Here is a 126,761-nt window from a genome sequence, read left to right on the forward strand (position 1 = left end):
GTGCGTAGCGGGGAGGAGCGGCCTGGGGGATGTGCGGCGCAGGGGGGGCGGCCAATGGTAAGGTGCCGCGCGGCGGCCAGCTCTGCTCCGCCATGGCTCGCAGGGGCAAGCACGAGCACCGAGGCGTGCAAGGGGGCACGGCGCGCGCAGAGGAGGGGCCGAGTTACGCAGCGCCAGTGAAGGTCGCCAGTGGGGGGGGGTGGTGGTGGCCAGGCGCTCGGCGTCGAGCTCTGCTCGGCGTCGTGCTGCGCGTGCAAGGGAAATGAGAGAAGGAGAAGGAAAAGGAAAAAGAGAAAAGGGGAAAAGAGAAACAGGGGGAAAAGGAAGGGAGGGGGGGTGCGTCGGCGGAATTCGCGGCGACTGTCGCGAGCGCGGGGTTGAGCACGCTGCACGGCACGTGGGTCGAGGAATAGAGAAAGGATGGCGGTTAATTTTGGATGTCAGACGGCGAAACGTCAGGAAACGTTTTGGGCGATTAGGAGCTCGGACGGTAAAAGATTTAGGAACGAGTTGAGCTCGACGATGAAAAAGTTTTGAAAATTATTTTAAGCGAGTGATTTGTACTGTAATTTGAATACGATAAAAACACCAGCGTTACATCTCCCCACCCTTATCCTCTGGCTGCTCTTCTCATCTCTTCCGCCCTTCCTTCTTGCTCTACCACCGCCTCCCCTCCCTTCGTCCATGCGCACGGGAGCGATGGGGGGGCAAGCGGGAGCAGCGGTGCAGGGCCGCGGCGACCAGCGCGAGGCAGGCGTGCGGGACCCGGCGGCCGGCACGTGGGGCCTTCCCCCGCCGCCCCCTCTCCTTCCTTCCTCTGCTGCCTCCTCCCCTCCCTTCTTCCTCGCGAACGGGAGAGGCGGCGGGCAGGAGCGGTTGCGGCCAGCGCGCGGGCGAACTGCCCATCTCCTCCCTTCTTCCTCCTCACGGGAGCAATAGCGGGGCGGCACAACCAGACCCTCCTCGGCCTAGCCTCAACGGGCGGCGGCGCGGGTGGCCTGGCCAAGCCCCGGCGGGCGGTGCAACCAGATCCCGCTCAGTTTGGCCCCAGCGAGCGGTGGTGTGGATGGATTATTTTTTTCAAATATGTATATGTGGCCGGATTGATTTGTGAATAATTTTGTGGTAGTAACTGATCTTGTGAAGAATTGATTTGTGATTATAATTGATTTTGTGATTGCAATTTGGAGAAATATTTGGAAGCTAGCCCGTGTACGGGAGCCGGCGGGATGATTTTTTTCTGAAAAACTACATTAGCCCTGGTTGTAGGCGCCGAGACAAAAACATCAAGCACATTAGTCCTAAATAGCTGGTCTTGGTTGAGAAACCAGGACTAAAGCCGGTTCACAAAGCCGGTTCCCAATTGGGACTGATGAAGGGCCCGTTCCCACATGGGACTGACGAAGGGTTCTGTACTAGTGTCTTGGGATCTTGTCCCAGTGGTCATCCCGACGTGTTGTAGGCTTGTAGCTGCATGCGCAGGATAAACACTTAGCAACGTATAGGATAGTTTATTATTATCTACTCCCTCCATCACATGAAGAGTGCAATTTTAATTTTTCAGATAGATTAGTGGTGGTGTAAAATAACCTTTATGACCTTATTTTTTGACATGCATAGACTTCCTAAAATCATGGACAGGAGATAATTTTGGCATGCGAGATCTGACCACTAAATTAGGCGGTTGTTGGCATTAAATTCCTAGAATTCTCTTTTGTAGGATTTTTTTAAAAAAATGCTAGGATTGCACTCTTCATGAAGATAGAGAGAGTATAGAGTAATTAACTGTTTAACGCGAACCAATAATATATTTATATTAGTATATAATTGCCCCAAAATTATTTCCAAGTTTTCTAGATCATTTTCATTTTTGAAAAGACCTGACGGATTTTATGATTTCTTAAAAAATCCTCTCAAGTGGACAATGGACCTTGCAGTCTCCACTACTATAAAAATGATATTTAGGGACAGTTGAAACTGCGTTTGCAGGGGCTGGTAAAGAGGAGCGCGTAACATATCCACCCTGTAAATGCAAAAAAAATATCCCATCTAATCAGCCACCACCACAAGCCTCCCTACTACAGAAGCATTAACCGGGGTTCGAACCGCTTAACTTAAGCCTTACGCGTACTCTTCTCTCTACCACACTACATAGTCACTTGTGACTCTATGAGGTATGTCATTCTTTTGTATTAACTCTGAAATTGATTTATAGATGCGGGTGACGCAATCACCCGACTCTGGAAATCATTTCTAGGAGCGGGTGATGCCATCACCCACACCTACAATTATTTATTTATTCATTTTATTTTTATTTTTATACTTTTCTTTGAAAATATAAACATATATTTGTATATACTCACACAAGATATATTTCACATATCTCAAGTGTTTTTTCAAATGGTTAAAATATCACAATCGCACTACATATGTTCAAATTGCTATCATATTCACATATACTACATTCATAATATATTGTACAACACATGTATTATAGAGAGATTAAAATTATTTTTTGGATTATTAAATGACCTTGAATGAAAAGGTTATCAACTATAAAATTTTAGGTCTCATCCTCTCTACAATTTTGATATAAAGTTTAACATCATCCGAGATCATATAAAAAAGTTATGAATTTATTTATGTAAGACCATTTGTAGAGGCGGGTCATACCATCATCTGCCCCTAAAAATTATTTTTGGGACGGGTGATGCCATCACCCACCCCTACAAATGGTGGCCGTTTCAAAGGGGCAGATGAGGCCATCACCCGCCCCTGAAGATGTATTTTCAGAGGCGGGTCGGAAGCTACGGTAATCCTGCTCCTTTTGTAGTAGCGGGTTACCTTTTAGCTATCCCTAGAAAAAAGGAGCGCTTTTACAAATTATTTTTGTAGTAGTGCTTATGGATATGGTATGATTGGTGTCAACATGTGAGTATATATAATCCACCGAACATAAGATGAGCGAGCACCGGAAATGTAGTCATGCGTGAGATTACTCTGTGGTCTCTTGCTGTCCCTTTGAGATCGGAAAACTGACACAAGTGGGTCAATTCCAACAGATAAGGTGCCGAATGCCCATACACGTGTCCGAAAGTTGAAACAAGAGAGTTACAAAACCTAGATAGATTACACTAAAGACAACGCACACGGCTGACACTTTATTTGCTTTCACTGAAAAAACGAGACTCACGCTCACGACCCGACTAAAGACGATGCCAAATCCTTCTCTGGATCCGCCATGATGGAGTGACATATGCGTCAATCTCCGATCCAACGAGACCCACATTTGATTTTAGCTTCTTCCGCCCTGCAAAATACATGCAAATCCCTACAATAATAATCTCTTGTTCGTGTAACATGCATGCGATGGTACACGCACGACGATCCGTAGTAAGGTTGCCTACCAATTTACTAGAGAAGTATGTCGGGCACCATCAAGGAGAAGCAGCAGTCCTTGAAGGCGTCCATGGCGCGGCTGTAGAGGGACACGAGCGCCTCCACGCTCCCGTCGCTCTGGGGGCACAGCGGCAGGATGTAGACGGCGCCGTCCACCGGCTGGTTGCTCGGCATGTACAGGAACTGCCGGCCGCCGCCGAAGTCGAGGTCGTAGAAGGGGATCCTGTACAGGCAGTACACCTCGACGTCCGGGCTCTCCGCCGCGTCGGACATGGGCTCCAGCCCTTCCTCCTCGACGGCCCCGGAGCCGATGAAGTCGATGAACGACCTGAAGTAGGCGTCGTCCACGCGGGCGACCTCCCGGCGGATGAGCTCCGCGGCGCGCCCTAGGGGGCCGGCCAGCAGCTCCCGCGCGGTGGCGGCCGGGTGCGCCCATAGCACGACGTTGCCGGTGTACCCCTGGGGCACCCGCGGGCTGCTCATCCGCGCCCGCCCGTTCACGGCCATGTGCAGCGTCGTCGTGGCCTCGCCGCCGTCGAGCCCCCGCGCCCTGGTCACGCACCGCCAGAGGTGCGCCACCAGGCACTGCATGGTGGTGTACGGACGGAGCGTGGTCGCCGCCGCGGATGCCCGCGACTTGAGGTCGGAGATGAACTCCCTGCTGAAGCGCACCTTGTGCGTCACCACTACGTCGTTGTCGGCGGCGCGCGGCGGGCTCTTCTTCTCGTCGTCGTCGTCGTCGTCGTTGGGGACCTTGAACTCGGTGCCGCGGTGGTCGAACTCGACCCGGGGCGGGTGGCGGGGCAGGAAGAAGGACTCCCGGTCGTGCACCGGGACGGGGTCGACGGTGGCGCCGCGGGTGCACTGGCCCCAGGCGAGCAGGCACTGGCACATGGCGAAGCCGTCGCCGACGGCGTGGTGCATGGTGTGGCCGACGACGAGGGAGCCGCACGCGAACCTCGTGACCTGGACCAGCATGAGCTCCTCCGCGCCCTCGCCGCTGGGGTGCAGGCGCCGCGCCGCCGCCGGCTGCAGCAGCAGCGGCATGGCGGCCTCCAGCGCGATGCCGGCCGTCGCCTCGACGAACCGCACACCGGCGTCGTTCAGCAGGAGCGCTCGCCGGCCGGCCGCGGACGACCCGTCCGCGGCGATCAGCCTGCCGGCCCACTCGCGGTACTCGGCCAGGGCCCTCGCGAGCCCCGCCTCGAGGGCGGCGGGGGTCGGGGACGGCGAGTGGAAGCCGTGGATGCTGGACATGTACTCGTCGTGGACCTCGTCGAAGACGGTGAGGGGATCACGACGTCCACGGCCGGAGTGCTGCCCTCGCCATAGGCGGGTTTGACGACCTTGGATGACTGCACGACGATCTCCATAGCACGGGGGTGGTTGGTGTCGCTGAAAAAGCTAGAACTATACTTGTGCGTGTCCTAGCTATGAGCCTCCCGATCATGAGCCGCTGTGTTATATAACCGTCAGAGATGCTAAAAGCATATATTCTATTGCAGATCACCTAACTCCAACCATGGTTGACTAACACATGACATCCATATATCGAAGAAACCCTCGTCCAAACAATACTGCCCTAATTCTGCATACCATGTTTCCTTCTAGCAGGATCAGTCGTGTCGTTATCTTTTTGGCTGGCAGTCCCATTGCACTGCCTGGTTGCAACTAACAGGGATTCGACGTGAGGGATGTACGAGAGAGATGCGCTTAACTTGCAGCACCTGGATCACGCTACCTAGCTAGTATGCAGTGCGAATGCATGTGACCCGCGTCAGGGCGCTACAAATCATGCAATGCACACCGTGAGGAATGGTGCAGACTATGTGCCCCTTTCGAGAGCTCCACGAGCGGCTCCAAACCAGGCTCCCGCCGGAGCCCTTCCAAAGGCTGCAAACAGAGCAGCTCCATCCCAGAAGCCGCACCTGAAACCCCTTTTGCTTACACGGAGGAGAAGCCACGAAACGTGGCTCCGAACGCAGGCCTGCGTCCCCTTGTAAACGTTTGCCATGAACTTTACATTAGTTACAAAGATTTTGCCATCCCCTATTTTTCTCGGACTCGGCACGCAGGCATCGCTAAAAATAAAGAACGCTCCTTCCTCTATCCTTCCTCTCCTGCTGTCTCCCCATCGCGAAACTAGGTGCGGCAACGCATGAATCGTCTCTGGCGGCCGGCGGTAGCGCGCAGGGAGGGCACTCCGATCAGCGAAATCAACGTATCCGCGCTGGCGGAGGTCGATCCCGGCATTGGGGGCAGCGGTGGGTCCCCATACGGGCGAGATGGCACCTGCGGCCAGGCGGAGCGGCAGCAACCGGCCAAGGCTCAGTGTACGCACTGCACGCTCCGAGGGGGAGCGGCATGGCCCAGCTCTCCTACGGCCGGCCCGACCGCGTTCGCAGCGGCATGGCCTAGCATCCCGGCCTTCTGTGTGGGCGCAGTTGTACAGATTCTAGTTCTTTTCAAAGCTAATGTAAGTGAACATTACCTAGCTTATTTTTGGGTCAAATTATTCCAAAATCTCTATTTATGCAAGTGATTTGTATCTTGAATTTCTAGATTCATAGGAGAGATTGTTTTAGTGGCGCGACAGCTATTCATTTTGCCGCCCTGAAAGGTCATACTCGGTGCATTCGGCTTCTTGTGGCTGATTACGTGCCTAGCTTGTCAGACTTTTGGAACGTTATGCGTGGAAAGTCCAGAGATGAAACAAAAAATGATGCCTTCGCACTACCGGAAATGCGGCCTTTGCCGAGTGTCCAGAGCTTTGCCGAGTACAAAATATCGGGCACTCGGCAAAGAGACTCTTTGCCAAGTGCTGCACTCGGCAAAAGAAAACATACGGTGAACTCCACCTTTGCCGAGTGCCATACACTAGGCAAAGAAAAACACTCGGCAAAGAATTTTTTGCCTAGTGTCGAGCACTCGGCAAAGGTAGACACTCAGCAAACGAGCGCCAGGACGTACAGGCAATTAACAGCGTGAGTCTTTACCGAGTGCCTAGTCGAAGATACTCAGCAAAGAGGAGTTTTGCCGAGTGCCTAGGCAAGACACTCGGCAAAATATATATATTTTTTCTTTATTTTGTCTAAAATTTTTTTCTATTATCATCCTACATTCTCCTCAACAACATATGTAATTTAGGTTCATTTATGGAAGCATCTGCTATATTTCGTCAATTTATTTTATTTTATTGAATTTCTTGAATAATTCAAATTTGAACTGGGTGGTCATTCGAATAATGGAAAAAATGAATGAAAAATTATTATTTATGTTAATGAGCATGCTTTGAGGCCTTATCGAAGAAAGGACCAGAAATTTCAAACCTACTATTCACGAAACATGGCAACTAAATTGTGTTCAAGTCGTGTTTAAATTGTATAAAAGGCAAATTTGGTCGGAAAATTATAATACTTGTCGAGATGTCATGTTATCATGTGAGGATACCGTGATAAAATTTTTATAAAATTTCGTGAAAGTTTCACATCTACGATGCTTAACACCTAATCGGGCTTCACATAAAATCATACACCTCTTTGGAGAACTTTCAATTTGTAAGCATTGGTATGTTGTAATTTTCGCGAAACCTCATCAGATTTTTATCACAGCTTCCCCATATGATATCATTACATCTCGACAAGTTTCATAATTTTCGGACCATATTTATTTTTTATACATTTTAAAAACAACTGGACAAGAAGTTCGTCGTCATGTTTCGTGGACAATAAGTTTGAAATTTCTGGTTTTTTTCTCGATAAGGTCTCAACGCATGCTTCAATAACGTGAATATCATTTTTTTCATTCATTGTTTTTCATTATTCGTGTGACTTGTAGTTCAAATTTCAATAATTAGAAGAAATTCAATAAAATGAAATAAATTGACGAAATATAGCAAACACTTCGAGTAATGGGCACAAATTGCACATACTGTTGCATATAATGTAAGTATCACAACAAAAAAGTTCGGTGCCAAAAAGTGAAAAAAATAAAAATTGTTTGCCGAGTGTAGGGCTCAAGGCACTCGGCAAAGAATGTGAATATTTAAAAAAATTGGATTTCGATTTCTTTGCCGAGTGCCATATCCGGGCACTCGGCAAAGAGGGGCCTTTGCCGAGTGCCCCAGATCTGGCACTCGGCAAAGAGGGGCCATATCTAACCGGCTCACTCGCCGTTACCCACACACTCGCTCACTCGCTCACACGCCGCGCCCGCGCCCCCGCCCGCGCCCGCCCCCGACCCCTCCGGCGGCACCCCCGGCCGCGCCCGCGCCCGCGCCTCCGCCCCCGCCCCCGGCCGCCCCCGCGCCTCCGCCCCCGCCCCCGGCCGCCCACGGCCGCGCCCCCGCCCCCGCCCCCGGCCGCGCCCCTGCCGCACCCGCCCCCGACCCCTCCGGCTGCGCCCCCGGCCCGCGCCCCCTTCTCCCCACACAGCCCGGGACACGCCGCGGAGCCCCTCCTCGCCTCTGCTCCCGTGGACGCGCAGGCTGCGCCCGCCCCCTCCTCCCCGCACGGCCCGGAACGCGCCGTAGGTGTTTGTGCTATGCCTCTGCAATTAAATTGTACTTGGTTTGGCCAGTTCTATGTTCTTATCACTGCATTGGTGCTTCATATTTTTATTTTGATACTCTTTCGTTCTGCATGATAAACAATTGGTGAACTGCACATCTAGTATAGGCATAAGAATACAATTAAATTCTCCTAAGATATGATCACTTTATTTTCTTATTGAGAAAGTAGACGTGGTATGTATATGTGCTCATGCATATGTGGGGATGATGGGTTAATGTAAATGCTATGTCTGGTGGTAAACAATCACAATCATAACAGAAATAAACCACTACCATAGCTATAATTAATCTTTTGCTAGTTTTATTTGAAGTGTTCCCGTTCACTTTATATGTCGATCACCTTTGCCATGTCTGTTGAGTCAGAATAGGTAGGACAATAGGACATGTATTAAACCATTAAGATGCGAATTAACAACTTCAACCAGTACAAGCTTTAGCTATAGAGAGAAAAGCTCTATGTTCCTCACACCACTGAATTAGTGTGAAATTCCTTAATAATTGTGGCTTGTACGACTGAAATTGTGGGTTAAAACCCATGTCAGCTAGATATCTTGTAAACACGCTATGCTAAATTATCCAGCTGCTTACAAGCAGAAACTTCTAGTTTTTTTAAAAAAAATACATTTGGGTAATACACACTATGAGTTTATTACTGTGTATTGACTCCCGCGATTAGTGATCTAAAGACATCCATTAGGCGATGAGTAACCAATCAGCTAGGGCTTTGGACGGCTTCAGTTTTGCAAGTTGGGTGTGTTCATGGATGCACTGCATGGTGTGTACTGCTTCCCACACGCAAGCTTGCCTTGTGACCACGTAGATGTAAACAATCATATGATCTTGAAAGCTTATCTTGTTGATAGCGGAGATGGACATATATATGCTTGCGTATGCTCCACCCACCTTCTCTTTTCATGGTTTCTGTTAAATAGAAGCATCTCAATGTTCCCTTTTACTTTCCTATAGATGAAGGGCCGTTACATCCTATAGATGGAGGGCAATTGATATTACTCTGTATCGGGTGTGTATGTTAGAGGATGGAAGACCGTGCGTGGATGTACATTGGCCGCCCAAGTCAGGCTGGGATGACTAGTGAGTGGATCAACAAGACCGATGCTTTCTTGGAAATGGCGTTTGGCGAAGCTGCTAAAGGAGCGAGTATGATTCTCTGCCCATGCAGCAAGTGTGCAAACAGGAAAAGACAAAATAAGAAGAACATGGGGGAACATCTTTGCAAGAATGGATTTACGGCAGACTATACCTGGTGGATCTACCACGGTGAAGCCAATCGTATGAGAGAGGATGTGGTGAGACCACGTGTCGAGGATTATGATGCTGATGCCGGTGTAGCGGATATGTTTGATGACTATGGGGAGGCACGGTTCGCTGAGGGACAAACGGAGGAGGAGATAGAGGCGACCGCAAAGGCGTTCTACGACATGCTTGCCGCGTCACATAAACTCCTTCATGGACATACGATGGTTTTTCAGCTTGATGCCATTGGACGCATAATGGCGTTAAAGTCGCAGTACAGCCTGAGTCGAGACACGTTTGATGGTTTGTTGACAGTTATTGGCAGCCTGCTTCCGAAGGGTCACATTTTGCCAAAGAGCATGTATGAGGCACGGAAACTCCTTCGTGCACTCAAGATGCCGTATGAGCAGATACATGCTTGTATGAATGGGTGCGTCCTGTTTAGGAAAGGATATGCGGAAGCAAAGTACTGTCCAAAGTGTAAATTCTCAAGGTTCATGGAGGTAGACAGTGATAGTGATAGCCCAAAGAGGCAGCTTAACATTCCCGTGACAGTCCTACGATACCTTCCGTTCATACCGAGGATCCAGCGGCTATACATGACTGAGGAATACGCGAAACAAATGACTTGGCACAAAAATGGCAAATGATACAATCCTGACAAGATGGTACATGCATCCGATGGTGAAGCATGGAAACACTTTGATAGCATTCATCATGAGAAAGCCAGAGATGCTCGTAATGTACGTGTTGCGCTGGCAACAGATGGGTTCAATCCATATGGAATGTCGGCTGCCACATACACATGCTGGCCTGCATTCGTTATCCCCCTCAATGTACCCCCGGGCGTATGCTTTCAACGACAGAACATAATCTTGTCGTTGATTATTCCTGAACACCCGGGGAATAATATGGGTGTGTTCATGGAGCCTCTCATTGATGATTTGATCCATGCTTGGGAGGACGGGGTATGGACATACGATCGGGCTACAAAGCAAAACTTCATAATGCATGTTTGGTACCAATACTCCATGCATGACTTGCTGGCGTATGGGGTATTCAGCGTATGGTGTGTTCACGGGAAGTTCCCATGTTCTGTATGCAAGGAAGGTCTTAGGTTCATTTGGTTGTAGAAGGGTGGCAAGTATGTTGCTTTCGACAAACATCGGCAATTCCTCCCTCTTGACCATCCATTCCGACAAGACATCAAGAACTTTACGAAAGGTGTCGCAGCAACAGGCCTTGCACCTCCAATGAAGACTAGTGGCGCAATTCGTCAGGAGATAGATGGTCTCGTGGTCAATCCAGCAGGTGGCTTTGTGGGATGTAGGGAACAACATATGTGGACTCATAAGTCAGGCTTGTCTCGGCTCCCCTACTATGATGACCTTCTCCTTCCACACAACATTGATATCATGCACACCGAAAAGAATATCGCTGAGGCACTTTGGTCAACAATCATGGACATTCCTGGCAAGACAAAGGACAACGTTAAGGCTAGAGTTGATCTGGCAATATTATGTGATAGACCAAACCTAGAGATGAAGCCTCCTGGTCGCGGAAAGACATGGAGAAGGACTAAGGCCGATTTCGTATTGACCAAGCCCCAGAGGAGGGAAGTACTAGACTGGATTAAGAAGTTGATGTTCCCTGATGGGTATGCAGCTAATCTGAGTAGGGGGGTCAACTTTTCATCTATGCGAGTCTTAGGGATGAAGAGTCATGACTACCACATATGGATTGAGCGGCTTCTTCCGGCGATGGTTCGAGGCTATTTCCCTGAGCATGTCTAGCTCGTGCTTGCAGAGTTGAGCTATTTCTTCTGCCAGCTTTGTGCCAAGGAGTTATCTCGGACTGTGGTTGCAGACTTAGAAAGAATGGCACCGGTGTTTCTCTATAAGTTGGAGAAGATCCTTCCACCCGGTTTCTTGAACCCGATGAAGCATATGATTTTGCACCTCCTGTATGAGGTACGAATGGGGGGGCGTGCAGGGTTATTGGTGCTATCCAATTGAGAGATGTCTAAAGGTGCTTCGAAAGAAATGTGGAAATAAAAGCAAAATTGAGGCTTCCATTGCAGAGGCATACATTCATGAAGAGGTGTCCAACTTCACAACAACATACTATGGTAAGAACAGAACATCGTGGCTTGATTCATTTTCTACATTTGGACGGCTTAATTTCATCTTCTAATATGTCATGCATGTACTTGCTGTCCTGTAGGTAACAACCTCCCTAGCGTGCATAATCCTCCCCCTCGTTACAATGCTAGCGAAAATGAATCGAACCTCAGCCTTTTGCAAGGGCAACTCGGAAGTGCAAGTGGTTCGACCACTAAGATATTGAGCCCTCAAGAGTGGCATCAGATCATGCTATATGTGTTGACCAACCTTGAAGAGGTGGTGCCGTACATGAAGCGATTTCTTGTTGAGTTCTGGTGTCAATCAAGGGATCCTACCTAGCAGGAATGTGATACCCTTCTTAGACAGGGCGCAGGGAATGGATCGCCCACTTTCATTGCTTGGTTCAAACAGTAGGTACCGTCCAATCTAGCTCGTACTTAGTTTGTCATTCGTAGTTGTTCTTACGTGCAAATAATATAATGATCTATCGTGCTTGAACTTGTAGGGTCATAGGATGAGTGCCGAGTTGAGACAGGTTGCCGATGGCTTTGACTATAGGGTCAGGTCATATTCTGGTTATGACGTTAATGGATATCGTTTTTGGACGAGAAGCCATGAGGCAAGTCAACCCAATCGAAAGACCACAAATTCTAGAGTTTTTACTCCCGGCCTTGATAATGTTGAGTATTATGGAAGAATTAAAGAAATATACGAACTCAGTTTTCATGGTTCCAAACCTCTCAATCCCGTCATATTCAAATGCCATTGGTTTGATCCAGATGTAATGAGACGGACATATTCTAATCTTGGGCTAGTGGAGGTCCGACAGGATTCTGTCTTACCAGGAGACGATGTCTATATTGTGGCCCAACAAGCCATACAAGTTTATTATCTCCCATATGCGTGCCAAACCAAGGAGCATCTTAAGGGTTGGTATGTTGTGCACAAGGTATCACTGCATGGCAAAGTACCTGTCCCAATCGATGAGGATTACAATTTAGACCCAAACACACATGATGGAGAGTTCTTTCAAGAAGAGGGGCTAGAAGGACGATTTGAGATAGACTTAACCGAAGCAATCGGAACGGAAGTTGAAATGGTTGTTGATGAGGAGGAGGAGGAGGAGGAGGAGGAGGAGGATCAGGTGCAAAATGCGAAAGACTTATAAATGCTAGAAGCATTACATTTAGGCAATGTTAATGATGATAGTTATGCTTCGGATAATGCGGACTATGACATGGTTGATAGTGATGATGAGACTTATGATCCAGCTAATCCTGATGATGAAGATTACTTTTCATCAATGTAATACTATATTATTATGTAATTATGTTTTATTTATTTTGCATCTCTTTCTAAGTATGTCATGTTTATCTGTACTTATTGGTTTACTCTTCTTAATTTCAGGTGATTGAACAAAGATGGTGGGCGGTGGTTACTTGAGGAATGTACGGTCCCTTTACTCTAGGGCGAGGAGTGCCCCTGCACCGTCTGATGTAGCAGAGGGGTCGTCACGGAGGGGGAGGGGGAGGGGGAGGAGGGGGAGGGGGAGCTCACAGGGGCCCTCGTAGGACGACATGGAGGAGGAGGCACAGTTGCCTACACAGGACGAGGAGGTGCAGGAGAGGGACGAGGAGTCGCAGGAGGAGGACGAGGAGGCGCAGCACACCGCCTCTGGTTCCGCGGGCTCTGGTTCCGCAGCCTCTGGTGCGTCGAGAGTCTACTTGCGAGGTCCCCCGAGTCTCCCTCACCGACCGATTCCTCATGACAGGCGCCCGCTGATTACTCTTGATAAGGATAGGTAACTTTAAATGTTTTCACCGCTTCTACATGTTATATGTTCAAATCTGGAATAGAAACTAATGATTTTTCTTAATCACTTTGTGCTGGGGCTGGAAGATTGTGCACCCTGGAGCTTCTCACAAGCGCACTGTCAATGGCATCATCGGTATTCTATGCAGGCAACACTTCCCTGGCATGGTTGAGTATGGCGGAGTGTGGGAGCCGGCCTATACGTTTGAGAACTACGCCGCGGCCCCCGATGCTGAAGATCGGGAGGGCAGGGTATTCAGCAACAAGGCGGAGCGGGTGAAGAAAGAGCTGTGGGTAAGTGCTCAATAAATCGCATATTAATTGCACAATTTTACACCATAAATGAATGAGATCCATTGTGTTTGTATATGTATGATTTCTTCAGATGCGAGGCTGGTAAAGAGGGCGAGGCGGATGTGGTGATCACCAACTGCTGCAAGAAACTAGTCTGGGAGATGCACTACAAGGCGTGTATCCAAGCCGTCAGAAATTACCACGCCACCGTCCTTGGACAGAGGGTCACCAAAGAAGAAGCAAGAACAATTTATTTGACTCTGGAGCAGTACATACAGGTAAAGAACAGAACACCGTGGCTTGATTCTTTTTCTACATTAGGACGGCTTAATTTTATCTTCTAATATGTCATGCATGTACTTGGTGTCTTGTAGGTGGCTCCTAATTGGTGCATCTCGTATCCCGATTGCTGGCGACGCATAGTGCAAAAGTGGTGCTCCGAGGAGTGGGAGGAGAATCACGTTGCTTGCCGGGAGCGACGTTTGATGATGACAGGTGTAGCACACCATCAAGGCTGCCGCAACCTCAGCGGATACGCTAAAGCATGGGTACGCGAATACATTTATTTCATCTAACACACAATTATGCATGCTTTCTAATCATCTTGTTGCTTTTCTCGCAGTCATCATCACATGGTGGCCAGCCTTGCAACCTCTTCATGGCATTTGCTCTATCCCACAAGGGAAAGGCGACCTCCGGCGTCAGCTACAACCCGGAGGATGGGTCCGAGGCATACAACAATGCGAGCATCCACACCCACCTCAGTGAGTACACATCAATGGCAAGGGAGGTCCATGGCCCAGAATATGATCCCACCATAGAGGACCTTGACACAGAGATCGTCATGAGGGTCGGAGGAGGTAAGAAGAAAGGACGGTATTGTGGCAGAACCAACCTGAATTATGCCGGGTCAAGTATGCAAGTCCTCTCTCAAGGGCTCCAACGTACTTCAAACGGTGTAACCCCTTGGCCTGTCGGGTAACATCCCGATAAACCACCAAATGCAGGATCAAACAAGGTACCTCGCACGAAGGCGAGTCCAGAGATACAAATGCCAACCGTTTTTACATCACAGATCTAATATTACATGGTATACAACCATAGTACAAAAACCTAACTAATTCGAATTTATACAAGACTTTTTCAAAGTTATAGTATCTGCAGCGGAAAATAAACGCGACTCTACAGACGTCGCACAACGGATGTTTGAGCTAAGCCCATGCTCAACATCACTCGGAGGGACCTGTGTTGGCCGGGGACGGATCCCACTCCACGGACCAACCATTGGGAAGGGCATAGGGTCATGGCACAAGCAGAGCAGAGTCCTCTGGGAGATTACCTAGACAAAATTTACATTGCAAGACTGAGTATTCTAATACTCAGCAAGGCTTACCTATTTCATGGTATATTTATCCATGTAACTAGACTATGAAGGCTTGTAATGGTTCTGGGTTTAATTTCAGCTGAAAAGCAACAAACAGTAGATCCTTAATTTTCTAATTTTTAGCTTTCAGATTCTAGTTGGTTATCCATTCTAAGTAAGCAATTATAGCTATTCAAACATGGTAGAACTTTTTCAGCAAACATCATCTTTGATCATTATCAGGTTGCTCTTATTACTCTATGTGGCAAAGGAATTTAGCAGTCTCAATCTCCATGAGAAACGGACAATTCCTGAATCGAATTTTATCCTTGCAAGGGTAAACCTAGCTCACACGCTTGGAACATCCAGAGATCGTTCCGAAGCAACCGTTTGCCTTTCATTCTGACTCGTGGATCAGATCCACCACAAGCGACTGTAGGACCATACGCACATTCAATGTGCAGGACATATGTCTGTAGCGCGACTACATGACCATACTCCTGTCCGCCTGTGCGAAACGTATGCCTACAGTGTGCGTGACTGTAGGATGTACTCACATCTGCTGCGGAATGTTCTTCCGCACGTCGGTGCGTGTGCGAAAAACCGAATTACGATTGGTGGGAGGTATGTGCACTCCTCGGGCCGATTGGTTACTAGGCTTACCGTTACCATATTTCGCGGCATGTGGCTAGTACTTTCAAACGCTTAACCACCGCTACCACACACTACAACCTTAGCCAAATTCATCAACACAGACGGGGTATCATCTCAACCATGATACTTCACATAAATCCCGTCCGTCATCCTTATAGTGATTGCAGGAATGTAAACATTGCAACTCCTATATCGCGCGAGTGACAGAAAATCACCCGACTTCTACCGGTCCTATTAGCCGAGCATCTATGCGACAAGAACTCAGGCACAATACATAGGTTCCTAGGATGCAATGCATCTAGGGTTCCATTTCATCTCCTAGACTTAATGCAAGATATAATATATAAGTATAAGATTGCATAATGTAGTAATTTAAAATACTGGGTTATGCACCGGGGCTTGCCTTCGTTGGTGGGGCTAGAGTCAGGGATGTTAGTATTGTTATCTTTCGAACTTTGGTTCGGGGCTTCAGATAATCCCTTAGTGACGTTCACTTGGTCTTCAGAAATATCCTCTACAGACTCCTGGGAGATCTCGTAGGTACCATCTATGGAAGTAATTATATCTACATGTAATGCAATATTACATTCAAAGTGTGCACATAAAACTATTTTACTTCACGATAAAGTTGCAATCCAACACTCATTTAACATATTACTCATATAACAACTAAAAAGATTTGAAACTAAACTTAGGTAGAGCTTTAGGTGGACAACTAATTAAAATTGACTATTTGTTGAGGATTACAACAGAGCTGATTGGAAACAACAGGGTTTTAGCCGATAGAATCGGAAAAGGAGGGAGTTATCTACATAGTTTTTAGGAAATCTGCTGATTTCTGTTTGGAAGAGAAATCGGCAGGAGCGGTCCCTGTGTATGATCAGAGGGGATTAGCCGATTTTGGTTCACCTGAGGTCAAATCGGCTGATATAGAGAGGAACGTTGAAGGTACAGTACTCCAAGGATAGAAAAAGAAAAGATCTTGCTGATTGGATTATCAGTATGTTTCTGGTCTATCCGATTGGTTGGTGCATTAGCCTTGGCCTTAACCGATTCATGTGCATCAGGTCTAGCCGATTGGATGTCTACTGGTGCTAGCTGATTGGCTAAAGCTGTATCGGCCGTGCCTAACAGAGACTCTTATTGTGCTAACTTGCTGATCTGTGGTGGTGTGTTTCGGCAGGTGCAGCCGATATGTCATCTAAATCGGATGTCTAGCTGATCACTGCGCGCATCGGCTTAGCCGATTTGTGGTTTTAGCAAGCTAGTCGATCTGTGAATATCAGCACGCTAGTCGATCAGTGCATGTAACTATTCAATATTGGAAGTAGCCGATTGTGCAACAACTACTCGACTCGTGTAGCATGTAACTATCCGATTGCGCATTGGTAAACTAGTCAAGAGTGTGAACATCAGCCGAGCTGATATGTGCGCATGTACTAGATTTGTGAATCGGTACAAGTAGTCGATCAGTGCATTTGCAAACTAGTTGAATAGTGAACATCGGCTGAGCCGATTTGTGTACGTGTACTAGTCGATCGGTGAATCGGCATACTAGTCGATTTAGTGCATCGGCAGATTAGCCGATTTACACATCGGGTAGAACTAGTCGAGTGATGTATTGGCATAGCTAGTTGATTAGTGCGAGTAACTAGCCGATGGTGCATTGGTAGATTAGTCGAACTACGTATCCTTATGGTCTGTGTCTCGGCGTATTCAGCCGATTGGTGGGTCAGCTGTGTAGCCGGTTTTCATCCTTAATGTTTTCCTATATCTACTGGGGTATATCAGCCGTGTAGCTGATTGTCCTATTCTGCATTGATTGCGCCTAACTGAGATGTATTTAAGTGTTATCCTAGGTAACTAGGTGTAGTTGCATCGGCTTGATTACGTCAGTACAACATACAGCTGATGGGGTCATCTAAACAAGATCTGCAATAAGAACCAGGTGGAACAGAACACTAATATCGGACTAGGCTGATGAGAACACAAGCGCGGAACTAGACTAAAAAGGATGTGGCTGATGGGCTTGTGCCGATAGATGTGTAGCTAAAGAGGGCGTGTGGTGGGTAGGCATATAGCCGATGGGTGTCTTACCGACGCGCAGCCAAAAGGCACGTGGCCGATAAGGATGTGTTCTATGGGTGTATAGCTGAGGGGGTGTAGCCAAATATCTTAGCCGATAAATCGGCCGATAGAAATGTGCTGACAGAGAGGGGTAACTAAGGATTTTGATAAAAAAGGGGCTCTAAAAGATTGTAAACCAGACAAGAATAAGGTCACGATAGCAGGGCACGAGCACTCGTGTGGAAGGGTTAATTAAACATCATACATGTCTATCACAAAAATATGAGCTAAGACTATCAAACTTATCAACAATGCAAAATAAAAAACATTCTATTTACCAAACATATCATTCACTCTTCTGCTGGGCAGTCATTTATCGAGTATTGACTAACTTAATTAGCTACACTAAACAACAGGTTTAACTACGTAAAATAACTAGGGCTGATTTCATTTTAACCTAATAGATATGGTTTATAAACTATAAACAACTGATCTTAAGATTAAGATCTGATGTTACAAAGATTATCACAAACAGAACAAACAGAATCAAATTTACCCTAAAATTTTCAAAACATTTTATGCAGTAAATAAATTAGAATAATTATTGCAAACAGTTAACACCTAGAACATGTTTCATTTTTACAGAATAAACTACTATAGAACTGAGGTTGAAACTTTTATCAGCTACAGATAAAGCGATTTCTAAGGTACTGTAAATTTATCAAGATTTTTATCTTCACAGAAACTATGCCACAAAAATAAACAAAAACAACCCTAACAGATTAAGAGTTATTTATAACTATAGATATATACAAGATCTTGTTCTAAAATTTTGTGAACAGGTTACACTACCCAAGAGAAACGCCTCAAAATATTTTCATAATTTTTCATAAGCAAGAACTAGCATAAATGAATTATCTTTGAAAACAAGCATAAGTCCATAACTTGATGTATAGCCTATTATTAATCCTAATATTTTTACTATGGATTACACATGCAAAAAAAGGAAGTTAGGGTATCAATTTCAGATACAAATATTAACAGAAATATCCTTAAATAAAATCTAAGCATTTCATCAACATATAATAAGGGTACTCGAATTTCTAAGAAATTGAGCAGTAAAGAATCGAAACTTTTACGCAGAGCTACGCATAGGACATACAACCTAAGTTCAAAAATTCAGCCACAACACATGCATATAACATGAGATACAAATAAAACACTTATTTCCTAATATTTAATCTACATCAGAAAATACACACATACAGCTCAAACTCCCTATATAAAAGTAGTCAAATTTAACTCAAGGATTCAAACAAAATTGGTTTGGCATTTTTCTGAATTTTCTACACATTTTTAAAGTTCACAGCTTTTGAATTGGGGGGAGTTCTGGAATCTTGCAGGGACATCCTTGATACTTTTGAAATCCTTTCAATCAGGTCCTTAGCTCGTCGGGGAAGAAGAGCAGGAGCAGCACCGGCCAAATTCCGGCGAGGGAAGCGATGGGGGGTGGAGGAGGAGTGGTCAGAGAGCATTAGGAGCTCAAGGCGCACCTTCAGGGGGTCTTGGGAAGGGAAGGGGATGACCGGAGGTGGGGTTCCCACGGCGGCCGAGGCGGCGGCACGGAGGAGCTCGTCGACGAGGAGCTTCCCGGCGAGAAAGGCAGCCAAGCTTGGGTCTGATAGCTGCAGCAGGAGGAGAGGGAGCTACTGAAGTGGTTGGATCGATGGGAGGAAGGGCGGAAGGACGGGCTCGACAAGAACAGAAGCTCACCGGCGAGGAGGTAGCGACGGCGAGGTGGTTCCGGTGGCTGGGGTGCTGGAGGGCGGTGAAGAAGCTGCTGGGAAGCTTCTGCGGAATGATGTAGTGCTGCTGGTGCTCTTGGCGGACGCGGAGGGGCTCTGTGGCGGTAATTCGACGGTGCGGCCGAGCGGCGGCAGAGCTTGAGCTTGCCGGCGCTGTGGGAGACGATGTTCGGGCGCGGGAGAATGAAATTGGATGGGCTGGGGAGCACTAGTGGGTTGTCGTGATGCTGCAGGAGTATTGGATCGGGGTTGAGAGGCGGCAACAGCGGCTGTCGACGGCGAGAAGTGGTTGCGGCGGAGGTCCGGCGAGGAGCTACGCTCGGGGAAAGGAATTGCCGTGGAAGAGAAGCGCGTGAGTGAGTAAAGGAGATCGTGGAGCAGCTGTGGAGCAGGTTTTAAGGTCGAGAGGGGTGCTGCGCGCGCGAGCAGGAGCTGGCGACGGCGGTGGCGAGGTGGCGGTTAGCAGTGAGCTCGGGTGGTCGTGGCGCTCGCGGAAGAGGGCAGCAGGGGAGGGGAGCAGGGCTGGGGAAGGGGAAGAGCGACGCGTGGAGTCCGCCCGAGCAGGAGGTGGCCCAGGGGAGGAGCTAGAGCGGCGGTGGGCGGCGCTGACAGCCGGCGGCAGAGCAGGGGAATAGAGAAACAGAGGGGCGCCAGAGAAAGAAGAAAGAGAGGAGGGGGTCCGGGGGAATGGTTTGCAAAATTACAAAAATCCTAGGGGCTTATTAGTAAACCATAATTTCCCATAAATCTAGGGCTCAAACAAGAATATGACCCAAAATGAGAGTTGTACAACTTTTCAAGCTCTACAACTTTATTTTAGAATTCAACTTCAAAAACTCAAAGGGTACAGCTTTATTTAAAAACTTTGGACTCAAATCAAACTTTCCATAGTATTTGTCCTTAGTTAGATAAATTTCATATAACTTTGGACTTAATTGCAAGTTAAGGTAACGTAATGATGACAAATATTTTTACACTTTGACCCCTAGTAACTTTGAAAGTTACTTTTGTAATTCCAAAACTTTTTATATAAAAGGACTTGTACTTTTGTAAAATTACATAAACACACTTATTTTCATAACTTTACACAAAGTTTCACACAATTCAACACATACATTTCAAATTAAACTCTTGGGTAAATGCATTTTTTTACAGGGTTTAAAGTAAGTAAAATGTGTTTGCAAAACAACCCTTCACCTATTCTAAAGTTACCTCCCATCCAATTACATTTTACAAAAACAACCCTAGTTTTTCCGTAATTATAAAAAATACCCCTTTTACTTGCATTTAAGTTTTTAAAAGTTTCACATAAACACACACAAGCTTTACACTAACAAGCACATACTTCACACTAACAAATAATGTGCCTAGTTTACAAGTACTTGAACTGTCACAGGTACTGGATTGCTAATGGCGCAATCGACTCGTCCTCTACTCCTACTCTTTCTCAGATTCGAGCAAGGAGCATGAGTGCGAGCCCAGCCATACGACCTCAGCAGGACACTTCACGCCATTAGATACAGGCACTCTAGGTTATTCCTTCTTTATCCGTCGTTCGTTGATTATTACATACCTTTTCTTTGCATTACTGTAACATTGGGGTGAAAACTGTGCAGGGCCGGCTGGAAGAAGAGACGAGGAAACGACAGGAGTTGGAGCAAAGGATGACTGATGTACCTACTTACATGTAGAGTCTTAGCGCTGCAACGGGTGTACCTCCGCCAGCTTCTCTGTTCGCGCAACCTCCACCACCTGATCTGTACTCTACTCCTGTGAGTGGGGATAAGTTGTATTTATGTATGATCATCATTTATCTTGTCTCACATGCAATCTCTTCTCCTCTGTGTAGAGACAATCGGCGGCATCAAATGATCCGCATGCTACGCTATCTCCAAATCAGGCAACTCCAAATCAGCCATCTCGAAATCTTCGTATGTGACATTGGAAAGACTTGTTGGTGATGGCAAAGAGACTAGTTGTTGTAAAACTTGTATTGCACTTTGTAGACTTGGCATTTGAGAACCTTTATCGTTGTTAACTCTTGTGTGGTAAACTTGTGTATGTGATTTTAGTTGTGTGATGATGAGACTTTGGTAAATTTAGTTGTGTGACGATAAGACTTGGGTGAATTTGGTTGTGTATGTGAAATTTCAAATAATATGCCTGTGTGAATATGTGCCTGTGTAAAATGGAGGCTCCCCATCCAGGGACGGAGAAAAAACAAAATAAAATCTTTTAAAAAAATACATTGCTGAGTGTAGAGGAAAGGCACTCGGCAAAGTGACCTAAACTTTGCCGTGTGCCAAGGGCAGACACTCGGCAAAGTGACCTAGTCTTTGCCGAGCGCCACGTCCCAGTCACTCGGCAAAGAGCCTAGTCTTTGCCGAGTACCAACTCAAGGGCACTCGGCAAAGACGCCGTCACGGCCCCAAACGGCGTCACGGCTACTTTCTTTTGCCGAGTGCCATCCCGGACACTCGGCAAAGTCTTTGCCGTGTGCCCGACAAAAGGCACTCGGCAAAGACGTCTTTGCCGACAAAATCGCTGCCGAGTGTCCTTTGCCGAGTGTTACACTCGGCAAAGCCTTTGCCAAGTATAATTGGGGCTTTGCCGAGTGTCCTAGACACTCGGCAAAGGGCCTGAATCCGGTAGCGTTGCGGTGTATCTAAAACCCTGTCGTTCATCTATATTGGCATCTTTCTAATCACTTATAAATCTGCATCATTTTTATTTGTACTCTCAGCGTGTTCATTTATGTGGTCATCCCCTCTCACGGATAAATGTGTGCCATTTCTTCTTGTGCTCTCCAGATCTCTCCGGAGGCTAATTAATGGAAAGTCAGATGGCGGCGTCACCTCGCTTCACTTGGCAGCCCTTCATGGCCATGCTGAGAGTGTGCAGTTGCTATTAGATCTTGGAGCTTCGGTCTCTGAGGTCACAGTCAATGATGGTTCAACTATTGACCTCATTGGTAAGTATTAAAGAGAAATGGCCAATGTGAACCTGATTCAGTTTGTCATGGAACTTTGACCATCAGTTTGGCATGTAATTGTGGATGACAAGTTGATTTTTCCTGACTTTTTTAATATGATCCTAGATTAACTAATTCCTTCACGCAGGTTCAGGTAGCACTCCTCTCCATTACGCGGCATGTGGTGGAAGTGCTGTCTGCTGCCAAGTATGACGGCTAACTTTTATATTTCATGAGAATTTAAGCAATATGCCAACTCCCATTTACTGATTTCTGCTAAACAGCTTCTCATGCCTTCAACACTATCATAAATATTTGTTTCTACACCAAATTAATTAAAGTTATCTTATAAAAAATTACTATATAACTGCCACAGCATGGTTATGTTCTTTGTTATACAAAATGTATTATGAAATAAGATCTCTTTATTTAGTCACTTGCAAATATAGTTGAGCCAGCTTTACTTTGAAGTACTCAAATCCTGAAGCTATTTTTACTTTTTTGTACTTATGAATTCTGATGTTGTATGCTCTTGTATCCCACATGAAACTTGAAAAATGTTGTTTTCCAATGACGAGAGAGTGATTGGGCTGGAGTATGTTAATCCCTTACTGGAAAGACTTCCATGCTAGTTGTTTGGATTGCTTACTCTTCTCCAATACTATTTGCTTGAAGGTTGACTCCTCGAGATGTGGCTCGTTCGTGGCACAAAAATAGTGTTGAAGGCATCCTAAGCAAACAGCCAGAGGGCCGAATACGCATTCTTCCTTCACCACATCTGTGTTTACCACTAATGAGCATTGTCAAAATCGCTCGGCGAGTTCAAATACCAGACAAAATATGTAGTTATTCGTATATCATCATGAAGTGTCTACAATTAAAATTTAAACGATATCTCCTGTAAGAACATCTAAAATTTACCAAACATGCATGCTCCAGTGGTTGTATCAACATAACTTGCTCCAGTGAAAGAGATGAAGGTTGCCAATGCTTTACAGCAGTATTTTCCTATTATGTATTATCTTTGTCCTTGGGGAACTAAAACAACAGACTTGCTCCAAACCAACAGGCATGCTTTTCACTGCCCAGAATGACGATAATAAGAAACGAACATTTATTTGTTATCCCCAACATCAAATTTTGAAGTCCACAAAAACAGATAGAGCTGCCATGTTTTCCTTTTTTTCGTTTTCTTATATGCCGTTGAAAATTCAACCGTTTTTTTATATTTTGCAGTGAGTGCTGATGGAGAAAGACTTCTGCCTCCTCCACATGTCAGGATCCATGCGTCATATGCTTGGAGGTGGAATGCACGGTAGCTGCAGAAGGTACCGGCAAACTGACTCATGATGCATCGTTTAACCCTGCTAATATAACCAATATAACTGCATATTTTAATAGGCTGCGGCCATGAGTTCTGCACCAAATGCGCACTGTATTTGTGCTCGACCACAAGCAGCTCAACATCCATCCGTGGCGTTCCCGGCTCCATATCATGCCCTTTGTGCCGTCACGCCATTGTCTCTTTCATGAAGCTCACGAGTACCACCCCAATAAAGGAGCTTCCATGGACAAGCACATCGCTAGCTCTATGTGCAGCAGGCGCAAGCACTGGTTCCAATCATGCCAGCTCCTTGCATCGTCGGCCAGACAGGCATCGATTGCGCTCCTCCTCGGTTCAGTTGGGATGCTCCTCTTTTAGATCCATTGGCTCTGGGAAACTGTCGTCATTGAAGTTGAACTGCACAGGAGCTGAAGAGGCGGTGCCTTGCCTCATCAGTTGTCTCAGGCCAGATGTGCAGCGGTCGTCATCGTACAGGGAAAGAATTAGTAGATATTCAGAGTTTTGATAGCAGCGCTCTGTTGGTTCTCTGCCTCCCTTCCTGCGAGTTTTCGGGGTTTGGCAGTTCAAACTTGTTTAGTGTCTGTCCATGTTTCCCTTTGCTTCTGTGTTTCTTGTCATGTAATATGCATGCAGTCCTCGTGGAGAAGAACTGTTTGTGTACATAACTCGTTCATCTACTTATATGTGAAGTATATACCATCTGCGAAGGGGTACTTGGGCCAGAATGCGCCGTCGAGAGCAAATACTGGTGCGAAGATGCCAAGGTTGCACGAGGCCATGCAATTATATTATAAGTCACGACATAAATCATATTATAAGTCACGACATAAATTATATTATAAGTGAACTGTGAGTATAATGTGTTTCAGTATTAATAAAGGGTTTATTAGATTCTTTTTTTAGAAAAAGAAAGAAACTACGACTTACAATATGGTTGAAACTAAGGGGGCGTTTGGTAAAACGGGAGAGGCCACTCCCTGCTGATAGAAAAAAAAAGTCTTACAAGGGAAATAAAGAAATTATACTAGATAATCTAGCCAAATTTACTGTTTGACCTAACCATGGCAAACTCATATTTTTAGCAAAAATTAATATTTTAATAATGATACGTGCCAAACTAATTTTTCAAGAAGTATCCCTTTTGGACAGACCAAGGCTGATCGGTCCAAATGCATCGACATGACTGAGCCGCCACATTGGCGTGGCACGCCAAACTAATTCAGATTATACTTCTTGTCATGGATATTGACCCTGCCTTGCGTCAGCTGTACCCATTGCCCTAGTGGCAACCGGCCATGATCATGGAAGTCTCCCTCAGATAATACAGACCTTATGAGGCTGAAAAGAAAAGGTGGGAGCTCTCCATCTCATGGTTATTATTAAGTGCTACATCAGAGCTCAGATTAGGGGAGTAATCCTAAAAATATATGGCTCTAATGGAGGACCATTCCAAGTTGTTTACACAACGCCGTGGCAGCACCTTAATCATGGAGACATTCCCAGGGTCTGCTAAGAATGGATCCCATTGACCGATTACTAGCTGTATTTCTTCGAAACAATCCTAGGATCGACCGCTTTACATTCAAAGAGCTAAGTACCACCACCGGCACAGACTGTCAAATGTTTTTTTTAAAAAGATCAAATATTGCCTACAATTAATTTTTCAACGCATCTTCGCGTGGTTGCTAGATTAGAGATTTTATTTTATGAAACACATTTTACATACAAACAACTCATAAACACCCACGCATACTCACCCCTATAAATATGTGCACGTGCATGTATTCTATCCTTATGAACAACTTAGATATAGCTTGAGTCGTCATATCAAATTATTATAGCTTAGTACTGGGCGAGATCAAGTTCCACCACACACAAGGAACCTTACCTAGGTAAAGATATGCTCAATTCACCTGCTAGATTGATGGAAACAAGCATTAGGTCACGTGACAGCCATTATACATGTTATCCCTGTCTACATGAACCACGTCCCTGTACTCATTCGCTTGCTGGATTAGAGATTGATAGAAACGAGCATCAAGTCACGTGCGTGACAGCCATTATACATCACTATAGAAAATAATTTGTAAGCATGCCTTTTTTTTTAAGGAGCGGCGGCCGGAAATGTGATCCACTCGTACAAACAGAGATTATTAATGTAGCTTTCGATCCATCCTAGGAATAGTATTTTTAGGGCTGGGTGGTAGGATGATCCGTCTTTGGAAATAGCCATCATTTTTAGGGCTATTCAAGAGTGGATGATGGCCTGACCCGTCCGTGGAAATAACGGCTATTTCTAGGGACCGTTCGCCCTGTAGCCCGGGCCGAGCTACAGGGCGAGGCGCCCCTAGAAATTAGTTTTCAGGGGCAGGTCACACCCCCTACCTGCTCCTAGAAAAGTTTTCCATAAACCTCATATTTTCTACTATCTTAGCCCTAATTTTTTCTATATTTATAGTTCATTATAACTTAAGTAGAAGTTTCATTTTTGTATTTTTGCTATATTCTACGATTAAATGAACTTTCTGCATCAAAAAAGAAAAATCAGTAGTAATACGTAAAGGAGGTCCAAACTTTCCGTAAATTGGCGTCGCATCATAGTTTAGCTGTGTAACATTATCATAAAAGATTCAAAACGTTCTACATAGAGTAGACTGTACATTCTTCATAAACTCATCAACTTCCCACACTAATATCTTATATAACTCAAACCACACATTTAGGTTTCCACAGTCTTAACCCTATATATATATATATATATATACATATATATACATATATATATTGAAATATGCCTGGCTTAATTTTCTCTAAATTTATATTTTTCTATAACCTTAGTGCAAAAGTTTTATTTTTTTATATGTTTTGCTATATCCTACTATTTGAATGAATTTTTAGTACAAAAATGATTAACAGGGGCGGGTAACGTCACCACCCATTCCTGGAAATGCCTCCCATATAAATTGAATCCGAACGGGGACTTAGAGAAATTTTTCGCATTGCACACGTGATGCCATTGGGCTGCCGAAAATTTCAACTCTCCTTGCGCTCCAGTGACTCCGCCACCCGGTCTCTCGTGGCCGCGCCCTCCGCCAACCGCCCTCTCCACGGCTGTCCTCCCCGCGCGACACCTCCCCGTGCAGCTGCCCACCCCGCGGCGACGCCCTCCCCGTAGTTGTCCTCCCCCCGCGCGGCACCCTCCCCGTGGCCATCCTCCCCGCGCCGCGCACTCCTCGCGACCGCCCTCCCCACAGCGGCGCCCTCCCTGCGGCTGTCCTCCCAGCGTGGCGCCCTCCCTGTGCGGCCACGCACCCCGCTATGGTGCCCTCCTTGCAGCCGCCCTCCCCGCAAAAGTTCTGTCCCCACGCGGCCACTGTCTAAAAATTCCGAAACAAATTGCCAATTTTTTGGCGGACTAGATTTTGTTTCCAGGGGCGGGCCATGCCATCAACCGTCCCTGAAAAGTGATTTGCAGGGTCGGGTCATGCCATCACCCGCTATTTTTAGGGACGGATCATGCCGTCCCTACTACAGGAGCAGACATATTACCCGCTTCTGCAAATAATTATTTGTAGCTGCAAAATGCAGGAGCGGTAGAGCATGCGCCCCTGCAAATACCATTTCAACCAGCCCTAAAAACCATTTTTGTGACTGCATGCGTCTCTATCTACATTAACCACGACCGTGTACTCATGTGAGCTGTGTTCAAAAGATACGTATGTGCGCTGTATATGCAAGTGCATGGAGGGCTTGGTCTCACTACTATAGATCTCTTCATTCATCTTTGATATTTGTCCCGGCTGCTGTTGGATCCGGGACTAATAAAGATTTTAGTAACGGGTCCAACAGCTAAGGCCGGGGGAAGAAGAGAGGGGTCTTTTATTCCGGTTGAAACCTACCTTTAGTCATGGTTGGAGGGTCCAACCAGGACAAAAGGCTGCGATACCCTTTTAGTTCCGGACGAAGTCTACAGCCGGGACAAAAGACGAGCCGCCGATGCATGATCTCTTTTATTTTAATTTCATTCTCTGACTCCCTCTCCCTCCCTCCTTATCTTCACCACTCAGTCACTCTCCCCACACTTATCCTCTCCCCTCTCCTGAAGCATCCCCTCATCCGAGGTGACTTAAATGTGATATAAAAATCAGTCCCAGGAGGCTGATACACATTTATTACATCAGATGGTACATTACCGTACAAACCTCCGAGGAGGCGGACACTCGAAACAAACGATAATCAGTAATAAAACAGCTATGGTGATACACCAAAGCACGACCCACATGGGATCCAGCTCGGGCTCAGAGTAACACGCTAGCAGAAGCATCTTGCGGAGGGCTAACACCACAGGCAAGGTTGGGTGCGGATGCAACCTTTACTCGACGTCTTCAACAACGAAGTCCGGGTCTTCCTCTGAAGAAAACCACAAAAATATATATATCGGGTGAGTACAATGGTACTCAACAAGTCCAACCACACCCACGGAGGGGAAATAATAAAGATTATGCACGGGTTTGCCAAGGATGAGGCTAGGGTTCATTTGCGATAAAGCGAGGTTTTACACATGCAAGGGTTCATTTAATAAAAGAGTTTTCTCAAGACAGTTTTTTTATAGTAATCGAATAATAAGTGGGGTTGATCCTACATAAAGGATTCCAAGTTTTAATGCTATCGGACTCCACGTCCACAGTAGCTTACTGCATAACGACCGGGCACTTTCAAAACAACTCACGCCACAAAGCCAATCATCCCAAAATATCTATTGAAGTGACCATGCCGTAACGCGTCCAATACCGTGGACACGGCTATTCGAATAGATTTTTCACTCTGCAGAGGTGGTACACTTTACCCACAAGTAGGGTACCGCACTACGAACACCTTAATGTCACGGCGGATTCTAACAAAGCCATTACCCACCTTAGCCGAATCTAACTAGCCAACACGGAAGCTACCATGGGGTTAATGACCTATCAACAAGGTCATAACCGGGACATAACTCACACAAATCGTATTCCTTCTCCATGGTCTCCCGTTGCTCACCCGCTCTCCTTTTGGCTAGCAGAACAACTAGTGGGTTATGCGAAGCCGTTGCCACACAACGGTCGAGTGGTTGTACGATAAATGGGTTAGGCAAGATGACACCTCAGTTCATCCTTATATTGACCAGACGGACATCTCCTGACCATGCTCAACCACAAAGGTACAAGCACACTAGTGGCATTTCACACAGAAAACGCCATCCATCTCGTCAGATCATATCTTTCCTTTATTTTCCCAAAATCCCGTTTTATCTTTTAAAACACTCGTACCCTTATTTTTGGTAAAGCGCTTGTGGTCATGGTTCAAAATATAATAAAGGGAATAACAGGTAACAAGCATCTCTAGCAGTAGTTAACATCTAACAGAGCAAATCCTAGGTCATCAAGGGATAGTCATAACAATCAAGGGGTGGCTATCCAACCATGTCTTGCAATAAAACGATGCATTTTATAAAACAGGCCAATAGGTTGTGTTTATAATACTGGGATAAATATGCATCAAAGGATGGGATTGGACTTGCCATTCACAAAGCCTTCCGGGAAGTCCTGATCGAGGTACTGTCCGTCGGGTTCGGGCTCGCGGTACTGGTCCTCGGACTCTTGCTCGCAGTACTGCTCGTCGACGGGTTCTCCCTTGGTCACTTCGTGATCTACGGCGCACACAAACAAACATACAATAAAGAAGAGAAATAAAGGTTTTATCATCGGGCCCGAATCAGGGATAACCTAAGAATCAATGGTAGAAAGAATATTTTTGGGAGATTTCTTGATGGCATGGCCGAAATTATGTTAGAAATGGCGTGGTGAAGTTTCGGGGCAAACGGATGATTTTTGGCGCATGAAATAATGGGCCGAACAGGGGTTTAGGGAATGAATAAGGATCCAAGGGCCTATTTGTAATTACTGTTGGGAGGGGAGGGCTTGATTAGAATTTTTGGGAATACCTAGGGTACTCTGAAAAGGGTCAGGGGCTTATCCGTAATTATTTTGTGTAGTGGAAGGGTTCATTTCCTAAATAGAGCGAACAAGGGGTTTATTTGAAAAAAGGGATTAAAGAGAGGTGGGGCTCTTAATGAAATAGGCAGAAGGGCAGGGGGGCTCAGGGAAAAGTTGCCCTTCTTCCTCCTCCCGTTGCCTGGAACAGAGGAGGGGGAGGGGCGCCGGCGGCGCCGCCGATTCCGGTGGCTCCAGGGCACGGCGGCGGCCGGGGGTAGGGGCAAAACGGAGAGGGGGGCAAGGGGAACCGATTCCTCAACTCACCACGAGCTGGGGTGGCGCACCGCGGCCTGCCCACGGTGGCCAGTAGCAGCGGGCGGAGGCGCTTGCGGCAGCGGCGATGCAGGGCCGGGGAGGGGGCTAGGGGCGGCGGTGGAGGTTGTGGTGGTGGTGGGGCGCGACGTGGGGGTATTTATAGGTCGGCGAGGGTGGGAAGGAGGGGGGCACGGTGGAGGCCGGTGAGCTCCGGAGGCAGCCAGTAATGGCGGTGGGGGCGGCGGTGGCGCTGAGTCGTCGCCGCGCAGGATGGTCAGTGGCGCGTAGCGGGGAGGGGCGGCCTGGGGATGTGCGGCGCAGGGGGGCGGCCAATGGCGAGGCACCGCGCGGCGGCCAGCTCTGCTCCGCCGTGGCTCGCAGGGGCAAGCGCGAGCGCCGAGGCGGGCAAGGGGGCACGGCGGCGCAGAGGAGGGGCCGAGTTAGGCAGCGCCAGTGGAGGTCGCCAGTGGTGGGGGGTGGTGGTGGCCGGGCGCTCGGCGTCGAGCTCTGCTCGGCGTCGTGCTGCGCGTGCAAGGGAAATGAGAGAAGGAGAAGGAAAAAGAAAAAGAGAAAAGGGGAAAAGAGAAACAGGGGGAAAAGGAAGGGAGAGGGGTGCGTCGGTGGAATTCGCGGCGACTGTCGCGAGCGCGGGGTTGAGCACGCGGCACGGCACGTGGGTCGAGGAACAGAGAAAGGATCGCGGTTAATTTTGGATGTCAGACGGCGAAACGTCAGGAAACGTTTTGGGCGATTAGGAGCTCGGACAGTAAAAGATTTAGGAACGAGTTGAGCTCGACGACGAAAAGTTTTGAAAATTATTTTTAGCGAGTGATTTGTACTGTAATTTGAATATGATAAAAACGCGGGCGTTACAAACTTACCCCACTTAAAATGAATCTCGTCCTCGAGATTCGGCTGATTCCTAAATAGATGGGGAAACTCTTTCTTAAGGGCATCTTCGCGTTCCCATGTAGCTTCTTCCACTCCATGTCTGCTCCACTGAACTCTGCAAATCCGTACTTCAGAGTTTCTTGTCCTTTTTATGATAGTGTCCAAAATCTTGACAGGTACTTCCTGGTACCGAAGATCTTTCTGTAAAGCTATTTCTTCTTCCGGCACCCGTTCTCTCTCGGGTACCCTTAGACATTTTCTCAGTTGGGATACATGGAATACTGGGTGTATGTCAGCCATTCCTTCTGGTAGCTCTAGACAGTATGCCACAGCTCCCATTTTCTTCAGTACTTGGTACGGTCCAATATACCGAGGGGCTAGTTTCCCATGTACCTGAAATCTTCGAGTCCCTCGAATAGGCGAAACCTTGAGATAGACGAAGTCTCCTGGATTGAAGCTTACTTCTCATCTCTTCTTGTCTGAGTAACTCTTCTGTCGAGAATGGGCGGCCTTCAGTTTCCCTCTAATTTCGGCCACTCTTTCTTCCGCTTCCTTTATGAATGCGGGTCCAACTAGGGCATGCTCTCCAACTTCTGACCACATCAGGGGGTTCTGCACTTTCTCCCATAGAGAGCTTCAAATGGTGACATGCCCAAGCTTGCTTGATAACCATTGTTGTACGAAAATTCAGCATACGATAAGCTTTGTTCCCAATCCTTGCCATAAGTAAGGACACATGCTCTTAGCATATCCTCCATAATCTGGTTCACCCTTTCTGTTTGACCATTGGTCTGCGGTGATAAGCCGAACTGAAATCCAACTTGGTGCCCATGGCCTTATGCAAACTTTTCCAAAACCTAGAGGTGAATTGGGTTCCTCTATCTGAAACAATTCTGCTAGGCACACCATGCAGCTTCACTATGTTGTCCACATAGAGCCGGGCTAGCTTTTCACCACCATAATTGGTCCGTACAGGTAGGAAGTGAGTGACTTTTGTGAGCTGGTCCACTATTACCCATATGGAGTCATGTCCTTTCTGTGTCTTGGGTAAACCCACTACAAAATCCATTCCTATCTCATCCCATTTCCAAACTGGGATGGATAAGGGTTGCAGCAATCCTGCTGGCTTCTGATGTTCGGCCTTGATTCTTTGACAAGTATCACAATGGGCGAGAACCTTGCAATGTCCGCCTTCATTCCACTCCACCAATACTTTTGTCTTATATCCACATACATCTTGGTGGATCCTGGGTGGATGGAATATGCTAGTTGTGGGCCTCATCCATAATAGTCTGTCGAAAGTCTCCTTCCTTAGGTACGCAAATTCTATCTTTGTACCATAAGGTTCCTTTGTCATCCACTCTAAAATCCGGTGCCTTGTTTTCTCCAGTATGCATGCGGATCCTCATCAGTCCTTATCTGAACCTTGGGCCCTTCTGATCTTGTCCTCCAAAGTGGGTTGAACACTCAACTTGCGACTGGAACCCTGGGGATGATGTGCACATTTAATCGTGCCATTTCTTCTTGTAGGTGGGCATCCTTAGGTCCATAAGATTTCCGGCTTAAGGCATCTGCTACCACGTTTGCTTTACCAGGATGGTAATGAATTACCACATTATAATCCTTAACTAGTTCTAACCACCTTCTTTGCCTTAAGTTCAAATCTGGCTGGGTGAAGATGTACTTTAAGCTCTTATGGTCTGTGTAGATCTCACACCTATTCCCAATCAATAGTGTCTCCAAATCTTGAGGGCATGTACTACGGCTGCAAACTCCAAATCATGGGTTGGGTAATTCTGCTCATGAGGCTTGAGTTGTCGGGAAGCATATGCCACTACTTTCCCATCTTGCATAAGGACACATCCTAATCCTTGACGGGATGCATCACAATAAATGACAAAGTCCCGTTGAATGTCTGGCAAGGTTAGTACCGGGGCGGTTGTCAGTCTCCTCTTTAACTCCTGGAAGCTTCTCTCACATGACTCGGTCCAGGTGAACTTCTTCTCTTTCTTGAGTAGCTCTGTCATGGGTCGGGCTATCTTGGAGAATCCTTCAATAAATCTCCGGTAATATCCGGCTAAACCGAGAAAACTCCTATTTCACTAAATTGGTTGGTTGCTGCCAATTGGAGACCGCTTCGACTTTTTCGGGGTCCACTGCTACTCCTTCCGCGGTCAAGATATGACCGAGAAATGCTACTTTCTCAAGCCAAAATTCACACTTGCTGAACTTGGCGTAGAGCTTGTGCGCTCTCAACTTTCCCAAAACACTCGTAGGTGCTGCTCATGTTCTTCGACACTCTTAGAGTAAATAAGTATGTCGTCAATGAAAACACGACAAACTTATCTAACTCTTCCATAAACACCTTATTCATGAGGTTCATAAATAAACAGGTGCATTGGTGAGTCCAAAGGACATCACCGTAAACTCATATTGCCCATAGCGGGTGACGAAGGCCGTCTTCGGAATATCACTTTCCTTAATCTTGAGCTGGTGATATCCTGACCTTAAGTCTATCTTGGAGAAATGCTTGGCTCCCTTCAGTTGATCAAAGAGGTCATCAATTCTGGGGAGGGGGTATTTGTTCTTGATGGTGACTTCATTTAGTGCACGGTAATCCACGCACATCCTCATGCTCCCGTCCTTCTTCTTGACGAACAAGACCGGAGCTCCCCATGGTGATGAACTTGGTCTAATGAAACCATTTGTTGTAACTCTTCCAGTTGCCTCTTTAGTTCTGCCAATTCAGAGGCTGCCATCCTATACGGTCTCTTAGCTATAGGAGAGGTCCCAGGGACAAGGTCAATGACAAACTCTATATCCCTATCTGGCGGCATTCCCGGGAGTTCTTCCGGGAAAACACCTAAGTATTCATTTATTACTGGAACTTCTTCCAAGCATTTAGCTTCCATACTAAAAACCATTGGGTCCGGTCCACTTCCCGAGTATGGCAGGTTACTTGTACTCCTTCTGGGTTGGTTAGGTGTACCACCTTGTCAGCACAACTTATAAGGCCATTGTGTAGGCTTAGCCAATCCATTCCAAGGATCACATCTATACCTTTAGACTTAAGTACTACTAGGTCTGCTAGGAACTCTACCCCACTTAAAATGATCCTTACCCGAGAACAACCCAGTCGGCACTTAATGTCACCTCCAGGCGTTCGGGTTAATAGGGGTGTTTTTAGTAGTACTGTAGGTATATTGTGCTTTTCCACAAAACTTGAGGATACGAACGAATGTGATGCTCCAGAATCAAATAATATTGTTGCCAAAACTGAGCTAACTAGAAACTCACCGAGCACTACGCCCTGAGCGTCCTGAGCCTCTTGTGTGTTGATGTGGTTGATGCGGGCTCGTCCGAAGGACTGCTGGGGCGCCCCATCTGTTGGTTGTTGTTGCCGGTATTGTTATTGCGGATGGGTACACGATTGGCTCCTGATAAAGCTGGCCTTGGTCCATTCACCGAGTTGGAGAGGGCTGATGCTGCCGGCTTGTTATTGGCATATGGGCAATTGGCAATGAAGTGCCCTGTCTCACGGCAGTTGAAGCATGCTCGGGCATTGCTGCTGTCAGTAACTTGGCTTGCATTGCTTTGTGGGGCCTTCATGGTGTTCTGGCTCTTGAACTGTCTAAGCTGGGTGCTGGGGGCTGAGAGCCAGTAGCTTGTGACTGGGTCCTATACTGCATAGGGGCTTGGGACTTTGTCACTGGAGGGCCAAAGTTCCTCGGTTTCTGGAAACGGTCCTGCTGGCGAGCCTTGGTTTCTAGGAACTTACGCTTATTGTCTCTCTTTTCCTCTGCCATGGCTCTCTCGGTGATGATAGCCATGTTCATCAGTGTGTTGAAGTCTGGGTAGATGCATGGGGAAAGCAGCTTCTTAAGTTCTGCATTTAACCCCTTTCTGAACATATCCTGCTTCTTTTCATCCTTGTCTACCTCCTCTGGTGCATAGCGAGCCAGTTCTATGAACTGGTATGTGTACTCCTCAACGGACTTGTTGCCTTGTTGCAGCTCACGGAACTCATCTGCCTTGCGCTTCACGGTGGCTGCTGGGATGTGATAGCGACGGAACTCATCCACAAACTCCTTCCAAGTGATAGCGGAAGCATCCTGAGCAGCTGCACAGTAGTTCTCCCACCAAGCCAAGGCAGTTCCAGTGAGCTAGTGAGCAGCCAAACGGACCTTGTCACGGTCTCCATGCTCAAATGGTTCGAGTTTTCTCTTGATAGTACGCAGCCAGTCATCTGCATCCAAGGGGTTGTAGGATCCTGCAAAGGTGGGTGGCTTAGTCCTCAGAAAAGCCGTCAGTTTGTCGTTTGTACTCTGCTCACGGGGTCTTGGGTTGGTGATGACATTGGTCAAAGCTGCCAGTAGGAGGTTCTGGTTGTTCAATACTTGCACCAGGTCAATGGCCGGTGGGGGTGGGGCATGACGTGCTCCTACTTGCTTTCTCCTCCCTGCTGGCTCACTTCTTCCTGATCTTCATGGCCGGGGGCTTGTCCTTGCATACCCTGTTGTCTCTCCGCACTCGGAGTGGTATGTGCCAGTCTTTGGGGGGTCCTGTTGTTACGCCTGGGGCCATCTGTGGATTGGGCAAAACCCTTATGAGACTTAGATTTGGAATCAAGTGATACTTTATTTGCGTATTTTCGAAAAGGCAGACTCCACCTACTGCCGACAATCGCACAGCCTAACAAGCATCAAGCGCAAATAGTTTTATTTATTACACTAGGGTACAACACTTGGGAGGGTACAGCTAAAACACGCACTACACGGTCGGGTACAAAGGGCACAATAGATGGGTGGGCACAACTCTAAGCTTGGGGCCGGGAAGGCTTCATCCCCGGGGCACCTCTAAGGCATACTACTCACGGGCGAGTCGTCTTCCGGGGCGGAGTGCACTTCCAGTGGAATGAGTAGCTCTTCCTCGTCGTCCTCGAGGATCCCATTTTCTCGGGGCTGTTCAACAGCTCCTCCTTCTACGGCTGCAGCTGTCCTTTCAGCACCTTCAGGTGGAGCTTGGGGGGTCCCAAAAAGTCCTCCCCATCCTGTGATCGGTGTTCCAATTAGGACTTGGGTCTCCCCGATTGTCGGGACGGGCATTCCACTGTTGGTCCATTCTTCCATGCGCCGATCCTGGATCTGCCTAAGGCTTTCATGAGCGATGACTTCGCTACTTATAGCGGCCGCGGTCCTTGCTTCGGCTTGAGCCACCCGGATTTGGTGCATCCTCACTGCAAGCTCAGCTTGCTCGGCCCGGTGGGTTTGCTCCCTTAAAATTCGGGCTTGCTCGTCGAAGAGCTTATCCAAGGAGACGAGGTAGGCGACCACATGGTACAAAAGGTCTTCTTGATGGCGGCGCCGTTCCAAGTTCCTCATGCGGGCCTGCCAGACCTGCGTCCTGATGACCGGAGGAAAAAGCCTCATTGGTGTGGGAATGAGGTGCTCCTCGAAGATCCGGCATAGGTAACGGAGAGCCTTTCTGATGGCCAAGGGATAGGCATCCCGATATTGAAATCCTGTGGCAGTCACTCGCCACGGCTCGATGTCGGGGTGGCGGGTGCTTCTGGCGATGGAGAGAACCACCCTACAGCGAAGAGTGCCGAGGTGTTCGTACTCTCTGCTGTAGTACCTTGGGCGCTCGGTAACACCGAGGCGTTCCAGGGAGTTGATCAAAAGGCGGGGAAAACCAGGTTCTTCTTGGCAAACGCCCTGGGTCCACCCATTCTCGGCCATCTGAAAATAAAGGTAGAGTGAACAAGCCTTGCGCACATGGTAGGGTACAAGAAGGATAGATGGTCTTTATTAGGATCGGGTATATTTCCCAAGGATACATTATTACTAGGGTGATAGCTCTAGCTTAGGTACTCTACTCTCCCCAAGGGAATCCTTCCCCGATCCGGTTAGGTCGCTTCTTTGGCGGCAGACATTGCTCCAATACCTCCTCTTCGGTCTGAGTGCTCTTATCCCAATGGGTTTCCTCGGGTTCTCCTTCTAGTAATCCAGCTTCTCTTCTGTGCGCCTTGATACGTTCCCTTTCTTGAGCGTTGCCTCGCCATATGTCTCAGAGAGAGGCTAGGGAACTCTCAGCTTGAGCCTCAGCTTCTATTGCTCTCCTGCATTGAATTTCCAACTCTTGCTCTGCCTTTTCTGCCCTACGGATTTGGTGCTTCAGTTGTTTTGTCTGTTCGCTGTAAAGTTGGTCTAGGCCGGTGAGGTAAATGGATAGGTGGGAACTGTATCTTCTAGTTCTTCTTCTTCCCTCCCTAATCCCCTCATCCGGGCAATCCACGAACGTCCTCTCCCTCCAGCAGGTGGGAAAAATCCCATAGGAGTTCGCTGAAGATGATGCCTATAGACCACGCGTAAGCGTCGCAGGGCTTTTCGGGCAGCCTTTCGGTAGGTGTCTGGGAACCCAAAGCCAGTGGTGGAGATGAACCAGGGATCCACGTCGGGGTAAAGTGTGCTTTTTCCCACGAAGATCATCAGGTCACACTGAAGGGTCCCTCTGAAGTTGTGCTCCCAGTAGGTGTACTCCGGTGGGTCCACAACTCCGACGCATCCCAGGCTGAGTAGCAATAACTTCGGAAGGCCAGGCTCTGCGGGACAGATCCTGTCACTCCATCCATTGTCAGCCATCTGGAATCAAACAAGGGCCAAAGGTAAGTGCCATGTGGAAAGGTGAGCTAAGTGGGGAAAGATCTAGCGGGAAATGGCTTAGAAAATGTCCTCGGTCTTAAGGGTCGCGTCCTACGGCCAACCTACGGTTCTGATACCACCTGAAGCATCTCCTCATCCGAGGTGACTTAAATGTGATATAAAAATCAGTCCCAGGAGGCTGATACACATTTATTACATCAGATGGTACATTACCGTACAAACCTCCGAGGAGGCGGACACTCGATACAAATGATAATCATTAATAAAACAGCTATGGTGATACACCAAAGCACGACCCACATGGGATCCAGCTCGGGCTCAGAGTAACACGCTAGCGGAAGCATCTTGCGGAGGGCTAACACCACAGGCAAGGTTGGGTGCGGACGCAACCTTTACTCGACGTCTTCAACAACGAAGTCCGGGTCTTTCTCTGAAGAAAACCACAAATATATATATCGGGTGAGTACAAAGGTACTCAACAAGTCCAACCACACCCACGGAGGGAAAATAATAAAGATTATGCCCGGGTTTGTCAAGGATGAGGCTAGGGTTCATTTGCGATAAAGCGAGGTTTTACACATGCAAGGGTTCATTTAATAAAAGAGTTTTCTCAAGACAGTTTTTTTATAGCAATCGAATAATAAGCGGAGTTGATCCTACACAAAGGATTCCAAGTTTTAATGCTACCGGACTCCACGTCCACAGTAGCTTACTGCACAACTGTCGGACACTTTCAAAACAACTCACGCCACAAAACCAATCATCCCAAAATATCTATTGAAGTGACCATGCCGTAACGCGTCCAATACCGTGGACACAGCTATTCGAATAGATTTTTCACTCTGCAGAGGTGGTACACTTTACCCACAAGTAGGGTACCGCACTATGAACACCTTAATGTCGCGGCGGATCCTAACAAAGCCATTACCCACCTTAGCCGAATCTAACTAGCCAACATGGAAGCTACCATGAGGTTAATGACCTATCAACAAGGTCATAACCGGGACATAACTCACACAGATCGTATTACTTCTTCATGGTCTCCCGTTGTTCACCCGCTCTCCTTTTGGCTAGCAGAACAACTAGTGAGATTTATGCTAAGCCGTTGCCCACACAACGGTCGAGTGGTTGTACGATAAATGGGTTAGGCAAGATGACACCTCAGTTCATCCTTATATTGACCAGACGGACATCTCCTAACCATGCTCAACCACAAAGGTACAAGCATACTAGTGGCATTTCACACAGAAAACGCCGTCCATCTCGTCAGATTATATCTTTCCTTTATTTTCCCAAAATCCCATTTTATCTTTTAAAACACTCGTACCCTTATTTTTGGTAAAGCGCTTGTGGTCATGGTTCAAAATATAATAAAGGGAATAACAGGTAACAAGCATCTCTAGCAGTAGTTAACGTCTAACAGAGCAAATCCTAGGTCATCAAGGGATAGTCATAACAATCAAGGGGTGGCTATCCAACCATGTCTTGCAATGAAACGATGCATTTTATAAAACAGGCCAATAGGTTGCATTTATAACACTGGGATAAATATGCATCAAAGGATGGGATTGGACTTGCCATTCACAAAGCCTTCCGGGAAGTTCTGATCGAGCTACTGTCCGTCGGGTTCGGGCTCGCGGTACTGGTCCTCGAACTCTTGCTCGCAGTACTACTCGTCGACGGGTTCTCCCTTGGTCACTTCGTGATCTACGGCGCACACAAACAAACATACAATAAAGAAGAGAAATAAAGGTTTTATCATCGGGCCTGAATCAGGAATAACTTAAGAAACAATGGTAGAAAGAATATTTTTGGGAGATTTCTTGATGGCATGGCCGAAATTATGTTAGAAATGGCGTGGTGAAGTTTCGGGGCAAACGGAGGATTTTTGGCGCATGAAATAATGGGCCGAACAGGGGTTTAGGGAATGAATAAGGATCCAAGGGCCTATTTGTAATTACTATTGGGAGGGGAGAGCTTGATTAGAATTTCTGGGAATATCTAGGGTACTCTGAAAAGGGTCAGGGGCTTATCCATAATTATTTTGTGTAGTAGAAGGGTTCATTTCATAAATAGAGCGAACATGGGGTTTATTTGGAAAAAGGGATTAAAGAGAGGTGGGGCTCTTAATGAAATAGGCAGAAGGGCAGGGGGCTCAGGGCAAAGTTGCCCTTCTTCCTCCTCCCATTGCCTGGAACAGAGGAGGGGGTGGGGCGCCGGTGGCGGCGCCGATTCCGGCGGCTCCAGGGCACGGCGGCGGCCGGGGGTAGGGGCAAAACGGAGAGGGGGGCAAGGGGAACCGATTCCTCTACTCACCACGAGCTAGGGTGGCGCACCGTGGCCTGCCCACGGTGGCTAGCAGTGGCGGGCGGAGGCGCTTGCGGCGACGGCGATGCAGGGCCGGGGAGGGGGATAGGGGCAGCGGTGGAGGTTGTGGTGGTGGTGGGGTGCGACGTGGGGGTATTTATAGGCCGGCGAGGGCGGGAAGGAGGGGGGCGCGGTGGAGGCCGGTGAGCTCCGGAGGCGGCCAGTAATGGCGGTGGGGCGGCGGTGGCGCCGAGTCTTCGCCGCGCAGGATGGTCGGTGGCGCGTAGCGGGGAGGGGCGGCCTGGGAGACGTGCGGCGCAGGGGGGGCGGCCAATGGTGAGGCGCCGCGCCGCGGCCAGCTCTGCTCCGCCGTGGCTCGTAGGGGCAAGCGCGAGCGCCGAGGCGGGCAAGGGGGCACGGCACGCGTAGAGGAGGGGCCGAGTTAGGCAGCGCTAGTGGAGGTCGCCAGTGGGCGGGTGGTGGTGGCCGGGCGCTCGGCGTCGAGCTCTGCTTGGCGTCGTGCTGCGCGTGCAAGGGAAATGAGAGAAGGAGAAGGAAAAAGAAAAAGAGAAAAGGGGAAAAGGGGAAAAGAGAAACAGGGGGAAATGGAAGGGAGGGGGTGCGTCGGCGGAATTCGCGGTGACTGTCACGAGCGCAGGGTTGAGCACGCGGCATGGCACGCGGGTCGAGGAATAGAGAAAGGATGGCGGTTAATTTTGGATGTCAGACGGCGAAACATCAGGAAACATTTTGGGCGATTAGGAGCTCGGACGGTAAAAGATTTAGGAACGAGTTGAGCTCGACGATGAAAAAGTTTTGAAAATTATTTTTAGCGAGTGATTGGTACTGTAATTTGAATACGATAAAAACGCGGGCGTTACAGTATCTAACGCCAGGATATGGCCGTGTGCAGCCTTGCCTCCACAGTGACTGCTGTTAGTGTTACCCAACAGTGTAGCCGTGCTGCCACTGTTGGGTCAAAACCTTCTGTCAGGTGAAGAAGCAGTGCTGACCCGCCGCGCCGTTGCCTCTGCGCGCACTGTTGCAGTGCATGCCTTGGCTCGTCTATTGCAGGCCATCATCACGCACGCGTGCGGCGCCGTGACGGGACTGTACGCCGCTTGCGCACAGTATACGGTGATACGACGCGCCGCCTTGGAAACAGGCGAGCTTACCGTGGTGTCAACTCACCTGCCCCGTGTGTCAGTGGCAGGCCATACTTTTGACTTGGGCGCACCCAGCCCACCTACCCACATTTAATGCGGTAGTTGGGCTGGAGTCCCGTGGAGGGCCTTCTGCCACGGGCACGTAGCAGGGCCAGCCCCGCACCTACCACGGAGGCGGCACCGGACCCCTTCCCGGGGGGAGGGGGGTCCGGGCCCCTGAGGCCGGTCAGAGCGGTCAGGCCCGTGGAGGTCTGGCCCCCACACGTGGCGGCCCCGGACCTCCCTAGGGAGTCCGGGTCCGTGGGGGGCACCCGAGAGCACCCCTGCCCTCATGGGCACGTGGAGGCCCCGGACCTATAAGAGCACGGGGGCGGTCCGGAGACCATGATCCTAGCTGTCAGGCCAGGGCCGTATGCCACGTCACCCAGAGGATGAGGAGGAGGCAACGGATAGCGAGACGCTAAGGGTCTGGACACCCTAGCAGGAGGTACCCCTGTCCGTATGTACCGACAGGATAGGTTCACGTCACCATCCGAATGCAAGCTTTTTGGTGGACTATACTATGGGCATAACAAAGTTCAAGGGGTAAACCTGGGGTTTCCTATGCATGCAACATCATATAAATATATATATACGTATACATATCTTCTTCCAATCCCGACTCGAGCCCTTCAGGCATTCCGGCGTTGCAGTCATTATAGAAAAGTATAGGACTTTGGTAAAATCAAGTCCACCGCGTAGACACTCATAACACGACTCCCGGTCAACGCACACCTTTCAGACCACCAAATCGATGTGAGAACTCCCTCTCCTCGCATCTCAACTGCCCCCTGGCAGGAAGTTATTCTAGAGGGAGGTAGAAATCATGAGTAACACTAAGTAATAAGAGCAATAGAGGAGTAGGGATATCCATGACCGAGGACGCGGCTATACATATAGTTTCACCCTGCAGGGGTTGTACACCTGGACCCACTCGAATCGACGCTAGTCGGAGATCAGCCGACTAAGAGACGTAACACCAGTCTACTGAAACAGAACTAGGAGCCACGGCACCATCCGGCTTTCCCAGGTCTTGGGCGCATCCTCCCACAGGAGGTCGCCCCGGGACTGTGATGCTTCCCATGTGTCTCGGGGAACGTGAGGTCAGCACCTCCTTCCCCTGCACCGATACTCGATCCTCCTACCGGCTTGGTACCGCACTTGCTAGCCCTGGACCGGGCCCACCCTCATAATGGGTAAGTGGTGTGCACGCTTAACAAATTCTCACAAGTCATAGTTACTGTCACTCGGTCCTTAACTGCCGAAGCGGGCATCTTCGCCAAACGCATCTCCACCACGGTGGTCCGCAATTGCACCCTTGACGGGTGCCCCCCAACACCTCAACCATATAACCACAAGATTGTACCCGCCACAGGTACCCCATAGGGTGTGCCAAGATACACACCCGAAGCCCTCGATCCACGATCGAGTTAAGTTCGCCTGCTTCTGGCTAACAGCCCTAAACACCAACTCCTGAGTAGTGTATCTCCACTCACGCCAAGACTATCCATCCATTCCCACACATGCACATTCAAGGTACGGCAAGGCATTTCATATATCAATCAAGTGTGATAGGATTGCAAGGAGTATGGGAACATAAAATAGGCTATGCAGGTTCATCTCGATAGAATTACACAAATAGCGATAGCATATCTGGCAAGCAATGCCTAATAGGTATTCAGATCGTAGATGGGCGTGAACCTGGCATCTCTTTGAAGTTCTCCTGGACTTCCGGGTAGTCCTGGCCGTCGGTCAAATCCTCGTGGTCGGGTCCTATTCGCAAATAAGAGTAAGGCAAGGACCAAAGTGCAAAAATGCACAAAACTCTCCAAATAAGATCCAAATCACCACAAAACCTACTCTAACGGGTGGTTTATGATTTTAGAGGAATTATGGAACTGGTTTCATAATTTTCGGAGGTCTAATCGATTTATTATGAATTTTCTAAGGAAAACCTATTTCTGAAATTAATAAAAGAATTTTGGAAAAGAAAATCATTCAGCAGTGACATGTGGCAGTACCAGAGCATGCCACGTGGCATGCTGACATCAGCATGACATCACTGGTGGGGTCAGTGCCTGCTGATGTCAGCAGCGAGCCCTGCTGACGTCAGCAGCGGGCCCTGCTGACGTCAGCATTGACAGATCAACGGTCAAGGGGTCAAGGGGTCAGGGGGTCCCACTGGTCAGTCTCACCCCGAGGCTGACAAGTGGGGCCCTCTGTCAGGCCGGGTAAAAGAAAAATAAAAAGGGCTCGGTCCTGTTCTGGGCTCAAAGGGGTTGGGCCGGCTCGATCGGCCCAACAAGGCTCGGCTTGGCTTCGCGGGCCAGCTCGGCCTGCGGCTCAGTAGGCCGGCTCGGACTTGTGGGCTGACTACACGCAGTGGGCCAGCTCAGCCTAACAGGCCGGCCATCTCCCCTCCCTCTCTCTCTCTCACCGACGACACGGGCCCACGGGGCAGTGCCCTGCGCTTCCCCCGACAGGCGGGACCCGCTTGTCAGTCTCCCACCGGATCTGGTGTGGCTGCCAGATCCGGTGCAGCTCGGGCTCAGGGTGGCCGTGTGTGTGAGTGAGGGCCAGTGTGTGTGGCGTGCGTCCGGTGGGTGCTCGGGGAAATGCCCAAGGGGCTTGGCCGCGACGCGAACGCGACGTCGCGGCCGCGTCGCGGGGTCGCCACGCACGGTGAGGCCGTGGTGGGGGTCGTGGCGTGGCATGGCGAGGCAGGGACACAGCTCGGCCTCACGGCGTGGTTGTGCACGCACGCACGCGGGTCCTGACTTCCCAGGGCTGCGGGGTGGCCGTGCCGTGCGTGGGGCACCGGCATCCCGGGCCCGCGGCACGACGCGGCGGCGGAGAGAGCCAAGGCAGTGGCGGGCTCGACGAGCGGCGCGATGGCTCCTGCACAAGAACGGCATGGCGGCCGGATGGGGAAAGGGGGTCCTAAGGCCGGGCTAAACAGGGTTCATCGGCGGCGCTAGGCATCACGCCGGCAGCAAGGGGTAAGGGGAGACGGCGGCGATGCTCACCGGTGGCTCGCTGGCGAAGGACCTGACGCGGTGGCGAGTGGGTGCAGGTAGGTCGGGGCCATGCAGGGCGCGCGGCTTCGTCGTGGTTGTCGTACGGGCGCTGGCGTGGTGAACGCGCTCCGGTGGCAATGTCCTCCTCCTCCTCGCGCTCCTCTTCTCCTCCACTTCCTCCCTCTTCTCCTCTTCTGGTGCGGCGGCGGCGGAAGTGGAAGATCTCCAGGGCTCTAGGGTTTCTCGCGGCGGCCGAGGGGGATTTATAGCTAGGGCTTGGGTGCGGTTACGGCCGGGGATTTTTGGCGTCCGTGCCGGGACGCGTGGCGGCATCATGGCGGCGCAGCGTGGCTAGGGTTTCGCGGGGGCGCGCAGCGGTCAAGGCGAGGTGGAAAAGGGGAGCGCAGGCGGTTGCGCTCTCCTGGCGCGGAGCGGAGCGGTGCGCGCGCGGGCTGGCGGTGACGCGGGGGAGCGGGGCAGCGCGACGCAGGCTAAAGAGGAAAAGGCGTGGGCGAAAGGGAGCGGCGGTTGGAGCGCTTTGTCGCGGGGCAGAGCGAGCGGAGCGAGGCCGGGAGAGCTGCGGGGGCGAGCAGCGAGAGGAGGAAGGGAAAGCTGACAAGCGGGCCCCGCTTGTCAGCTGCCCGGGTGGAAGGTGAAGGGGCGCGACGGCTGGTTGGGCTGGGCCGTGGTGGCCTATGGGCCGTGTGGGCTGTGCACGTTTCGCGGGAAAGGAGAAGAAGAGCTAGGCTAGCTTGGGCTGTCGGCCCACGAGGTGTTTGTGTGGTTGGTTTTTGAATTTGAATTTGAATGGCCCAATACAAATTTAAGTTCCACTCAATTGATTCAAACAAATCGGATACCATTCAACCAACAATTTCCAACACGATAAATTGCAATTAAATCCAAAATTATATCCAAATGACTCCAGTTAGTCACACTAACATCTTATTGGTCCTTAATTAAAAATGTTGAGTTAAGTCACTAAGATTTCGAGATAGAGAGAACTTATGTTTATAATTTTGAACTAGCTAAAGCACATTCACAAAAAAATTTTGAAAACTCGCAATTTTGTACATTTATAACATTCCAGAAAAATCCAGAATATTACAGTTACAATCCTGAGCAACTAACTATAGTCTTTGTCCTTAATTATTATATTAAGATGAAATAGATCTATCAAAATAGAATGGAGGGAGCATGATGCAGGCCTACCAAATATGTCACCAGCATCTGTCCTTTACTAATTTTAAGGTTGTTTTCGTGCTATTTTTTTGCTTTCCGTGTATAGCGTGTAAACGCATCTTTTACTACTCTCCTGTATTCAAATCACTAAAATACAAAAAAAAAACCTCATTCGGTTAGCTCGGATTGGCCCGTTCCAGGTGGATTGCTCCGGGCCGTTTTGAAGCCAGCTGTAAATTGAAAGGCCCCCTCCCTCCACGGCCCGGAATGAAGTTGCATCAACTACCCTCCGGATCGAAGCCTGGTGACGACGCAGCACCCGCGAGGCCGAGCCCGAGCTGGCGGCGCAGGAGACGACGAGGCGGCAACGCGAGGTGAAGGCGCGGTGCCGTGGGCCCGTGGCACAGCCCCAATGGCGACCGTCTCCAATCCAATGCGCACCCTCTCCGCTGCCTGTTCACCGGTAAAGCGACCATCCCCTGCGGGAGCAGGGAGCTGAGCGGAGGACGAGGACCAGGAGAGGGCGGTGGTGGTCGTTGCTGCTGGTGGTGGCAGTGCGGCGGCGGCCACGAGTTGGAGGACGGGAGGCGGCGCGGATGGCGTGGCCAGGAGGTGGGTGCTGCTGTTCTGCGTCGAGAGCTTCTCCTCGGCCTGCTCTTCACCAACAGGTAACCCGTTGCTCCATGAGATATTGAGATTCGACCGGCTCTCGAGTGTTCTTTAGGATGCATCATGTGGGGGAAGATCTGTGGATTTGTGGTCACCTTGACTCTGCAATTCGGGGTAGGGAAAGTAGGTAGGTTGGTTGTACCACACTGTTTACCTCAACTCCTGAGTAGCAGCACTTCATTTGCCTGAATTCCATGAGAGCGTTGCTAATTCGTGGATTGGACGGGCTCATGGCTTCAGCGCCTGCGGGTGCCAATCGAGGATTTCGAGGGGTACAGGGATGCAAGTGGATATTTAATGGGTATCTAATGCTGTTTTATGGATCAACTAAATATGCTATTTTAATTTATTTTATCAAATTTTTAGATCAATCCAATAATTTAAAATAAATATGACTTACCTCCCAATACGAGCTGGCTGATTCTTTTGACATACTCCTATTTTGGATGGCCATTTTCGTGGACCTGATAAAAAGAAGTATTATATATATTGCAGAACAGTGGTCCCATGCTCTTCAGTTGCATCTGATTTTGGTGTTCCGGCTGGTTATCACATAATAAAAAAATCCGCTTGGCTTTCATGAAAGAAGGTAGACAACGAGTGATATCAGAACTGTGACGTTTACAGTCTTTATTCCTGTCCAGCCGAACACAATTTTTCAAACAGACCTGGAATGGATTAGAACAGGATTTGAATCGGACCTGTAATGAGTGGAGGAAGGGGATCCACTTGATCCGGGAACGGTTCAGGGACAAGAACAAAGCCTCGGCAAGCGAACGAGGCCTAAAGAACTGCGTTGACAGAGCAGGCCGCAGCAAGACCATAATGGCCGCTAGGACTGGGCATCGTTTTTTGGGTTCAGTTCGGGTATTTCGGTCTTGCAAAAATTGGTTGTTCAGAAATTGAAAACCGATCGGTGCTCAAAAATACTGAAAACCGACACAGAAGATGTCGGTGTCCTCGGTTCGGTTTTTCCGTGCACCGAACAACACCAAACACCAGTCACCTGCACACAGAGGCACTTGCTTGCACCGCCTACCCATGCCTGCTGCCGTTCGCCCGCACCTGCACCGCCTACCCATGCCTGCTGCCGCTCGCCCGCACCTGCACAGGCGCTCTTACCGCCCGCCCGCACCTGCAGGTGCTCCTGCAGCTGGCCCACACGCCCCCGCTCTCCTGCACCCTTGCTGCTCGCTCGCGCACCACGCGCTCACCAACGCGTCGCGTGGCCGCGTGGCTGAGCGGTTGCGCCGAGCGCTCGCCTCACCTCCGCCACGCGGCTGGACACCTGCGACACACGCGAGAAATTTGCAATTTCACCATTCTCAAAACTAGATTTTGCCAGATTACTATTCCGTAATTGGATTTCGCTGTTTTGCCATTATAAAACATGGTCATCCCGCTACAATATCCTTTCAACCTCTTCCAAGTCATTTTATATTTTTTTTACATTTTCTCTAACTGAAACTTCCTCCCAAAGTGCCCCTGCCTTACAACCCAAGAACCGAAGAGAACCGAAAGCCTCATTCTTTTTTCTCGCGCGCTCCTCCTCTTGATTCCGACGGCGGCGCCCTTGCACAGTTGCCATTCATCGTTTCACCCATGGCTCCTCCGTTCGCCGCCCGCGTCCCTATCCTAGCGCTGCTTGTCGCCGTAGCGGCGGCGCTGGTGGCGACGACGCTCCTCGCCGCCGCGCAGCCGTGGGTGGTGTGTGACGGCCAGGGTGGCAACTACTCCGCGGGGAGCCCCTTTGCGAGCAACCTCTTGCAGCTCGTGCTCAATCCTCCGCGCCAATGCCTCCAACTCGCATGCGCTCTTCGCATCGGGCTCCGCTGGCGTTGGGGCGGACGCCATCTACGGCCTCGTGCTCTGCCGTGGTAACCTCAGCGTGTCGAACTGCTTTGACTGCAGCACTTGCGCCGGCTAGGGGCGGATCTAGAGGGGCTAGGGGGAATCAAGCCCCCCACCTCCTCAAGATCGATGGATACCCCGGAGCCTCCCTCATTTTTTGAAATAAAGAATGAAGAAGAAGGGGGACGGAGAGGAAGAGAAGGGGAGGAAGAAGAAGAGAAGGGAGATGAGCCCCCCTTCACTTGGCTGCTGGTTCGCCGCTGGCGCCGGTCAGGACGTGCAACGGGTTTGCAACTGCACCCATGACACCGCGTTCGTCTACAACCAGTGCTTCGTCCGCCTCTTCGGCATCGACTTCCTCGCCCCGCCCAACAACACTGGCATGGTGCCCCTCATCAGCGGCACCAACATCCCCAGCGGCGTCGACGTCGCCGCCTACAACGCGGTGATCACGCGATTGCTCAACGCCACCGCACGCTACGCGGTGGACAGGGATAGCTCGCCCCCGTCGTCGTCGCCGAGATTGTACTCTGTTGGAAATAAATTTCAGTTAAGATATTTGTGATCTTCACTGTTAAGGAAGCCTTTAAACCATCTAAACGCAATTAAAGAAACCTAATGATAAAACCCTAATGGGCTGTGATCAGCAGGCCCATTAGGCCTATTTCCAGAGCTGGCCCTCAGCCCCACAGTGCCTATAAATATAAGGTCATGGTTAGCACCTTAATTACCCAATCATCAAAATCTAAAATCCTAGCCACCGCTAGTCTGATCGCTAAGGGCACTGGAGGGGTTTGGAAGACCAAGCACTCCCGTTGGCGCTCGGAGGACGCCGATTCGCTGCTGCATCTCCTACACCGACAAGAACGCCTACTTCCTCTACAGATCAGGCGTAAATGGCTGCTGCTACTGCTAACACTGGTATAATTATTACCATTTATTCCGCATTAGATTGATTTGTCATGAACTAGGTTATGTTAAGATTCTGGGTAACGTGCCACTAATATTAAGTTTTGGCAATTCTAACAATCGGTATTATGAGCCATCTTAACCTAGTCATGCACGGTCATTTTTTGAGCCATGTTTATGCCTCGGTTTAAGATGCAAAAGTGCTGTGCAGATTAGATCCTATTGCACAGTTAAGTTTGATTCATGTTTTAGTCGCAATTAGTTCCTGCAGAAAGGCTTTTATGTGTTAATCATGCTTGATTAGATCTAAATCATGGTTTATTAGATTTCTGATCACGAGATTAGATCTAATCTAATTCGGTTTATGTCAAGTTTAAGTTTAATCTTGATCTGTTAATGCTAAGTGTCTCAGATTAGATGCAAATGTTTAATATTTATACTAATTCATGGCTAAACCGAGATAAATAGATGATCAAGCTATGCAATTAAGGTTAGGGCTTACTTCTACTTAATCTGTTTCCCAAATTAGATCTCTGTTCATGTCTAATTTCCGCAAAATTAGATCCAAAATCATGAACCAGATGCATTAGTAAGAATTTGAGAGAAAAGGGGAATGCAAAATTTAGATCGATTTAAGAAATCCCTAAATCCCGTGATGAACCCTAACCTTAAAATTGAAGAAGAAATTACATGTGTGGCCATGAGAACCCAGAGCTCTGCGCGCATGAGCAGCGTGCAGCGCTCGCGGCCGCAGGGCCCGCTTGCGCAGCAGCCGCCTGCGCCAGCACCGCTCCGCCTGCGCACTGTGGCCCGGCCACCCGCGCGCAGCCTGCGCCAGCCCGCGTGCCATCTGCTGCGCAGCTCGGCTGCCTGTGCGCACCGTCCGGCCGGCCACCTGCGCTGCGCGCCAGCCCCGCGCGCCACCTGCGCTGCCCGCACACGCGGCGGCCTGCGCAGCACCCCTCGGGCGGCACCTGCGCGCCAGCCCGCGCCGCCCCGCCACCTGCGCAGCTCAGCCCGCGCTCCACAGCCCCGCCTCTCCGCCTTCGCGGCGCCGCCCGCGTGCATAAGCGGCGGCCGTGCCAGAGAAAGAAATGAAGTGAAGTGAGGCTGTGTTAGGGTTTCGTTCCGACCGAAATGTATTTATGTGAGTTGCCATGAGTTCCTGAGCGTCCGATTGGAATGGACCCCAGATTCACCCGCATTAGGGTTTTCGCGGGATGGGCCAAATGGGCCAAATGCGCAGATTGGGCTGCGTGTGCAGAGGGGATGTTTTGTGCTGTTTACGAGTTTTAGCCCAGTTAATATTTAAAGCCTTTTATTTACTGTTTCTTATGTTTAAGCTGTTATGTTTAAAGGTTTTAATTATTTCTTTTGCACTTATTATCACCAGCATTATGATTATTAATTTTCATGAGTTATGTAAATGTTTTAATCCTGTTTTAGTTGCATTTATTCGCTGAAAATTATGTTCATCCACCACAAGCAATTAAGATGCACTCTATTTAAATGGAACCATCGGGAAGTTTATTTAGAGCACTTGTAATTAATTCTGACCATCGTTGATTTAATTATGAGTTTTAATGATAAATTTCGTTTGTTTTCCCCATCGGTGATGCAAATTGAAATTTATGTATGATTTTAATCAGACCATCGTAGGGTTAATTTCATACTTTTTATGCGCATCTTAATTGTGAGTTTAATAAAGTTATTGTTCTTATGATTTTCAGTGAACACTGTGACGGGCTACCTAAAATCCATTGAGCCCCTGAATGGCACCAACTATCCAAGCTGGTATAAAGATGTTAATGTTGCTATTGTTGTGTGCGAGTATGATCTCGCCTTACGTCGAGACAAGCCAGCAGAGCCCACTGATCCCAATGGTGATCGTACTGCCATTGAGAAGTGGGAGAGATCAGATAGGATGGCCAACATGATCATTAAGAACATGATCACTCCGGCCATCTGTGGTGCTATTCCTGATAAGGACCAGAATGGTAATGATTTGAGCGCCAAGGCATACCTTGCCAAGGTGGAGGAGAACTTTAAGAGTTCTTCCAAGACTTATGCTAGCACCCTAATCATGAAGATGCTGACTTCACAGTATGATGGGCAAAGTGGAATCAGGGAGCACATTATGAGCATGTGTGACATGGCAAATAAGCTGAAGACACTGGATATGGCTATCTCTGATGGTTTTCTGGTGCACTTCATCATGACTTCTCTGCTAGTATAGTACAGTCCCTTCAAAATAAGCTACAACACTCACAAGGCGACTTGGAGCTCATTAGCTACTGTGTTGAGGAAGAAGAAAGGCAGAAAGCTGAAAGGATGAAGGATGCTGTCAACATGGTCAGCGAGCGCTTTGGGCGTGTTATCATGAGCAATACTCCTAAGCATCAGGCTGAGTCTGGCAGCAGCAGGCAGCATAAGAAAAAGTTTAAGGGCCATAAGAGCAAGGCCGTGTTACATAAGAAGACCTCTAATGAGAGGCTGTGCAAGTTCTGCAAGTCACCTAAACATGAGCAGAAGAAATGCCATGGATTTAAGGAGTGGCTTAAGAACAAAGGTACAATTACTGATTATGTATCTTTTATTGATGAATCGTTCTTAGTGAATTTTTCTCCTAATACTTGGTGGATTGACTCAGGTGCCACTGTGCACATTTCCAATTCACTGCACGTATTCAGTTCGATCCGAACTATAAGAGAGGGGGAGCGAAGCCTAAGAGTGGCTGATGGCAATGAAGTGAAGGTTGAAGGCATTGGGAGCTTCGATTTGGAGTTACCAGGCGGCCTCAACCTTAGTTTGCATGATGTTCTTTATGTTCCCAGTTTGAAGAGAAACCTTATTTCTGTTTCGCATTTAGATAAGTCGGGGCATATTTGTGAGTTTGGCAACTCTGTGTGCAACATTAAATTTCATAATTTAAGTGTGGGCCTTGGTCATTTGCAAGGCGATCTTTATTTGCACTCTCTTGACAATGTTTATTCTGCAATGAATGTGGATGATGTATCGCATAAGCGTAAGCGTGATGATGAGACTTCTTCGAAATTGTGGCATTGTCGTTTGGGCCACATTTCGAGGGGGAGAATTGAGCGTCTCATAAGAGAAGAGATACTCTATTCATTAGATCTCTCAAACTTAGATCAACAATGCGTCGATTGTATTAAGGGGAAATTCGCTAAGACAATTAAGAAAGGAGGTACTCGAAGTTCGGGCCTATTAGAAATAATTCATACTGATATTTGTGTCCTGTTCCCAGTAAAGTCTGTGGCAGAACCAACCTGAATTATACCGGCTCAAGTACGCGAGTCCATTCCTGAGTGCTCCAACATGCTTCAAACGGTATAATCCCTTGGCCTGTCGGGTAACATCCTGATAAACCACCGATACACAGGATCAAATAAGGTTACCTCACACGAAGGTGAGTCCAGAGATACAGTCACCATCATATTTTACATCACAGAGAATTACGATACAAGAGTTTCTAACAGTAGTACAAAGTTTCAAACTTAGAGAAAACATTACAAACTATTAAAGTTATGGTTTTTAGCAGCGGAAAACATACACGACGATTTACAACACGTCGTCAAGACAGATGTCATGCTAAGCCCGGGCACGACATCACTCGGTATCATCAGTGTTGGCCGGGGACGGATCCCATTCCACGGACCAACCATCTGGAAGAGCACAGGGCCAAGACAGGGGAAGAGTAGGGTCTTCAAAAACATTACCTGAAACACAAGTATCTAGTAAGACTGAGTATATTAATACTCAGCAAGGCTTACTCGTCTCATGGTATACTTAGCCATGTAACTAGACTTATGAAGGCTCATAATGGTTCGGGGTTTAGTTTCAGCTGAAAAGCAACAAAGAGTAGATCCTTAATTTCAACTTTTAGCTTTCAGGTTCTAGTTGATTATCCATTCTAGGTAAGCACCTATAACTATTCATGCATGGTAGAATTTTTAGTCAATCATCATCTTTGATAAGCACAAAGTTGCTCTTATTACTCTATGTGGTAAAGGGATCAAGCAGTCTCAAACTTCGTGAGAAGCGGACGATTCTGAATCGAATTCAACCTTGCAAGGATAACCTAACACACACGCTTGGAACACCAAAGGGTCGTTCCGAAGCAACCGTTTGCCTTTCATTCCGACTCGTGGATCAGAGCCACCACAAGCGACTGCAGGACCATACGCACTTCCAAAGTGCAGGACATACGTCTGTAGCGCGACTACAAAACCCGTATTCCTGGTTGCCCTTGCAACACGTATTCCCACACGTCGAACTAAGTAACCAGAAGAAGCAAGACGAGTGGTGGGAGGTATGTCCACTCCTTGGGCCGATTGGTTACTAGGCTTACCACTTACCATATTTCGCGGTATGTGGTTAGTACTTTCAAGCGCTTAACCACCGCTACCACACACTGCGACCTTATCAAATTCATCAATACAGACGGGGTATCATCTCAACTATGATACCTCACAAAACTTCCGTCCGTCATCCTTATAGTGATAACAGGAATGTAAACATTACAACTCCTATATCGCGTGAGTGACAGGAAATCACCCGACTTCTACCGGTCCTATTAGCATAGCAGCTAGTCGGACTCAAGTGCTAATATTCAATACATGGGTTCCTGGGGAAATGCAACTAGGGTTTCAAGCAATTTCTAAGAACTTAATGCATAGAATTACATAAATAGATATAGATTGCAGTGTAATTAAAATAGTAGGTTATGTCCAGGGCTTGCCTTTACTGGTGGGGCTGAAGTCAGCAAAGTTAAGATCTTCCGAACTTGGTTCGGGGCTTCCGATAATCCCTTGGTGACGTTCACTTGGTCTTTAGAAAAGTCCTCCGCAGATTCCTGGGAGATCTTGTAGGTACCGTCTACGGAAGTAGTCGTATCTATGTGCAATGCAACATTACATTCAAAGTGTGCACATGAAACTATCTTACTTTACAATAATGTTGCAATCCAACACTCATTTAACATACTACTCATATAACAATCAAAAAGATCAGAAACTAACTTGGGTAGAGCTTTAGATGGACAACCAATTAAGATGGGCTATTTGTTGAAGACTACAACAGAGTCAATTGGAAATAACAAGGGTTTAGTCTATAGAATTGGTAAAGAAGAGAGCTATCTATACAGTTTTAGAAAATCTGCTGATTTCTGTTTGGAAGAGAAATTGGCATGAGCAATCTCTGTATATGAGTAGAAAGGATTAGCCGATTTGGTTCATCTGAGGTTAAATCGGCTAATATGGAGAGGAACATTGAAGGTATAGTATTTCAAGGATAGAACAAAGAAGGATCTTGCTGATTAGATCTAGTTATCAGCATGTTTTTGCCTAATTGATGGTTAGTGTATTGGCTTGCCTTATTCGACGAGGGTGCATCAGGTTTAGCCAATTGATGTGCTTTGGTCGTGCCTAACAGAGGCGTGTCTACTGTGCTATCTTATTGATCTAGGGTTGTGTACTTTGGCCTGGGTAGCCGATTGATAAGTGCATCGGTTTCCTATTTGATCGATGAAAACATCTATTACTTTAGCAGAGGGATGATTCCTAAAGCAGTTGTGTCTTAATTGAGATGTGCTTAAGTGTTATCCTTGGTAACTAGGTGTGGTTGTACGTCAGCACAACAATTGAGTGACGTACAGCCGATTGGAGTGTGGTTGAGGGTATGTGACCGATAGATATATATAGCCGATCTCTCAGTCAATAAATCGGCTGATAGAAGTGTGTGGATAAGGATGGGAAAACTAAGGATTGATCGGCCATAACCGATATGGAAAACAACTAGAATCGGCTTGGATCGGCCGATAGCAAGAATCTTAAGATTGTGTGTGCATCTCCGATACATCGACTATGTGCAGCCGATGTAGGACAGAACAAAGAATCGTATCGGCAGTAGCCGATATTAGAAAGATATCAACCGTATCAGCTAACCAGCCGATGGTAGAAGCACATCAAAGGAAAAGCATCGGCTGATAGCTGTTACACAGAAATATCATAGACTTGAAGGAAACAGATGCTTAGCGGCTGAGCTGATAGCCGTCGTTGAAGCATAGCTGCAAAGATGTATAAGCTAAGTAGCAGATGCACATGAACTAACAAGGGTTCCTATACGAAAAGGACCTAAGGAGATTGCAATCAAGACAAGGATAAAGTCTTGATAGCAGGGATATGAGCACTCGTGTGATAGGATTAATTAAATATCACACATCTCCATTTGAGACATACATCCTATGATTTACCCTTTTAGCCACAACACATGCATATCATACAAGGTATAAATAAAGCACTCATTCCCTAATAGTTAACCTAGACCACAAATCAAAGACTTTCAATTCAAAATCACAACATAAAACTTGTAGATTTTAACCTAAGGATTCAAACAAAACTGATTTTGTATTTTTATGAACTCCTTACGAAATTCTATGAAATGTAGAAGTTCACTGATTTGAAATAAAGAAAGTTCTAGAAATTTTATAGAGAACCCCCTAGAACTTTTTAAATTAAAGCAATTAAGTCCCTGGTCGGGGAAAACAGAGAACAGGAAGATAACGACGATATTCCGGCAAAAGGAGTCGCCGGCATTAGGAAGATTCAGTGAATCAAAGCAAACCTTGGGGTAGCCTTGGTTGTGGAGAAGAACGGGTGGAAAGTGGATTCCCGTGGCGAACAGGGTCGACGATGAGAGGTGCTCGACGGTGACGAAGAAGCTTGCTAGGGGATTGCAGTGGGTGGAGGATAACCGGAGAGGTATTCCTCACGGTGATTCGTGGCGACGATAGTCGACTTTGCCACGGCGACGATGTTCTGGCGAAGGAATCCGAAGAGGCTCGATAAGAGGGTTTACAAGCTTCCTCGAGGTATTGGGGTCTTGCTCGGACGATCGACGAAGGGTAAGAGCTGTTGGATGTCGTGGACCCCTGGGACGAGACGATAGAGCCGGATTGGTTCGCTATGCCATCTTCTCCGCGAACCTCAGGGTTCTTCTATTCACGGGCTAAGCCTTCACTGCTCACGCGCATGTGCTGCAGAAACACGGTCGGCACACCCGCGTGGCCTTCTGCAGGACCGCCGCGCTCTGTTCCTGGGCCCGCCAGTTGGCGCCTGCGCGCCGCCCTCAAGCCCGCGCCGCTCCGCTTGTGAGCCTGCCTGCCTCGCGCCCGAGCCGCAGCCTGGAGCCGCACCGCCTGCTGCCGCCGGGGCAGGAGCGCCTCGACCAGCCGCCGCCTGCTGCATGGAGGAGAGAAGGGGGGAAAACCGAGGTGGAGTTGAGGATGGAGATTAGAGAAAGATAGGCCGCCGGTGGGGAGAAAAAGAGAGAAAGGCGCCAGGGAAAGGATAGAACAGAGAGAGAAGAAGAACAGAGGAGAAAGGGAAATGGAACTCCCCAAGGACTTATGTGTAAAATTAAAAAATTGCAGGGACCTGTCTGTAAAGCATAAATTTCTCATTAATCTAAAACTCTAATGAAGAAATGCCCAAAACGAAAGTCGGAGAGTTTTTCAAACTCTACAACATTGCTTTAGAGCTCAAGTCCAAAAACTCAAAACTTATATCTTTACACGTGAAGTTTTGAACAAAAATTGGATTTGAATTACTTTTGTCCTAAAGAGTGAAATTTTATAACATTTAGGACCTAAATGCAAGAATTTATGACACGTCATGATGACGGGATAGACACGTCATAATGATTGGATAGACATATCATAATGACTTGCACCTTTTACACTTTAGTCCTAAGTAATTTTGAAAGTTACTTTTGTAAATCAAATACTTGCATAAAAGGACTTGTACTTTTATAAAATTACATAAACACCCTTATTTTCACCATTTTACCCAAACTTTTACACAATTCAACACATACATTTCTAATGCAACTTTTGGATAAATATATATTTTTTACAGGGGATAAAATAAGAAAAACATGTTTACAAAACCACCTTTCACTTATTTTGAAATTACCCTTATCCAAATATATTTTGCAAAAACAACCCTAAGTTTTTCTGTAATTACAAAAAATACCCTTTTTACTTGCACTTTAAATTTTCAAAAGCTTCACACAAATACACACAAGCTTTACACTAACAAGCACATACTTCACTCTAAAAATAATGTGCCTAACTTACAAGTACTTGACTGTCACAAAGTCTGTTGATGGTTTTGACTCGTTCATTACTTTCACAGATGACTTCTGACGTTATGGTTATATTTACCCCATTCGTGATCGATCCGAGTCATTAGATAAATTCAAAATATTCAAGGCTGAAGTGGAAAATCAGCATAATATCACTATTAAATTAGTGAGATCGGATCGAGGTGGTGAATATTATGGGAGACATGCTCCATTCGGCCAAGTACCCGGACCATTCGCTAAGTATCTTGAAAAGAATGGTATAAAGGCCCAGTACAATATGCCGGGCGAACCACAGCAAAACGGAGTTGCTGAGCGTCGTAATCGTACACTAATGGACATGGTACGTAGCATGCTTAGTTATTCTACTTTGTTTGTGGAGCTGTGGATGGAAGCATTAAAAACAGCTGCGCACATACTAAATCGTTTTCCTTCCAAATCCGTGCCAAAAACACCTTATGAGTTGCGGTTTGGGAAGAAACCATCGCTTAATTATTTGCGTGTGTGGGGCTATCTAGCCGAAGCTAAGTTATTTAATCCACAGCAAAAGAAATTAGATGATAAGACGGTGAGCTGCTATTTCATCGGATACCCTGATAAATCTAAGGGAAACCGATTCTACTGTCCTGATCGTTTCACTAAGTTCGTTGAGACCAGGCATGCTGTATTCGTAGAGGATGCAGGAATCAGTGGGAGCTTTCCGAGGAGGGAAATTAATCTTGAAGAAATACGGGCTGAGCTTCCCATCCCGGTAATTCAAGAAACAGTAACACCTCAGTTAGTGCCGCTGTTTGTTCCTTCCGTTCAGAGTACACCATCTGTTCAGATTACGCCTCCTGTTCAGAGTACTAGCGCTGCTCCGCCCGTTGAAGTAGCTCCTGAGCCTGCGAGCGAACAACAAGCTGAGCAAATGGCGCCTAATGCTGAAGTTGAGAATCCTGTCGAGGTGCCTCAGACTGCACCTCAACCAGTACCTCAGCCTGTTGAACCATTAAGAAGATCACAGCGGGCTAGGAAACAAACAGTTTTCCCTGATTATGAGACATACTTAAGTGAATACATGTATGATATTGGGAAAGCTGATGATCCTAACTCATTTAGAGAGGCAGTATCATGTGAGAACTCTGCCAAATGGGTTGAGGCCATGGAAGAAGAGCTTTAAGTCCATGAGTTCCAATGATGTTTGGGATCTGGTAGATAATCCAAATGGAGTCAAACCAGTAGGCTGTAAATGGGTCTACAAGACTAAACGTGATTCTAAAGGGAATGTCGAATGATTCAAAGCAAGGCTTGTAGCCAAAGGTTTTACACAAAAGGAAGGGGTTGATTATAATGAAACTTTCTCCCCTGTGTCTAAGAAAGATTCATTCAGAATCATTATGGCACTAGTAGCTCATTATGACTTAGAGCTACATCAGATGGATGTCAAAACTGCGTTCCTTAATGGTGACTTGGATGAGACCATCTTCATGGCACAATCGGAAGGTTTTGTTGTGAAGGGCAAGGAACATTTAGGATGCAGACTTAAGAAATCTATTTACGGGCTTAAGCAAGCGTCAAGACAGTGGAACCTTAAATTTGATCAAGTGATTAAGAAATTCGGATTTAGTGAGAATGATGTGGATAATTGTATCTACACTAAGATAAAGGGTGGTAAATTTATAATTCTAGTGCTTTATGTGGATGATATCCTATTAGCAAGCAGCGATAAGTGTATGCTGCATGAGACAAAGGGATTTCTTTCATCCAATTTTGATATGAAAGATCTTGGTGAAGCCTCTTATGTTCTGGGCATTGAGATATACCGAGATAGGACCAAAGGAGTACTAGGATTGTCTCAAAAAGCATATATTGAGAAAATGCTTAAGAGATTTAATATGGATAAGAGTAAGGCCACACATGTTCCATTAGCGAAGAGCGATAAGTTTAGTGAAGCCCAATGTCCTAAGAACCAATTGGAATCAGATGAGATGAAGGACATACCTTATGCTTCAGCTGTCGGAAGCCTGATGTATGCACAAGTCTGTACGCGTCCTGACTTGGCTTTTGCTACCGGAATATTTGGACGATATCAGAAAAATCCCGAAAAGGTCCACTGGGTTGGTGTTAGGAAGGCATTACGTTACTGCCAAGGCACTAAAGACTTCATGCTCACATACAGAAGATCAGATAACCTTGAAGTTGTGGGTTATACTGATGCTAACTTTGCTGGATGTGTGGATAGTAGGAAATCTACATCAGGATATATCTACACGTTAGCTGGTGGAGCTATATCATGGAAAAGCTCTAAGCAAAGTTTAGTTGCAGCGTCGACGATGCAAGCTGAGTTTGTGGCATGCTATGAAGCAACTGGACAGGCTGTTCGGCTTAAGAATTTTATTCCGGACCTCAAGGTAATTGACAGCATTACGGAACCTATAATGTTATACTGCGATAATCACTCTGTGGTATTCTTTTCGAGTAACAACAAGTCAAGTGGTGCTTCCAAACACATTGACCTTAAGTACCATGTTGTGAAACAAAGATGCCAGGATCGAACCATTAAGATTGAGCACATAAGAACTAATTCTATATTAGCGGATCCGCTCACTAAAGGCTTACCACTGAACGTGTTTAAGCAGCACGTTACTAATATGGGTTTGGTGGATAGTCTTTAGGTCCTGGTTTAGGGCCATTATAACTCCCAACTAACGAATAAGCGTTCTACCGAGGTGTTTCAGTGAGACTGTGGGTAATAGGGTCCCAGTAGTGCATCAAGCTACTGACGACGCATTGGTCCGGTACTTTCTGTTGCTACTAAGGGTGAACATTAGTATGATACGAACATTAGCCTTAACCGTTCGATCAAGTGGGAGAATGTTGGAAATAAATTTCAGTTAAGATATTTGTGATCTTCACTGTTAAGGAAGCATTTAAACCATCTAAACGTAATTAAAAAAATCTAATGATAAAACTCTAATGGGCTGTGATCAGCAGGCCCATTAGGCCTGTTTCCAGAGGCTGGCTCCCAGCCCCACAGTGCCTATAAATATAAGGTCGTGGTTAGCACCTTAATTACCTAATAATCAAAATCTAAAACCCTAGCCACCGCTAGTCTGATCGCTAAGGGCACTGGAGGGGTTTGGAAGACCAAGCACTCCCGTTGGCGCCCGGAGGACGCCGATTCGCTGCTGCATCTCCTACACCGACAAGAACGCCTACTTCCTCTACGGATCAGGCGTAAATGGCTGCTGCTACTGCTAACGCTGGTATAATGATTACCATTTATTCCGTATTAGATTGATTTGTTATGAACTAGGTTATGTTAAGATTCTGGGTAACGTGCCACTAATATTAAGTTTTGGCAATTCTAACATACTCCGCCACAGAGCAGCTGGTGAGGCTCGACCCGCGAGTCCCCAACATCTGGTCCATACCGCAGCGCATGGGGGACCTGTTGCAGGCGCATTGCCGGGGGTGCCTCGGCGACCTGGTGGCCGCGTGGTGGAATGGGAGCGGGTTCAAGCCCAAGGAGAGGGAGCAAGGCTCGCTGGCTTGCGATGCAACCTGAGGTCCGAGCTCGGGGACAGGTTCTACACCGGCGCTCCGATGGTGAAGCTGCAGATGAACGGCGCCTTTGCTTTCCTCAAATTGAAGTCGATGTGCACATTTGCAACGTCTGGAACTCGATGCTGCAGTTGCAAAGGGGCTAGGCTTCCAATTTTAGGCGGGATTAGGAGGGCGCAGAATTCCCTTCAACCATGGTGGTGGCGGCGGCGTGTCGTATAGAGGAGGGAGAACAAGAAAGAAGAACGAGACAGAGAAGAAAGGGCCAGCGTGAGGAGGATGTCGACGGGAAAGGATAAGGCTGTGCAGTCCAAGGGTATAATGGTCTGATCATGTAGCCAAATCATCAAGAAAATACAAAACAAATCGATAAATATTGAAAAGGCATTCTAGTGGGTCGGCACGGTTTCATAATGGCAAAACGGCAAAACTTAATTGCGGGATGGCATTCTGGCGAAATCTAATTTTAAGGATGGTGAAATAGCAAATTTCTCGCCACATGCTCGCAGCAGACTAGGAAAGGCGGAGACCGGAGGGGCGGCGCGATGCGAGAGCCGAATTTCGAGCCGCCGTCGGCCTGGCTGCTTGGGACAGGTGGATAAGGTTGGCTGAGTCGTGAGGTCGCGAGGCCTGGTGGGGATGTTTATTGCTCTGATTTGGGCCGAGGTGGGCCAAAGAACTCTAGGTTGTTGGCCTTTTCGCACACTCTTTCGTAGGGCAACTTTGAGTTTTTTTTTAAAAAGGAATAAAAAAATAAAATTCGAAAAAGGGGAGCCGGATCGGAAAAAGTCGAAAAATGGGTGCCTCCCGCCCGCTGATCGGGTGGGAGGCGTGGGGCCGGGGACCTCCCGCCCATCCAGCGGGCGGGAGGTTCCAAAAATATTTCGAGGCCCCTCCCGAGGGGCTCTTCGCGAATAAGAAAAGTTTCTTATTCACGAAGAGGTCCCTGAGGCAGGCATCCCGCCCGGGCAGTGGGCGGGAGGCCTCCAGCCCGGCCAGTGGGTGGGAGGTTGCCCTGCTTATTTTTTGTTAGAATTTATGTTTCACAAACTATTTAAAATTCAGACTTTTTTAAATACAAGATTTATTCGCCATACTCTTTTGTATACATAAAAAATTTAGTTCAATTTTACGAAGAAGATTACGGTATCTAAAACTTGTATGAAGATAGTTAAGCGATAACATTTTGCAATGTAGAATCCAAATATTACGATAGTACGATACATGAAGCCATTAAAAATAAAATAGTATGATAACAAACAAGTTTAAATATACAAAATACCAAGGCACAGTTATAATTACAAACACAAATAATGATCTGTCTTTAGTCAATACGGCAAATATTACAAATACACATCCAGGTCTGATACAAACTCAACGCGGCAAATATTACACATAAGCAAACAACGTTCAAATAAAATTACAACTAAATGATGCCTGATGACGTAGTAGCACTCGATCGGCGATTTGTTTCCTTACATAGTCTCTTGAACATATCCATAAGATGCTTATTCTTGAATTGCCTGAAAAAATTTGCACCGATGTGTCTCATGCACCACCTACTGCGAACATCACGCCACTTGGGCGGCTCTCCGGTCTCCACACACCCCTCCTGCAAATCTAGTATTGCCCTCAGTATGCCGGCGTGACGATCATGAATCAGGCAGATATCTTCCCTATCCCGAACGACTGCAAGCTTAACCCGTTCCAGGAACCAGTACCAACTGTCTGTGTTCTCACTCTCAACAAAAGCAAAAGCAACAGGAAGCAATTGATTGTTTCCGTCCACTCCAATAGCTGTCAGCATTTGCAATCTATACTTTCCTGTGAGAAATGTCCCATCGATGCATAGGAGAGGTCGGCAGTGTTGGAATGCGTTAATGCATGGACCCAAGTTGAAAAAGACTCGCTGCAATATGTAGGGCGGACCTTCTCCTCTGTCTAGCCATTTCAGGTCATAATAGCTTTCAGGATTTCTCTGACATAGGACGGCCAGCAATCGAGGAATATTATCCTATGTAGCCTCGAACGTACCAAACCTCATCTCCAACACCTTCTGTTTTGCACTCCATGCCTTGCTGTACGAGATGGTATACTTGTACTTTTCCTGAATATGCCTGATAATAGACTTTGGTTCAAATGACACGTTCTCTACTATCATCCCGTACATCTCATTTGCGATGTATTGCGATGTAAGGTTGCGATGGGTCTTCTGCACCCCTGGCAAATGACAAGTGTGCTGAGTGACAATTGAGCATTCCCAATAATCTTTCCATTTACCCTTATAGGCATGCACCCGCCACGGATAGCCCTTCTTCACATATACCACATCGTACTTACGAGATTTGCACTCGACTGTTTTAAACTCTCACATAAGACAGAGACCAACACTTAACCGCTTCCTTCACCTCTTTAATTGAGTGGTACCTCGCACCCTGGACAATTTCATTCTCCCTGCAATCCGAAGGCACGCTAGATCCGTCATCTACAACAAGATGACTGAAGTCGCTGCTTACCCATTCTTCAGGCACATCATTGTCATCATCAGACGAATCGGCATTCATTGCTTCATCCGATTCACGTTCTTCATCTTGCAGCTGTTCAACAATAAAGGGTATGTTCTCGCCCTCATCAGCCACGCATTGAGGTGCTATGGTGCCACCTGTCTCAATATTTGTCTCCTCAACTTCTTCATCAATATTTTCATCCCCCGGAGCAGTTGCTTCAATGTTTATCAAAGGGTTCTGGTGCACACTGACAAGGAGTACCAATGGCCATTGCCAATAACTTGCATTTTGCAGATAGGTTAACCAGTCCTCGTTGCTTGCAAGTGGCATCAGCTCCCAGATCAAAGCATGAGTGGTACGATTTATGACGCACTGAACATTCACAGTGTGTGTCTCCTGATTAATTCTTAATCCCCTCATTGACCAGTTGCATAGGGATTCAAATGTCTTCTCGTGTGGTTTGGTAATTCCTCTGACCGCATAGTTGAATTCACTTAAATCTACCCCATTCCGCCCATAAATCATATTTCCTTCTCCGTAATATATACTGAAAATACCCTTCTCGGAAGACATATATGTCAATCATTAATAAACTAGTTATACTACATATTAATACACAACAACCCTAAATTTCAGCGATTCCCACATTATATTTTCCAGAATATAAATTATACTAAAAACAATTGAAAATACTAAAAACTATTCAAAACATAACTACTCTAAGAAATATTTCCTAGATTATAGTTATTTTCAAGTAATTATACGGCTAGAATGAGAATATACCTCCAAATCGACGTGTGAACAGGGCTTCGCCGCTTCCTCTTCTCTCTTCCTCTCCTTCCTTTCTTTTTTTTTTCTGATTTTTGCTGAATAAAATGAAAATTTTGGGCAGGTGGGGGCTTATATAGCCGGGAGGACCTCTCGCCCGACCAACGGGCGGGATGCCCCTCGGCACCACCTCCCGCCCGTTGGACGGGCGGGATGCCCCTGCAGGGACCTCTTCGCGAATAAGATAACTTTCTTATTTGCGAAGAGGCCCTCAGGGAACCTCCCGCCCGCTGGATGGGCGGGAGGTCCCCGGCCCCACGCCTCCCGCCCGATCAAAGGGCGGGAGGTACCCATTTGCCGAATTTTTTCCATCCGGCTTCCTTTTCCGAATTTTATTTTTTCTTTTTATACTTTTTTTTAAAAAAGTCGGGGAACTTCGGTAGTTCGGCGAGTTCAGTTTGCTAGAGTTTTAAAACCGAACCCGAAATCGACCACCGAATTTGGAAAAAAAGAAAACCAACACCGAAGAAAAAACCGACGTATCGGCTCGGGTCGGCTCGATGTCCGCACCACTTCCGCGCACGCCGAGAGCACCCGACCAGTCCACACTCCACAGCGGCAGCAGCACCGCCGCACCAGTGCGCCACCCAGGCAACCAATCCGTGGAAACCAGATGACAAAACCGAATTGTTTTTTTTTAAAAAAATTCACTCCCGGCGCACGCGCCGCTTCACTTTAAAATCCCGCCTTCTGCCACCACCCCACTTCTCTTTCCTTTCCCCTCCCGCACAAGAGCCCCCGCCCGGTAACGCGCCACCTCCTTGCCCTCCCCGCCGCGGCGGGGTCGGCCCCCTCCCCCTTTCCCACGAATGGCGCGGCGGCGGCGCCGCGCCTCGCGCGGCAGCGCTCCCCCGGAGCTCCGCCTGGCCTACGGCGCGCGCGCGCGCACCCTCGGCCGCGCCGTCCTCTCGCTCCTCCCGCCACCGCCGCCGCCGGGCGCGCCCTGCCCCGCCTGCCGCGGCGGCGCGGGGTGCCTCGCGTGCCGCCGCTGGGCGCACCTCCTCCGCGCCGACGACCCGGTCGCGTACCGCGGCCTCGTCAGCCGCGCCGTCTGCGCGGTCGCGCCCGCCGGGGCCGCGCCCCCGCCGCCGCGGTACACGCCGGGAAACGCCGGGCACTCGCAGGCCAAGGTTCCCCCCCACTGCCGTCCTCGGTCGTCAAGTCGTTCTCTTGCCTTGCGTGCTTTGTGCCCGCAGTGCGTGGTTTTCTTGTTATCTTGCTTGTTTCCGTTACCTGTCTGACGGTTGTCTGCCTGCATGTTGCTCGACGACTAGCTCGTTCGGGAGACGATCAAGTCCATCATGGCGGACCGGGCGTGTACAACGAAGAACGTCCTCTGCACCAGTTGCCGTGAGGTATCAATGGCTTCTAGATTTCACAGAATGGTTCTTGCCGTTTGGTTAATATTTATGACTTCCATAACCTTCTCCTTATGTTTAATCCATACACATGCAGTTCTATCTGAGTCGCACTATTTCATAACTTTTCCTTTTTTGTGGAATCCCCTATAACGAGTATGTGCGGTACAACCAAACCTGTCGCACCGAGCAATCTTAACTAGTATTGTTAAGGAGCACTATTTCATAACTTTTCCTTTTTTATGTTTAAAGTTGACGTGGAGCTCAGTATTGTTAGGTACAAACAAAATAAAAGTTTGGCACCAGGACTTCATTTAAGCTTCTCCAAGTGGGTTGTGGATATGTTAAGAAAGCCATAATTTATGTTTCATTAGGTTTGCTTTGTTTACATCCGATGATGCAAATGTCAGGAGAGATTCTATCATTGTGGAGACATTCTATCATTGTCTAAAAAGAATGCTTCATTAGGTTGTTTGCGTGCAAAATGGTAATGCTTTAGACAAATATAAACCAGTTCTTTCTTCAGTTAACTGTTATCTCTTGACCTATTCTCTGATTGGTCGAATGACATGATTCTTTGACATGCCTATTTTGCTATATTTTTCTCTATCCTTCATTTCTTCTATTTACAATTGAAATCCTTATTCATATCAGGTTGGCCAGACTGGATGTGTCAATGAGCTTGTTTCTTCTTCATCTTGGGATATTCTATTGCATAGGGTAAGTAACTCAGTATAAAAGGAAGTCATTTATGATGAATAAAGTTTTTAATGTATTTTCTTGATATTTATTGTTGTTTTCAGATTGGAGATCTACTCATGTGCTATATTCTCAGGCATTCGTCAATATTTTTGCCTGTTAAGAAGAGTACTTTTTTTCAAGTCACTGGCCTCCCGCTCAATGTTCTTTTGCAAAAGCCAATATCCACGAGTACCATGGGAAAAAATCGACAACCCCAATCCACGAAACAAAGATGTCCCATGGTAAGAAATTATCTGTTTGTTTGGCACAGCTCTAGCTTCGAGATCCATGCATGGTGATTTAGACATGTGTTTAATACAAAAAGTAATAATTGTTCAACCATGTACCTTCAATATGGCAGTTCCAAGAATCTGGAGCTAGTAATGACCAGCTCAAGAAATTCTTGGAGCTGTGCCAAACAGGCCCTGTGTTCATGTATTATAGTTTGATGATTATTCAATTCACAGCTATGCCCTAAAGAAACCATCCAAATCTTTGTTTCCAAAACATAAGGATCTTAAGGTGGCAATTAATTTCAGTTGGCTATCAAGCATGCAAATCTTGCCAGTGAGGATTTTAGTTTATAATAAAGAACATGCAGGATTTGCCAGGATACAAAAGCCAAATACAAAAGCAAATTGTTTATAATGATTAGCATCTTGATATCCTTTCCATTACCCACAACCAGGATGTCTATGGAAGTATGCCTTGTATGTGGGTCTGTAATTCTGTATACAATTTTACCAATGGAAAATTAGAACAGGATGTATACATCTATATAGTAGTAAAATCGTTTTTTCATGCATATATACTAGAAAATTTTAAACAATCATAATTTGCCAATTGTATATACTAGAAAATTTTAAGCAATCATAACTTGCCACTCTAATGGAAATGAAACCCATAAGAAATTCGTTGGGGCGTAACCCTCTTAGCGACGCGCTACACTTGAACCCGGGTGTGGTGTTAAATGGGCAAGGGCCGGGTCGTCATCCCCTCAGGGGCGTGTCGTATCGTGATCCGGGTACGATGATAAGTGAGCAAGGGTCGGGTCGTCGTAGCCTCTGTGACGCGCTACATCTGCGCCCGGGTGTAGTGAAAAATGAGCAAGGGTCTTCGCATTTCTCTCGACGGGTGCGAAGGGTAAGGAAGCTAGCCGAGCCAATTAGGTTTCGTCTAGGTAGTTGGAACGTAGGGTCTCTAACAGGTAAGTTAAGAGAACTAGTCGATGTAGCAATTAGGAGGCGTGTAAATATTCTATGCGTGCAGGAGACTAAATGGAAGGGCCAGAAGGCGAAGGAGGTGGAGGGTTCTGGCTTCAAGCTTTGGTACACGGGGACAACTTCGGGTAGGAATGGTGTAGGCATCTTGATCGATAAGAGTCTTAAGGATGGAGTTGTAGATGTTAGGAGGCAAGGCGACCGGATTATCCTAGTGCGGTTGGTCATTGGAGATTTGGTTCTGAATGTGATCAGTGTCTATGCCCTTTAGATAGGTCTTAGTGAGAGCTTCAAGAGTCAGTTTTGGGAAGACCTTGATAGCATGGTTAGTACTGTGCCTATCAGTAAGAAGCTCTTCATAGGAGGAGACCTCAATGGCCATGTGGGAGCGACTAATGTAGGATATGAGCGAGTACATGGGGGTTTCGGGTATGGTAGTAGGAACGAGGGGGGGAGGATGTTTTGAATTTTGCGGTGGCCTACGACCTGCTGTTAGCGAATACTCTCTTCAGAAAGAGGGAGTCCCATCTAGTGACCTTCCATAGTGGACAATACTCGAGCCAAATCGACTTTATCCTTGCTAGGAGAGAGGATAGACGTGCATGCTTAGATTGTAAGGTGATATCTGGGGAGTGTGTTGTCCTCCAACACAAGCTTGTGGTGGCGGTTTTTCGTTTTCAAGTACGTGCCCACCGGGACAAACGTGCCAAGATTGCGAGAACGAAGTGGTGGAAGCTTAGAGGGGAAGAGGCACAAACGTTTAAGGAGAGGATGCTAGGCGAGGGGCCTTGGGAAGAAGGAGCAGATGTAGATGATATGTGGCTAAAGATGGCGACATGTGTTCGGACGGTGGCCTCAGAAGTGTTTGGTGTGAGTAGGGGAGGCAAGCAGGAAGTGAAAGAGACTTGGTGGTGGAATGACGAGGTGCAAAAGGCTATTAAGGAAAAGAAGGAGTGTTTCAAACGCCTTCACCTCGACAAGAGCGCAACCAACATCGAGGGCTATAGATTAGCGAAGAGGTTTGCAAAGTGAGCTGTAAGTGTAGCGAAAGGTCAGACTTTTGATGACCTTTATCAACGGCTAGGTACGAAGGAAGGAGAGAAGGATATTTATAGGATCGCTAGGATCCGTGAGAGGAAGATAAGGGACATAAACCAAATCAAATGCATCAAGGATGGGACAGATCGACTTCTGGTGAAGGATGGGGAGATCAAGGACAGATGGCGAGAATACTTCGACAAGTTGTTTAATGGGGAAAATGAGGGTCCTACCTTCGAGTTGGATGACTCATCTGATGATACCAACAGACGCTTTGTGAGGAGGATTCAGGAGGCAGAGATCGGGGAGGCTTTGAAGAGGATGAAGGGAGGTAAAGCGATGGGTCCTAATGGCATCCCCATTGAGGTGTGGAGATGCCTGGGCGAGAGGGCGGTAGTATGGTTAACTAAGCTTTTTAACCTAATTTTCCGGTCAAACAAGATGCCGAAGGAATGGAGGAGAAGTATATTAGTACCGATCTTCAAGAACAAGGGAGATGTTCAAAGTTGTACTAACTACCGGGGGATTAAGCTGATGAGCCATACGATAAAGCTTTGGGAGAGGGTTATCGAGCATCGCCTAAGAAGATTGACAAGGGTGACCCAAAACCAGTTTGGGTTCATGCCTAGGAGGTCGACCATGGAGGCGATTTTCTTAGTATGACAGTTGATGGGGAGATATAGAGAGGAGAAGAAGGACTTACACATGGTCTTTATTGACCTAGAGAAGACGTATGATAAAGTACCGAGAGATGTCATGTGGTGGGCCTTGGAAAAACACAAAGTCCCAACTAAGTATATTACCCTCATCAAAGATATGTACAAGGATGCGATGACTTGTGTTCGAACATGTGATGGCGATACCAGTGACTTTCCAATTAAAATAGAACTACATAAGGGGTCAGCATTGAGCCCTTATCTATTTGCTTTGGTGATGGATGAGGTCACAAGGGACATACAGGGTGATATCCCTTGGTGTATGCTCTTTGCTGATGATGTGGTGCTAGTTGACGAGAGTAGGGCAGGGGTTAATATGAAGTTGGAGTTGTGGAGACACACGTTAGAGTCGAGAGGGTTCAGACTGAGTAGGACCAAGACCGAGTATATGATGTGCGACTTTAGCCCGACTAGGCATGAGGATGGGGACGTTAGCCTCGAAGGTCAAGTGGTGGCCAAGAAGGATACTTTTCGGTATCTAGGGTCAATGCTTCAGAAAGATGGAGACATTGATGAAGATGTTAGGCATAGAATTTCAGCCGGTTGGTTGAAGTGGCGGCAGGCTTCTGGCGTCCTCTGTGACAAGAAGGTGCCACAGAGGCTAAAAGGTAAGTTCTATAGGACGGCGATTCGCCCGGCGATGCTATACGGTGCTGAATGTTGGCCTACAAAAAGGCGACATGTCCAGCAACTGAGTGTAGCAGAGATGCGTATGCTGCGTTGGTTCTGCGGGCATACAAGAAGAGATAGAGTTCGGAACGAAGAGATTCGAGATAGGGTCGGGGTGGCACCTATCGAGGAGAAGTTGATTCAACATCGGTTGAGATGGTTTGGACATGTACAACGGAGGCCTCCCAAGGCGCCGGTGCGTAGTGGAGTTTTAAAGCGGGGCGATAATGTCAGGAGAGGTAGAGGTAGACCTAGACTAACTTGGGACGAGACGATTAAGAGAGACCTTAAGGAGTGGAATATCGCTAAGGAATTAGTTATGGATAGGAGCGCTTAGAGATTAGCAATTAACGTACCTGAACCGTGACCTTTGTTACTTTTTGTTTAACCCCTAACTCTTCCTTTGGCTTGTGCCCTTTTTGTGTTTCTTATTCTTGTTTTCTGTGGGTTTCATCTCTAACCTACCCTAACTTGCTTGGGACAAAAGGCTAAGTTGTTGTTGTTGTTGTTGTATAATTTGCCAATTGTATCTACTTATGTAAAAGGGTCAGCTTGTCAATAAAAAAATAATTAGTTTAAATTTTTTAGTTTCTTAACAACTTAGTCAAAGCCTTGTAAGAAGTAATTGACCTTCATTATCTGCTTAACCGTGCCTATACTCAGTTACATGCATATATTTAATTGTTCTGCAATAGCTGGAATGGGGAATGCACAGTTGCAGCACATTATTTTGCTTGGTACACTATATTACACATTGGCGGGAAAATAGTCTGAGCCTTGAGGTATATTGTTTGATTTTGAAGGATTGATTGGATACTTAAGGTCCATGATAATATCGGGGCTTTGCTTGTCCTTCACTTCTGCAGCTGGGAATATTATGCAGGGTACCCTGTAAGTTGGCATTGTCAATGGAATTAATTTATAGCATTGATTGATAATGGAGATCTCATCCTCGGAATATGAGCCCTTTGTAATCATTTGATTTGCTTTCATGGAATAGAGCTTCTTCCATGAGTTAAGGATTTATAGGAGCTCATAACGTAATAATTATTGGTGAACGAGACCTTTCCACGTGCTCTATAAATGTGCATTTTTAGCTACGGCTTTGGAACAAAATTACCTTGTTCACAAGGTGAAAACTGGTGCTGAGCAATATCTACATTTTAGCAATGTTGTAGCACTTCCAAAATAAACTAATCAAGTTATCTCTCAACAGCATCGACTTTGTTGTAGGATTCTAGTGTATTCTATGTTTTTCTTGTCAATTCCTTGGGATGCTATTATAACGTTTAGCTGATTGCTTGTATTTGTGGCCTCAGTTATATCTGTGCAGTAACCCAGACATTGGTTGTGTCAAGAATTCAAACGTTGCATTCGCTTCTCCAGATATTAGTACATCCAAATTCGATACTCTACAAAGCTCTGGAAGTTATGGTACTGCAAAATTTACAGAGCTCAGTTGTTTAAGTGAAGGATGCAATCGTTCTGAATATTCTCTGAGTAATGGATCAATAAAGTGTTCCAATTTAGATACTCAGAATCCTAGGAAAAGGAAAAGGCTGTACAGTTGGCAACGCCACAGCAAACAGAAGCAGATTTGTTCTGAGGACAGGTTGTCAACACGGTGGAGTAAAATAAACAGTGATTTCATGGTCCAAGATGTTTTATTGAAGGACTCGTGTGCTACAGTGTTTGATGAAGTGCACCCTTTGCAATTGACAGTAGATAAAAGTTCTTTAGCAATGAGCAGCGATGTAAATAGTTCACTTACTAAAGAGCCACGTGGCGCATTGCACTATGAAAAGCCACCAAGTTCCATGTCTGGTATTAGACCTTCCCAGGGTCACAGTACATCAAGAATCCAATCTACATGCCCACAAGTTGGAATTCCCAATTTGTTCCATATGAATGTCAGTAAATTCCCAATCTTGTAATAAATTATTATTTCATCCAATAATTTGACCTTTGAGTATTATTTCTGTAACTTTCTGGTTTATGTTTAGACAAATGAGCAATGACTATGTTTTTAATCAGAAGTAACAGTTTCATGCATATTCAACCATCATCTGAGAGAAAACAAGAGTATGGAAGAAACAGGCCTATGTGTTGTGACTAGCTCGTCCAAAATGGGTCCCAAAAACATGTCTTGTTTAAATATTTTTCAGTATTAGTCATCCACAAATTGGGAATGTCTTATGCTATTTTTTTCCTTGTTGGATCAGTTTACTTCTACCTTTTACATGAGAATATGCAACACATTTTAGGAATCACTACATATTTGTTTCCTGTTCCTCTGTAGAAACTTTGCTCAGAAGAGGGTGGTGGCTATCTTTCTTAATCCACAAATAAATAATTGATGAGGCTCAATGTTTTGGTTCTTCAGTGTGCCCTTGCCTGCTGGAAACAAGTCACCATTCAATCTTTTAGTGAATGTGCACATTACTTCCTTAAATAATTCTTTTCACATCCTATTGCAGTTCCATATCAAATTTTTCAATGCATAGTCTTTACATTGAGTATTCTGATAACTGAGAGCGCGAGCGATCAAATATATCATTCATAATTTCATGACTTAATAAAATGAATTAATGTTTGTGTTATATTTTTTTACTTGCAGAGTTGTCCCATCTGCTTTGATTGCTTATTGCTGAATTCTTCCGAAAGTGTATCAGTAGATTCTTTGATATCAAGACATGCTGTCTTCTATAACAGAGGGACTTCCTATAACACCTTCCATGGCAACCGTATCCTTTTGCTGTTTTCTGTACTGGCTTACACTTCTAGTCTGTGTTGTTAGTGTCTCTTTGAAGGCAATCATCTGAATAGCTTTAAATGCAAAAATCCATGCTACTTCTACAAAATGGCTGGGATGCTGCAGCATTAGGGAAGGAGAATTGTGATATGGTTTCACGGCTTTCCAGGTAACATTCTGTAACACTTAGCCCTTTAGCAGCCCATTAGTAGTCGTATTGTTGGGTGTTGGCCCATGTGTGATGTGGCCCAGGTTGTATAGGTGTATAGTGGTTTAATACCAGCTTGGAAGTTTAGGTGGGTGAGGGTCAGCTTATACTCCTTTTCACTCGAAACATAGTATCTCCGAGTTAACCCTTTTACATGATATGAGGACGAAAGTGTAAGCAAGCTGCTATGCATACGCAGGTTCGCCCGGAAGGTGGATTGGGCTGTAAGCAGATTTTGGATGTAGGGTGTTACACATTCATTACAGCTATTGCATTGTACAGAGTTATGCCATTCATAAACTAGATTTTTGTGACCACATAACAATAACTTTGACTAAACATAGTTTATGACTGTTGTACGGAAACATAACTCAACAAAAAGTGTAGCTTGGAATTGCTTTTCCATTTAATATCTAGAATGGCTTTTCCACCTAAAAAAGGTTCATCCAACTGATGGATTGAAAGAGTAAATTTTATGTAACTACACTCATATGGTCAAAATCATCATATAACTACACCTTTTGGATCCTGTTTCTCAAAACCACACACTCTACGCATATTATCATAAGTATACACTTTTCGGCTTTCCGCATCGTTAGTCTTGTCATATCGGTCCAAAAAAGTATAGTTTTGTGATAATTTTGATCACACAAGTATAATTTTCATAAATTTACTCAATCTTAAAGTGAGTAAAGGGTGTGATTTGGGTCCACCCAATTCACCGATGCTAGCAACACAGATTTTGGTTTTGTCAATAGCTTTAGGAGCATATAAGCACTAATCATGTTACCATGATATTTTTTTCTGCTTCCACCATTAATTTTGTTTGGCAATCGTTTCGTTTATAATTTTCCATACAGTATGGTATCTGAATTTTTCTTAATGCTGTTAGACATATTAAATAAAAAGAAAAGACCAGATGCGTTATCTCTTATAAGACATATATTTGGAATCAAGGGATGCTGTGCAAAGTTCATGAGATGTGACTGCCATGGGTCTACTGCAACAAATTCTAATTGCTTGTGAGTCAAGTATTTAACTAAATTGTATTGCTAGGTGAAGCAGCTTTTTAAAATTTCACATAACTTGGGTTTACATGCTTTAGACTGAATGTGAAGAACTTGATTTCATCATTAACCAAAAAATTCCATTCATCAAAACATATCCATTCCATGTGATTGGCAAAGGCACATGAAGGTACATAGGTCCATAGCGGATTACACTAATCACCGTATGCAGCTCTATGGATACATAGTGTAGGTTGAGTACTGATACAGATCATGAAAACAGATGATTGTTGCAAGCTGATGCATGTTTCATCATTTTGTTTGCTATAGTCCCTTTCTGTATTTTTTATGCATTCAAGGCAATACATTTTTTGTTGATCATACAGATCCAAATATAGTGGCATTATGTGTGGCATACTACCTGGTGATTAAAGCATCTCACTTTAGATCAGGGGCGGGCCCAGGAATGGACTAGACCCGAAGCTGAGCTAGTTAAAACATGTTGCAACTCATCTTTGGGTCTAACATTTCTGCAATGTTTTAAGTTAGCTACCATGGAGATTTTGATCTAGAACAAGGGCTGCAGCCCAGGCAGCCCGGGTCACATAGCTGCCACTGCTTTAGATGTTGATTACAGCCATTGCAAACGGGTGCCTAGCTGGATTGGTTAGGCGGCCTTAGTAGCACTTCTCAGGTCCTGGGTTCGACTCCCGGTGGGAGCGAATTTCAGGCTGGGGTTAAGAAAATCCCCTCGCCTGCTGCCACGCCAAAGCACGAAAGGAAGGTCCCAGCCCGCACTCACACGGGTAACGGCACCCCCGTGTAAGGGTGGGGCAGGGGTTCGGGGGTTTTCTCGGCCTGCGTGAGAGGTCTTCTCTTATTCAATGCTCGGGGGTTTCTTCCCCCCGTAGGCCGAGTTTTTTTATTTATTACAGCCATTGGTTGCAAATGTTCATAATTCAACAGTTTTTTTTTCTATTTATATTTTCAGCTTCAAGTTTTTCTATTACGTGTTGGACCAAGGATAAAGGCCCCCACCCCTCCCACTATAACACCTGGGTTTTATGGTCGGGTTGGCTAGGTGGGACGTTCTAACTTGGTACCAGAGCCGAGGTCCTGGGTTCGATCCCTCCCGGCCACGCATTTCCGCTGCGCGATTTCCCCTGCGTCTCTCGTGTGCTGAGACCTGCTGCGGGCTACGCCGGGCAACCTGCTGCGGGCTACGCCGGGCTCGCACGCCGTAGGGGGAATGTTGGACCAAGGATAAAGGCCCCCACCCCTCCCACTATAACACCTGGGTTTTATGGTCGGGTTGGCTAGGTGGGACGTTCTAACTTTACGTAACTACTAGAAACTATTCATGTTTACATGCTACATATCCATGTTTGCTCATCTCTCTTTCTCTCTTGATGGTTCCTTGAGTCTAGTATTTTTGCTAATTGACTTTGTTGCTGTAAATTGCTAATGGTTTTTGTTGTTAGGCATCTTTGGCTACCTAAACTAATGAATAAGCTCATCAGGAATTCTAAACGCTGCCAGTATAAGAAACTACTTCTGAAGCATTGTTCTGTCAATTCTAAGGTACATATGAACAGATGGACCTATTTAACTGTTTTCAATAATGTAAGAAGCACCCAGCAGAGCAGTTTATTGTTATTTTGTCTTTACATTTTGTTTTTGGTGTCAGCCTCCCACTCTTCCTACCCATCCTCCCATTCCGCCTTCTTTCTCAAACCCTACCCGGCACAGCCCTCCCCTTCCCATTATCCGGTCAGTGGTGGCGCCTCCTCTCAGACCCGATCTGCAGGGCACCTCACTTCCCTCTGATCCAGCTGGCAGCTGCTTTTCCCTCCCTCAGATTCATCTGGCAATAACGGACCTCCCCTCTCCTTCGAGCAGTGGCAGTTGCGCACCTTCCATAGCAGGCCAGCGGTGGTGCACCCACGCTGCCGAGCCTCCTTCGGTCCTCCCTCCCATGGCGTCTCCCTCCTGCCTCCCACGCCTCCTCATTTCTAGTTTGGATCTGTGCAACCAAGCAATGTATCCTGGAGGCTCCATGTAGCGATGGATCCTAGTGGCTTCCCAAGCGGTGGATCCCAACAGCTCCATGGAGAGGCCGACGATGGATCCTGGCGGCTCTGTTCAATCGGCGGCCTCGGTTGGGTGGCGGAGTGGTTAGAGGACGCGTCAGAAGGGCGGTAGAGTAACCCCCTAGCGAGCATGTGTTTTTTTCTTTTTTCCTCTCTTTTTTGTATTTTGATTGTGTAATCCTACGGTGGTAGTTTGGTCATGACCGAGACCACACCGACCTATCCTAGACCAAATTTTCTTGGTCTTGACATTTCTAAGTATTCAGATTTGGTTACTTCTCTGGTTTCGAATCAATGCACGGTATTCAGATTTAAAATACTGTGATAGCTGACTTATTCAAAGTTGTGGCATGGGGAAATATCGCTTAATGTTGAGAAAATAAGTATATCACACTATTTGTAAATTTTGACTCCTAGAGTATCAAGGCCGTCAGGTACAAATAAGAAAGAACATGTTGGTTGCTATAGCATTAGATATTAGTTCTACTGTAATGTTTGCTTAACAAACCAAAGCAAATTGTTGAACCTAGTGCGTGCAGTGTTCTGCCTTGAGTGGCTATAGCATTTGACAATATGACTATAGGTTGCTCAAAATGATAGAATGTATAATGGCAAACAAAATAATTGAAGTTATCTTCTTAACAGGTTGCACCTAATGGTCCCAAGAATCATAGCAAGGCACAATATTCATTTGGAGGAAAATCAGTATATCATGATCAATCTTATGTTCAATTGGAGGCTTATAGTACACATCAGCAAGTAGTTTCCTTTGTCTGGGCTGTGTTGACACGAATTATACCAGAGCCGCTGCTTGGGAACTCTTACAGCAAGAGATTGTTAAGGATAAACATCTGGAAGTTCATAAAGTTGCGTAGGTTTGAAACCTTTCACTTGAGCGATTGTATTGGGGAGCTGAAAGTATCACATTATTCTTGGATATCAAATATTAGATTATCTGATTGCTTTTGTTCTACTCTAATGGAGAAAGAAATTGGGTTATCAAATGGATCAGAGGAGCAGAAACGTCAGAATCTTCTACATCGTTGGATCAGTTGGATTTTTTCTGATATTGTGATACCATTAATCCGGGCATACTTTTATGTTACAGAAAGGGAATCAAGGCGATATGATGCTTTCTATTACTTAAAGACAGTTTGGAGAGACTTAACAAGCAGTGCTGTTGCTTCCCTAAACAGACAAAACCTCAAGGTTCTGCATGGTACTTCCAGGAAAGCAATAAGGCAGTTATGCTGTCCTTCAAGAGTGAGGTTTGTACCAAAAGCAAAAGATATGAGACCATTAGTAAATCTCAAAGCTCAATCAAAGGATGGACTCCTTAATAAGTGTCACCTGATTATTAAAAAAGTGAGGGATGAAAATCCTGAGATGTTTGGTTCTTCTGTTTTTGACTACAATAATGTACATCGAAATCTCTACCATTTTATTTCTTCAGTCAGAAGTCACTTGAAGGAAAAACTCAAGATATATGTTGTTGTTGCTGATGTATCGAAGGCATTCGATTGTGTTAGTCATGATATGGTACTGAAAGTTGTGGATGATGTACTGAAATGTGATAACTATGTTCTGAGGAAATGTACAAAAGTAGTTTGCAACAGGTCTAAGAATGCCATCTACCGCTTTGATTCAAATGTCTCTATCAGCAACAGTAACGATGTCTGTGATTTCTCGATTCAGTTATCATCAAACGGTGGTATTTTAGTTGACCAGGTACTATATTATAACTCATTTCAAATTTCTTTACAGGGGTTGAATAACTAGGGAACATGATTGTTATTGGTTACATATAGCTATTAGTAAAGTTTTATTCAAATGTTTGTTGTTGGAAACTGCCAAAATGAAACTGAAATTCATGGCCTTGCTATTTATTCTTATCCGTGAAAAATTCCAGAAATAATGGAGGTCACCATCACCAAAGAAGCACAAAGTATTAGAAGTGAAAGGGAGAACATGATAATTTTTTTGGGCCCTTGTATAGCTTAGTGATGGGCTAATTGCAACATAGTCTCTTTGATTGTGTCAAGCGTTTTTTTTTTTTTTACTATTGAGTTTGTTGAGTTTTTCTAGGTTTGAATCAGTCTCAGGTAGATGAGTGAACAATTTCCTACAAATTATAGAAGGCCTTTATGTAAAACATGTTTGTTTGCATTAATTAATTTTGTTCATGTAGACATGACTGGTTCATCTGTTGCCATATGCAGAGCATCTTCCTGTTAGATTTTGACAATCTACAGTATGTAAGGTTCAGTAAGTTAATACACAGCCTGAGATGACACACGTTGCAAACCAAAATAGATTCTTAACTTGGATAGTCAATAGTCATGCCATGTAAACATGCAATCTATCTGGCGAGTAAAGTCGTTCTAACTTTCTGCTTGCTAAAGTAGGTTTCACATTGCTAGACTCGGGAAACAACTCCAGAACCATTGGGCCATTGAGGATTCTAGTGTTGTGCACCCAGCTATGGCAAAAAGAAGATTTTACCGCTTTACATTAATTTCGGCTGGCCTCAAATAATCCTAATAAAATCACTGACAATGTAGGAGGTGCCAAGGGAATTTTTCCTATGCTTCTTAGTAAAAAGGTACCAGGATGACTCTAGTACAAGTTGACCACATAACAAGCCTACCCTTTCATACTATAGCTGTATCTTTCCTTGAAAATTTTGCTAACTAATTAATGTCATGTCCTATGATCAACTATCAATCAGCATTATGTCAAAGAACCTTTTCTTTTTCTGAAAATCAGGGGAAAATTAGCAGCATACGGAAGAAAGAGATTCAGCATCTTCTTTCTGAGCAAGTGAAGTGCAATATTTTTAAGATTGGGAAAAACTTATACTCACAGCAAGTAGGCATTGCACAAGGAAGCAAGCTATCTCCCAACCTTTGTTCCCTGTACTATGGTCACCTTGAAAATTCTGTGCTATTAAAATTTCTTCATGATTGCAATGTTAATTCAGATGAGGATGTTTCAGCACCTAAAAGTTTATTGATGAGGTTTATTGATGATTTTATATTCATATCGTTCTCCAAGGAGCATGCTCTAAATTTTTTCAATAGGATGAGAAGAGGCTTTGTCTACTACAATTGCTACATGAACGAGAGCAAATATGGTTTCAACTTTGAACTTCCAAATAGTGAGAATTGCTGTAATAGGATCTACAGGGGGGGTGATGGATTCTCTTTCATACCATGGAGTGGTTTGCTTATAAATTGTGAAACTCTGGAAATTCAAGCTGATTATACAAGGTACGCCTATCAGTTTCTGATTTTAGTTGGTGAATTCAATTCATTAATAATATGATATGGAGATGAACATCACTAGTCCTTCCATTTTCTGTCAATATACATCATGAATTGAGTACAATTACTAGCTGTTTTCTCTAATCCATGTGAAAACCAATCTAAGCTTAAATTAGACTGGTTTTTGCCATATTTCTGTTGAAATCTTGGAATTCTTCTATTTGTGAATTTTGTTTTTAGTTTGTGAACAACCACTCTGTCATGGTCGGGCGCACGTACTCCAGGCGCCGCCGGGCCCGTGACGTGCGCCGCAACGAGGAACGCGCGGAGCGCGCAATGGCCGCGCACTAGGACACGCTGGGTGCGATCATCTGCAGTGGCCAAAATAGGAAATAGGGATAGCCTTCTATTATTAGTTCCTAAATTAGTGGAGCTTGTTGCTCCGGTTGGTTGAGGCCACTGGCTATATATTCATGTAACAGACATTGCGTGGGATTAAGCAAGTTATTTCCATCTAATCTCTTCTCTCTATTCTCCAAACAAAGCCTGCGGCTGAGGGGTATAACCTCGCCGGAGAAGACGGGTCGCGACTATGAACTGCGTAGTCGAGGTCCGGCTATCCGAGGGTTCGACGCCCTTGACAACCTGGTATCCGGTTCCAGGCGTTCCTTGTCGTCTTCCGCGCCCCCACCGCAACCCACCATCGCCTCTGCGTCCTTGCCCAGCCCACCTCCATCACCACCATTAGCCGCCGCCTCGGTTACTTCAGCCATGTCGGAGCCGACCACTGCTGATCTGGCCAAGATGATCGAGTCCCTGACCACGACTGTGATGAACCTGCAGACGACCGTGGCTGCGCTGCAGAAGGAGAAGTCCTCCTCTTCGTCGGACACCGGCGGGGGCAACGATGGTTGGCACTTCAACGATCGGCCCCCACGGTTCCAGAAGATGGATTTCCCCCGCTACGACGGCAAGTCTGATCCATTGATCTTCATCAACCGCTGTGAATCGTATTTTCACCGGCAGCGGATCATGGAGGAAGAGAAGGTCTGGATGGCCTCCTATAATCTGGAGGACGGGGCGCAGCTGTGGTACATCCAGGTCCAAACGGACGAAGGTAATCCGTCGTGGCGCCGATTCAAAGAGCTGATCAATCTGCGCTACGGTCCTCCTCTTCGATCGCCCCCCCTCTTCGAATTAGCCGATTGTCGCCGCACCGGCACCGTCGAGGAGTATCAAGACCGCTTCCAGGCGCTACTCTCCTGCGCTGGGCGCCTCGACGAGGCGCAACAGGTCCATCTGTTCATCGGCGGGCTCCTTCCCCTGCTCAGCCTCGACGTGCGGGTCCACAATCCGCAGTCCCTAGCGGCGGCCATGAGCCTAGCGCACCAACTGGAGCTCTGGGAGTAGTATGCACCGGCGCCCCGTGGCCTTCTGCCGGCCCCCCCCCCCACCGCGCCTCGCCCTCCCTGCGCCCCCAGCAGACAAGGCGGCTACACCCAGTCACGTTGGACAGGCAGCCGGTGAAGCGCCTGTCGCGCCCGGAGCAGGAGGAGCGCCGCCGGCAGGGCCTGTGCTTCAACTGCAACGAGAAATATACGCGTGGGCACAACCGCGTCTGTAGGCGGATCTTCTACATCGACGTCTTTGAGATCGCCGCCGACGCCGCAGCCGCCGACGGGCCGGACACGGAGGCCCCGGTCTTTTCCTTGCACGCGGTCGCTGGGGTGGCCGTCAGCAACATGGTCCAACTCCAGGTGCTCCTAGGCGCTGCTACCTTCGTCGCGCTCGTTGACATGGGGTCGACCCACAGCTTCATCGGGGAGGCGGCCGCACGGCGCACGGGCTTGCACATCCAGCCGCACCCACGGCTCACGGCGACAGTGGCCAACGGCGAGCACGTCTCTTGCCCCGGCGTCCTCTACCAGGCCCCAGTCCTCATCGACGGCATGGAATTCCGCGTCGATCTCTACGTGATGCCCCTAGCTGGGTACGACGTGGTTCTCGGCACGCACTGGATGGCCACCCTGGGGCCCATCGTCTGGGATCTCGCAGCCCGAACCATGGCGTTCCAGCAGGAGGGCCGCGACATCTGCTGGCGCGGCGTGGCACCACCATCTCCTCCAGGAGTACATGCCGCCGTGCCCACCGACTCCCTCCTCGACGGGCTGCTCGGCTCCTTCACCGACGTATTCGCCGAGCCGACCGGCTTGCCCCCGGCGCGCGCCCGTGGCTACCGCATCATCCTCAAGCCCGATGCCCCTCCGGTGGCTGTGCGGCCGTACAGGTACCCTACGGTGCACAAGGACGAACTTGAGCGACAATGCGCCGCCATGATTGAGCAGGGCATTGTTTGTCCGCCGCAGCGACTTCGCGTTCTCCTCCCCGGTCCTCGTCAAGAAGCCGGATGGTTCGTGGCGGTTCTATGTCGACTACCGCGCGTTGAACGCGCTCACGGTCAAGGACGCATTTCCGATCTCGGTCGTCGATGAGCTGCTGGATGAACTCCACGGCGCCAAGTTCTTCACCAAGCTCGACTTGCGCTCCGGGTACCATCAAGTGCGCATGAGGACGGAGGACATCCACAAGACGGCGTTCCGTACCCACGACGGCCTGTACGAGTTCTTGGTCATGCCGTTCGGCCTGTGCAACGCCCCGGCAACTTTCCAGGCGCTAATGAACGATGTACTCCGCCCTTTCCTTCGTCGCTTTGTGCTTATTTTCTTTGACGATATATTGATATACAACAAGTCTTGGGCGGATCATCTTCGTCATCTCTGCGCGGTCTTCACCAAGCTTCACCGGCACATCCTCTTTGTCAAGCGCTCCAAGTGTGCATTCGGGGTCTCCTCCGTCGCCTACCTCGGCCACATTATCTCGAAGGCAGGCGTCGCCATGGACCCGGCAAAGGTGCAGGCCATTCACGACTGGCCGGTACCTCGCTCGGCGCGGGCGGTGCGCAGGTTCCTTGGCTTGGCGGGCTACTACCTCAAGTTCGTCCACAACTACGGCTCCATCGCGGCACCGCTGACCATTCTTCTTAAGAAGGATGGCTTCTCCTGGGGTGAGGAGGCAGCCGCGGCCTTTGCCGCGCTCAAGGCCGCGGTCACCACGGCTCCCGTCCTAGCCATGCCGGACTTCACCAAGATCTTCGTCGTCGAGTGTGACGCCTCGTCCCATGGGTTTGGGGGCGGTGCTCATTCAATACGGGCACCCGATCGCCTTCTTCAGCCGACCTGTGGCACCCCACCACCGCGCCCTCGCTACGTAAGAGCGCGAGCTCATCGGCTTGGTCCAGGCTGTCCGCCACTAGAGGCCGTACCTTTGGGGTCGCCGCTTCCTCGTCAAGACGGACCATTACAGCTTGAAGTACCTGCTGGACCAGCGCTTAGCCACCATCCCGCAACACCACTGGGTGGGGAAGCTGCTAGGCTTCGACTTCTCCGTCGAATACAAGCTAGGTGCGACGAACGCCGTGGCCGACGCGCTGTCCCGGCGTGACACAGAGGGGGGGGGGAGCTCCTCGCACTCTCAGCACCGTTCTTCGACTTCATTGACCGTCTCCGCCAAGCTTAGCTCTCCGACCTGGCCCTCGTCGCCCTGCGTAGGGACATCGACACCGACGCACGCTAGGCGCCCTGTCCGGTCGTGGACGGCATGGTCCAGTTCGTCGGGCGGCTCTACATTCTACCGGCCTCTCCCTTGGTCCAGGAGCTCATGGTGGCCGTGCACGAGGACAGCCACGAAGGGGTTCAGCGCACGCTGCACCGTTTGCGGCGCGACTTCCATTTTCCTAACATGAAGCAGCTCGTGCAGGACTTGGTGCGCACGTGTGCCGTCTGTCAGCGATACAAGTCCGAGCACTTGCATCCGGCTGGCCTCCTACTCCCTCTCTCGGTGCCTCAGGGCGTTTGGACTGATATCGTCCTCGACTTCGTGGAAGCGCTTCCCCGCGTCCGTGGCAAGTCTGTTATACTAACTGTGGTGGACAGGTTCAGCAAGTATTGCCATTTCATACCACTGGCGCACCCGTACTCCACCGAGTCTGTCGCTCAAGCCTTCTTCACCGACATCGTTCCACTACACGGCATACCTCAGTCCATGGTGTCGGACAGGGACCCGGTCTTCATGTCGACGTTCTGGCGCGAGCTCATGCGCCTAATGGGCACCAAGCTGCACATGACGTCGGCATTCCACCCCCAGTCGGATGGGCAATCAGAGGCGGCCAACCGCGTCATCATCATGTACTTGCGGTGCCTCACCGGGGACAGGCCACGCCAGTGGCTACGCTAGCTCCCATGGGGGGAGTTCCTTTTCAACACCGCCTACCAGACGTCGCTGCGGGACACGCCTTTCCGCGTCATCTACGGGCACGATCCGCCGTCCATCCGATCGTATGAGCCGAGGGACACAACGGTGGCTGCGGTCGCCAAGAGCATGGAGGAGCGCGCGGAGTTCCTGGCTGACATCCGCTACCGGCTGGACCAAGCTCAAGCGACGCAGAAGCTGCACTACGACAAGGCGCACCGCCACGTCGCGTACCAGGTGGGAGACTGGGCGCTCCTTCGCCTTCGACAGCGCGCGGCTGCTTCGCTTCCCTAGGCTGTCACTGGCAAGCTCAAGCCTCGTTTCTTTGGGCCGTACCGCGTCACCAAGCTCATCAATGAAGTCGCTGTCCGCCTTGCCTTGCTGCCCCGCGCCCGCATCCACGACGTGTTTCACGTGGGGCTGCTCAAGAAGTTCCAAGGGACACCCCCGTCTGATCCACCGCCTCTGCCGCCCTTGCATCATGGCGCGGTTGCTCCTAAGCCCGAACGCGCTGTGCGTTTCCGCTTGGCCCGCGGGGTGCACCAGGTTCTTGTGCAGTGGAAGGGCGAGTCGGCAGCTTCCGCGACCTGGGAGGACGTCGAGCCGTTCCGCGCCAAGTACCCGGATTTCCAGCTCGAGGACGAGCTGGTCCTGGACGGGGGGAGAGATGTCATGGTCGGGCGCACGTACTCCAGGCGCCGCCGGGCCCGTGACGTGCGCCGCAACGAGGAACGCGCGATGGCCGCGCACGAGGACGCGCTGGGCGCGATCATCTGCAGTGGCCAAAATAGGAAATAGGGATAGCCTTCTATTATTAGTTCCTAAATTAGTGGAGCTTGTTGCTCCGGTTGGTTGAGGCCGCTGGCTATATATTCATGTAACAGACATTGCGTGGGATTAAGCAAGTTATTTCCATCTAATCTCTTCTCTCTATTCTCCAAACAAAGCCTGCGGCTGAGGGGTATAACCTCGCCGGAGAAGACGGGTCGCGACTACGAACCGCGTAGTCGAGGTCCGGCTATCCGAGGGTGCGACGCCCTTGACACACTCCAATATGGTTTTCATAATATCTTTGGACAGGACAGGATATTGCTCATTATACACATATTGTATATTGAAACTTGTGTGCAAGAAAAAAATTCGTTTTTCTTTTTCTCGAACACGCAGCAGAATTGCATTAAAGAAGTCAAGAAAAGAATTCTGTTGGCAATATTTTCACATATTAATCGTAATATATTGCAAATACTAGCAGTTAGTGCTCAGAAAGTTTGTCTGCTCAAATCATAAAACATCACGTATTTATCTAAATTGGGGCAGTGTTTTCCCCAAAGTATTTTGGAAACCGTACAGTAGATCTGTGCAGTCCAACCAACGTCAACAAGTTGATGGTCATTTCTCTTAACCTTGCCTTTGTAACGAAAGACTTGGTTCTTTCCATTAGAGCATATTTATTTTTCCTTTCTTGTCAGGCATTTTGTTCTCTTTGACAAAGTATCAGAACCTAATTTTTATCAATCAAACTGTGTTGAAGTAATGGAAAGCATTTTAAAACAGGTATCTGGACATCCTTATTTCCTCCACCATCACTGTTAACATGCAGTCTTCAACAAAATACCTTCAGCGCAAGCTATGTCACTACATGCGTCCAAAGTGTCACCCTATTTTCTATGACTCCATGATCAACTCACCGGGCACAGTAAGACTGAACATATATCAAGCTTTCCTGTTATGCGCAATGAAGTTTCATTGTTATCTTCGGAGCATGGCTGATGTCAATATTAGCAAACTGGAGCAACTCTATATAATTAAGAGAACTTTCAGGTACCAAATAATCTTGACACCTATAGTAAATATTAATGTGCCAGGTTTTATAATTTATTAACTGTAAATTAATAAAGTTTCAGTATCAAATGTATTGTAAATTGTTAAGTGTCTTTCCTAGTGATTTTTTTCAATTGTTTGGTTAAGCAGATACATGCACAGTCTCATCATTAGGCGGATCCAAGATGTGGAGCTACAATACAATGTGCGCCCAGTTCTGAAGCTTAGGCGAAAAGAAACCATGTGGCTTGGCCTATCAGCATACCTTCGAGTGCTTCAGAAAAAGCAATCACGTTACAAGGATTTGTTGGCATTGTTGAGAAAAGAAATTGGGAGATATGACCATCTAGACCGTGACAATGATGGTTTGCGCTATGCTGTGGAGGACTTTCACTCATCGATGTTTTGGAAATTTAAATTTTAGAAGGAAACTGAGGGCTAGAAGATTGCCGAAGCTACTGTTTTTTTGGACATAATTTTCAGTGGATAAACTGCACTTGTGGCCACAGTTGACAGATGTGTGGCGCCAATCATGATTGTGGTTTTTTTATTTGCTACTCACTCTGTTTTGTAATGTATGTTCATGGCGTGGAGCAAAGTCCAATTCTTCATCCTTAGGTGTAGGTGTAGGTGGCATCACTGAAGGAGATATTGAGGGAGCCGTAGGTGACATGGATGATGCTGGAATCGCAGTTAGTGGCCCCTTGTGGTTCAAAAGCATGTATCTTTACTTGTTTAGGCCTCCAAACACGCTTCAGGTGCAGGCTGAATTCCATTGAATTTTTTCCCCCTTTGTTGTTCAGCTTGCTTCTCAACCTTTTTTTTTTGGTTCCATAGCTGCTACAACCTTCTCCTGTTTTGCGGAAGTTCTCTTAGCCATAGGACCCTGCTGGACAGTAGCACTCCTGCTAAGATTGACCAGATTATGCGGAAGTTCTCTTAGCCATTGGACCGTGCTGGACAATAGCACTTGTGCCCCAAAAAGGGAATGTTGATCTCAATTGAGAAAATATCCTATGTTCTGGACTTACTCAAGCAAAGGCATAGGGGACTCCTTGATGCTCTATTTGTGCACACTAGATTGGCCCCATATCCCCCAATATTAGCATAAAATCATATCATTAATATTCATTATATTTGATATCTCCAATGTTTTCCACTTTGATTTCGTTTTTGAAGCATGCTGTAAATTTACAGGAAAAACGGTCCATAACTTTATGCGTTCCCAGGTTTGTCTCGTCAATACAATATGCGCCTCATGGATTAGATAGAAAAACCTAGATTAGTTCTTTATCGATTCTTGGATTCCATATAAACCTTACACGAATACTCATAGGAAAAAAACTTAATAATCCGTGCACTCGTGGTAGTTACTTTACAACTATAGTGCATACGAGGCATTAATTATTACTGGAAGTGTTGGGATCTTTAGGTATTGTACTTCCCAATTCAAGTTTATCCAAAACAACACTCATTATTTTACATGCGAACATCTAACAAATATTGTACCGTCGCATCAACAACCCTTTTGAGGCATGTTATTAATATTTGTATCATCATGAGAGGTGTTTGTACTCACATTGACATGTACCACAGAAAGCAGGAGTTGGCTCGACAAATTCTTCTACCTTGATCACACCTTGTCTTGTTTTCATGTAACATGGGTCAATTCTTCTCTTACATTTTTCTATATATCCATGAGTGGTTGACATTCTTCTTTCGGAACGTCGTCAGACTTAGCATCCATGATGTTTGTGGGGTTGACTTCAGTTGGATCCATGATGCCGACAATGAAAGCTGCTTTTGTTTTCCCATCAAAATTATCGGAAAAAAATGTGTTAACATAATTATGTGCCGTACATAGAATACACACCAGGTGACCTTTAAAGTGGGCAATGACTTCGCTACAGCCAGCCGTAATTTTGTCCATTTGTACGCACCATTTTTATCGATCGTGATGCGTGCTATATGCTTATCTAATCCTTCAATTATACCAGACCATGTGAAATTCTATGATCCTTTCGCTTTTCATCCAGCATACTGTGTGCCTTGAACTCCATTTCAATGACACGACGCTCAAATGGAGTGGTACATGCAAGCATTTTCAAAACTTTAAAAATTATCATTTTTTAATAATCCATCAATTCATATTCCGATTGCACAATTGTATCTCTTTCAACGAGACATTCAAATTAAAACCCTGCTTGCATATATTTTAATGATATTTTTTAAAGGCACATAAATTGCTTTATGTAGAATAGAAAAATACCAAATAAATCAGTTAAAATGCTCAGTTAATTTGCCAAAGTTGCCTATCATTGATCATATAATAAACATTTACCCACCATAATAAAGTTATTTACCCATCGGCTGATTACACCAACCAATTTATCTTCGCAATATCAACATCAATATCCACTTAACAAGATTCAAGCAAGTAAAGCTATATTTTATAAAGTTATAAGCAACTTTTGCAAAAATTATAAACAAATTAGGACACACTAAAAGGTATTCTCTTAAAAAATATATCATTAAAATATAGTGGTGTGAGATCTTATTTCAAAGCTCTTATTGAAACAAGCGCAACGGTGCAACTGGATTTTGATTTCGATGCTCGATTTTGAAACTACGATAGATTTATTTTGAAATTGTGGGCATGCACAAACCTATCCATTCTTTTTCTCCCCCTCACATATGCATGCATGGGCTAACATCATTCCTTCTTTCTCCTCTCTCCTACCCCTCGCATGCATGCAGACACCTAGTATGTTGCCGAAGCCCCGAACTGAGCTGCTCTGAAAAAAGAAATGAAAGCAACCCTGCAAAGTTTTTTACTTTCCAAAAAAGACGGCTGTAAGGATGGTTTATAATATAGCCGTCCGTAAATTAGCTGCCTCCTTAAAAGTGAGCACGATAAGAAAGACATGTTACTGAAGGACATAGAGCACCAAAGGATGTCACACTTAGGAGGGATCCTATTGTGGAGAATATCTAAGGGCACGTTGTTTGGTGCACACAATTGAATATGGAATCCGCCGACTACATCACAAATAAGTAAAATAATCACAGCCGATTCTTATTTCCACGTTTAAGATTTAAGACTTATAATGAGTTTTGAAGTATAAGTAACATGTCCATATTCTCCTATAAGTTTTGTTGATATGCCCTAAGATTTGTAAGATCACAATGACAACAGTCACATCGCCGATACACAACATTTATTGGAAAAGGTTGGGCAAAAGAAAATATTAAAAAAGTAAAATTATATTCTTTTTTTTTGATCGAGTGACGTTGCATCTTGCGCCCTCCTCTATTCACTCAGACAAGGACTCCAACAAGAACTGGACTCTTATCCCTTTCTTAAACTTAACATACAAACATTTTCCAATCTGCTCGGTCAAAAGCTCCCAAACATGTGCGAAAGGTCAATTGGGCAGGCCTCCCCGCAGGGAGGTGTAAACATGTCATAGTAGACAAGTTAATGCGACCAGCAAGAGTCCGAAACAAACACAAAAAAGTAAAGAAATCCGAAATTTTTTCTACGCACTGAAAGGTCCAACATGTACATCTCCCCAAGCAACGGAACATCACCGAGCGATTACGCAGTGCAGAAGCTATGCGTCCGATATATTCTTGTTGGGTTCGGACTAGCCGAAATCACATAGATTTTGAGAAGAGAAACTCAAGCTCAACTTAATAACCTTAGAGTGGCGAATAGGCAAAAATCCCGTTCTCCAAGCCATTGGGCTCTATTTATAGGGAGAAGGAGGTAATTGTTTATATTTATTCTATTGGTGGGGTCAAATATTACAAGTGGGTCACTAAGATTTACAAAGGAGTCCTTGAAGCTTACAAGCAGATCCCTGAATGCTGCAACAAAATCTCTAGACCTCATAAACAAGCCCTTAGACCCCATAACTTTGCCTCTTTTACACAAAGGGGGTCCCTAACCTTAGGTGATGGCTTAAGATGCATCCCCCACGGTAGCCCCTCAGCTATTCGATCTCGGCTGGCACAACGAGACCGAGTAGCTGATCCTGCTAAAAGAGGCATATCTACAATCCGGCCCCCAGCTGCAAGGAATGTCCTTTGCAACCCTTACATGTGCGCCTCACTAAAAAATCCATCCCAGAAACCCAGTGGGAGAAAAAGGCATGGAGAAAAGAGCGTGCACATGCTTTGATTTACACAAGCGCCAGTTTTAGACACTAAAGAGCTTTGATTTTGAGGGCCGCTTTGATATTGAGCTTCAATCGGCGAGTGTATTCTCTTCTGAGCTTCATACAGAACTCCATCATCCGAGATGAACTGGTCCTCCAGTACACTCGCATAGTAGGCCCTGCTCCAAGAGCCAACATAGTCGGAGTACCGTGATCGAAGGTTGCCGCTACATCTTCAAATCTTCTCTCACGAGCGCTGGACAAGACTCCATCGTTCGAGATGAACCGGCCCTCCAATACACCCAGCCCCTCTTGGCTGGTGCTCGTGAGATAAGCTTCGCATGTAGTTGAAGTAGTCGACGTAGATAATGTAGAGGTTGAAGTAGCGGTCGAAGGTTATGCTGTTGTTGAGGACTCGAGCCATTGAAGTTGACGGCGAGCCAGCGAGCTCTTGAGCCGAATTGGCGATGGAGGCAAGGTTGATGGAAATGTCGAAGGTCATGACGATGAAGTCGAAGGTGAGCACGAGCCCTTGAAGCCAAATTGATGATTGAGGCGAAGGTTGTGGTGAAGGTCGAAGCCTCGAGCTGGAGTAGCGGAGACGACGAAGTTGACGACCGTGTCGAAGATCACCGGCGAAACCCTTGAGCCGATGTAACGGCGAGGGTAAGTCGAGGGAAAAGCTGAAGGTCTCGACCAGCCTTTGAGCCGACATAGCAGCGACGACGAAGTCGAGGGCGAAGCTGAAGGTATGACAAAGTCGTTGACGTTGCCAAAGATGACGGCGAGCCTCTCGAGCCGAATCGGAGGCGATGCCGAAGGTGATGGCTAGCCTCTCAAGCCGAAGTCGGAGGCAATGCTGAAGGTGAGGGCGAGCCTCTCGAGCTGAAGTTGGAGGCGATGCTGAAGGTGATGGCGAGCCCCTTGAGCCGAAGTATAAGGTGTTGGCGAGCCTCTCGAGCCGACATAGCGGCGGAGGCGAAGTCGAGGGCAAAGCCGAAGGTGACGATGAAGTCGTTGACGATGCCGAAGGTGACGGCGAGCCTCTCGAGCCGAAGTCGAAGGCAATGCCGAAGGAGACGGCGAGTCCCTCGAGACGAAGGTGACGGTGAGGGTGACATCGGGGGCGAAGCCGAAGGTCCCGGTGAGCCTCTCAAGCCGAAGTCATGGCGAGGCCGACGGTGCCGGCGATGCCGAAGGTGACGGCGAGCCCCTTGAGCCGAAGTCGGAGGCAATGGCGAAGCTTTGACCGCCAACCTTTGTCGAATCTTTAACTTAAGTGAAGTTGACTTGATGATTTGTACCTGAAAGAGGTGATGTATTTGCAACGGGTATAGAATGGTTCGGCGACCATTTCCTGAAGTTATCCATAAATACAAGTGCTTTTTGCACTTTTCTTTTTCTTGGCTGAATGTGTTTTGGCTTCGTATCCCTTAGGATCGATAGCCCCTTGGTTTTTTTGTGCTTGTTGTGCTTTTCTTTTTATTACCTGAAGGTGTTTCAGCTTCTCATCCCTTAGGATCGACAGCCCCTTGGGTTTTTTGTGCTTGTTGCACTTTTGTTTTTCTTAGGCGAAGGTGTTTCGGCTTCGCATCCTTTAGGATCGATAGCCCCTTGGCTTTCTTTTGAGGTCATAAGGCTCTTTGCTCCTTGGAGCTATTCTTTTTTTTACCATGCATGATTATGTGATCATGCAATGAGATGATTTGATGTATGCTTTTGATGCATATGAATGGAGATGGATGTATTTGCAAAGATATGGCAAGGTTTGCCAATTCCAGATCCTTGAAGCTGATAGGGACCGAAGGTCAAGACAGTGCTCTTGAATATCAGAGCAGATGAATTGCTATTGTTAAGGTGGAATCCAACTGTTGATGAATATCATTATAATGGAAGTCAATGAGTGATGAACACCAAAAGAAATCAATCCAATAGCCAATAAGAGCCGGAGATCAATAAGAGATATCTCTTGATGAAAACCCATATACTGTGAAAACCAATGTATCAAGCACTTAGGTTTGGGATGAAAACCAATATTCCTGCAAAATGAATGCGAAGGTCTAGCATAAAGGGGTTAGCCTAAGGTGGAAGAGTGTTTACCTTGAAGAAAACCTGCATGTTAGTGAAGGAAAATTGCATTGTATAAGATGTATAGCTTTCAAAAACAGCCCCTCTGGCTGAGTGTTTTGGTTGAAGTCTAGATTAGAGGTTATAAGGTGTTTTGGCTTCAAGACCCTTAGGTCTGCCATTCAAGTGCTTAATGCACTTTTAGATAAGTATGCAAAGTTTGCGAGGCATGCGAACTTTGCTAACTTACACAATTGGAGCATTCAAGATGCGATGTTCGATGTTTGCAACTCTTCGTTGCTTTGACCCATGATAAGCTGAAACACTTAGACAAAAGCAGTTAAGCATTGCAAGGTAGATATGCATCTCTAGGTGTGGTACCTTCGGGATATTTTGATTGGGGTCTTCTAGCACACTCTTTGCTTGTAGAGGTTCTTAGCTTGCTGAGACGGTGATCTAAGGTTAGTGAAGAATGCTTGTAAATGACTTGGTCCCTCAAGGACCTTCTAACCTCAATTTCTAAAATATATTCTTGCTTCTGAAGATTGCATGCCTGAAGAGAGCCCCCATCCGTCACTAAGAAAAGCCAATTAAGTCAAAGACCTTTGTCCCAACCTTCTCTAGAGGTTAATAAAAGCCATAAACTTCTCCAGGGGTACAGATTGAAAACCAATAAAGTGATAGCCTTCGGTATAACCTTCTCTGAAAGCTCTAACCTTTTCTATAGGTTAATGAGAATAGAAAATCAATAAGGTCGTACCTTCTCCGGGGGTCAATAGAATTCGAAAACCAATAAGATGATAACCTTTGTTATAACCTTCTCCAAAAGCTCTGACCTTCTCTGGAGGTTAATATAAAAGGTAGAAAGCCCATAGGATGATAACCTTTGTTATAACCTTCTCTAAAAGCTAAGTATGATAGCTGTGCATTTTGGAAGGGAAATTATCCTCAAGAGAGGGATTAGTGAGTTAATTTCACTATATTGGACAAACTTAGTTGGAGAACGTTGAGCTTAGAAAGCTTGGAGCATGCGAATATAATAACAGATAAATAATAAACGAAGTTCTTTAGAAGATACACCCTTGTCTGGGCTTTCTCAAAAAATAATAACTTTCTTTAGTCATTCATCAACGGTAGAAAACCTTTGTCATGGCCTCTGAAAACCGTAATCTTCTCCGAAGGTTAGTAATACCAAGAAGGCAATGAACTTTGATATGGCTGAGACCTTTGTCGTAGCCTTTTTAGGAAACACTGACCTACTGAGAAATAAAACCAAAGGACTTGGAAGATCGAAGGTGTTTGATTGGTAAAATATGTTGGATGGCCCTGTCCGCTTTGATTGTTTTTTCTTTATGGTAGAAAAATCTCGTGTACGCAAAGGTGGTGGCTATGGCTTCTTGCATGGCTTCCACATGACGATCGAGGATGACAACAAAAAAGCTAATGGCTTGCATCTCTGCCTAAGAACTTCGCATGAGAAATCAGCCAGGTTAGCTAAAAATATCAAATGGAAGTAATTAAAAGCTTCTGAACACAGGGAGACTTGCGGAGGTCATGGACGGCGGTCTGTAACAGAAGCTTGCGAGGGTTCAGCTCGCTGAGCTTGCCGCGGAGGTTCAGCAGGCGTCGGCGCTTGCCGCAAAGGTTTGCCCACGCCACAGTTTCGTGCAGTGGACAGCAGCCTTGCGTGGTGTCTAAGTGACCTGCTTGATTGACATCTTCGCTAAGTGCTGTCCAGGAATAAGTCAAATGAGCGAGATGATTAGTAATGTTTTGCATTTTTGTAAAAACTTCGAAGGTGGTCCATGATGTTGTTTTGTTCCAGGATAAGAGCATGAGCTTCGATTGAAAAATAAACAAAATTGTCAATGAGCCTGTGACGGTTCCGAGCGGAGGTTCATGCGGAGGTTCCGAGCTTGCCGCAGAAGTTGATGATGGCCGCGAGGGTTCTCACTCGCTGCTGAGGTACATGCTCGCCACAGATCGAGGCCGAGCCTTGTCGCCAAGCTTCTCGCGGAGGTTCGCGCTCGCCACGAGGTCTGCATTCGCTGTAGTGGTTGGTGCCAGCCGCGGAGGTTCATGGTCGCTGCATAGGTTGAGTCTTGCTGCGAGGTTGTCTCCTAGCTTGTGACAGAGGTTGGTGCTGTATGCTAGAAGAAGCATATGTTCGACCATGTTGCACCTTTGTCATCAAATTAGAAATACTAAAAGGAGCAAGATGATTAGAACAGGTACTTTTTAAGTCCTTGCAAACTTAGCTTTAAAGCTAAGTGAAGACGCCGAAGCTAGCCAGATCAAAATGCCTTTGTCTCAAGTAAAAGAACATTGTTAGAGATATGATAGAGATATGTTTATTTGTACCTCTCTCATCATCCGCAGGTGGTTAGATAGAATAGGTCTCTTATCTCTAATGTAATCTTAACTACCTCGGACTCCTTGTACATGCCGTTCACCCGGCCTTTGGTGATCTATATAAACATGCACATGCGGCCGCCTAAGGGTGGTACAAACGCTTCAACCTATCAAGGTTTACATGGTACAGAGCCTGACCTCTGAACACATCAAGTCATGGCGATTGAATCTTCTTTCTCCACCACCATCCCCTCCTCCTTTGCTATCCCAATCACAGAAAAGCTTACCCGCACAAACTATGTGCTATGGCATGCCCAGATCATGCCTCCCATCCGTGCTGCTCAACTCGAAGGCCTGCTCACCGGTGTCGACATCAAGCCGGCGCCAACAATTGCTGCAAAGACCGGCGATTCAGCCCCTCCCGAGCCCAACCCTAATTATGCCCGCTGGATCACGCGGGATGAGGCATTGCTCGGCTATCTTCTGTCCTCACTTACCAGGGAGGTTCTTCAGAGCGTGGCAACGCTCACATCGTCGGCTGAGGTCTGGAGCGCACTAGCTGCAATGTATGCGTCAAGAACACCTGCAAGGTCCGTCAACACGCGCATAGCGCTTGCAACCACAAAGAAGGGTGCATCTACTATGACGGAATTCGACACCAAGATGAAGAGCTATGCAGATGAGATGTCTGCTGCCGGTCACCCCCTTGCTGATGAAGAGTTTGTTGCCTACATCTTGACCGGCCTTGATGAGGAGTGTTATAATCCTCTTGTTCAATCACTTGTTGCTCGTGTAGAGCCTGTTTCTCCTGCTGATTTGTTGTCGCAGATGCTTAGCTATGAGCTCCGTACTGAAAGACAATCTGAAGGTCCTTCAACAATCAATCCTCGGCAAATTCTGCGTCCCGTGGCAAGGGCGCGCCGTGGAACCGCGGCGGCTTTCGGGGTCGCAGTCGTGGGCGTCCTCCCTCACGTAGCAACAACTCTGGAGCTTCCCGGAGTGGTCCTCCTCAGAACTCGTCGTCCAAGCGCCCTTCTGGTGGCTTCAATGGCAACTCATCTACTCAAGATCGTCCACGTTGCCAAGTTTGCTTCAAGACTGGACATACGGCGAACATCTGTTGGTACCGATTTGATGAGGACTTTGTTCCCGATCAGCGTGTGGCTGGGGCAGCATACAATTCATCAAACACAGATCAGAATTGGTACTTGGATTCAGGGGCCACAGATCATATCACAGGTGAACTAGAGAAGATGACATTCAATGAGCGTTATAATGGTTCAGACCAAATTCGGACGGCTAATGGCACAGGTATGCCCATACAGAATATTGGTTCATCTATTCTTTCAACTCCCACTCGGCCCCTTCACCTCACAAATGTTCTTCATGTCCCATCCACACATAAAAATCTTGTTTCCATTCATAGATTCACCCTTGACAACAATACTTTTATTGAGCTTCATCCTCGTTTTTTCCTCATTAAGGATCAGGTGTCGAGGAAGGTTCTGCTACGCGGACCGTGTAAGGGCGGCCTCTATCCCTTGCCATGCTTGTCACCACCAGCTCCGAAGCATGTTTTGGCCGCCGTCACTCCTTCTCCATCCCGTTGGCATAGTAGACTTGGGCACCCCTCTAGGGAGATCATGTCCCGTATTATTAGGCAAAATAATCTCTTGTGTTCTAGCTTAGACAATAAAGAAGCAGTGTGTGATGCATGCCTTCGCGCCAAAGCACATCAGCTTCCCTACCCCATCTCTGTTAGCCGCTCTAGTGCTCCTTTAGAACTCATTTTCTCGGATGTATGGGGCCCTGCCTTGGATTCTTTCGGTAATAAAAGATATTATGTGAGTTTTATTGATGACTATAGCAAATTTACTTGGCTATATCTCCTCCAAAACAAATCTGATGTGCTTTGCTTCTTTCAAGAATTCCAACATCTAGTTGAGCGCATGTTCCATAGAAAGATCATTGCGGTTCAATCCGATTGGGGGGGAGAGTATGTCAAACTCAACTCCTATTTTCGCCAAATTGGCATTGCTCACCTTGTTTCTTGTCCACATGCCCACCAACAAAACGGGGTTGCTGAGCGTAAACATCGACATATTGTCGAGATGGGTCTCTCCTTGCTAGCCACGGCTTCCATGCCCCTCAAGTTCTGGGACCAAGCCTTCTTGACTGCCGTCTACCTTATCAACCACACACCCACCAAACTCCTAGCCTATGATACTCCTTACCATCGCCTTTTTGGTTCTCAACCAGACTATTCCAACCTCCAGATTTTTGGGAGTGCCTGTTGGCCGAATTTACGACCTTATAACGCTCACAAGCTTCAATATCGGTCCCTGCGTTGTGTTTTTCTTGGATACAGCAGTATGCACAAGGGATACAAGTGTTTAGATGTTACTACCGGACGTCTCTACATCTCTCGTGATGTTGTGTTTGATGAGACATTATTCCCATTTGCCTCTCTGGGATCTACTGCTGGAGCACGCTATTCTGAAGAGGTTCTGTTGATCAATAACCCTGAGCCACCAGTGTTTCATTCGGACACATCTGCAGCACCGCATACATTATTTCCTGTCTTGTGCACTCACCAGTTTTCGCAGCCACAGAGGATCCCGGGCACCGGATCTGCTTCGGTGTTCCCCCAGGTGCCGGCGCCCTTCCCGACGGAGCAATCATCCGGGCAAACGGATTCTGGCGCGGTGCCAGGTCCTTCTCCCGCGCTCGCCCACGATGCGTCTGGGGCAGTCGCTCCCGGACCGGCACCTGTCCCGCATCAACAGGCCGAGGACACCACCGTCTCGGCTCCCTTACCGCCACCTGTACAGCAGGATGGGGCGCCCCCGGCTGTTTCCGTTGGCGTGACAGCTTCAGCACCTGCAGCGATGGATCCCTCTCCAGTTCCGGGCACCGATCAACCAGAATCAGCCTCGAGCTCTGTGCCAGGTGTTTTTGCTCCGCGTACACATCTCCAGGCAGGTATTCGCAAGCCGAAAATATTTTCTGATGGTACTGTACGCTACTCCAACCTGGTCGTTTCTGAGGAGCCTTCTAGTGTTGCTGCGGCTCTTGCTGATCCTAATTGGAAGAATGCAATGGAGTTGGAATTTGATGCTCTCCTCCGCAACAAGACTTGGCACTTGGTTCCCCCTGCTCCGGATCGAAATCTGATAGACTGTAAATGGGTCTTCAAAGTTAAAAGAAAGGCAGACGGGTCTATTGATCGCTACAAAGCCCGCTTGGTGGCTAAGGGATTCAAACAACATTATGGCATTGATTATGCTGATACTTTCTCCCCAGTTGTGAAGTTTGCTACTATCCGCCTGGTTCTTTCCATTGCGGTGTCTCGTGGGTGGAATCTTCGCCAGCTTGATGTACAGAATGCGTTTCTTCACGGCGTTCTTGAGGAAGATGTTTACATGAAACAGCCTCCTGGGTTTCAAGATCCAACGCTTCCGTCATACCACTGTAAGTTGGATAAAGCTCTCTACGGTTTAAAACAAGCTCCCCGTGCATGGTATTCCCGTCTCAGCTTCAAACTTCAAGCTCTTGGTTTTGTCCCGTCAAAGGCAGATATTTCATTATTTGTTTACATTAAAGCTTCGGTCACTATTTATTTGTTGGTTTATGTTGATGACATAATTGTCACAAGCTCTTCACCGAAAGCAATTGATGCCTTACTTATGGACCTCAAGAGTGAGTTTGCTATTAAGGACCTTGGCGATCTTCATTTTTTCTTGAGTATTGAGGTCAAGAAAATGTCGGATGGCTTGCTTCTTTCTCAAAGCAAGTATGCGGACGGTCTGTTGCGCAAGGCAGGCATGCTTGCTTGCAAACCTATGTCCACGCCAATGTCGACGTCAGAAAAGCTCACAGCACGGGACAGTGACTGCCTTGGTCCAGAAGATATCACCAAATACAGAAGCATGGTTGGTGGCCTTCAATACCTATCACTGACCCGGCCTGATCTCTCTTTTGCCATCAACAAAGTCTGCCAATATCTACAGGCGCCCACTGTTGCCCATTGGACAGCGGTTAAACGCATATTGCGTTATATTCAGGGCACATTGCACACTGGATTGGTCATTCGCCGGTCCTCCTCTTCATTGTTAAGTGCGTTTTCGGATGCTGATTGGGCCGAATGCTCTGACGACAGGAAATCAATGGGTGGCTTTGTTGTATTTTTCGGCTCCAATTTGATCTCATGGTGTGCCAAGAAACAGCCTATAGTCTCTAGATCCAGTACTAAGGCTGAGTATAAGGCCATGGCAAATGCGACTGCTGAACTTATGTGGTTGCAAACATTGCTTAAGGAACTACGTGTTTCTCATCCACCGTGTGCTCGACTATGGTGTGATAATATGGGAGCCAAGTATCTATCTTCTAATCCAGTGTTCCATGGCCGTATGAAGCATATTGAGGTTGATTATCATTTTGTTCGTGATCAGGTTGTGAAGCACTTACTTGAGGTTCGATTTATATCTACACATGATCAGATAGCGGATGGTTTTACCAAGGCCATTTCTCAGCAATGGCTCCAAGAATTTCGACGCAATCTCAACTTATACCAGTTGTGATTGAGGGGGGGTGTTAGAGATATGATAGAGATATGTTTATTTGTACCTCTCTCATCATCCGCAGGTGGTTAGATAGAATAGGTCTCTTATCTCTAATGTAATCTTAACTACCTCGGACTCCTTGTACATGCCGTTCACCCGGCCTTTGGTGATCTATATAAACATGCACATGCGGCCGCCTAAGGGTGGTACAAACGCTTCAACCTATCAAGGTTTACAAACATGACCTTTGATTGGTGTTTGGAATATTTCCTCATCTTGAATAGCTTAACTTGTGCCACAGCTTCGCTTGGGAGCTTGCCTTGAATTCGAGTGGTCGCAAGTGTAGTCGAGGACCCCGAAGATCCGCCACTCATGATAATTGCTCAGTTTATGAAGGGCAGCGGCTTCGTGTGGTGAACCACCGTTTTGTTGTTAGTTGGAGCTTTGCTTGTCCCACACGTGCTAATGTAGATGCATGGCACAACCGCAGGAAGGTGCTAGACTGCTAGCTTAGGGACTAGGTTCGGAGGTTGGTAGTGAGCTGCTAGCCCCTCCTCTCCTTTGCGTACCTCGACCAATAGTCATTGAATGAAAGATGTGATTAAAAAACAAATGCTCTTTATTTCTGCGGAGCAACATGCAAGGAAACATCGAAGGTAATGTGATCAAAGCAATTTATCTGGATACAAGAAACATGACCTTCGATTCTTGTTTTGTGATAAGAAGATCGAGCCAGACGCGTTCTAAAGTTTGTGCTGAGTATGACACCTTCGTTCTTGCATCCTTGTCTAGAACTGCGAGACAGCTTCGTTTGTTTGTTTGATGGTAGAAAGTATCATCGCGAAGTGATGGAAAAGATCCACCGTGAATGCTGGATACCTTCGATCGCTGAATTTGCTTATAAAGAAAGTAGAATTAAGGTTTAGGTGGAATACTTATCTGATCTTTGGTCATGAACCAGACCTTCGCCTAGGTTGAAGGTTTAGGTTGCATACCTCGCTGAACGCGAGCGATGGTGACGTCGACGAGAGGGAAACTAATGGACTGCTGAAGTTGGCTACATGCTTTGCTTTTGCTCTTGGCGCGAAGGTCCCTGCATCCTTCGATCCATGTGCATGCCAATTAGCATGGGACTTCGTGGCCAGCGAAGGTGACGTGCGAGAAGCTGCCTTCCTGCTTGATGGAATCGGTGGTCACGGATTAAAGTATTTTATTTGGAGAGGTGGAACATAAGCTTCGTTTGGCTTTGTATCTTTTGCACACATGAGATAACCTTCGCCTAGGTCGAAGGTTTGATCATATGCTTTGCTCTGTTCTTTTTTTTTTTGTGGTATCACCGTGAGCTTTATTTCGTGCGAGGTGGTATCACCGTGAACTTTATTTCATACGAAACCACAGTGGGCACCACCGTTGGATTCGGACTAGCCAAAACTAGATAGATTTTGAGAAGAGAAACTCAAGCTCAACTTAATAATCTCAGAGTGATAAAGTGAGAGGGAGAGTGAGCAAGGAGAAGCAAATAGGCAAAAGTCCTCTCCTCCAAGCCCTCCAGCTCTATTTAGAGTGAGAAGGAGGCGGTTGCTTATATTTATTCTATTGTGGGATCAAATATTACAAATAGGTCCTTATAATTTAAAAAAAGTCCCTAGAGCTAACAAGTAGATCTCTGAACACTGCAACCTCGTAAACAAACTCTTAGACCCCAAAACTTTACCTCTTTTACACAAAGGAGATTCCTAGCCTTAGGTGATGGCCTAAGGAGCACCCCAACAATTCTCTTGTAAGCGTCAGAATGTCGTTGAATCATTACGCAGTACCATGTTTCCCAAGTCCTCTTGGCATCATAAGATGTATCAACGTAGTATTGAACTTGTGGGACTTGAAAGACCTTTGCCTATCCTGAGTCTTAACACTGAATATTCTGTTGAGTCTTTATGCAAAATATCAATTCTCCAACGCATATACTCCACCTTTATCACGTCTTCAACACCAGATATTCGGCCAACCTCCTTATTGTACATGTTGGGATATTGAAATCCAAGTTTTGCCCACCTCATGAACATCGTTACACACTGGATGGTGTGGCGATGACTTGTTCACATCGGAATATGGCCGGGCAGGTATGCAGAAGCGAAATCTTCGAGTCCCCCAAAGCCTTCTATCCACTGGATGGATCTGGCGGTCAAGCCTGATCCGCGCCAGATAATATTTAATGTTCACATACAACGTGGGCTGAATCACTGTTGAGTGTTAACAACATATTCACAGAAGATAAGGCATAACAATACAACACCAGCATCATATCAAGCAAGTGACCTGTAATTTTGCAAATTTGAGCATATGAGATGTTACTGGCACAATAAGATTTTGTAATCATAGATTTCAAAACATCAAAACTTCAATGGAAACTCCATGGTCTTCTAAGCATACCTAAGTTCCTCAAATATCAGCTACTTCTGTCTGAAAAGATGGTAACCATATCTCAATACGACTCCCTCCAGTCCCTATAACTGCATCAGGCCTTCGAGGTGATATCACACGCAAAACACATCCATAATTCTCAAGTATCTCACGCGCAACAGTAAATCCTGCAATGAAGTTCCACGTCATGTTATCTTCAAGCATATCATCCGCGAGAAGGTCTGATCCAAATGGGGCCAGGGAGCGCATCTGAGTCTGCAAGGGACAAATAAAAAGAATTAGGAAAATTAAATCAACTTCACCATGAACCAGACATAATGTGAAATGTGAGGATCATTACATAGTTTGAAATTGAAGCAATGCAAATTTCACCATGATTCACAGTTTAATCGAAATAGAGTCACCAATTTCAGGCAAGCAGGCATGAGAGAAGATGCAGATGAAGCAGAAACAGCATAAGCAGAAGCAGTGATCCCAGCGATAGTATAATGATTAGTTATCACGCTGTAGCTTTACTTAACTAAGAGATCAAGTTGTTACTTTACTTTTCTACAAATAGTACGGTGTCCTTATGAGTCAGGCATATAAAGGAATTAGAAAGCCTCTCTTATGTATCTATCCCTTAGGGTCATCGCTAACTTGGACACAAGCACTCTTCCAATTCCATGTGCACCCTCCTATTCTAGTGCAGCTTTTCTACAAGTTGTTATATATTTATTTTTGTGAACATGATTTCCAGCTAATGCACATACTCGCTGTAACTGTTAAACATAATATAATTACATATGAAAATTGAAACCAACATTCCTTTGCTAAGCAAGATATTTCATAGAGACAATTTGGACAGCACACTCTTGTATCAATAAACCAAATGACTTAACTATGCCACACAACATAAGTCAGCCAGTTGCTAGAAACCTCTAACAGTAAGGAACATGCTTATTAGAAGTTTAGAACATGCAGACTAATGCTGTAGTAGTATCAGTCTGACAATCAAGCAGGTGCATTGTTTCTTCACGAGTTTTAGGTCTACAAAGGAAAGAACAAACTCTATTACTGCTAAAATTTGTATCTTCTTTTGTTTTCTCGAATATGCAGGAGAGCTGCGTATCATTGTATTCATAGTAGAAGAAAAGGAGTCAAAAAGGACTCAGAACAAACACACCCCACACCCACACACACCTGCACACACACTCCAACCACTAAACACACACAGACACACACTCAATGCACACACACAAACGACCAGGAGCACCGCTGCGAGCCTAGATGGCTATATCACAGGGAGGCCCATCATCAGAGATCACATGGTCTGCGATTTGTATCTTCTCTTACCATGTATTGCATGTCAGGCCCATCATCATCAATGACCACGAGAGTACCTCCTGCGGGTGCTTCACCTGCATATATTTGAACTCTTCCACCATGCTGCGTCCGTAGAAGAGCTCCCTCTATCAGATTACTGAAGGCTTGTCTTAAAGCAGATTCCTCAACAGCAACATGAAGTGGATTTGAAATTCCGGTTATATCTAATGTGCGTTGCTGCTTATAAGCAAGTGGTAATGCTCCTGAAACTAAATCTTTCAGCACATCGCAGAGATCACATGGTCTGCCTGACAACAAAAAGATAATAATAACTGACACATGATATAACATTGAACTCAGGTAAAGCATCTTGGAATTTCAGGTGTCAACAAGCAAATTTCAGGTGCAAACAGAGAGAGAGAGGAAATGTAGAAAAGATAATCTTGGCCTTAGGCCCAAATAAAAGCATTTTTTGCAAAGCAACCATGCAGAGCTGGAAATGTATGAATATAACAAAGAAAAAGTATGACCTAGCATCTTGATGTTGAAGAGGTGCCAGCAATAGAGGTGGCATAGGCATCACCATATCGTCCTCATCAGAATTCAGAGCCAACACTGGATCTACCTCTTGTGAATCATTGCCATGTAGTGACCCATAATCTGATAAAGCTCTTGAAGGATGTGGTGACCCCAGAATTTTCTTTGAAGATTCCTCACTGCTTCTGACTATGTTTGCCTATTCAGATGAAATATGATAATTCAGCTGAAATGCCATTTTTTCCCCCTACATATAGGAGAGGTAAAATCTAGCTACTAATAGTAGTAGGTCTTTTAAAGATAGACATATTAGTAAAAAACTAATACATGTGAGACCCATGTCAACTTTGGAGATTGTGTATGAGCCAGACTACTGGAGAGATGCTGTCTTTTGTGCTGTCCTTAACATGAGGTGGAGGGGATACAGCACAGAAATATCAGCTCCATTATTGGGGATTATCTTACATTGTACTTCCTAGTTTGTAGATTATAATTCCAACTCAAAGGAAAAGGAGAAGTAAAAGAAAAGTAAAGAAAAGAAGAAAAATACAAATGAGACATTACTAGAACCAAAAGATTTTGCTAGTAAAAATAAACTTTAAACACCACCTTAGTCAGATATACAGCATCTTGAATTTGTTGCAAAGCATCTTTCAAGTGATCACCTTGGATGAGAATATCTTCAATAATATCATAAGGAATCTATAAAGAAAGAAAGTATTAGACTAAGCAGAAAATTACATGTAACGAGCTAAAAATGCCTTTTTTTGTAAGAAGAAACAACTTTAAAAAAATTATTTAGAGACCTCAGTTCTCTTCAAATGAACAGATAGCATCTTTGCAAGAGCTCGTATATTAGAGAGGGGCCCTCGAATCTGCAAATGATTTTTATTTCAAGGATAAGTATCTACGTAAATTTTTCAATCAATATTTTTTGAGGATATGTAACTTACCTGTTCTACTAAGCCACTCATTCTGATATTGTTTTGCCAGGAAGTTTGTTGAAGCATATATGCTTTCTGCAGAGGATGGTGACATTATGTAAGAACAGAGAATTCTTATCGCCCTTGAGGATATGAAGAGAAGCAATCAAGATCTGAAATTGCCCTCGACAGCTCAGTTTATCAAGAGGAAATGATGAACACATGATTTACGTGAATAGAAATGGACACCTGATATATATCCATGATATAAAGAAGGTGATACACCATAACTGCACTGCAAATTGCTTGTCTTGCATGATGGAAAAATGAACGAAAGAACAAGTACAAGCATCGCTTTGCAGCTACAGATCCTACTTAAACAAGTCTCTTTATTATTGATTAAAAAGTTTGGCAGCTCCTTCCCTGTTTCAAGTACAAGTGTACACAAATATCTGGGATCTACGTAATGGACTAATGGTTAGGTATATGTTTTCCTCAAAGCTTAATATATGTAAGCATTATGACTTGCATGTATCTGTCATGGGCAGTTGGCAGGACCTACTAACCATTAGGATTAGGGTTAGAGATTGTATTAGATATCTTGCTTAGGAGTCAAGCTAATAAATTTATATTCCTCTTGCATGCCTTTGAGATACATCTTCTGTCTTTATATTGAGAGGCTTACTTGACATGACCCTGAGCAATATATCTAATCCTATCTCTAACCCTAACCCTAAAGGATCTGGCCCAATAGGCTCTCAGTCCAGCCGACTGCTCATGATAGTATGTATCACTAGTGGTAATGGTTAAATATTAGGTGACAAAAATGAATAAAGTACCTGATCCATAACATAAGCCATTGCCAAAGTTCGAGAAATCATAAAAGCGGTATTCTTCCATTCATTTACAAGCTGAGAATAATTATTTGACTGATCACCAGAAGTTTGAACATCCCATGCTTTAAATTTAGTATGTGCAGTTATCTCAGATGACTTGTCCATGAATGCACTTGATGGTAACTGAATATCAGCAGTATGAGGATTAATGGCACGGCCACCATGTAGTTCTGGAAGCTCTGCAACAAGGAAGCCAACAACAAAGGGATGTTTCACCATCGGAAGAACTATAGCTCCAAATTCTGTTATGACTTCCATCTGCAGTATATGTGTGACACAATTACGATGAAAATATGATGAGTAGAAGCAGCACAGAACAACTCTTCTTGGTCTTTAGGGCACCTACTAACCATGGTTTCCATAACTGGATGGGTAAGCAAACCAGCCTCACGGTAGGTTCATAGGGTCAATTGTTGGTTTAGGGGAATGATCAGTGTGGATCATCAAAGCTAGAAAAATCTGATTTTTGTGAAATTAATTAAAAAAGGCAATAATTAGTGACATACTATGAAAGGTATTATAGAGGAAAATAGCCAGAACCCAAAGTTCCTATTTTATTCACTTACCAACATATGTCACTTTTTGGTTAATTAAACCCCGAAGAGTGATTTTATTGTACCAAACTCCACATTGAACATTTTTCTTATTTGCTCGTCACTTCATTGTTACTCTATATCAATAGGTTAAAAACAGAATTCTAAGCATCCGATCTCATGGCACTCTTAAGCATAGGATCCTAAGCAATGCCTAAGAAATTAATGTGGTTGGCGAGGGTTTTACACGATGATACAAAGTTTTAATGAAATAAAATGAGATTGCATAGTACAAGAAACAGTCCGTAGTTCAATTGGAAGAAACAAAAATTGGTGCCTACTCTGGAATTGTCCAACAAAAATATGCGCATCTGAACATTACAAATCAGTCCAAACTTGGTTGATCTGGCCGGTTTTAAACTGGACCACACTAAGCCAAGACTTATTGAAATGGAAGGCAAGTAAAAAATAATACTTAATGATACCACAAGATGTTATGCTACATAAAAATAATAATAAATAATTTTTTTATGAACCACCAGCTGGAACAATGAATACACTGTTCAATTTTTCACAACTTGGATATAAGAGATTAGGTTCAAAGGAGAGCGAGTATAAATGGTTTGATTGGGGTTTTGGACCCATTGCCTGTCCACTAAAGTGAAACATCAACATCTCAAACCAGAGCTGTGCTGCTGTGAGTCTCAATTACAAGTAGTTGAACCAGCAATCTGGTGATGTAGTAAAAACTATGATACTATTACAGGAAAGACAATGGACCAATTACCTGTTGTTTTACTAGAGAAGCTTCTGCCGCTCTTAGTCCAGCTGATATAGAAAAATTACCAACTAGGACAACGGTATCTCTTTCAGGAACATTATTAATTCCAGGATATAAAGCAACTCGGCGTAGTTCCAGCTGATCCATAATATAACTGCCAGCAGGTCTCACATATACCTTTATAATACATGATGGCAGAGATAAGTATTAATTATTTTTTTAGAAAAAGGAATAGTCAAATGTCAAAAATAGACCGACGTAGCCAAAGGTGACATTTTTCAGAATCAACTGGAAATTAACAATTTCAGTTATGGTTTGGCCTATTAATCCAAACAATTCAATCAGCAGTTCAAAATCAAATTTGGCGTTCATTACAGGTCGTTCATTAAATATGCTCCAGTAGTTGGCAGCCAATGTGTGTAAACTGCACGCATATCTTTTGAATTACGAGTTAAATTGCGCACAAGTCGGGGCTTACAGAGAGTACGGCATCGCGTGACACGACCACTCGGAACATCTCGAGCTGCTCCGCACAGAGCCGTCGGAAGTCCGCGCTCGGTTCCGCCAGGCCGCCGTCCTCGCCGCGCGGCACCTCCCCCGTCTCCCCGAGCCGCATGCGCCTGAACCGCACGGGCGACGCGTTCGAAGCCCGGCGGATGGCAGCCGCCACTGCCGCCGCCGACGCGGGGCCAAGGTTCTCATCCTCCTCGCCGCCCTTCCCATCCCCTGGCACTTCCTCCTCCGCCGGTGACGCGACGTGCCGTAGAGACGAGTGGGCGCAGGCGCGGCGAGATAGCAGCCCGCGTGGAAGGGCGATGAGGGTCGGGCTGGAAACGGACGGTTTGGGTTGGCGGGAAGCCGGGGAGCACGGGCGGTGAAGGTGGAGGGGGGCGTTAAGGATCATGGTCAGCCGGCCGGCCGGCGGCGGTTTGGAGGGAGCGCCACTGCTGAAGCTGGCTTCGGCTCCCAGCTTGGCTGTAGTGTGGCTGACTGGCTGTGGGGAGTCTTGTGGTCTTTGCGGACACACGCCGGCGGGGCATTATCCTTCCGCTCAGAATAATAAATGGTAGCCCCTGTTGTAGAACTAAAATTGTATCATTACATTTCTTACTTTTCTTTTGTTAGCCAACTAATTTCTCATATGTATATTTAATAAAAATGATGGTAAATATTAGGTTTGTTTCTTCGGGGTGCAATATACCAAGTTTATGATGGGAAAAATTTATTTTACTATCCTCACCAATTCATTTTATTTACTTGCGAACTGAGCACAACTCAACTGGTAAGCTTTCTTATGGTGGAATCTGCCCACCTGGATTTAAGTTCCCGACTCAGCATGGGTGCTCGTATTTTTCTAGATTTATTGTAGAATTTAACCAGCACTGTTCCTAGGTGATATGACCGTCGATAGCGAGGCGCCTGTGGTGGCTTTGTCAATCTCGAGAATCTGCCGGCTCAGTCTTTCGGATGGATGTGCCGGCTCATCTCTCGGATGTGCTTATAGAAGTAGGGTTGCGTGTATGTATTCACAGGGGTGAGAGTGCATACGTATTAACATCGGTTCCATGTTTTGCAAAAAAACACTTTAATTACTTAACTTCCGGAATAAAATTTATACTCAATTTACTTTCTTAAACTATTTCAATTGGTTCTATGTACATCTTAATTAATTTTATCTTTTTTATTCTTCTTGTACAAGTTGAGTTTTAATTCTGTTGGATATGGTTGGAACAACATGCTTGCAAGACTGCAGGGAGTAGGAGGAAATACATGATCCTATGCCATCACAAGAGATCTCCAAAGCAAAATTTAGGCAAAAAGTGATAAGTGACCTTGCAATCCCATAACAAGAAGTCACTTCTCGTTCAAAGAGTAACATGGTGTTAGATATGATATTTGTCTGTTCCAGACCTGAGAAAAATCTCGGGACGTGCCAACAAAAAGTTCGAAATATTTGGAGCCAACGTTCGCCCACGAAAGGTATCGGGTCAAAAGTTTCAGGCCATTATTGGACTTGACTCGGACCCGGGTCAGGTTGCCAACTATATTTATGTATATAAAATTAATTGCAATAAATAACTGGGCCAGGTCAAGCCCGTCCAATCTTTTTCGAGCTGAAAAAAAACAGGCGCCACACTAGTCCTATCGGAGAGACGGGTCGGGCTTAGGTTCTATTTGAAGGACTAAATTTTAAACGTAAAATTCAGTCTATTATGTAATTTTAAATAGGTCGACTAAACTTTGGAGTAAAGATCAGTTTCATCCCAATTAAAATTTAGTCTATTAGTCCATAAAATCTACTTAAAGTTTAGTTTCACCCATTTATATGTTTCAAATTAGTTTCGAGCTAAAGTTTAGATTATGGATCCAAATAGGTATGGGCTAAATTTTAGTTACCTAATGTTTAGTTATCTAAAGTTTATTACAGACTGAATTTTAATCCATAGACTAAACTTTAGTCATAGATGGACCTAATATTTAGTCACCTAAAATTTAGTCCTAGGTATGCCAAATGGGATCTTAGCCTGGCAGCTCGGACCACATTGGACCGAGTCTCATTTGCTCAGGTTTAGTTTGTCATATGGTTAAATCTGTTGGTGTTTCAATTTGTTACAAAACTTCTTTTTCATCATCGTATTTGCAAATTTTCTTGCTCCTACCGTAGGACCAAATTTCTTAGTTAATTAGTTAGAGAAACTGGTTCTCACAGCTAAAAATACGATTTTTACGGGCGGGTAACACGTCCGCCCCTAAAAATAATTTCTAGGGATGGGTCACACCCGCCTCTACAAATTTTCAGAAAATAAAAAAAGAAAATAATTAAAAAAATAAAAGAAAAAATATTGCAGCCTACCAGCCACCACCACAAGCCCATGTACTAATCGAACTATATTTTTTTGATAAAATATGCACACTTGCATCACCCGGGGTTCGAACCGCATACCTCAAGTCTCACGCGTACCTTCCTTTGTGACTCTATGGGGTATGCTATTCTTTTATATTAACTCTGAAATTAATTGTAGGGGCGGATGACGCCATCATCGGTCCCTAGAAATCCGTTTCTAGGGACGGGTGACGCCACCACCCGCCCCTAAAAATATTTTCCAATTTTATTCCGAAAATTCATTTAAATCTTTCCATATAGCAAAACAAATCAAGAAAAAGTGAAACTTCTACACTATGGTTAGATAAAAAAATATGAAGCTAAAAATAACCTTTTGAGATAGTATATAGTCATAGCATTCATAATATTTTTTTGGACTATTAAATAACTTTAAATGAAAAAGTTATCAACTATAAAGTTTTTAAATCTCATCATTCTCTACAATTTTGATATAAAGTTTGACTTCAACCAAGATCGTATGAAAAAGTTATGAATTTTTTTTGTGTAGAACCTTTTTAGGGGGTGGGTCGTACCATCACCTGCCCCTAAAATTATATTTCTAATAGCGAGTCGGATGCTACAGTAACCACATTCTATTTGTAGGATATTTGCAGAAACGGGTTACTTTTTGACCTAACAAAAAGGACGTCCCTACAAATTATTTTTTAGTAGTGTATTGATTAAATAAGGAATTAGATCACGGCGTACATACTGAGCATTGTAGATGAAGGTACCTTGGCTAGTGCAGATGGGTTCATGTTGATGGATCACATAAGCCAGGAACGAAGATGACGGTATTTTGTGATAGTCAATGTATAGTAGGAAGATATATAATGGTGAAGAACTTGAACCTCGCGTGCAGAGAGCTTACTAAAAACCTTATTTACCTCTTTAATTTCAGTGTATGATTACAAACACAAAGGATTCCGGGAACATGCTCTCCTGTTATCCATGCATGTTGAGGAAAAACGATTAGATGACCATTTGCCGATGGCTGTTAACTCACACATATAGGAGCCATATGATCTCACATCACGATCATGATCTAAACTGATTCAATTGCCATTTCTCACATACTTGTAGGCTAAGTAAGAAAAATTAAACTGCAAATGGAAATTGCGCCACAGGAAGGTGAGGATCGGATTTGGTGGACCATTAACACAGGTGTGCCTGCGCATGTTGCCTTGGCCGGAGCCCGATAAGGCGAGTGACTACGCGCATGTGGTGTTTTCTGTCTCACCACACACATAGTTTGGTGGAGTGAAGATAATATCATTATTTAAGTTGGTGGTCATTCTCATAATTTATTTGCCATGCCATCAATTTTATTAATGTGTCACCTCAGATAAGGAGGATGAAAGTCTCACTGATCATGGCCTAAGGAACTAATTACCTTTCCATCGTAACTGGACTAATGATTAAAATTCTAAGGTTTTTTCTTCCCGTGGTAGCACTATACATTGGTGTCCATCAACTTAAAAGGATCCTTTGGAACAAAAAAAACAGATCCATTTTATCCTATAGCGAAATTTCCAAAATGTCCTATTGGAACGAGGGATTGCACCATGTGAATTCTTTAGAATTCTCATGAGATACAAAAATCCATAGGAATGTTGCAGGAAAACTAACACATAAGGTTGTCATGAAAACTTTTATTTGCGTCTATCTTTCTCTTCAGATTTTTGTGTTTCTCCTATATTGCATCCAAATGCTATATTTAAAACTTTCCTGTCTTTTGAATTCTAGTAGGATTGCAAGTTCCACATCACAAAGCTTATGTTGATTTTTTGTTCGAAAGAGGCCTTAAAACATGTTTACATACGTTTCCTTTTGATAAAACCCCAAATGCAAGTTATATTAGTAGCAAAAAATTAACAAGCATGAACAATCACTACTACTGAACTGCCTGGTAGGAATTTGAACCAAGGCTACACAGCATCCGGGTACTACTCCCGGTTAAAAAACCGAGAAATAAATTGATCCTCACGCATGGTTTTCGTTCTCATGAACCGATAGTGACAAAACTATCAACTTCACTAGCGATTTGTACTACCAACCGGAGTAAATCACTTTCGACTTTAATGGTCTCCATGTTCCCTCCACGTGTTTGTACTTTGTTACCGAAAAAACTCCAAAAAGGATGTAACAAGATATTACTGGGAATCTGGTGGTAGTATTTCGTCTTTTCTCAAACTAATATAGGAACAATTGTGAAGCATGAGAAAAACATGGAATTTAAGGAAAGTGACAATGATAGTAATGTAAGAAATTTCTCATGAGATGCAGTATAAAGACAGCACGAAGTTATTGTTGAGATGGCAATATGTACTAGAATCATCCTTATTATTGCTATCATTATGTATATAGCCAGACCCAAAATGTTCATTCCTCACTCAACAATAGTAGTTGTAGACTTTACGCAATGTCAGCCGAAGGGACATATCATACACGTAGTACATACACAACACTCAGATGGACAAAGATACAAATGGCACAAAGAAAATCAAAGGCGAGATCTCCCAAAGTAAGCAGGAGTACTGATGCAGCACTCCATGGAGTAGTGGCTAGCTGCTTCACTGTTGCGGATGAAGCAGCTTAATTAAAATGAGGCTCGTGGTTCTTAGGCCCCGCCGGTCTACTCGCTGCTTGGGGGCTTGTAGGCGAGGAACATGACGCACTGCACCTGCCTGACGTTGTCGAATCCGAGGATGCGGATGTAGTGGTCGGGGTAGGCCTTCTTGGCCTCCTCAAGCTCGGCGTACACCTGGGTGGCGTCGGTGCAGCCGAACATGGGCAGCTTCCACATGGTCCAGTAGCGGCCATCGTAGTACCCGGGAGAAGTGGCGTTCTCACGGAAGACGAAGCCGACCTTGCTGAACTCGAGGCAGGGGACCCAGTTGTTCCGGATCAGGTAGTCGATCTGCTTCAAGAGGTCCTCCGTGGAGAGAGGCGGCAGGTACGACAGGGTCTCGAACTTCTTGTTGTTCTCAGTCGGCCACACCTGAACAACGACGCACCAATACCATCAGTTTCCTAGCTAGACCTCTTATTGAGTTGCGTTCAGCTCAGTTTTGAACACCACCAAGAATCCAATTCCAGCTAGTAGATTGTTACCTGCATGCACCTGATCCTTCCGCCGTTGCTGACGTACTTGCCGAATCCGGACCTGCTGGAGCGGCGGCTCACGGGGAGTACTCCAGCGGTGGACTTGAGGCCCTGGAAAGGAGCCACGGAGGTGGCCGAGGAGGCCATAACAGTGGGAGCCATGGCTTTACTAGCTACTAGTACTGGTGAGGATGCAGCGCGCAGCAGCAGTGGCTTGAGGCCCTGAGCGCTGGTCCGGAGCGGGGTATAAATAGGCGGACCGGCGGGGCACTGGAAGGCGGCGGTTGGCTGATCCGGGGATAGATGTGCAAAGAGTGGCTGCCGTTCGCCGGTAGAGCCACGGGTGGCTGCTCTGGTATGCGACGAAAGTATCAAATTGTCTGCAGCAGCTCCAACTGCAAAAGCCGTGCAAGAAGGTACCAGCAAAATAGGACAACAATGCTAGAACGATGAATAAATGCATGGATCCAAGGAGAAGAATGCACGTACGAAGGTCCTACGCCAACCTTTTCCCATTTGCTGATTCCTTGATGTGATGGGTTCCTTTCCTTTAGGGTTTCAAGCACATGGGACAGCTTGGAATAGTATGCCTCATCAGTACCCACCACTTCCTTCGAAACCGTATGCATTGCCAACAATCTTTCTTATAAGTCATCTCATACGGTAATGCTAGTATTAGAGCGTCCGACGTCTAGAAAAAATTGGAATGTTGTGGTGGGAATTTTTTGCAAATAATTTTGTTATAATAGTATGAGCTGATGTTGCAGCAGGAAAAATACTCCAACCTTAACGAGAGATGTTGTGTTGGACTTCTTATACATAATTTTTTGTGTAGGAGTTCAAGTTTATTATTAATATTGTAGTGAAAGTTTCAGTTGATTATTGATGTTGCAATAGTTGTTTTAAGATTGTTGGATGTGTTGATATGTGATCATTGCAGTGATCATTTTCAGTATGTTGAGGTTTGAGGTGATGTTGCAATAACTATTTTAGAATGTTGCATAAATTTATTGTTTCAATAATTGGTTTTCTATGTTGCACCTTTATAATCTAATCGACTAATTCTATTTGTTTTATTGTTTTTCTAAAAAATATTTTTTTTGGAATATTGCAATTATAGTTTAAAAATATCGCAATTACAATTTTTAAATATTGCAAAAGGTAAGTGTCAATGTTACTTAACTCTATCTCTACACATTGTCGTTTTTATTGGATGTTGCATGAAACATAGTGTCATATTGCGGCGGGAATTTTCTAAAAGAAAATCAAAAGATAGAGTTATTTTTATATATGTTTTTGTGATGTTGCATATAGTGATTTTGAATATTGCAGTATTTAATTTTCAATGTTGCGATAGAGCGTCCAATGAAAAATTTTCATCGGACGTCCGAATGCTAGCCGCCCCGAATCTCATATTTGAAATGTCACCTCATGATCCCTACATTTTAATTTAAATGATCTCAATGTAAATTGTAGTTAACGGTGCAGTCAAGTTGTGATGCTTGCACCCTAAGTTTTGCAGCGCTCAAATGTTCTCTTCAACTTTGGAGGCAATATCCGATGGGTCTCAGAATTAGACTTGTATGCTGTATGCATGAACATAGGAACTACACCCACGTGTCCCACATTTGTCATTGTATTTCTCTAGGCTAGAGGTCTAATCCACGCCTCTCTTATTGACATCACCGGTACGGCCATCGTGATACCGCTACATCCAAGGAGTGGCTGCTGTTAGATATCATCCAAACATGTGTGGCTGATGCCGCAAACTGTTGCCCCCTCGTGACCATACAGCCGCACACACCGGTGTTGCCTAAGCAACGGAGATGGCATATGCGTCCGGTTCGAATCCAGCGGGGACAGTTACGGGACACTGCGACTGCGAACGGTCGACGTCAACTGTTGCGCTTTATCAGTTTTCTTGTATCTCTTCCTTTCACGTACAGCTGCACTATTGTTGGTGTAATCTGATATGCCAACAGAAGCACGTGACATGATAATTTTTGTTTACATTAGAGGAACAAAATAGGTGCAGTATGCCAATTTTATTAAAGGAAAAGTCCATTTTATTATCCTCACAAATTCACTTCGTTTGTTGGACTCCCAGAACAATTTGTACTCAAGTTACTTACTTAAATTATTTCAACGAGACCAATGTACGTCTTAATTAATTTTTCTCCAATGTACATTTTAATTGATTTTCATTTTTTTTACTCTCGCGTACAAGTTGAGTTTGCAACGTGCTAGATACAGTTGGAACAACATGCTTGCCGCCTCCAGGGAGTAGGAGAAAGTACGTGACACTACACCATCACAACTGAACTCCCCAAGCAAAATCTAGGCGAAACGAAATTACTTTATTTCGCAAAAAAGTGATAAGTGACCTTGCAATTCCATAACAAGAGGTCACTTTTGGTTCAAGAGTAATATGGTGTTAGACACGATCTTTATCTGTTCTAGGCATGAGCAAATCTCAGACGCGCGGGCAAAAAGTACTTCGGATAAAAATTTATGCCCATGCCCACCCACGTCAGAATGATTAAAAGCCCGTCCCCTTTGCCCTCCCCGCCGGATCCCACGGAGAAAAGGTGGGCACGTGTCGTGCGTTTTGGCTATTTTTTTAAAAACATCTCCTACCTTCTAATAATCACAACTAAACTCAGCTCGGTCGGCTCTTACAACACCCACACTCGTGTATTTTTCATGTAGGCCCTCAAATTAGTGTTTATTTTGAAACGGCGAAGGAAAAATTCAATAATGATATTGTGTTTGCAAAAAACCCTGCTAGACAGTTTTTCATTCACCCCCACCCCCACCCCAAACCCTAATCCCTCTCCCTCCTCCCCGCTGCCCCTTTCCTGCTCCTTGCTGGCGCCTCTCTCTCCCTCTCTGCTCTCTGCCTCCCCGCCGCCGCTTCCTCTCTCCTCCCTGGCTCCCTCTGCGCCTGCCTCCGTTGCCCCTCCCCGCCGCCGCTCCTCCTACTCTCCTCCGCCGCCAGATACTCCCACGGGATCCAGATCCGGCGCGGGCGCGGGCCTGCCGGCCACGGCGCGGCCCGGGAGAGCGTGACGGCCGAGCTCCTCGACGTGCTATAGGAGGCCATGCGCACCACCGTCAACCTCTGTGTGCCCCGCCGCCATCTCCCTCCCTCTCCTGCTCCCCACCACTGCCCTCTATCTCCCTGTCTGCTCTCTCCCTCTCCGCCTACCTCCATCACCCTTCCCCGCCGCCGCTCCTCCTGCTCTCCGCCGCCACCACCTGCACAGACGCGGGCCGCGGCTCGGAGGAAGGAGGCGCGGGCTAGGCTGGGCACACGGCTGCTCTCTCGCCCCTTCTCTCACCTTTCTCTCACCCTCTCTTGCTCCCGCCAACGCCTTCTCTCTCCCTCTCTGCTCTCTGCCTCCCGTCGCTGGCGCTCTCCTGCTCTCCGCCATCGCTAGGCGCTCGAAGGGCGCCATATGTTCTAGTTGGGTCAAAAAGTTTCATCTGTTATCGGGCTAGGATAGAGCTCGGGCCGGGTCACCAACTATTTCTTACATATACGTACATATGGATAGGACTTAGTTCTAGGCACCTAGGCACTACCGAAAGACCAAATCGGGCTGGTCTGCCAATCTGTTACGGCAATTTATGAACTCTTACCTTATACCCCAATGTGAGGAATTATAAAGAATGGATATAGCTATCACCATCCGTTGCCTAACTCTACAACTTATGGAGCACACCCGTATCCAATGGCATTTAGATAACCTAGGCACCATACGTTTATTATATTACTAAATAATACTCTACTCCCTCAGGAGCTCCAACCCTTCGGATCGACAAGCACTTTCTCAAATTATGTATGTTTATATTATCTTGCATAACATGATCGTAGAGCATGAGCGGGATTCTTATGTGCTGGAATATATGAGTTGGCCTAATTATTCAATATTTCAATAAAAGAAATAAAGCCCACTAATAAATGACAGGGAGTTAACAGTGGTTGATATCATATTGGCTGTTGAGGAAAATTCCAATTAACTTATAGGGTTAACAGTCCACCCTATGTGAAGTTGAAAAGGGAATTGGCAAGCCACGCGTGCGCGCTCGCCTCACCTCGGCTGTGAGCGCAGCATGGCACGGCGCAACGTAATGAGAAAGGTTTTATTGTTAAATATAATTATTCTGAGACATAAAACCTTAGCAGTTACTAGTGATTCATAAGATTCATAACAGAGAATTAATCTATAACCATTACTAGTATAACTGACCCTCGTCAAAACCATTAGAATGTCCAGGTTTATTAAACCTGAGAACGTCCGCACCTGTATAAAAGGCGCCTCTCCCTTGGTTACCACACGCCTTAATACTCTAGTACTCTTGAACTCAGGAGAACTCTCCCTTTCTCCCTCTGTTTTCCGTTAGCTTAGCATCTTCATCGCTAACGCTGCGCGCACAGCTTTGGCGAGAGCAGACCTCCGAAACCCTGCACACTGAAGATCCTGCATAGGATGCGGGCAATCAGGTTTATGGGAAGCTTCTTCACACAACTGCTCGCTTGCTCCCCAAACGACTATGTCATCTACATCTTGGTGGCCCGAATGACTACTTCATCCACAAGCCGTACGACTACTTCTTGGTGGTGTTATTGCCATAATTCGACTGGGCCAAGGGATGGACCGAGAGCAACATGGGCTGAAGGAAATCATCGTAATGGTCTGCAAATCGGCCTCTGTGCGAACGTGTCAAGGGCCAGGGTGGCCGTGTATCTAAGGATAGTTTAAAAATAGTAAGTTAGAGATTGTGTTGTAATCAGCTAGGGTTAGTTTGAAAAGATCAAGTCTCTGGACTATAAATATGTATCGTGAGATTCAATAATATCAATCAATCAATCATTCACAACAAACTCTCGGCGCATCGCCACCCCTTCCCCAAGGGCATTTTCCAGGTAATCGTCATGCTGCTCCGATCATGTTCCACATGGTCGGAGCAGCGTTGCTTTTATCTGTTTATCATTGTGTTTCTCGTACCGAAGCGTTTTTGATGGCGAGCAACACTAGTTATCTTAAACGATTATGATGCTGCATTGGTTTTGAATAGTAAATCCATATTTTGCTTGATGTTCGTAATCGTTTAGCTGCTCTTGTATGCGATCTTGGGTGCAAGGGCAGCGTCTTGTTCTGTTATCGCTTAGTAGATCTAATCTGTTATGGTAGTTTTTTGTGTTACAAGGAATTGGTTTAACATCCGTATGATTAGGCCCTTCAAACGGGTTGAATGTTCCGGCTGCATGTTTGGTGCCTTATGGTAACCTGACGAGGGATTGTTCCGGGAATCGACTTGTTAAGTTGGTTTTTAGGCCTCTCTTCCGGTTAGCATATTGTTATCTTTCGTGTTCGTTAGGCTTAACCACGCGTAGGATGTTCCGGTCATACGGTGAAAGCTTTTACCGTCGCAGATTGGATTAGCTTGGCAATTACAGAACATGCTTTTATTCTCCTATCAGATTCATATAAGGCGTTCATATGTTTAGTAGATCCGATCTATTAAATGTAGCAATCGGCTTCTTTCAGCCGATTCCGAAAGGTACCCGAAGGTCCGATCTAGTACAATGATTCCGTCGGCTTCTTTGGCTGATCTGGGGGTCGTTGTCAGAGCCGATCACGGCTCGGACTAATGTTTAATTTAGCTGTGTGCGCAGGAAAATAGTTGACGAACGGTTTCTACACCTTCCTGATCAGGTATAGGTCAGGTGGCACGCCTAACACTTCACGAAGCCAGGGCGTGTGCCGGACTCCTGGGCCGTTGACCGAGGGACCGGGGCCCACTAGCAGTCCCGGAAGCCTCCCGGCTCCTCGTGTTGCCTGTCGCTGCTCGCTGGTGGGTTTTGACCGACAACACATTCTGGCACGCCTGGTGGGACCACATCGACTTCACCGATGACATCGACTATTGCATCGACTGCATCGACTACTCCAGTGACTACTTCGACTACGTAGACTACAATCGGCTGCATCATCTTCTTTGGCTTCATCAACTTCCATTGTCAAGATACCGAACGAGAACCCGATTACTTATGAAGAGTTGTCTGAAGAGCATAAGCAGAGGTATGATGAAATAAAGGCTGCTTTTGAGGCCGATCTCCTCGGCTCGTTTGAGAGAACCCGTCACCACGGCATCAGGTGGAAGGGGTTTTGATCTGAAGGGGCACTCGACGAAGTGGATCTGTCTACCCCTACGGAAGAACGTACGCGAGCTCTCCGCCAGGAAGTCAATTACATGGTGGCTCACTCATTACATCGGCATTCTGAGAGTTTGGTGAACACCCTCGAGCACGTCGCGGTACGCGTGGTGCAAGAAATTATGAAACACCAGTACCCTCCAACAGGACCTGCTTTAGGGAGTCACGGAGGGGAGTTGCCTTCTCAATCCAGGCCGCCAGTGCCTTATGCATTTGCCATCCCAGAGCAACAGAATTCTCCAGCATATGTCATATACAAGGTGGGAGGTGACCCTGCTGATCACCAATTCTTCAGTGAACCACCCAAGGAGGTACCGCATGGATATGTTTGTGCGTATATACCAGATGGTGGTAACCCACCGCAACCCACACAGAGAGCAACTGGAGGAACATCTGCAGTCGATGCCGACAAACAGGCATGGCTGGCTACCTACGCAACAGGCCGAGTCATGAAGGTACGCACTCGGCCCCAGGAGTTCATACAGTGGATCAAATTAGTGCCATTTTGAGGGATCAATTTGGCATTCTCCCAAGAAGGCGAGCGATCGGTTACACCAAGCCGTATCCAAGTGACTACGACTTGATTCCTCTGCCGCCCAAGTATTGGCTACCTGAGTTCACCAAATTCAGCGGAGCAGAAGGATCTAGCTCCATAGAACACGTAAGCCGATATCTAGCGCAGTTGGGGATGATTTTGGTGTCGGATCCATTGCAAGTAAGCTTCTTCTCACAGTCTCACAGGGCCGGCTTTTGGATGGTACACGTCATTGGGCACTGATTCTATCCGCACCTGGAAGCAGCTAGAAGAACAATTCCATGTACAATATCATTCAGAAGCTGCAGAAGCTGGGATTGCTGATTTGGCACAGGTCCACCAGAAGCAAGGAGAAACAGTGGCGGAATATATCCAGCGTTTCAGGGAAGTCAAGAATCGATACTACTCAATTCGAATTTCAGAGAAGGAGACAGTCGAATTAGCGACTTTGGGACTGGTAAAACCGATCAGAGATCTGGTTTTCCAGTTGGAGTTCAACTCTTTGGCTCATCTGGTGCAGAAAATGACAATATATGAGCAACGTGACCCAGAATTGTACCAAGACAAGTTCAAACATCAAGTAGTAATGGTTGACGCTGAAGATTCTGAAGACTCTGAGGATGACCCGGAGATTGCAGTTGTGGAGTGGGCACGGGGGGCAAAGCCTGTGCCCTGCAAGTGGGTGAAACAACAGGGCCCTCTAAAAGGCTTTGATTTTGATGTAAGTAAAGTCGAGCAGATATTCGACTTACTCTTGAAGGAAAAGCAGCTGAAGTTCCCTGAAGGTTTCAAGATTCCAACAGCTCAGGAGCTCCAGGGGAGATCATACTGCAAGTGGCACAACTCTTTTACTCACGGTACCAATGACTGCAAGGAACTCCGGCGACAGATACAATCGGCCATTGAACAAGGCCGATTAATTTTGGGACAGTACGCCATGAAGGTCGATACTCAACCGTTCCCAAACGTAAATATGGTGGAAGGGTACGACCGATCAACACGTCGTCAGCTGGATTCACGTTCGGTATCAACATGGCAGGGCATGCATCACGTCAGCATACGAAGAGGCAAGAGGCCGATTCCTGCGATCGGTCCCAAAAGGAAGAAAGAGGCTATATCACCGAAGAACAGGTCAGGCATGTCAAGAATCAACGGCCGGTTTCTTCTCATCTCCTGAGAAAGTACCAGTATCAGTATCAACAGCGTCTCCAATGCGAGACTGAAGAACAAGAGTATGAGCGACGCACTGGGAAACGCCTCAGGAAGCGGGAGGATACACGAGACCATTGGCATTGCCCGTTCTTCAAATATTGCTGGGATTCCGGTATGAAAAGACTACCTACCCTTGAGGATTGTCCATAATGCAATTCTCAGAAGCAAGATACAAGAAGCGCCTCGGTTTTTCAGCGTTTGGGACCAGCGCAACCCCGCCATGAACAAAACAAGTCAACACATATAGCGGGAGATTCAGAAGGTGAGGAGGACAAGTATCACCGACCAAGCTGGTGTCCTGATGGGCTCAACCGGTCCCAGAAGCGGAGGGTACAGCGGCTGCGCAGCCTGGAGGAAGCCGAGGCCCAATACTTAGAAACATTAAGGAAGGCGCGGCCAGATTTGGCGGAAAAGATCCACAATCCTCGAAAAGCAGAGAGTTCCTCCAAGAAGGTATGGCGACCCAAGAAGTCGAAAGCCGATGTGAAGACATCGGCTGATACACACATGGTGTTCGTTCTTCATGCAGAGTTTCATGCACCAAGACATGAGGAGGTGCCAGTGGCTCAACTTGACTTGGGGCCACGACCAGTCATTTTCGAAAAGCTCCAAGAAAAGAATTACAGGCACCTGAAGGCTTTATATCTCAAGGGGTACATAAACGGCCAGCCTGTCAGCAGGATGCTAGTCGATACAGGAGCAGCAGTTAATATAATGCCGTATTCAGTGTTGCGCAAGTTAGGGCATTCTGTTGGGGACTTGATCAAAACCAATATCACGCTAAGTGACTTCAACAGACAAACTTCAGAGGCGCAAGGAGTCCTCAGCGTGGATCTGACGGTAGGAGGTAAAACCGTCCCTACATCATTTTTTGTAGTCAACAGCAAGGGCTCATACACCGTTCTGCTTGGAAGAGATTGGATCCATGCCAATTACTGTATCCCTTCCACAATGCACCAATGTCTGATTCAATGGGACGGAGATGAAGTAGAAATGGTCCACGCGGATGACTCTGTTGAAGTTTCACATGCTGCTATGAGTGTCTGGGACGCAGAGGACTAGGAACCGATCTCAGGGATTAGCTTGGAGGGCTGCAACCGCGTGGAAGCTACAAAAAATGGGGTGAGGCTAGTCTTATCCACTGGCCTTACGGAGTAGATTGGAAAGTAACTGGAAAGGCCGATCCCTGCGATCGGCCCCCAAAAAATAGAATCGAGTTGTTTCTGTCATTCATGTTACATTGTTATAATGATCGCAAAGAGGCCTGCTCGAGCAGCCGGCCATGTGATTGTAAGATAATACGTATTAATACAAAGAACAAGTCGGCCGATCCCTACGATCGGCCAAATCCTTCTGCTTCATATTCTTTGTTTATTTGCAGTATCGACTTGATGGATGAAAGGAAGCTAGGATATGGGTTTACATCTGCTGATGAGCTAGAAGAAGTCGATATTGGTCCTGGGGATAAGCCACGGCCAACATTTATCAGCAAGAAGTTAAATCCGGAGTTGCGAGAGGCGATGATAATACTACTGAGAGAATATACGGATTGTTCTGCCTGGGATTACACAGAGATGCCCGGGTTGGATAGAAGTATTGTTGAACATCGACTCCCTCTTAAGCTAGGATTTCGGCCGTTCCAGCAATGAGCACGACAAATGAAGGCCGAAGTCCTAGAAGAAGTCAAGAAAGAAGTCGAGAAGATGATAACAGCAGGCTTCATCAGGCCATGCAGGTATGCTGAATGGATTTTTAGTATTGTGCCTATACAGAAGAAGGACGGCCGATGGAGAGTCTGTGTAGACTTCAGAGATCTTAACAGAGACACACCAAAAGATGAGTATCCGATGGCAGTTGCGGAAACATTGATTAATGCAGCTGCTGATCATAAGATGTTGAGTTTTATGGATGGCAACGCTGATTATAACCAGATTTTTATGGCTCCAGAAGATATTCACAAGACTGCATTCAGAGTACCAGGTGCAGTGGGATTATTCGAGTATGTGGTCATGACTTTTGGGCTTAAAAATGCTGGTGCTACATATCAACGAGCCATGAACTATATGTTTCATGATTTGATCGGCAAGCTGGTGGAGATTTATATTGATGACGTGGTGGTGAAATCTGCATCAGCTAAGGGACATTTAGGAGATCTACAGTGAATTCTGGAACGAACTAGGAAGTTCGGGCTTAGAATGAATCCTAAGAATTGTGCTTTTGGTGTATCTACCGGTCAGTTCCTGGGTTTTCTGGTTCATGAACGGGGAATTGAGATCGGCCTAAAAAGTCAGGAAGCCGTAAAAACAATGGTGCCACCTACTACAAAGAAGGAACTCCAACAACTCATTGGTAAGATAAATTTTGTTAGGAGGTTCATTTCCAATCTGTCAGGAAGAATTGAGCCATTCATGGAGTTGGTGAAATTAAAGCCAATGACGAGTACCGCTGGGGGGTAGAGCAACAACAGGCGTTCAAAGAAATCAAAGAATATTTATCCAAGCCGCCTGTGTTAGTCCCACCCCAGTAGGGTAAGCCATTCTATGTTTATCTGTCAGTAGGCGACACTTTCAATTGCTTCGGTCATCGTACAAGTGCAGGATGGCAAGGAGAGAGTTGTTTTTTATCTCAGCAGGAGGATGCTAGATGCAGAGACAAGGTACGCTGAAATTGAGAAACTATGCCTTTGTCTATTCTTTACTTGTACGAAGCTCCGCCACATCCTGTTTTCTGCCAAGACAATTGTCATCTGCAAATCAGATGTTATCAAGCATATGCTGTTGGCCCCGGTGTTGAAAGGCCGACTCGGCAAATGGATGTTCGCTCTGTCAGAATTTGATATCCAGTACCAGCCTGCGAAAGTAGTCAAAGGGCAGGCGCTGGCTGACCTCGTTGCGGAAAGGACCAGCACAGACATAGCAGCGCTTTCCATCCGTGCATGGGCAATGTATTTTGATGGGTCGGTCTGTGGAGATGGTTCCAGCATAGGTATCTTGCTCGTCTCGCCTTGGGGGGCCACATATTCCTTTTCAATCAGATTGCCAACACCTTGCACGAATAATCTAGCCAAGTATGAAGCGGCGCACAAAGGTATGGAGTTACTTCTTGAAGCTGGAGCAGAAGCAGTAGAAGTTTTTGGGGATTCCAAACTGGTCATCTCTCAGCTCACGGAGACATACCGATGTGAGAGCGAGTTGTTGTTTCCTTTGTGGAGACAATGCCAGGAGCTAATGGCCCAGTTCAGATATATAAACTTCTACTGGATACCAAGGGTGCAAAATTCTGAGTCCAATGATCTTGCCCAGATGGCTTCCGGTTATAAGGACACGGCGGATGGAGCTGATTTTCCAATAAACCTGCTGGATCAGGGGGATTGGAGAGCCGATATCTTCAATTACTTGAAGGATCCAGCTCGGGGGGCACCTAAGAAGATACGGTACAGAGCCATGAAGCACGTCCTGATAGGGGACGACTTGTTCTACAGGACTCTGGAAGGGCTATTACTTAAGTGTTTGGGGCCGATTGAGTCCAATCGGCTTTTACATGAAGTCCACGAAGAGATGTGTGGTACTCATCAATCAGCTCACAAGATGAAATGGTTGATCAGACGTTCGGGATATTATTGGCCTAATATGCTGGAAGATTGCTTCGAGTATTATAAAGGATGCCAGGCCTGCCAGAGGTTTGGAAAATACAGATAGTACTAGCATCAGCAATGAATCCTATCATCAAACCTTGGCCATTCAGGGGCTGGGGCATGGACATGATCGGTAAGAATAATCCTCCATCAAGTAAAGGCCATCAGTTTATTTTGGCCATCACAGATTATTTTACCAAATGGGTAGAGGCTGTTCCTATGAAGTCAGTAACGTCGAGGGACGTCATCAATTTCGTCAAGGAACACGTTATTCATAGGTTTGGGATTCCTCAGACCATTACAACAGATGGAGGGTCAGTGTTTATATCTGATGAATTCAAAAAGTTCGCTGCCGACATGGGGATTAAATTGATCAGGTCATCTCCGTACTACGCTCAAGCAAACGGACAAGCCGAAGCGTCTAACCAGAGCCTGATCAAGCTGATCAAAAGGAAGATTGATGAATACCCACGGCGTTGGCATGAAGTATTATCAGAAGCATTATAGGCTTATCGTGTTTCATGCCATGGGGCAACAAGAACTTCACTATATCATTTAGTATATGGGCAGGAGGCCGTATTACCATGGGAAGTTACGGCCGGTTCAAGACGGATAGAGTTTCAGAATGAGTTGACTGCTGAAGAATATGCAGCACTAATGAGCGACAATGTGGAAGACATTACAGAACTCAGGCTTTGGTCGCTGGAAAAGATCAAAGAAAATAAGGCCAAGGTAGCCCGCACGTACAACAAGAAGGTTAAACCGAAGGAATTCCAAGTTGGGGATTTAGTGTGGGAAGCGGTGCTACTATTGGGGACTAAGGATGCGGCATATGGTAAATGGTCTCCAAATTGGCACGGGCCTTATAGAGTTGATCAAGCTCTGCCAGGGAATGCATACATGCTCGAAGAATTGGATGGGGTGAAATTTCCGGTGGCTGTCAATGGTCAGCATCTCAAGAAATATTTCCCGAGCATGTGGGAAGATGAGTAATGAAGCCGATGTAAGGCATCAGGCTGTGGATTAACCCAATTAGGTTATTTATGAGGGAAGCCGATGCGATACATCGGGCTACAAGTGGATATAGTCGAGTACTTTGTGACACCTCAAGTTGGTCTGATCGGTATCTCGTGGTATACTAGGCTGTAGGTTAGCATCTATCGGGTACTTTGGAAGCCGGTGCAATGCATCAGGCTGTAAGGTGGAATGAGATAAGCAAGCCAGATCCGTAAAGAAAAAGCAGCGCCGGTCCATGCAACAGAGCTGAAGATTGAACAGCCGATGTTAAACCATCGACTTTAGGAGCAATAATCGGGCTTTGCAAATCCTGGGTTTCGATAAAGGCAGAGAGGATGGTTGCAGGTGTCTCTTGATCTTAAAAGAACAAGTTCGATTTCTTTGCGGGGTTTCTTGGGTACTCATATTTTCTTGACCTGATTGGGGTTCGAGATTTAACAACAATCAAAGAAGTCGATTGCGGAGTACTCTTGTTATTAACGAGATCATTTGAAGGGTACTCGAGTTCTTGGGATTTTTATCCAGAATAAGGAAAGTTTGAGATTGGATTCGGCAATTTAGGAAAAGAGGCCGATGTGATGCCATCGGACTTTAGAAGATTGGATTTTTGAACACTGGATCGCTGAAACAAAAGGGTTCATTTACAAGAAATTATGGCAAAAGAAGCCGATCTACCGGCTATACGCACGACGGTGGAAGACCCTATGAACTACCACCAGTAAGTCCCTAAGATCTTGCGGCGTTTGTACGGGGGGGACGCGCTGGTGTCATCGCCGCTGCTGCCATCATTGCCGCCGATGCTGGTGCCGTCGCCACCATCATTGCTGGGGTATCGTCGCTGGCATTCCCGGTGTCTTCTGAAGTCGACGATCCGCCACGCAAGAACCCTCCTGCTACTGAGTCGTCGTCGGTGGAAGTCTCCTTGGCATCTTCTTCTGAGAAAGAGAGGAAATCATCATCCCAGGAATTTTCGTCGTCATCTTCGTCCAGGTCTCCATGAAGGAGAATCTGGAGGTCTTCATCGTCGGTCAGGGGCTCGTCGTCCTCTGACCAAGTGCTGTAGTCCCACTCCTTTGCGTCCCAATGCAGAGGAGCGAGAGCTTCATACGAAGCTATTGGATCGAACTCCGACGTCGCCTCTCTAGAGGTGTTGGAGTCAGGAGAAGTGATGGAGATTATGGAAGAAGACGAAGGGGAATTGGAAGAAACAGAGGAAAAGGAAGTCATTGTCAGGGGATGCAGAGTGTGCTGATACGACTAATGCACGGGGAAAGAAGATGGATAGAAACAAATTCGCCGATAACAGGTTATAAAGGCAGAGATGGAAGGCGAAGCGGCGTTATCGCGATTCCCGAGGAAGAAGTTGAAAGGTCACATCCGACGGCTTTGGAAGGCAGCGCGCACGTACAGGCCTTGGAAGTCGAAGGGCCGCATGTAATGGCATGGAATCGGTATGAGCGTGCACAAGTCTGAGAAGTTGAGGAGGCAATGGTTTCGGAATTATCATTGCCAAAACCAGGGGGGCATGTGTTATCGCCATAATTTGACTGGGCCAAGAGATGGGCCGAGAGCAACATGGGCTGAAGGAAATCATCGTAATGGTCTGCAAATCGGCCTCTGTGCGAACATGTCAAGGGCCAGGGTGGCCGTGTATCTAAGGATAGTTTAAAAATAGTAAGTTAGAGATTGTGTTGTAATCAGCTAGGGTTAGTTTGAAAAGATCAAGTCTCTGGACTATAAATATGTATCGTGAGATTCAATAATATCAATCAATCAATCATTCACAACAAACTCTCGGCGCATCGCCACCCCTTCCCCAAGGGCATTTTCCAGGTAATCGTCATGCTGCTCCGATCATGTTCCACATGGTCGGAGCAGCATTGCTTTTATCTGTTTATCATTGTATTTCTCGTACCGAAGCGTTTTTGATGGCGAGCAACACTAGTTATCTTAAACGATTATGATGTTGCATTGGTTTTGAATAGTAAATCCATATTTTGCTTGATGTTCGTAATCGTTTAGCTGCTCTTGTACGCGATCTTGGGTGCAAGGGCAGCGTCTTGTTCTGTTATCGCTTAGTAGATCTAATCTGTTATGGTAGTTTTTTGTGTTACAAGGAATTGGTTTAACATCCGTATGATTAGGCCCTTCAAACGGGTTGAATGTTCCGGCTGCATGTTTGGTGCCTTATGGTAACCTGACGAGGGATTGTTCCGGGAATCGACTTGTTAAGTTGGTTTTTAGGCCTCTCTTCCGGTTAGCATATTGTTATCTTTCGTGTTCGTTAGGCTTAACCACGCGTAGGATGTTCCGGTCATACGGTGAAAGCTTTTACCGTCGCAGATTGGATTAGCTTGGCAATTACAGAACATGCTTTTATTCTCCTATCGGATTCATATAAGGCGTTCATATGTTTAGTAGATCCGATCTATTAAATGTAGCAATCGGCTTCTTTCAGCCGATTCCGAAAGGTACCCGAAGGTCCGATCTAGTACAATGATTCCGTCGGCTTCTTTGGCTGATCTGGGGGTCGTTGTCAGAGCCGATCACGGCTCGGACTAATGTTTAATTTAGCTGTGTGCGCAGGAAAATAGTTGACGAACGGTTTCTACACCTTCCTGATCTTCCTGATCAGGTATAGGTCAGGTGGCACGCCTAACACTTCATCAAGTCAGGGCGTGTGCCGGACTCCTGGACCGTTGACCGAGAGACCGGGGCCCACCAGCAGTCCCGGAAGCCTCCCGG

At 46.3% G+C, this 126,761-nt stretch overlaps 4 protein-coding genes, 1 non-coding gene and 1 pseudogene across 11 annotated transcripts; 3 read left to right on the top strand and 3 right to left on the bottom strand.

The window, feature by feature from the left end:
* Nucleotides 1–3,414: 3,414 nt before the first annotated feature.
* LOC112885456 lies at nt 3,415–4,772 on the bottom strand (annotated as a pseudogene).
* A 4,282-nt stretch (nt 4,773–9,054) lies between these two features.
* LOC112885457 lies at nt 9,055–9,873 on the top strand. The gene has a single exon (XM_025951075.1). The coding sequence runs from the start codon at nt 9,055–9,057 to the stop codon at nt 9,871–9,873; it is 819 nt and encodes a 272-aa protein (XP_025806860.1).
* A 35,527-nt stretch (nt 9,874–45,400) lies between these two features.
* On the top strand, nt 45,401–85,886 carry LOC112885826 (telomerase reverse transcriptase). 6 transcript variants are annotated; one of them, XM_025951489.1, is made up of 12 exons: nt 45,401–45,876; nt 64,953–65,033; nt 65,691–65,756; nt 65,840–66,019; nt 70,740–71,330; nt 72,038–72,164; nt 73,273–73,402; nt 74,869–74,968; nt 76,123–77,205; nt 78,244–78,746; nt 84,603–84,869; nt 85,020–85,886. In XM_025951489.1, exons 1-12 carry the CDS (start codon nt 45,805–45,807, stop codon nt 85,291–85,293), a joined length of 3,474 nt encoding a protein of 1,157 aa, XP_025807274.1. In that variant the 5' UTR covers nt 45,401–45,804; the 3' UTR covers nt 85,294–85,886. The 6 variants fall into 6 exon arrangements, 5 of the variants coding, with proteins under 5 accessions (XP_025807274.1, XP_025807277.1, XP_025807276.1 ...); XM_025951491.1 differs by lacking the exon at nt 45,401–45,876 and adding an exon at nt 64,454–64,808 and having other exon boundaries at nt 78,532–78,746; XM_025951488.1 differs by lacking the exons at nt 45,401–45,876; nt 73,273–73,402 and adding exons at nt 64,455–64,808; nt 72,299–72,341.
* An 8,264-nt stretch (nt 85,887–94,150) lies between these two features.
* Nucleotides 94,151–94,292, top strand: LOC112888185. Its single transcript, XR_003227729.1, has one exon. It is a non-coding gene; the product is annotated as a small nucleolar RNA Z247 (small nucleolar RNA).
* A 5,275-nt stretch (nt 94,293–99,567) lies between these two features.
* Nucleotides 99,568–106,438, bottom strand: LOC112885753 (chloroplast sensor kinase, chloroplastic). 2 transcript variants are annotated; one of them, XM_025951390.1, is made up of 10 exons: nt 105,885–106,438; nt 105,413–105,583; nt 104,036–104,350; nt 103,227–103,292; nt 103,080–103,148; nt 102,883–102,975; nt 102,267–102,472; nt 101,767–102,040; nt 100,441–100,686; nt 99,568–100,326 (listed from the first exon to the last, which is right to left on the bottom strand). In XM_025951390.1, the coding sequence occupies exons 1-9, from the start codon at nt 106,308–106,310 to the stop codon at nt 100,450–100,452; spliced, it is 1,857 nt and encodes a 618-aa protein (XP_025807175.1). In that variant the 5' UTR covers nt 106,311–106,438; the 3' UTR covers nt 99,568–100,326; nt 100,441–100,449. The 2 variants fall into 2 exon arrangements, with proteins under 2 accessions (XP_025807175.1, XP_025807177.1); XM_025951392.1 differs by lacking the exons at nt 99,568–100,326; nt 100,441–100,686 and having other exon boundaries at nt 101,898–102,044.
* A 4,233-nt stretch (nt 106,439–110,671) lies between these two features.
* LOC112888010 (ribulose bisphosphate carboxylase small chain A, chloroplastic-like) lies at nt 110,672–111,618 on the bottom strand. The gene is made up of 2 exons (XM_025954349.1): nt 111,405–111,618; nt 110,672–111,291 (listed from the first exon to the last, which is right to left on the bottom strand). Exons 1-2 carry the CDS (start codon nt 111,555–111,557, stop codon nt 110,926–110,928), a joined length of 519 nt encoding a protein of 172 aa, XP_025810134.1. The 5' UTR covers nt 111,558–111,618; the 3' UTR covers nt 110,672–110,925.
* Between the last annotated feature and the right edge of the window lie 15,143 nt (nt 111,619–126,761).

The sequence above is a fragment of the Panicum hallii genome, chromosome 3 (assembly GCF_002211085.1).
Source record: "Panicum hallii strain FIL2 chromosome 3, PHallii_v3.1, whole genome shotgun sequence".
Lineage (NCBI taxonomy): Eukaryota > Viridiplantae > Streptophyta > Magnoliopsida > Poales > Poaceae > Panicum > Panicum hallii.

What these genes read in the sequence shown, in the direction of transcription:
- LOC112885457 (XM_025951075.1), top strand. Translation starts at nt 9,055, where the DNA reads ATGACTAGTGAGTGGATCAACAAGACCGATGCTTTCTTGGAAATGGCG.
- LOC112885826 (XM_025951487.1), top strand. Translation starts at nt 64,488, where the DNA reads ATGGCGCGGCGGCGGCGCCGCGCCTCGCGCGGCAGCGCTCCCCCGGAG. An exon ending in TCTGCACCAGTTGCCGTGAG is followed by an intron (nt 65,034 to 65,690) that starts GTATCAATGGCT and finishes TATTCATATCAG; the next exon opens with GTTGGCCAGACTGGATGTGT. An exon ending in GCAACAAATTCTAATTGCTT is followed by an intron (nt 73,403 to 74,868) that starts GTGAGTCAAGTA and finishes TTTTGTTGTTAG; the next exon opens with GCATCTTTGGCTACCTAAAC.
- LOC112885753 (XM_025951390.1), bottom strand. Translation starts at nt 106,310, where the DNA reads ATGATCCTTAACGCCCCCCTCCACCTTCACCGCCCGTGCTCCCCGGCT. An exon ending in TTCATTTGAAGAGAACTGAG is followed by an intron (nt 102,976 to 103,079) that starts GTCTCTAAATAA and finishes CTTTCTTTATAG; the next exon opens with ATTCCTTATGATATTATTGA. An exon ending in ATGCTGTATATCTGACTAAG is followed by an intron (nt 102,473 to 102,882) that starts GTGGTGTTTAAA and finishes TCATCTGAATAG; the next exon opens with GCAAACATAGTCAGAAGCAG.
- LOC112888010 (XM_025954349.1), bottom strand. Translation starts at nt 111,557, where the DNA reads ATGGCTCCCACTGTTATGGCCTCCTCGGCCACCTCCGTGGCTCCTTTC. An exon ending in GAAGGATCAGGTGCATGCAG is followed by an intron (nt 111,292 to 111,404) that starts GTAACAATCTAC and finishes GTCGTTGTTCAG; the next exon opens with GTGTGGCCGACTGAGAACAA.